Genomic DNA, 144,179 nt, shown 5'->3' on the forward strand with positions numbered 1-144,179 from the left:
CACCTCTCGGCCCAACTTTGCAACCTGTCTAAGTCTTCCTGCAAACTACGACACCCTTCCTCACTGTCTACCACACCACCGACTTTGGTGTCATCAGCAAATTTGCTAATCCACCCAACTATACCCTCATCCAGATCATTAATAAATATTACAAACAGCAGTGGCCCCAAAACAGATCCCTGAGGTACACCACTTGTAAGTCTCCATAAGATCCCCCCTCATCCTTCTAAACTCCAACGAGTACAAACCCAATCTCCTCAGCCTCTCCTCATAATCCAAACCCCTCATCTCCGGTATCAACCTGGTGATATGTTCTTATGTTCTTATGAGAACCTGAAACAATATCGCGAGGGGGATAGAATATAAAAGCAGGGATGTCTTGATGCACCTGTACAGGGCATTGGTGAGGCCGCAGCTGGAATACTGTGCAGTATTGGTCCCCTTATATGAGGAGGGATATATTGGCATTGGAGGGAGTGCAGAGAAGGTTCACCAGGTTGATACCGGAGATGAGGGGTTTGGATTATGAGGAGAGGCTGAGGAGATTGGGTTTGTACTCGTTGGAGTTTAGAAGGATGAGGGGGGATCTTATGGAGACTTATAAGATAATGCGGGGGCTGGATAGGGTGGAGGCGGAGAGATTCTTTCCACTTAGTAAGGAAGTTAAAACTAGAGGACACAGCCTCAAAATAAAGGGGGGTCGGTTTAAGACAGAGTTGAGGAGGAACTTCTTCTCCCAGAGGGTGGTGAATCTCTGGAATTCTCTGCCCACTGAGGTGGTGGAGGCTACCTCGCTGAATATGTTTAAAGCGCGGATGAATGGATTCCTGATCGGTAAGGGAATTAAGGGTTATGGGGATCAGGCAGGTAAGTGGTACTGATCCACGTCAGATCAGCCATGATCTTATTGAATGGCGGGGCAGGCTCGAGGGGCTAGATGGCCTACTCCTGCTCCTATTTCTTATGTTCTTATGTTCTTATGAGTTTTTTGAAGAGGTGACAAAGATAATTGATGGGGGAAGGGCTGTGGATGTAGTTTATATGGACTTTAGTAAGATATTTCACAAGGTCCCACATGGCAGACTGGTACCAAAGCTAAAATCACATGGGATTCGGGGTGGGCTGTCTAGATGGATACAGAACTGGCTCGGTTATAGAAGACAGAGAGTAGCGGTGGAAGGGTGTTTTTCAGAATGGAGATCTGTTGCTAGTGGTGTTCCGCAGGGATCAGTGCTGGGACCTCTGTTGTTTCTAGTATAAATAAATGATCTGGAGGAAAATGTGGATGGTCTGATTAGTAAGTTTGTGGATGACACGAAGATTGGTGGAGTTGCTGATAGTGCCGGGGATCTTCAGAGGATACAACAGGATATCGATAGATTGGAGACTTGGGCACAGAGATGGCAGATGGAGTTTAATCCGGACAAATGTGAGGTGATGCATTTTGGACGATCAAATTTAGGCGTGAATTATATTGTAAATGGCAGAACCCTGAGGAACATTAACATACAGAGGGATCTGGGCGTGCAGGTCCACAGTTCCCTAAAAATAGCAACACAGGTGGCCAAGGTGATTAAGAAGGCATATGGCATGCTTGCCTTCATCAGGCTAGTAGAAGTCAGGAACCCTGGATGACTCAGGATATTGAGGCCCTGGTCAAGAAGAAGAAGGAGGCACATGACATGCATAGGCAGCTGGGATCAAGTGAATCCCTTGAAGAGTATAGGGGGTGTAGGAGTAGAGTTAAGAGAGAAATCAGGAGGGCAAAAAGGGACATGAGATTGTTTTGGCAGATGAGGCAAAGGAGAATCCAAAGAGCTTCTCCAAATACATAAAGGCAAAAGAGTAACTCAGGAGAGAGAAGGGCCTCTTAAGGATCAACAAGGTCATCAATGTGCGGATCCACAAGAGATGGGTGAGATCCTAAATGAATACTTCTCATCAATATTTACTGTTGAGAAAAGCATGGGCGTTAGGGAACTTGGGGAAATAAATGGTGATGTCTTGAGGAGTGTACATATTACAGAGAAAAAGGTGCTGGAAGTTTTAAAGCGCATCAAGATAGAGATATCCCCGGGACCTGATGAAGTGTATCCCAGAACATTGTGGGAGGCTAGGGAGGAAATTGCGGGTCCCTCGCCGAGATATTTGAATCATCGATAGTCACAGGTGAGGTGCCTGAAGATTGAAGGGTGGCAAATGTTGTGCCTTTGTTTAAAAAGGGCTGCAGGGAAAAGCCTGGGAACGACAGGCCAGTGAGCCTCACATTGGTGGTGGGGAAGTTGTTGGAAGGTATTTTGAGAGACAGGATCTACAGGCATTTAGAGATGCAAGGACTGATTAGGGACAGTCAGCATGGCTTTGTGAGTGGAAAATCATGTCTCACAAATTTGATTGAGTTTTTGGAAGGGGTAACCAAGAAGGTAGATGAGGGCAGTGCAGTTGATGTTGTCTACATGGACTTTAGCAAGGCCCTTAACAAGGTACCACATGGTAGGTTGTTGCATAAGGTTAAATCTCACGGGATCCAGGGTGAGCTAGCTAAATGGATACAAAATTGGCTTGATGACAGAAGCCAGAGGGTGGTTGTGGAGGGGTTTTTTTCAAATTGGAGGCCTATGACCAGCGGTGTGCCTCAGGGATCAGTGCTGGGTCCAATGTTATTTGTCATTTATATTAATGATTTGGATGAGAATATAGGAGGCATGGTTAGTAAGTTTGCAGATGACACCAAGATCGGTGGCACAGTGGACAGTGAAGAAAGTTATCTCCGATTGGAACGGGATCTTGATCAATTGGGCCAATGGGCTGGCGAATGGCAGATGGAATTTAGTTTAGATAAATGCGATGTGATGCATTTTGGTAGATTGAACCAGGGCAGGACTTACTCAGTTAATGGTAGGGCATTGGGGAAAGTTACAGATCAAAGAGATCTGGGGGTACATGTTCATAGCTCCTTGAAAGTGGAGTCACAGGTGGACAGAGTGGTGAAGAAGGCATTCGGCATGCTTGGTTTCATTGGTCAGAACATTGAATACAGGAGTTGGGACGTCGTGTTGAAGTTGCACAAGACATTGGTAAGGCCACACCTGGAATACTGTGTGCAATTCTGGTCACCCTATTATAGAAAGGATATTATTAAACTAGAAAGAGTGCAGAAGAGATTTACTAGGATGCTACCGGGACTTGATGGATTGAGTTATAAGGAGAGGCTGGATAGACTGGGACTTTTTTCTCTGGAGCGTAGGAGGCTGAGGGGTGACCTTATAGAGGTCTATAAAATAATGAGGGGCACAGATCAGCTAGATAGTCAATATCTTTTCCCAAAGGTAGGGGAGTCTAAAACTAGAGGGCATAGGTTTAAGGTGAGAGGGGAGAGATACAAAAGTGTCCAGAGGGGCAACTTTTTCACACAGAGGGTGGTGAGTGTCTGGGACAAGCTGCCAGTGGTAGTAGTAGAGGCGGATACAATTTTATCTTTTAAAAAGTATTTAGATAGTTACATGGGTACGATGGGTATAGAGGGATATGGGCCAAATGCGGGCAACTGGGATTAGTTTTGGGGTTTTTAAAAAAAAGGGCGGCATGGGCAAGTTGGGCCTGTTTCCATGCTGTAAACCTCATTGACTCTATGATGTGGGGATGCCGGCGTTGGACTGGGGTGAACACAGTAAGAAGTCTCACAACACCAGGTTAAAGTCCAACAGGTTTATTTGGTAGCAAATACCATAAGCTTTCGGAGCGCTGCTCCTTCGTCAGATGGAGTGGAAATCTGCTCTCAAACAGTGCACAGAGACACAACATCAAGTTACAGAATACTGATTAGAATGCGAATCCCTAAAGCCAGCCAGGTCTTAAAGGTACAGACAATGTGGGTGGAGGGAGCATTAGACACAGGTTAAAGAGATGCGTATTGTCTCCAGAGGACACAGAGGAATTCATCAGGCGAATGAGGCTGCGGGAGTTCTTCCACAAACCCCAAGAGGCCAACAGCGAACACAATGAGACAGCCAATGAACCGGAACAGCCGACAGAGAGATCTGCAGTGCAACCGAAGAGGAAAGAGTCGAATTGGACTCCTCCGGAAGGCCGCTGCCCTCGACTTGACATGTATGCCCAAGCCGTCAGGAGGTGCGTCAACACCAAATTCATCAGCCGCACTCACAAGACAGCCCCAAACATCACCCAAGCACAACGCAACGCCATCCACGCTCTCAAGACCAACCGCAACATTGTCATCAAACCAGCAGACAAAGGAGGGGCCATCGTCATACTGAACAGAACGGATTACTGCAAAGAAGTGTACAGACAACCGAACAACGAGGAACACTACAGACACCCACAGATCCGACCAAAGAACACACCCGTCAACTCAACACTCTGATCAAAACCTTTGATCTGGACCTTCAGAGCACCCTCCGTGCTCTCATCCCATGTACTCCACGCGTTGGAGATCTCTACTGCCTCCCAAAGATACACAAGGCAAACACACCTGGCCGTCCCATCGTATTGGGCAATGGAACCCTGTGCGAGAACCTCTCCAGCTATGTCGAGGGCATCCTGAAACCCATTGTACAAAGAACCCCCAGCTTTTGTCGCGACACTACGGACTTCCTACAGAAACTCAGCGCACATGGAGCAGTTGAACCAGGAGCACTCCTCGTCACAATGGATGTCTCGGCACTCTACACCAGCATCCCCCACGATGATGGCATTGCTGCAACGGCCTCCGTACTCAATGCCGTCAACTGCCAGTTTCCAGATACAATTTTACAACTCATCCGCTTCATCCTGGACCACAATGACTTCACCTTCAACAACCAGTTCTTCATCCAGACACACGGAACAGCCATGGGGACCAAATTCGCACCTCAATATGCCAACATCTTCATGCACAGGTTCGAACAAGACTTCTTCACCGCACAGGACCTTCAACCGATGCTATACACTAGATACATTGATGACATTTTCTTCCTTTGGACTCATGGTGAGCAATCACTGAAACAACGATATGATGACATCAACAAGTTCCATCCCACCATCAGACTCACCATGGACTACTCTCCGGAATCAGTTGCATTCTTGGACACACGCATCTCCATTAAGGACGGTCACCTCAGCACCTCACTGTACTGCAAGCCCACGGATAACGTCACGATGCTCCACTACTCCAGCTTCCACCCTAAACACGTTAAAGAAGCCATCCCCTACGGACAAGCCCTCCGTATACACAGGATCTGCTCGGATGAGGAGGATCGCAACAGACACCTCCAGATGCTGAAAGATGCACTCATAAGAACAGGATATGGCGCTCGACTCATCGATCAACAGTTCCGACGCGCCACAGCAAAAAACCGCACCGACCTCCTCAGAAGACAAACACGGGACACAGTGGACAGAGTACCCTTCGTCGTCCAGTACTTCCCCGGAGCGGAGAAGCTACGGCATCTCCTCCGGAGCCTTCAACATGTCATTGATGAAGACGAACATCTCGCCAAGGCCATCCCCACACCCCCACTTCTTGCCTTCAAACAACCACGCAACCTCAAACAGACCATTGTCCGCAGGAAACTACCCAGCCTTCAGGAGAACAGTGACCACGACATCACACAACCCTGCCACAGCAACCTCTGCAAGACGTGCCGGATCATCGACACGGATGCCATCATCTCACGTGAGAACACCATCTGCCAGGTACACAGTACCTACTCTTGAAACTCGGCCAACGTTGTCTACCTGATACGCTGCAGGAAAGGATGTCCCGAGGCATGGTACATTGGGGAAACCATGCAGACGCTACGACAACGGATGAATGAACACTGCTCGACAATCACCAGGCAAGACTGTTCTCTTCCTGTGGGGGAGCACTTCAGCAGTCACGGGCATTCAGCCTTGGATCTTCAGGTAAGCGTTCTCCAAGGCGGCCTTCACGACACACGACAGCGCAGAGTTGCTGAGCAGAAACTGATAGCCAAGTTCCGCACACATGAGGACGGCCTAAACCGGGATGTTGGGTTTATGTCACATTATCAGTAACCCCCACAGCTTGCCTCCTGGGCTTGCAGAATCTCACTAGCTGTTCTGTCTGGAGACAATACACATCTCTTTAACCTGTGTCTAATGCTCCCTCCATCCACATTGTCTGTACCTTTAAGACCTGGCTGGCTTTAGGGATTCACATTCTAATTAGTATTCTGTAACTTGATTTTGTGTGTCTGTGCCCTGTTTGAGAGCAGATTTCCACTCCATCTGACGAAGGAGCAGCGCTCCGAAAGCTTATGGTATTTGCTACCAAATAAACCTGTTGGACTTTAACCTGGTGTTGTGAGACTTCTTACTCTATGACTCTATCGCATTACATTCTGGTGCCACAGCCAATGCACATGAAATTGCTGTTGTTTTTCTGAGGATTCAAATGAAGAATCTGCTGAAGATTTCATATATTTGCCCCACTGAACCCACCAATGAGGTGCTTTGTAAATAATTGGCTGGCCACAGTTTGCTATCCAGGGAGAACAGAACTACTGGAGTGTAATGAAACTGCAGGAGGAAATGTAGAGCCTCCCTATTTGTGTGAAGATTAATGTATTCTCCACTGGAATCTCATCAGCAAGTCAGACTTACACTGAAATCGTCGGCCGGTACAGAAACAGTGCAGCTTCTACAGTTGAAGAGTCTGAGACAGGAATTACATCCGATTCCAGGTCTGGATGTTTTTTCATTGATGCAGAGTGACACTAAAACGACGCTGGAAATGACACAACTGCCTCCAGGGAAAGCAACAAGTGCCCTCAGGAAGTCATCTATTTTTAATATCCTGCAATGTCTTCAGGATGTTCACAAAGAACAAAGAACAGTACAGCACAGGAACAGGCCCTTCACCCTCCAAGCCTGCACCGATCACATTGTCCCATCCAGACCAACCGCCTGTTTCCCTCTATTCCCCATCTGTTCATGTGTCTCTCCAGGTAAGTCTTAAATGTCACTAACGTAACTGCCTCAACCACCTCACTTGGTAGTGCATTCCAGGCCCCCACCTCCCTCTGTGTAAAAACCTCCCCCCGCACATCTCCACTGAACCTTTCCCCCCTTATCTTGACCTTGTGCCCCCTTGTAATTGCCATTTCTGCCCCTGGGAAAAAGCTTCCCACTGTTCACCCTATCGATACCCCTCATAATTTTATAAACTTCTATCAAGTCGCCCCTCAGCCTCCGTCTTTCCAGGGAGAACAATCCCAATTTATTCAATCTCTCCTCATAGCTAATACCCTCCATACCAGGCAACATCCTGGTAAACCTTTTCTGTACTCCCTTCAAAGCCTCAACGCCCTTCTGGTAGTGTGGTGACTAGAATTGGACACAGTATTCAAAATGTGGCCGAACCAACGTTTTATACAACTGTAACATAATTTGCCAACTTTTATACTCGATGTCCCGTCCGATGCCACCACCTTTTCGACCTGTGCTGCCACTTTTAAGGATCTGTGGACCTGTACTCCCAGATCTCTCTGTACTCCCAGATCTCTCTGTGTATCGATGCTCCTGATGGTTCTGCCATTTATTTTATAGCTCCCACCTGAATTGGATCGACCAAAATGCATCACCTTGCATTTGTCCAGATTAAATTCTATCTGCAATTTCTCCGCCTAATTTTCCAGCCTATCTATATCCTGCTGTATTCTCTGACAATCTTCATCACTATCCACAACTCCACCAATTTTAGCATCATCCACAAACTTGCTAATCAGACCAGCTACGTTTTCTTCCAAATCATTTATATATATATTACAAAGAGCAGAGGTCCCAGCACTGATCCCTGCGGAACACCACTAGTTACAGACCTCCATTCAGAAAAATACCCTTCCACTGCTACTCTCTGTCTTCTATGGCCAACATGTGGAGATGCCGGCGTTGGACTGGGGTAAACACAGTAAGAAGTCTCACAACACCAGGTTAAAGTCCAACAGGTTTATTTGGTAGCAAAAGCCACTAGCTTTCGGAGCGCTGCCCCTTCATCAGGTGAGTGGGAGTTCTGTTCACAAACATGGCATATAAAGACACAAAGTCAATTTACAAAATAATGGTTGGAATGCAAGTCTTTACAGGTAATCAAATCAAGTCTTGATTTTCCTCCCATTCATGTGAGGTGGGTTCAGTGATGGGTCATTTCCTTATTCAAAAAGGGAGGGAGGCAGAAAGGAGGGAACTATAGACCAGTTAGTTTAACATCCGTTGCGAGGAAATTGTTAGAATCCATTTTTTTTCATTCGTTCATGGGCGTCGCTGGATGGCCAGCATTTACTGTCCATTCCTAGTTGCCCGAGAGCAGTTGAGAGTCAACCACATTGCTGTGGCTCTGGATGTCACATGTAGGCCAGGCCAGGTAAGGATGGCAGATTTCCTTCCCTAAAGGACATGAGTGAACCAGATGGGTTTTTCTGACAATCAACAATGGTTTCATGGTCATCAGTGGATTCTTCATTCCAGATATTTTTATTGAATTCAAATTCCACCATCTGCCGTGGCGGGATTTGAACCCGGGTCCCCGGAACATTAGCTGAGTTTCTGGAATAAGCGATAAAACCACTAGGCGATCACTATGCCTTAAGGAATTAAGAAAGTAATAACAGGACATTTGGAAAATCAAAACGCTATCTATCAGAGTCAGCATGGTTTTATGAAAGGCAATTCAAAGAACAAAGAACAATACAGCACAGGAACACGCCCTTCGGCCCTCCAAGCCCGTGCCGCTCCCTGGTCCAAACTAGACCATTCTTTTGTATCCCTCCATTCCCACTCCGTTCATGTGGCTATCTAGATAAGTCTTAAACGTTCCCAGTGTGTCCGCCTCCACCACCTTGCCTGGCAGCACATTCCAGGCCCCCACTACCCTCTGTGTAAAATATGTCCTTCTGATAGCTGTGTTAAACCTCCCCCCCTTCACCTTGAACCTATGACCCCTCGTGAACGTCACCACCGACCTGGGGAATAGCTTCCCACCATTCACCCTATCTATGCCTTTCATAATTTTATACACCTCTATTAAGTCTCCCCTCATCCTCCGTCTTTCCAGGGAGAACAACACCAGTTTACCCAATCTCTCCTCATAACTAAGCCCCTCCATACCAAGCAAGATCCTGGTAAACCTCCTCTGTACTCTCTCCAAAGCCTCCAGGTCCTTCTGGTAGTGTGGCGACCAGAACTGGACGCAGTATTCCAAATGCGGCCGAACCAACGTTCTATACAACTGCAACATCAGACCCCAACTTTTATACTCTATGCCCCATCCTATAAAGACAAGCATGCCATATGCCTTCTTCACCACCTTCTCCACCTGTGACGTCACCTTCAAGGATCTGTGGACTTGCACACCCAGGTCCCTCTGTGTATCTACACCCTTTATGGTTCTGCCATTTATCGTATAGCTCCTCCCTACATTACTTCTACCAAAATGCATCACTTTGCATTTATCAGGATTGAACTCCATCTGCCATTTCTTTGCCCAAATTTCCAGCCTATCTATATCCTTCTGTAGCCTCTGACAATGCTCCTCACTATCTGCAAATCCTGCCAATTTTGTGTCGTCTGCAAACTTACTGATCATCCCAGTTACACCTCATTCATGTTTGACTAACTTGCTAAAGTTCTTTGAGGATGTAACAAGCAAAGTGGATAATGGGGATCCTGTAGATGTAGTATATCTGCACTTCCGGAAGGCGTTTGATAAGGTGCCACACAAAAGGTTAATTCACAAGGTTAGATCACATGGGATTTGGGGTAATTTATTAGCTTGGACAGGTGACTGGCTGATGGACAGAAGACAGAGAGTCGGGATAAATGGTTTTTTTTCCAGTTGACAAGAAGTAACTGGTGGGGGTGCCACAGGGTTCGATCCTTGGGCCCCGGCTATTTGCAATCTATATTAACGACTTGAATACAAGGATAGAAGACTCTATAGCTAAATTTGGCTATAGTCATGGCTATGGTGACACTAAAAGTGGCAGATGGAGTTTAACGCGGCTATATGAGGGGATTTCTGTGTCTGTGCACTGTTTGAGAGCAGATATCCACTCCATCTGACGAAGGGGCAGCGCTCCGAAAGCTTATGGTATTTGCTACCAAATAAACCTGTTGGACTTTAACCTGGTGTTGTGAGACTTCTTACGACACTAAAGTAGGCGGGACAGTAAGTTGCAATGAGGAAATAAGAACCTTACAAATGGATAGAGATCGGTTAGGAGAGTGGGCCAACATGTGGCAGATGGAGTTTAACGTGGATAAGTGTGAGGTCATGCATTTTGGTCAGAAAAGCGGGAAGGAGACTTATTATCTAAATGGGGAGAGACTTCAGGGTGCTCCGGTGCAGAGGGATCTGGGTGTCCTTGTTCATGAGTCACAGAAAACCAGCATGCTGGTACAGCAGATAATAAAGAAAGTGAATGGAATGTTGGCATTTCTAGCTAAAGGAATAGGAAGTGTTGTTGCAACTATACAAAAAAATATTCAACAAAGTCAAAATGCAACCATTTTTATGAAGAGACAACAATCTGGAGGGAAGAGTTCCCCAAGTGAAGGTGCAGAATATTGTTTAAAAACAGTGAGATTATGTTGCAGCTGTATAAGGTGCTGGTGAGGCCACACCTGGAGTACTGTGTACAGTTTTGGTCTCCTTACTTGAGAAAGGATATACTGGCTCTGGAGGGGATGCAGAGGAGATTCACCAGGTTGATTCCGGAGTTGAGAGTTGGCTTATGAGGAGAGACTGAGTAGACTGCGGCGATATAAGGGGAGATCTGATAGAAACATATAAGATTATGAAGGGAATAGATAAGATAGAAGCAGGGAAGTTGTTTGAACTGGCATGTGAAACTAGAACTAGGGGGCATGGCCTCAAAATAAGGGGAAGCAGATTTAGGACTGAGTTGAGGAGGAACTTCTTCACACAACGGGTTGTGAATCTGTGGAATTCTCTGCCCAGTGAAGCAGTTGAGGCTACCTCATTGAATGTTTTAAGGCAAGGATAGATAAATTTTTGAACAGGAAAGGAATTAAAAGTTATGGTGAGCGGGCGGGTAAGTGGAGCTGAGTCCACAAAAAGATCAGCCATGATCTTATTGAATGGCGGAGCAGGCTCGAGGGGCCAGATGGCAAACTCCTGCTCCTAATTCTTATGTTCTTATGCCAACCTCTTTCATTTTGTTGACATTGAGGGAGAGATTATTGTTGCCACATCAGTCCATCAGATTCTCTATCTCATTCTTGTACTCTGTCTTGTCATTGTTTGAGATCCGACCCACTAAGGTGGTGTTGTCAGCAAACTTGAAAAACGAATTGGAGGGGAATTTGGCCACACAGTCATAGGTGTACAAAGAACAAAGAATAAAGAACAATACAGCACAGGTACAGGCCCTTTGGCTCTCCAAGCTTGCACCGATCATGTGTTCCCAACTGGACCATGCGTTTGTATCCCTCTATTCCCAGTCTGTTCATGTGGCTATCTAGATGAGTCTTAAATGATCCTCGCATGTCTGCCTCAACCACCTTGCTTGGCAGTGCATTCCAGGCCCCCACCACCCTCTGTGTAAAATACGTCCCCCGCATATCTGTGTTGAACCTTGCCCCCCTGACCTTGAACTTGTGACCCCTTGTGTTTGTCATTTCTGACCTGGGAAAAAGCTTCCAACTGTTCGCCCTATCTGTGCCCTTCATAATTTTATAAACTTCTATTAGGTCGCCCCTCAACCTCCATCTTTCCAGGGAGAACAACCCCAGTTTACCCAATCTCTCCTCATAGCTAATACCCTCCATACCAGGCAACATCCTGGTAAACCTTTTCTGCACTCTCTCCCAAGCCTCCACGTCCTTCTGGTAGTGTGGCGACCAGAACTGGACGCAGTATTCCAAATGTGGCCTAACCAACGTTCTATACAGCTGCAACAGCATATGCCAACGTTGATACTCTATGCCCTGTCCAATAAAGGCAAGCATGCCATATGCCTTCTTCACCACCTTTTCCACCTGTGCTGCCACCTTTAAGGATCTGTGGACTTGCACACCCAGATCCCTCTGTGTGTCTATACTCCTGATGGTTCTGCCATTTATTGTATAGGTCCCCCCTGCATTAGATCTACCGAAATGCATCACTTCCCATTTATCTGGATTAAATTCCATCTGCCATTTCTCCACCCAATTTTCCAGCCTATCTATATCCTGCTGTATTCTCTGACAATGTTCATCACTATCCGCAACTCCAGCAATCTTTGTGTCGTCCGCAAACATACTACTCAGACCAGCTACATCTTCTTCCAAATCATTTATATATATCACAAACAGCAGAGGTCCCAGTACAGAGCCCTGCGGAACACCACTCGTCACAGACCTCCAATCAGAAAAAGACCCCTCCACTGCTCCCCTCTGTCTTCTATGGCCAAGCCAGTTCTACATAAGAACATAAGAAATAGGAGCAGGAGTAGGCCATCTAGCCTCTCGAGCCTGCCCCGCCATTCAATAAGATCATGGCTGATCTGAAGTGGATCAGTTCCACTTACCCGCCTGATCCCTATAACCCCTAATTCCCTGACTGATCAGGAATCCATCTTTCCGTGATTTAGAACATAGAACATAGAACAGTACAGCACAGAACAGGCCCTTCGGCCCACGATGTTGTGCCGACCTTCATCTGAAACCAAGATCAAGCTATCCCACTCCCTACCATCCTGGTGTGCTCCATGTGCCTATCCAATAACCGCTTAAATGTTCCTAAAGTGTCTGACTCCACTATCACTGCAGGCAGTCCATTCCACACCCCAACCACTCTCTGCGTGAAGAACCTACCTCTGATATCCTTCCTATATCTCCCACCATGAACCCTATAGTTATGCCCCCTCGTAATAGCTCCATCCACCCGAGGAAATAGTCTTTGAACGTTCACTCGATCTATCCCCTTCATCATTTTATAAACCTCTATTAAGTCTCCCCTCAATCTCCTCCGCTCCAGAGAGAACAGCCCCAGCTCCCTCAACCTTTCCTCATAAGACCGACACTCCAAACCAGGCAGCATCCTGGTAAATCTCCTCTGCACTCTTTCCAGCGCTTCCACATCCTTCTTATAGTGAGGTGACCAGAACTGCACGCAATATTCCAAATGCGGTCTCACCAAGGTCCTGTACAGTTGCAGCATAACCCCACGGCTCTTAAACTCCAACCCCCTGTTAATAAAAGCTAACACACTATATGCCTTCTTCACAGCTCTATCCACTTGAGTGGCAACCTTTAGAGATCTGTGGATATGGACCCCAAGATCTCTCTGTTCCTCCACAGTCTTCAGAACCCTACCTTTGACCCTGTAATCCACATTTAAATTAGTCCTACCAAAATGAATCACCTCACATTTATCAGGGTTAAACTCCATTTGCCATTTTTCAGCCCAGCTTTGCATCCTATCTATGTCTCTTTGCAGCCTACAACACCCCTCCACCTCATCCACTACTCCACCAATCTTGGTGTCATCAGCAAATTTACTGATCCACCCTTCAGCCCCCTCCTCTAAGTCATTAATAAAAATCACAAAGAGCAGAGGACCAAGCACCGATCCCTGCGGCACTCCGCTAGCAACCTGCCTCCAGTCCGAAAATTTTCCATCCACCACCACCCTCTGTCTTCGATCAGACAGCCAGTTACCTATCCAATCGGCCAACTTTCCCTCTATCCCACACCTCCTTACTTTCATCATAAGCCGACCATGGGGGACCTTATCAAACGCCTTACTAAAATCCATGTATATGACATCAACCGCCCTACCTTCATCAACACACCTAGTTACCTCCTCAAAAAATTCTATCAAATTTGTGAGGCACGATTTGCCCTTCACAAATCCGTGCTGACTATCCCGGATTAATCCGCATCTTTCTAAATGGTCGTAAATCCCATCCCTAAGGACCTTTTCCATCAATTTACCAACCACCGAAGTCAGACTAACCGGTCTATAATTACCAGGGTCATTTCTATTTAAACATATTCAACGAGGTAGCCTCCACCACTTCAGTGGGCAGAGAATTCCAGAGATTCACCACCCTCTGAGAGAAGAAGTTCCTCCTCAACTCTGTCCGAAACTGACCCCCCCTTTATTTTGAGGCTGTGCCCTCTAGTTCTAGCTTCCTTTCAAAGTGGAAAGAATCTCTCCACCTCTACCCTATCCAGCCCCTTCATTATCTTATAGGTCTCTATAAGATCCCCCCTCAGCCTTCTAAATTCCAACGAGTACAAACCCAATCTGCTCAGTCTCTCCTCATAATCAACACCCCTCATCTCTGGTATCAACCTGGTGAACCTTCTCTGCACTCCCTCCAAGGCCAATATATCCTTCCTCATATAAGGGGACCAATACTGCACACAGTATTCCAGCTGCGGCCTCACCAATGCCCTGTACAGGTGCAGCAAGACATCCCTGCTTTTATATTCTATCCCCCTTGCGATATAGGCCACATCCCATTTGCCTTCTTGATCACCTGTTGCACCTGCAGACTGGGTTTTTGCGTCTCATGCACAAGGATCCCCAGGTCCCTTTGCACAGTAGCATGTTGTAATTTTTTTCCATTTAGATAATAATCCAATTTGCTATTATTTCCTCCAAAGTGAATAACCTCGCATTTGTCAACGTTATACTCCATCTGCCAGATCCTCGCCCACTCACTCAGCCTGTCCAAATCTCTCTGCAGACCTTCTACTTGACCTGATACTGACCAATGAACCTGGACAGGTGTCAGATCTCTCAGTGGGAGAGCATCTTGGGGATAGCGATCATAACTCTATCTCCTTTATGCTTTCATTAGAAAAAGAGAGGATCAGGCAAGCAATGAAAGCGTTTATATGGAGTAAGGGGAAATATGAAGACATCAGACAGCAAATTAGAGGAGTAAATTGGAAGGAGGTATTCTCGGGGAAATGTACTGAAGAGAGGTGGCAGTTTTTCAAGGAATGTCTGTCTAGAGTTCTACAGGACAACGTTCCGAGCAGACAGGGAGGAGTTGGTTGGTTAAAGGAACCGTGGTGCACGAAAGCTGTGCGGGACCAGGTCGAGAAGAAAAGGAAAGCGTACAAAAGGTTCAGAGAGCTTGGCGAAGATAGGGATCTAGGTGAGTATACGGTTTGTAGGAAGAGACTAAAGAAGGAAATTAGGAGAGCCAGAAGGGGTCACGAGAAGGCCTTGGCAGGGAGGATTAAGGAAAACCCTAAGGTGTTCTATAAATAGGTGAAGAGTAAAAGGATATGACGTGAAGGAATAGGGCCTATAAAAGGTGAAGGCGGGAAAATCTGTATGGAACCAGTAGAAATGGTAGAGGTGCTTAATGAGTATTTTGCCTCGGTTTTCACAGAGGAGAAGGACCTGGGTGGATGTACTGCGGGCGTGCGGTGGACTGAAAAGATTGAGTATGTGGACTTTAACAAAGAGGTTGTGCTGGAATCTTTGAATGGCATCAAGATAGATAAGTCGCCGGGTCCGGATGGGATGTACCCCAGGTTACTGTGGGAGGCGAGGGAAGAGGTTGCAGAGCCTCTGGCGATGATCTTTGCGTCGTCGATGGAGACGGGAGAGGTGAAACATAGAAACATAGAAACATAGAACAGTACAGCACAGAACAGGCCCTTCGGCCCACGATGTTGTGCCGACCTTCATCTGAAACCAAGATCAAGCTATCCCACTCCCTACCATCCTGGTGTGCTCCATGTGCCTATCCAATAACCGCTTAAATGTTCCTAAAGGTGTCTGACTCCACTATCACTGCAGGCAGTCCATTCCACACCCCAACCACTCTCTGCGTGAAGAACCTACCTCTGATATCCTTCCTATATCTCCCACCATGAACCCTATAGTTATGCCCCCTTGTAATAGCTCCATCCACCCGAGGAAATAGTCTTTGAACGTTCACTCGATCTATCCCCTTCATCATTTTATAAACCTCTATTAAGTCTCCCCTCAATCTCCTCCGCTCCAGAGAGAACAGCCCCAGCTCCCTCAACCTTTCCTCATAAGACCGACACCCCAAACCAGGCAGCATCCTGGTAAATCTCCTCTGCACTCTTTCCAGCGCTTCCACATCCTTCTTATAGTGAGGTGACCAGAACTGCACGCAATATTCCAAATGCGATCTCACCAAGGTCCTGTACAGTTGCAGCATAACCCCACGGCTCTTAAACTCCAACCCCCTGTTAATAAAAGCTAACACACTATATGCCTTCTTCACAGCTCTATCCACTTGAGTGGCAACCTTTAGAGATCTGTGGATATGGACCCCAAGATCTCTCTGTTCCTCCACAGTCTTCAGAACCCTACCTTTGACCCTGTAATCCACATTTAAATTAGTCCTACCAAAATGAATCACCTCACATTTATCAGGGTTAAACTCCATTTGCCATTTTTCAGCCCAGCTTTGCATCCTATCTATGTCTCTTTGCAGCCTACAACACCCCTCCACCTCATCCACTACTCCACCAATCTTGGTGTCATCAGCAAATTTACTGATCCACCCTTCAGCCCCCTCCTCTAAGTCATTAATAAAAATCACAAAGAGCAGAGGACCAAGCACCGATCCATGCGGCACTCCGCTAGCAACCTGCCTCCAGTCCGAAAATTTTCCATCCACCACCACCCTCTGTCTTCGATCAGACAGCCAGTTACCTATCCAATCGGCCAACTTTCCCTCTATCCCACACCTCCTTACTTTCATCATAAGCCGACCATGGGGGACCTTATCAAACGCCTTACTAAAATCCATGTATATGACATCAACCGCCCTACCTTCATCAACACACCTAGTTACCTCCTCAAAAAATTCTATCAAATTTGTGAGGCACGATTTGCCCTTCACAAATCCGTGCTGACTATCCCGGATTAATCCGCATCTTTCTAAATGGTCGTAAATCCCATCCCTAAGGACCTTTTCCATCAATTTACCAACCACCGAAGTCAGACTAACCGGTCTATAATTACCCAGGGTCATTTCTATTCCCTTTCTTAAACAGAGGAACAACATTTGCCACTCTCCAGTCCTCTGGCACCATCCCCGTGGACAGCGAGGACCCAAAGATCAAAGCCAAAGGCTCTGCAATCTCATCCCTCGCCTCCCAAAGAATCCTAGGATACATTTCATCAGGCCCAGGGGACTTATCGACCTTCAGTTTATTCAAAACTGCCAATACATCCTCCCTCCGAACATCTATTTCCTCCAGCCTATTAGCCTGTAACACCTTCTCTTCCTGAAAAACATGGCCCCTCTCCTTGGTGAACACTGAAGAAAAGTATTCATTCATCACCTCGCCTATCTCTACTGACTCCATACACAAGTTCCCACTACTGTCCTTGACCGGCCCTAACCTCACCCTGGTCATTCTTTTATTCCTCACATAAGAGTAAAAAGCCTTGGGGTTTTCCTTGATCCGACCCACCAAGGACTTCTCATGTCATCTCCTAGCTCTCCTAAGCCCCTTTTTCAGCTCATTCCTTGCTAACTTGTAACCCTCAGTCGACCCATCTGAACCTTGTTTCCTCATCCCTACATAAGCTTCTCTCTTCCTTTTCACAAGACATTCCACCTCTTTTGTGAACCATGGTTCCCTCACTCGGCCATTTCCTCCCTGCCTGACAGGGACATACGTATCAAGGACACCCAGTATTTGTTCCTTGAAAAAGTTCCACTTTTCATCAGTGCCTTTCCCTGACAGTTTCTGTTCCCATCTTATGCCCCCTAATTCTTGCCTAATCGCATCATAATTACCTCTCCCCCAATTGTAAGCCTTGCCCTGCCGTCCGGCCCTATCCCTCTCCATTGCAATAACAAAAGACACCGAATTGTGGTCACTATCTCCAAAGTTCTCTCCCACAACCAAATCTAACACTTGGCCCGGTTCATTTCCCAGTACCAAATCCAATGTGGCCTCACCCCTTGTCGGCCTATCCACATATTGTGTCAGGAAACCCTCCTGCACACACTGCACAAAAAGTGCCCCATCCAAACTATTTGACCTACAAAGGTTCCAATCAATATTTGGAAAGTTAAAGTCCCTCATGACAACTACCCTGTGACCCCCACACGTATCCATAATCTGCTTAGCAATTTCTTCCTCCACATCTCTATTACTATTTGGGGGCCTATAGTAAACTCCTAGCAACGTGACCGCTCCTTTCCTGTTTCTAACTGCAGCCCATATTACCTCAGTGTGCATATCCCCCTCAAAGTGCTTTTCCGCAGCCGTTAAACTATCCTTGATTAACAATGCTACTTCTCCACCTCTTTTACCAGCTTCCCTACACTTACTGAAACATCTATACCCCGGAACGTCCAACAACCATTCCTGTCCTTGTTCTACCCACGTCTCCGTAATGGCCACAACATCGTAGTCCCAAGTAGCAATCCACGCCCCAAGTTCATCCACCTTGTTCCGGATGCTCCTTGCATTGAAGTAGACACACTTCAACCCATCTTCCTGTCTACCGGTACCCACCCTTGACCTTGATACCTTCCCCAATACCTCACCACCCTCAACACTGACTTCTGGACTACAACTCCTTTTCCCACTCCCCTGACAAATTAGTTTAAATCCCCCTGAAGAGCCGTAGCAAATTTCCCTCCCAGGATATTGGTGCCCCTCTGGTTCAGGTGCACCCCGTCCTGTTTGTAGAGGTCCCACCTTCCCCAGAACGTGTTCCAATTATCCACGTATCTGAAACCCTCCCTCCTGCACCATCCCTGCAACCACATGTTTAAGTGCACTCTCTCCCTGTTCCCCAACTCGCTATCACGTGGCACCGGTAGCGTACCAGAGATGACCACATGTTTTGTCTTTGCTCTCAGCTTCCAGCCGAGCTCCCGAAATTCCTGTTTTAAATCCCCGTCCCTTCTCTTACCTATGTCGTTGGTACCAATGTGTACCACGACTTGTGACTGTTTCCCCTCCCCCTTAAGAATCCGGAAAACTCGGTCCGAGACATCACGGACCCTGGCATCCGGTAGGCAACAAACCATCCTCGAGTCTCTTTTGCTGCCACAGAACCTCCTATCTATCCCTCTAACTAACGAGTCCCCAATAACTATTGCCCTCCCGCTCTCCTCCTTACCCTCCTGAGCCACAGGGACGGACTCAGTGCCGGAGATCCTCTCACTGCGGCTCACCACTGGTATGTCGTCCCCCTCAACCGTATCCAAAGCGGAATACTTATTGCTAAGGGGAACGACCACAGGGGATCCCTGCACCGACTGCTTCTTCCCAGCCCCTCTCACCGTCACCCATCTATTTTCATTCCTCGGAGTAACTGTATTCCTAAAGCTTGTGTCTATGGCCATCTCTGCATCCCTAATGATCCTAAGTTCCTCCAACTCCAGCTCCAGTTCCCTTACACGGTTTTGGAGGAGCTGCAGATGGGTGCACTTCTCACAGGTATAATCAGCAGGGACACTGACGTCGTCCCTCACCTCGAACATAGTGCAAGAGGAACATTGCACTGCCTTCACACCCATCCCCTCTCGATACCTTGCCAGTACCAGGTAGAAACAGCAAAAAATGAATTAACTCACCCAAGCCCTGTGAGCCAAAGCCCTACAGCTTTCACTCTGCCTCCTGCTCACTCTGCTGCCCGCTAACGACGCTGCCCGCTCAAAAGTGCGGCCTACTTTTAAACCCTCCAAAAACCTTCCCAGACTCCTGCTGGGCCCACTTCCTGTTTTAAAAAAAACCTCCGATTTTTTGGTGCCGCAGGATTGGAGGATTGCGGATGTGGTTCCTATTTTCAAGAAGGGGAATAGGGATAGCCCGGGAAATTACCGACCGGTGAGTCTAACCTCAGTGGTTGGTAAGCTGATGGAGAAGATCCTGAGGGACAAGATTTATGAGCATTTAGAGAGGTTTAGTATGCTCAAGAATACTCAGCATGGCTTTGTCAAAGGCAGATCGTGCCTTACGAGCCTGGTGGAGTTCTTCGAAAATGTGACTAAACACATTGATGAAGGGAAAGCGGTAGATGTGGTTTATATGGATTTTAGCAAGGCGTTCGATAAGGTCCCCCATGCAAGGCTTCTCGAAAAAGTGAGAGGGCATGGGATCCAAGGGACTGCTGCCCTGTGGATCCAAAACTGGCTTGCCCAAAGGAGGCAGAGAGTGGGTATAGATGGGTCTTTTTCTAAATGGAGGTCGGTCACCAGTGGTGTGCCCCAGGGATCTGTTCTGGGACCCTTGCTCAATCTAACTCCCACATGCCAAATGACCAGGATAAGGAAGTGGAGGGATAGGTAGGTAAGTTTGCCGATGACACGAAGGTTGGTGGGATTGTGGATAGTCTGGAGGGATGTCAGAAGTTAGAGAGGGACATTGATAGGATGCAAGACTGGGCAGAGATGTGGCAGATGGACTTCAACCCAGATAAATGGGTAGTGGTCCATTTTGGCAGGTCAAATGGGATGAAGGAGTACAATATAAAGGGAAAGACTCTTAGTACTGTAGAGGATCAGAAGGACCTTGGGGTCCAGGTCCATAGAACCATAGCAAATTACAGCTCAGAAACAGGCCTTTTGGCCCTTCTTGTCTGTGCCGAACCATTTTATGCCTAGTCCCACTGACCTGCACTTGGACCATATCCCTCCACACCCCTCTCATCCATGAACCCGTCCAAGTTTTTCTTAAATGTTAAAAGTGACCCCGCATTTACCACTTTATCCGGCAGCTCATTCCACACTCCCACCACTCTCTGCGTGAAGAAGCCCCCCCTAATATTCCCTTTAAACTTTTCTCCTTTCACCCTTAACCCATGCCCTCTGGTTTTTTTCTCCCCGAGCCTCAGCGGAAAAAGCCTGCTCGCATTCACTCTATCTATACCCATCAAAATCTTATACACCACTATCAAATCTCCCCTCAATCTTCTACGCTCCAGGGAATAAAGTCCCAACCTATTCAATCTCTCTCTGTAACTCAGCTTCTCAAGTCCCGGCAACATCCTTGTGAACCTTCTCTGCACTCTTTCAATCTTATTAACATCCTTCCTGTAACTAGGTGACCAAAACTGTACACAATACTCCAAAGTCGGCCTCACCAATGCCTTATATAACCTTACCATAACACTCCAACTTTTATACTCGATACTCCGATTTATAAAGGCCAATGTACCAAAGGCACTCTTTACGACCCTATCCACCTGTGACGTCACTTTTAGGGAATTCTGTACCTGTATTCCCAGATCCCTCTGTTCAACTGCACTCTTCAGAGTCCTACCATTTACCCTGTACGTTCTTCTTTGGTTTGTCCTTCCAAAGTGCAATATCTCACACTTGTCTGCGTTAAATTCCATTTGCCATTTTTCAGCCCATTTTTCTAGTTGGTCCAAATCCCTCTGCAAGCTTTGAAAACCTTCCTCACTGTCCACTACACCTCCAATCTTTGTATCATCAGCAAACTTGCTGATCCAATTGACCACATTATCATCCAGATCATTGATATAGATGACAAACAACAATGGACCCAACACCGATCCCTGCGGCACACCATAGGACTTTAAAATCAGCCCCGCAGGTGGAGGAGGTGGTTAAGAAGGCATATGGTGTGCTGGCCTTTATCAATCGAGGGATTGAGTTTAGGAGTCCGGGGATAATGATGCAGCTATATAAGACCCTCGTCAGGCCCCACTTGGAGTACTGTGCTCAGTTCTGGCCACCTCATTACAGGAAGGATGTGGAAAAGATTGAAAGGGTGCAGAGGCGATTTACAAGGATGTTGCCTGGATTGAGTGGCATGCCTTATGAGGATAGACTGAGGGAGCTCTGTCTTTTCTCCTTGGAGAGACGTAGGATGAGAGGAGACCTGATAGAGGTGTATAAGATGTCGAGAGGCATAGATCAGGTGGACTCTCAGAGGCCTTTTCCCAGGGTGGAAATGTCTGCTACGAGAGGACACGGGTTTAAGGTGCTGGGGGGTAGATACAGGGGAAATGCTGGGGGGAGTTTTTCACACAGAGGGTGGTGGGCGAGTGGAATCGGCTGCCGTCAGTGGTGGTGGAGGCAAACTCAATAGGGTCTTTTAAGAGACTCCTGGATGAGTACATGGAGCTTAATAGGATGGAGGGTTATAGGTCGGCCTAAAAGGTAGGGATATGTTCGGCACAACTTGTGGGGCCGAAGGGCCTGTTTTGTGCTGCAGTTTTTCTATGTTTCTATTCTCCCACCTGATGGATGCTAATTTATTCCAATCAGATAATGGCTGGTCAGTCCCGCTGTCCGAAGCCGGGCCGCCATTTTTAAAGGGTGACCCGGTCTCTGCGCTCGGAGACAGACTCCCCCTCCACAAGACCATAAACGATGCCCCCACAGTGACAGGAGAGCACCACGAATCCCGAAGGGAGGTTTAAATAACTCCCCCAAAGCCAGTATTGCTTCACCAAACTTAGATTTATGACATCGTCAGCAACACTTAGACAGGAACTTCTTTGTGCAGAGAGCCAGTCACCTGACATTCCATATTCTGTACACTTGCAGGACTCCCTGATTGGAGAAGCCATTACTGCCTTAATCAGGGAGCTCATATTCATATCATGGGTCACATTAAAGTCAATAGATCCCCCACTCAATAATAATAGGTCGCTCTCTTCCCCCACACCACTCAGGCATGAGGGTGATCTGACCCCCACCCCTCCCCCCCTCCCCTCCCCACCCTGCCCCACTCAGACCCCCCTTCTTCCTCTGAGCCCCCATTCAGCCTCTACTCTCCCAAACTCCACACTCATCCCCCTCTCCCCCCCCCTCATATCCCCCTTTCCTTTTTCTGTGCTGTGGACCTGTATGGCTCTTTAACTGGCAAGTAACATTCACGCCACACAAATGCCAGGCAATAACCAGCTCCAACAAAAGGATCTAACCATTGCCACTTGATATCAACATCCTGAGGGTCACCGTTGACCAGAAACTGAACTAGACTCGTCATATAAATACTGTGGCTACCAGCGCATGTCAAAGGCTGCAGCAAGTAGCTCAGCTCCTGACCCCGCCAAAGACTGTCCACCATCTGCAAGGCACAAACAGCTCGTATTGTTGGGGAGGGTTTACATTAATGTGGCAGGGGGATGGGAACCAACGCAGGAAGTCAGACGGAAGTAAAGTGGGGACAGAAACAAAAGGCAGTAAGGGGAAAAGTGAAAGGCAGAGAAACCAAAGACAAAAATCAAAAAGGGCCACAGCACAGAGTCTGTGGAGAACTCAGTGAATGGGTCCAGTAAGGCTCAGAGAAATAAAACACAGGGAGAGTGTACAAAACATGACAGGACAGATGGTCTGAGGTGTGTTTGCTTTAACATAAGGAGTATGACAGGTAAGGCGGATGAACTTAAAGCTTGGATTACTACAGGGAACTATGATGTTGTGGCAGTGACGGAGACTTGGATGAAAGAATGGCAGGACTGGCAGCTTCGCATTGCAGGATTTAGATGCTTCAGGCGAGATAGAGATGGTGATAAAAGAGGTGGGGGTGTTGCTTTAATGATTAGGGAGAATGTCACAGCTATACAGAGGGAGGACACCTTGGTGGGATCATGCAATGAGGCCATATGGACAGAACTCAGGAACAGGAGCAGTGCAATCACACTGTTGGGGTTGTACTACAGACCTCCCAACAGCCAGCGTGAAGTGGAGGAACTGATTAGTCAGCAGATTATGGGAAGATGGAACAACAACAGGCCTGTTGTGATGGGCAATTTTAACTTCCCCGACAGAGACTGGGGTTCCTTTAGTGCCGGGGGCTTGGACGGGGCAGAATTTGTTCAGTGTGTCCAAGAGTGCTTCTTGAGGCAATATGTGTTAAGGATTTAGAGGAGTATACGGGATGTAGGAAGGAGCTTAAGAAGGAAATTAGGAGAGCGAGAAGGGGTCATGAGAAGGCCTTGGCGGGTAAGATTAAGGAGAATCCCAAGGCTTTCTACAAATATGTCAAGAGTAAAAGGATGAGATGTGAAGGCATAGGACCCTTAAAAGGTGAAGGGGGAAAAGTTTGTGCGGAACCGTTAGAAATGGCGGAGGTGCTTAATGAATACTTTACCTCGGTATTCACGGTGGAAAGGGATCTGGGTGGTTGTACTGCTGGTTTGCGGTGGACAGAAAGGATCGAGCATGTGGACATAAAGAAAGAGGATGTGTTGGAACTATTGAATGGCATCAAGGTTGGTAAGTCGCCGGGACCGGATGGGATGTACCCCAGGTTACTGTGGGAGGCGAGGGAGGAGATTGCGGAGCCTTTGGCGATGATCTTTGCATCGTCGATGGAGACGGGAGAGGTTCCGGAGGATTGGAGGATTGCAGATGTGGTCCCTATATTCAAGAAAGGGAACAGGGACAGCCCGGGAAATTACCGACCGGTGAGTCTAACCTCAGTGGTTGGTAAGTTGATGGAGAGGATCCTGAGAGACAGGATTTATGATCATCTAGAGAAGTTTAGTATGATCAAAAGTAGTCAGCACGGCTTTGTCAAGGGCAGGTCGTGCCTTACGAGCCTGGTTGAGTTCTTTGAAAATGTGACCAAACACATTGACGAAGGAAGAGCGGTGGATGTGGTCTATATGGACTTCAGCAAGGCGTTCGATAAGGTCCCCCATGCAAGACTTCTTGAGAAAGTGAGAGGGCATGGGATCCAAGGGGCTGTTGCCTTGTGGATCCAGAACTGGCTTGCCTGCAGAAGGCAGAGAGTGGCTGTGGAGGGGTCTTTCTCTGCATGGAGGTCAGTGACCAGTGGAGTGCCCCAGGGATCTGTTCTGGGACCCTTGCTGTTTGTCATTTTCATAAATGACCTGGATGAGGAAGTGGAGGGATGGGTTGGTAAGTTTGCTGACGACACCAAGGTAGGTGGTGTTGTGGATAGTTTGGAGGGATGTCAGAAGTTGCAGCGAGACATAGATAGAATGCAAGACTGGGCGGAGAAGTGGCAGATGGACTTCAACCCGGATAAGTGTGTGGTGATCCATTTTGGCAGATCCAATGGGATGAAGCAGCAGTATAATATGAAGGGTACCATTCTTAGCAGTGTAGAGGATCAGAAGGACCTTGGGGTCCGGGTCCATAGGACTCTTAAATCGGCCTCGCAAGTGGAGGATGCGGTCAAGAAGGCGTACGGCGTACTGGCCTTCATTAATCGAGGGATTGAGTTTAGGAGTCGGGAGATAATGCTGCAGCTTTATAGGACCCTGGTTAGACCCCACTTGGAGTACTGCGCGCAGTTCTGGTCACCTCATTACAGGAAAGATGTTGAAGCCATTGAAAGGGTGCAGAGGAGATTTACAAGGATGTTGCCTGGATTGGGGGGCATGCCTTATGAGGATAGGTTGAGGGAGCTTGGTCTCTTCTCCCTGGAGAGACGAAGGATGAGAGGTGACCTGATAGAGGTTTACAAGATGTTGAGAGGTCTGGATAGGGTAGACTCCCAGAGGCTATTTCCAAGGGCTGAAATGGTTGCTACGAGAGGACACAGGTTTAAGGTGCTGGGGGGTAGGTACAGAGGAGATGTCAGGGGTAAGTTTTTCACTCAGAGGGTGGTGGGTGAGTGGAATCGGCTGACGTCGGTGGTGGTGGAGGCAAACTCGTTGGGGTCTTTTAAGAGACTTCTGGATGAGTACATGGGATTTAATGGGATTGAGGGCTATAGATAGGCCTAGAGGTGGGGATGTGATCGGCGCAACTTGTGGGCCGAAGGGCCTGTTTGTGCTGTGGCTTTCTATGTTCTATGTTCTATGTAGGTAGTCCAACTCGGGAAGGGGCTATCTTAGACCTGGTTCTGGGAAACGAGCCCGGACAGGTGGTTGATGTCTCAGTGAGGGACGATTTTGGGAACAGTGATCACAAGGCAGGAGCTAGGGAATATAGACTGGGGGCAGCTGTTTGAAGGTAAATCCACATCCAATATGTGGGAGTCTTTTAAAAGTCAGTTGTTAACAATTCAGGACAAGTAAAAATGAAGGATAAAGATGGCAAGATTCGGGAACCCTGGATGATGAGAGATTGTGAGCTCAGTGAAAAAGAAGGAGGCATACATAAATTTCAGGAAATTGAAAACGGATAAGGCTCCCGAAGAATACAAAGATAGCAGGAAAGCTTAAACAGGGACCTGGGAGGGCAAAAAGGGCCATGAAATGTCCTTGGCAGGGAGGATTAAAGAGAATCCCAAGGCTTTTTATGCGTATATAAGGAGGAAGAGGGTAGCTAAGGAAAGGGTAGGTCCACTCAAGGACAGTGGAGGGAATTTGTGTGTGGAGCCAGATGAGGTGGGTGAGGTCCTTCATGAGTAATTTGCATCAGTGTTCACAAAGGAGAAGGATGTGGTGGATGGTGAGTGTAGAAAGGAGGATGTTGATATTCCAGGACATGTTGAGATAAAAAGGGAGGAGCTATTGGAGGTTTTGAAAAACATGAAGGTGGACAAGTCCCTGGGGGCAGATCGGGTCTATCCCAGAATACTGAGAGAGGTGAGGGAAGAAATTACTGAGGCCTTGGCCAAATTCTTTGTATTCACTTTAGCCACGGGCGAGGTACCAGAGGATTGGAGAGTTGCTCACATTGCTCCTGTTTAAGAAGAGCAGAAGAGACAATCCGGGAAATTACAGCCTGTGAGCCTTACATCAGTGGTGGGGAAATTATTGGAGGAGATTCTTAGGGACTGGATGTACTCACATCTGGAAGAGAATAGGCTTATTGGCGATAAGTAGCATGGTTTTGTGAAGAGGAGATTGTGTCTCACAAACTTGATTGAGTTCTTTGAGGAAGTGAGAAGAAAAATTGATCAGGGCAGTGGATGTTGTATACGTGGGCTTTAGTAAAGACTTTGATGAGATTCCTCACGGGCAGCCCAGCAAGCCACACCCATCTACCATAGAACCATAGCAAATTACAGCTCAGAAACAGGCCTTTTGGCCCTTCTTGTCTGTGCCGAACCATTTTATGCCTAGTCCCACTGACCTGCACTTGGACCATATCCCTCCACACCCCTCTCATCCATGAACCCGTCCAAGTTTTTCTTAAATGTTAAAAGTGACCCCGCATTTACCACTTTATCCGGCAGCTCATTCCACACTCCCACCACTCTCTGCGTGAAGAAGCCCCCCCTAATATTCCCTTTAAACTTTTCTCCTTTCACCCTTAACCCATGCCCTCTGGTTTTTTTCTCCCCTAGCCTCAGCGGAAAAAGCCTGCTCGCATTCACTCTATCTATACCCATCAAAATCTTATACACCTCTATCAAATCTCCCCTCAATCTTCTACGCTCCACGGAATAAAGTCCTCCCCACCATAAATAAATTTTGAAAAAGTACAGGCCTTTGTGGGGAAAATGCCAAAGATGCACAACATTCTGAGTGAAGGAATTTCTCCCTCACTCAGTTTCAAATCCTGGAACTTTGCCCCCTTATCTGAGATGTTCTAGCCAGGAGAAACAGCCTCTCAGCATTGCATTGTTTGGGAAATTTCTAGAACTTCCAGTGAGTCCATTACCTTCTGTTCCTGCAGCTGTGCCTTCATCATCTCCAACTCTGAGGAGAGAGGCCTCTGATTGGCTACGACATCTTCAATATCATTGATCCAGCTCTGCAGGTTAGTCAAACGATCACAGAAAGTTCCAGATGCTGGTGGAGTGGCAGCAGCCTGATAAATAAAGCAGAGATGTCAGAGAGAGAGAGAGTGAGAGAGAAAGAAAGAGAGAGAGAGAGACAGACAGACAGAGGATGAGAAATGGACAGAGAAAGAAAAAAGAGAGTAAGTGAGGAGGGAAAGAGCAGGAAGGTGGCACAGTGCTGAGCACCAGGGACCCGGGTTCAATTCCCGCCTTGGGTCACTGTCTGTCCTGGGGCGGGGGCGGGGGCGGGGGCGGGGGTGGGATTCTCCCAAAACGTTCTAAGTGCTGAGTTTGCGGGAAAACTGTTGTAAATCACGATTGTTTTTTCAGTGGGAGTTCAGACTCGAATCTTCCGCACTCTGGTCCCAGTCGGGAATCTCATTGAAAACCCGGGTGCGGGGGGACAGTTCTGGAACTCTGCGCATGCGCAGTAGCCCTGATCTGTCAGACTCCCCGTTTGCTGGCCAGCCCGGGACCCCCACAATGTTGCCCCTCCAGCCCCGCACCACCCCCCCCACAGCCCGATTGTGGCCCCCACGGACATTCCCGGGCCAGCCCTGACCCCCCCCACCGCCATTCTAGAGCGCCCTGATCTTCAGCCCTCCCTCCCCACCGTCCCCCCTCCAGCAGTGATGTTTCCCCAGGCAAGAAACCGCACACAACCCACCCTCCCGCCCCCCCCCGCCGCTCCCCCCCCCCCGCCGCTCCCCCCCCCCCCGCCGCTCCCCCCCCTGCTCCCCCCGCTCCCCCCCCTGCTCCCCCCGCTCCCCCCCCTCCCCCCCCCGCTCCCCCCGCTCCCCCCCCGCTACCCCCCCTCCCCCCCCCGCTCCCCCCCCCGCCCCCCGCTCCCCCCGCACCCCCCGCACCCCCCCCCCCGCCCCCCGCTCCCCCCCACCAGCCTGCCCTGATAAGACCATAAGACCATAAGACATAGGAGCGGAAGTAAGGCCATTCGGCCCATCGAGTCCACTCCACCATTCAATCATGGTTGATTTCAACTCCATTTACCCGCTCTCTCCCCATAGCCCTTAATTCCTCGAGAAATCAAGAATTTATCAATTTCTGTCTTGAAGACGCTCAACGTCTCGGCCTCCACAGCCCTCTGTGGCAATGAATTCCACAGACCCACCACTCTCTGGCTGAAGAAATTTCTCCTCATCTCTGTTCTAAAGTGACTCCCTTTTATTCTAAGGCTGTGCCCCCGCGTCCTAGTCTCCCCTGTTAATGGAAACAACTTCCCTACGTCCATCCTATCTAAGCCGTTCATTATCTTGTAAGTTTCTATCAGATCTCCCCTCAACCTCCTAAACTCCAATGAATATAATCCCACGATCCTCAGACGTTCATCGTATGTCAGGCCTACCATTCCTGGGATCATCCGTGTGAATCTCCGCTGGACCCGCTCCAGTGCCAGTATGTCCTTCCTGAGGTGTGGGGCCCAAAATTGCTCACAGTACTCCAAATGGGGCCTAACCAGTGCTTTATAAAGCCTCAGAAGTACATCCCTGCTTTTGTATTCCAAGCCTCTTGAGATAAATGACAACATTACATTTGCTTTCTTAATTACGGACTCAACCTGCAAGTTTACCTTTAGAGAATCCTGGACTAGGACTCCCAAGTCCCTTTGCACTTTAGCATTATGAATTTTGTCACCGTTTAGAAAATAGTCCATGCCTCTATTCTTTTTTCCAAAGTGTACGACCTCGCACTTGCCCACGTTGAATTTCATCAGCCACTTCTTGGACCACTCTCCTAAACTGTCTAAATCTTTCTGCAGCCTCCCCACCTCCTCAATACTACCTGCCCCTCCACCTATCTTTGTATCATCGGCAAACTTGGCCAGAATGCTCCCAGTCCCGTCATCTAGATCGTTAATATATAAAGAGAACAGCTGTGGCCCCAACACTGAACCCTGCGGGACACCACTTGTCACCGGTTGCCATTCTGAGAAAGAACCTTTTATCCCAACTCTCTGCCTTCTGTCTGACAGCCAATCGTCAGACAGAAGGCAGATCATTGGCCTCTCTCCAGCTCAGACCGATCCCCATGCAGAGAGGCAGTGGGACCCCCACCAATCCTCCCCTCGTCCCTGCCCACAATAGGCCCCACCCCCTTGGCACTGCCCGATGCCCAATGGGCAGTGCCAGGGTGCCCATCTCCAGGGGGCATCACCCCCTCGCTGTCCGACCCCCTGGGGGCGTCCCAAATGCCCCATCCCTTCACTCCAGCAGGGTCTCCCACAAGTTCCCCAAAAGTGTGGAGCGAGTCTGAATCCTGCCGGAGTGAAACATGCCTGGCGGGATGGGAGGTGCGAGAGGACCCGGAGACTTCAGTCCCGGGCCCGCTGATCACATTCAAATCACATAAAATCAGATTTAAATCATCTACCTGCTGTTCCTGTTGGTTTCCAGTGTGATCCCGACTGGATATCCGGCACTCGGAGCTGCGCACACCTCGGGAACGTATGCGTGAATCCCGCAAATCCGCGCACACGCGATTCTCCCGGCCTGATTAGCGCAGCGGGAATGGGAGAATTGCCCCCATTGAGAGAGGAAAAGGGAAACTCAGAGAGATTTTGAAAGAATGCTCGTGAATTTCAGCAACAATTCCCTCTTCCTCGAAAGGAGGAAATGTGGACAGTGATTCTGAATGAATAATTACTAATCCTCCGTCCCGAGACATCGGGGAATGATTTACGTAGAAAGCTGACCCTCCCAAAACCCATTCACTCCGTTAACATTGGACAGTTTCCCAGTGTGAGCGATCACAGTCTCCAAGGATTCCTTCAGCCAGAACACCAGGATATTCAACAAGAACTTACCTCTCGATCGGGTGAGTTCCATTTGCAATTATTGTTCAGCATTTCCAAAGCCGCCTGCTCAACCAGCGCGCTTCCACCGTCAGCAGGAATTCCCAAATCCTCCTAAATATCATCGACAAAAGATCAACGCACTCAGGGTATCAGAGACAATTACACCCTCCCTGCCCCCTCCCCACCCCATCCCCACTCCCTCCCCACCCCCTCCCCACACACACCCTCCCTGCCCCCTCCCCACCCCCCCTGCCCCTCCCCACCCCCCCTGCCCCCTCCCCACACACACCCACCCTGCCCCCTCCCCACACACACCCACCCTGCCCCCCCCACACACACACCCACCCTGCCCCCTCCCCACCCACACCCACCCTGCCCCCTCCCCACACACACCCACCCTGCCCCCTCCCCACCCACACCCACCCTGCCCCCTCCCCACCCACACCCACCCTGCCCCATCCCCACACACACCCACCCTGCCCCCTCCCCACCCACACCCACCCTGCCCCCTCCCCACACACACCCACCCTGCCCCCTCCCCACACACACCCACCCTGCCCCCTCCCCACACACACCCACCCTGCCCCCTCCCCACACACACCCACCCTGCCCCCTCCCCACACACACCCACCCTGCCCCCTCCCCACACACACCCACCCTGCCCCCTCCCCACCCTCCCTGCCCCATCCCCACACACACCCACCCTGCCCCCTCCCCACCCCCCCTGCCCCCTCCCCACCCCATCCCCACACACACCCTCCCTGCCCCCTCCCCACCCACCCTGCCCCTCCCCACCCACACCCACCCTGCCCCCTCCCCACCCCCCCTGCCCCCTCCCCACCCCATCCCCACAAACACCCACCCTGCCCCCTCCCCACACACACCCACCCTGCCCCCTCCCCACTCACCCTGCCCCCTCCCCACACACACCCACCCTGCCCCCTCCCCACCCTCCCTGCCCCATCCCCACCCCCCCTGCCCCCTCCCCACACACACCCACCCTGCCCCCTCCCCACACACACCCACCCTGCCCCCTCCCCACACACACCCACCCTGCCCCCTCCCCACACACACCCACCCTGCCCCCTCCCCACCCTCCCTGCCCCATCCCCACACACACCCACCCTGCCCCCTCCCCACCCCCCCTGCCCCCTCCCCACCCCATCCCCACACACACCCTCCCTGCCCCCTCCCCACCCACCCTGCCCCTCCCCACCCACACCCACCCTGCCCCCTCCCCACCCCCCCTGCCCCCTCCCCACCCCATCCCCACACACACCCACCCTGCCCCCTCCCCACACACACCCACCCTGCCCCCTCCCCACTCACCCTGCCCCCTCCCCACACACACCCACCCTGCCCCCTCCCCACCCTCCCTGCCCCATCCCCACCCCCCCTGCCCCCTCCCCACACACACCCACCCTGCCCCCTCCCCACACACACCCACCCTGCCCCATCCCCACACACACCCGCCCTGACCCCTCCCCACCCGCCCTGACCCCTCCCCACCCACCCTGCCCCCTCCCCACCCACCCTGCCCCCTCCCCACCCACCCTGCCCCCTCCCCACACACACCCACCCTGCCCCCTCCCCACCCACCCTGCCCCTCCCCACCCACCCTGCCCCCTCCCCACCCACCCTGCCCCTCCCCACCCACCCTGCCCCCCCCCTGCCCCCTCCCCACACACACCCACCCTGCCCCCTCCCCACACACACCCACCCTGCCCCCTCCCCACCCCATCCCCACCCCCTCCCCACCCCATCCCCACCCCCTCCCCACACACACCCACCCTGCCCCCTCCCCACACACACCCACCCTGCCCCCTCCCCACACACACCCACCCTGCCCCCTCCCCACCCTCCCTGCCCCATCCCCACACACACCCACCCTGCCCCCTCCCCACCCACCCTGCCCCCTCCCCACACACACCCACCCTGCCCCCTCCCCACACACACCCCCCCTGCCCCCTCCCCACCCACCCTGCCCCCTCCCCACACACACCCACCCTGCCCCCTCCCCACACACACCCCCCCTGCCCCCTCCCCACCCACCCTGCCCCCTCCCCACACACACCCCCCCTGCCCCCTCCCCACCCACCCTGCCCCCTCCCCACACACACCCACCCTGCCCCCTCCCCACCCACCCTGCCCCCTCCCCACCCTCCCTGCCCCATCCCCACACACACCCACCCTGCCCCCTCCCCACCCACACCCACCCTGCCCCCTCCCCACCCACCCTGCCCCCTCCCCACACACACCCACCCTGCCCCCTCCCCACACACACCCACCCTGCCCCCTCCCCACACACACCCACCCTGCCCCCTCCCCACCCACACCCACCCTGCCCCCTCCCCACCCACCCTGCCCCCTCCCCACACACACCCACCCTGCCCCCTCCCCACACACACCCACCCTGCCCCCTCCCCACACACACCCACCCTGCCCCCTCCCCACACACACCCACCCTGCCCCCTCCCCACTCTCCCTGCCCCATCCCCACACACACCCACCCTGCCCCCTCCCCACCCGCTCTGCCCCCTCCCCACCCACCCTGCCCCCTCCCCACCCACCCTGCCCCCTCCCCACACACACCCACCCTGCCCCCTCCCCACCCACCCTGCCCCCTCCCCACACACACCCACCCTGCCCCCTCCCCACCCACCCTGCCCCCTCCCCACACACACCCACCCTGCTCCCTCTCCACACACACCCACCCTGCCCCCTCCCCACCCTCCCTGCCCCATCCCCACACACACCCACCCTGCCCCCTCCCCACCCGCCCTGCCCCCTCCCCACCCACCCTGCCCCCTCCCCACACACACCCACCCTGCCCCCTCTCCACACACACCCACCCTGCCCACTCCCCACACACACCCACCCTGCCCCCTCTCCATACACACCCTCTCTGCCCCCTCCCCATACACACCCTCCCTGCCCCGTCCCGGTAAAGGAACTTAAGAGGGACATTAGAAGAGCAAGAAGGGGTCATGAGAAGGCCTTGGCAGACAGGATAAAGGAAAACAACAAGGCATTCTACACGTATGTTAAGAGCAAGAGGATAAGATGTGAAGGAGTAGGACCTATCAAATGTGACGGTGGGAAAGTCTGTATAGAACCAGTAGCAGAGGTACCCAATGAATACTTTGCTTCAGTATTCACAGTGGAAAAGGATCTTGGTAGTTGCAGTGCAGACTTGCAGTGGACTGAGAAGATTGAGCATGTGGACATTAGGAATGAGAATGTGTTGGAGCTTTTGAAAAGCATCAAGTTAGATAAATTGCCGGGACCGGATGGGATGTACCCCAGGTTACTGTGGGAGGCGAGGGAAGAGATTGCTGAGCCTCTGGCGATGATCTTTGCGTCATCAATGGAGACAGGAGAGGTTCCGGAGGATTAGAGGATTGCGGATGTGGTTCCATTATTCAAGAAAGGGAGAAGAGATAGCCCGGGAAATTATAGACCGGTGAGTCTAACCTCAATGGTTGGTAAGTTGATGGAGAAGATCCTGAGAGACAGGATTTATGAACATCTGGAGAGGAATAGTATGATCAGAAATAGCCAGCACGGCTTTGTCCAAGGCAGATCATGCCTTACGAGCCTAATTGAATTTTTTGAAGATGTAACTGGACACATAGATGAGGGAAGAGCGGTAGGTGTAGTTTATATGGATTTCAGCAAGGCGTTTGATAAGGTGCCCCATGCAAGGCTCATTGAGAAAGTGAAGGGGCATGGGATACAAGGGGACATTGCCTTGTGGATTCAGAACTGGCTTGCCCACAGAAGGCAAAGAGTGGTTGTAGATGGGTCTTTTTCAGCATGGAGGTCGGTCACCAGTGGAGTGCCCCATGGATCTGTTCTGGGACCCTTGCCCTTTGTGATTTTTATAAATGACCTGGATGGGGAAGTGGAACAAAGAACAATACAGCACAGGAACAGGCCCTTCGGCCCTCCAAGCCTGCGCTGCTCATGTGCCCACATGACCATTCTTTTGTATCCCTCTATTCCCAGTCTGTTCATGTGGCTATCTAGATAAGTCTTAAACGATCCCAGCATGTCCGCCTCAATCACCTTGCTTGGCAGTGCATTCCAGGCCCCCACCACCCTCTGTGTAAAATGCGTCCCCCTGACATCTGTGTTGAACCTTGCCCCCCTCACCTTGGACCCGTGACCCCTTGTGTTCGTCACCTCCGACCTGGGAAAAAGCTTCCCACTGTTCACCCTATCTATGCCCTTCATAATTTTATACACCTCTACTAGTTCGCCCCTCATCCTCCGTCTTTCCAGGGAGAACAGGCCCAGTTTACCCAATCTCTCCTCATAGCTTAAGACCCTCCATACCAGGCAACATCCTGGTAAACCTTCTCTGTACTCTCTCCAAAGCCTCCATGTCCTTCTGGTAGTGTGGCGACCAGAACTGGACGCAATATTCCAAATGTGGCCTAACCATCGTTCTATACAGCTGCAACATCATATGCCAACTTTTATATTCTATGCCCCGTCCAATAAAGGCAAGCATGCCATTTGCCTTCTTCACCACCCTCTCCACCTGTGCTGCCACCTTTAAGGATCTGTGGGTACACCCAGGTCCCTCTGTGTGTCTATACTCCTGATGGTTCTGCCATTTATTGTATAACTCCCCCTTACATTAGATCTACCGAAATGCATCACTTCGCATTTATCTGGATTAAATTCCATCTGCCATTTCTCCGCCCAATGTTCCAGCCTAACTGGAATTATGAGTGTGAGGCCAGTTTGTTGTTCTCAGTGTCTGATGTGGGAGGTCCTGGAGTCAACTAGCCTCCCGGACATCCATATCTGCGCCAGGTGCGTTGAGCTGCAGCTCTTTAGGGACCGTGTTGGGGAACTGGAACTGCAGCTCAATGACCTTCGTCTGGTCAGGGAAAATGAGCAGCTGATAGATAGGAGTTACAGGCAGGTGGTCACACCGGGGCCACGGGAGGAAGACATGTGGGTCACAGTTAGGAAGGGGAAAGGTCAGGTACGAGAGAGTACCCCGGTGGCTGTGCCCCTTAACAATAAGTACTCCTGTTTGGGTGCTGTTGGGGGGAGCAGCCTACCTGGGGGAAGCAACAGTGGCCGTGCCTCCGGGGCAGAGTCCGGCCCGGCAGCTCAGAAGGGGAGGGAAAGGGAGGATGAGCAAACTGACCACAGCACCAGGGTACAGGGAGCTGTCCAAGTGGGGGGAGAAAAAATAAATGTAGTAGAAATTGGGGATAGTACACTTTTGGATGCTGTTGGGGGGGGGGTACTTAGCAGGGGTAAGCCATGGTGGACAGGTCACTGGCTCAGAGTCTGTCCTTGTGGCTCAGAGGGAAGGGGGGAGATGAGTAGAGGATTAGTTATTGGGGACTCCATAGTTAAAGGGACGGATAGGAGATTCTGCGGGAACGAGAGAGACTCGCGGTCGGTGTGTTACCTCCCAGGACCCAGAGTCCACGATGTCTCGGATCGTGTTTTCAAAATCCTTAAGGGGGAGGGGGACCAGCCCCAAGTTGTGGTTCACATCGGCACTCAAGACATAGGTGGGAAAAGGGATGGGGATGTAAGGCAGAAATTCAGGGAGTTAGGGCGGAAGCTTAGGGCGAGAACAAACAAAGTTGTTATCTCTGGTTTGTTACCCGCGCCACGTGATAGTGAGGAGAGGAATAGAACATAGAACAGTACAGCACAGAACAGGCCCTTCGGCCCACGATGTTGTGCCGAGCTTTATCTGAAACCAAGATCAAGCTATCCCACTCCCTATCATCCTGGTGTGCTCCATGTGCCTATCCAATAACCGCTTAAACGTTCCTAAAGTGTCTGACTCCACGATCACTGCAGGCAGTCCATTCCACACCCCAACCACTCTCTGCGTAAAGAACCTACCTCTGATATCCTTCCTGTATCTCCCACCAAATGGTGCAGGAGGGAGGGACTCAGATACCTGGACAATTGGGGCTCTTTCTGGGGTAGGTGGGACCTCTACAAACAGGATGGTCTGCACTTGAACCAGAGGGGTACCAGTATCTTGGGGGGGAAATTTGCTAATGCTCTTCGGGAGGGTTTAAACTAATTCAGCAGGGGGGTGGGTACCTGAATTGTAGCTCCGGTGTACAGGAGGTTAGAAATCATAGAAACCCTACAGTGCAGAAGGAGGCCATTCGGCCCATCGAGTCTGCACCGACCACAATCCCACCCAGGCCCTACCCCCACATATTTTACCCGCTAATCCCTCTAACCTACGCATCCCAGGACTCTAAGGGGCAATTTATTTTAACCTGGCCAATCCACCTAACCCGCACATCTTTGGACTGTGGGAGGAAACCAGAGCACCCGGAGGAAACCCACGCAGACACGAGGAGAATGTGCAAACTCCACACAGACAGTGACCCGAGCTGGGAATCGAACCCAGAACCCTGGAGCTGTGAAGCAGCAGTGCTAACCACTGTGCTACCGTGCGAGTTGTGCGGTTGAGAGTAGTGAGGTCATGGATGAGGTTTCAGAGTCTCAGGAGTGTACTGGCAGGCAGGAAGGTGGTTTGAAGTGTGAATACTTCAACGCCAGGAGCATCCGGAATAAGGTGGGTGAGCTTGCAGCATGGGTTGGTACCTGGGATTTCGATGTTGTGGCCATCTCAGAGACATGGACAGAGCAGGGATGGTTGTTGCAGGTTCCAGGCTTTAGATGCTTCAGCAAGTGCAGGGAAGGTGGTAAAAGAGGGTGAGGAGTGGCATTGTTAGTCAAGGACAGTATTACGGTGGCAGAAAGGACATTTGATGAGGACTCGTCTACTGAGGTAGTTTGGGCTGAGGTTAGAAACAGGAAAGGAGAGGTCACCCTGTTGGGAGTTTTTTTATAGACCTCCAAAAAGATCCAGAGATGTAGAGGAAAGGATTGCAAAGATGATTCTGGATAGGAGCGAAAGTAGCAGGGTAGTTGTACTGGGGGACTTTAACTTTACAAATATTGACTGGAAAAGCTATAGTTCGAGTACTTTAGAGGGGTCAGTTTTTGTCCAATGTGTGCAGGAAGGCTTCCTGACGCAGTATGTAGATAGACCAACAAGAGGCGAGGCCACATTGGATTTGGTACTGGGTAATGAACCAGGCCAGGTGTTAGATTTGGAGGTAGGTGAGCACTTTGGTGATAGTGACCACAATTCGATTACGTTTACCTTAGCAATGGAAAGGGATAGATATATACCAAAGGGCAAGAGTTATAGCTGGGGGAAAGGAAATTATGATGCGATTAGGCGAGATTTAGCTGGCATAGGTTGGGGAAGGAAACTGCAGGGGATGGGCACAATTGTAATGTGGAACTTGTTCAAGGAACAGCTACTACGCGTCCTTGATAAATATGTACCTGTCAGGCAGGGAGGAAGCAGACGTGTGAGGGAACCGTGGTTTACTAAGGAGGTTGAATCTCTTGTGAAGAGGAAGAGGAAACTTATGTTAAGAAGAGACGTGAAGGCTCAGTTAGGGCACTTGAGAGTCACAAGTTAGCCAGGAAGGACCTAAAGAAAGAGTTAAGAAGAACCAGGAGGGGACATGAGAAGTCTTTGGCAGGTAGGATCAAGGAAAACCCTAAAGCTTTCTATCGATATGTCAGGAGTAAAAGAATGACTAGGGTAAGTTTAGGGCCAGTCAAGGACAGGAGTGGGAAGTTGTGCGTGGAGTCTGAAGAGATAGGAGAGGCGCTAAATGAATATTTTTCGTCGGTATTCACACTGGAGAGGGACAGTGTTGTTGAGGGGAGTACTGAGATGCAGGCTGTTGGACTGGATGGGATTGATGTTCATAAGGAGGAGGTGTTAGCAATTCTAGAAAGGGTAAAAATAGATAAGTCCCCTGGGCCGGATGGGATTTATCCTCGGATTCTCTGGGAGGCGAGAGAGGAGATTGCAGAGCCTTTGGCTTGGATCTTTGCGTCGTCATTGTCTACAGGAACAGTGCCAGAAGACTGGAGGATAGCAAATGTTGTCCCCTTGTTCAAGAAGGGGAGTAGGGACAACCCTGGTAATTATAGACCGGTGAGCCTTACTTCTGTTGTGGGCAAAGTATTGGAAAGGATTATAAGAGATAGGATTTATAATCACCTGGAAAGGAATAATTTAATGAGGGATAGTCAGCACGGTTTTGTGAAGGGTAAGTCGTGCCTCACAAACCTTATTGAGTTCTTTGAGAAGGTGACTAAAGAGGTGGATGAGGGTAAAGCGGTTGATGTGGTGTATATGGATTTCAGCAAAGTGTTTGATAAGGTTCCCCATGCTAAGCTTTTACAGAAAATACGGACACATGGGATTGAGGGTGATTTCGTGGTTTGGATCAGGAATTGGCTCGCTGTAAGAAAACAAAGGGTGGTGGTTGATGGGAAATATTCATCCTGGAGTTCAGTTACAAGTGGTGTACCGCAAGGATCTGTTTTGGGGCCACTGCTGTTTGTCATTTTTATTAATGACTTGGATGAGGGTGTGGAAGGATGGATTGGTAAATTTGCGGATGACACAAAAGTCGGTGGAGTTGTAGACAGTGCGGAGGGAAGTGGCAGGTTACAGAGGGACATAGATAAGCTGCAGAGCTGGGCTGAGAAGTGGCAAATGGAGTTTAATGCGGAAAAGTGTGAGGTGATTCACTTTGGAAGGAGTAACAGGAATACAGAGTACTGGGCTAATGGTAAGATACTTGGTAGTGTGGATGAACAGAGGGATCTGGGTGTCCATGTGCATAGATCCCTGAAAGTTGGCACCGAGGTTGATAGAGTTGTTAAGAAGGCGTACGGTGTGTTAGCTTTTATTGGTAGAGGGATTGAGTTTCGGAGCCAGGAGGTCATGCTGCAACTGTACAAAACTCTGGTGTGGCCGCATTTGGAGTATTCCGTACAGTTCTGGTCGCCGCATTATAGGAAAGATGTGGAAGTGTTGGAAAGGGTGCAGAGAAGATTTACCAGGATGTTGCCTGGTATGGTGGGAAAATCATATGAGGAAAGGCTGAGGGGCTTGAGGTTGTTTTCGTTAGAAAGAAGAAGGTTAAGAGGTGACTTAATAGAGGCATACAAGATCATCAGAGGATTAGATAGGGTGGATAGTGAGAGCCTTTTTCCTCGGATGGTGTTGGCTAGCACGAGGGGACATAGCTTTAAATTGAGGGGTGAGAGATATAGGACAGATGTTAGAGGTAGGTTCTTTACTCAGAGAGTAGTAAGGGTGTTGAATGCCCTGCCTGCAGCAGTGGTGGACTCGCCAACGTTGAGAGCGTTCAAGTGGTTATTGGATAAACATATGGATGATATTGGAATAGTGTAGATTAGAGGGGCTTTAGATTGGTTCCACTGGTCGGCGCAACCTCGAGGGCCGAAGGGCCTGTACTGCGCTGTAATGTTCTATGTTCTATGTTCTATCTATATCCTGCTGTATTCTCTGACAATGTTCATCACTATCCGCAACTCCAGCAATCTTCGTGTCGTCCGCAAACTTACTGATCACACCAGCTGCATCTTCCTCCAAATAATTTATATATATCACAAACAGCAGAGGTCCCAGAAGGATGGGTTGGCAAGTTTGCTGATGACACAAAGGTTGGTGGGGTTGTGGATAGTGTAGAGGAATGTCAACAGTTGCAACGAGACATAGATAAGATGCAAGACTGGGCGGAGAAGTGGCAGATGGACTTCAACCCAGATAAGTGGCGTGCCGCAGGGATCGGTGCTGGGGCCTCAATTGTTTACCATTTACATAGATGATCTGGAGGAGGGGACTGAATGTAGGGTATTCAAGTTTGCTGATGACACGAAGGTGAGTGGGAAAGCGAATTGCGTGGAGGACGTAGAAAGTCTGCAGAGAGATTTGGATAGGCCGAGCGAGTGGGCGAGGATCTGGCAGATGGAATATAACGTTAGCAAATGTGAGGTTATCCACTTTGGAAGAAATAATAGTAAATTGGAATATTATTTAAATGGAGAAAAATTACATCGTGCGACTGTGCAGAGGGACCTGGGGGTCCTTGTGCACGAATCGCAAAAACTCAGTCTGCAGGTGCAGCAGGTGATCAAGAAGGCGAATGGAATGTTGGCCTTTATCGCGAGGGGGATAGAATATAAAAGCAGGGAGGTCTTGCTGCAACTGTACAAGGCACTGGTGAGGCCGCAACTGGAGTACTGTGTGCAGTTTTGGTCCCCTTATTTGCGAAAGGATATATTGGCCTTGGAGGGAGTGCAGAGAAGGTTCACCAGGTTGATACCAGAGATGAGGGGTGTAGCTTATGAGGAGAGATTAAACAGATTGGGTCTGTACTCGTTGGAGTTTAGAAGGATGAGGGGTGATCTTATAGAGACATATAAGATAATGAAGGGGCTGGATAGGATAGTGGTGGAGAGATTCTTTCCACTTAGAAGGGAAACCAGAACTAGAGGGCACAGCCTCAAATTAAGGGGGGGCCGGTTCAGAACAGAGTTGAGGGGGAACTTCTTCTCTCAGAGGGTAGTGAATCTCTGGAATTCTCTGCCCATTGAAGTGGTGGAGGCTTCCTTGTTGAATATGTTTAAATCACGGGTAGATAGTTTTCTGATCGATAAGGGAATTAGGGGATATGGGGAGCAGGCGGGTAAGTGGAACTGATTCGCTTCAGATCAGCCATGATCTTGTTGAATGGCGGGGCAGGCTCGACGGGCCAGATGGCCTACTCCTGCTCCTATTTCTTATGTTCTTATGTTCTTAAGTGTGTGGTGGTTCATTTTGGCAGGTCGAATAGGATGAAAGAATATAATATTAAGGGTAAGACACTTGGCAGTGTGGAGGATCAGAAGGATCTTGGGGTCCGGGTTCATAGATCTCTCAAAGCAGCGTCGCAGGTAGAGGTTGTGGTTAAGAAGGCGTATGGAATACTGGCCTTCATCAATAGAGGAATTGAGTTGAGAAATCGGGAGATAATGCTGCAGCTGTATAGGACCCTGGTCAGACCCCACCTGGAGTACTGTGCCCTGTTCTGGTCGCCTCATTACAGAAAGGATGTGGGAGCCATAGAAAGGGTGCAGAGGAGATTTACAAGGATGTTGCCTGGATTAGGTGGCATGCCTTATGAGGATAGGCTGAGAGAGCTAGGTATTTTCTCCTTGGAGAGGCGAAGGATGAGAGGTGACCTGATAGAGGTGTATAAGATGTTGAGAGGTATTGATAGAGTGGATTCTCAGAGGCTTTTACCCAGGGCTGAAATGATTGCCACAAGAGGTCACAGGTTTCGGGTGCTGGGGAGTAGGTACAGAGGAGATGTTAGGGGTAGGTTTTTCACTCAGAGGGTGGTGGGTGCATGGAATCGGCTGCCGGTAGTGGTGGTGGAGGCGGATTCGATAGGGTCTTTTAAGAGACTTTTGGATAAGTTCATGGAAGTTAGTAAGATAGAGGGTTATAGGTAAGCCTAGTAGGTAGGGACATGTTCGGCGCAACTTGTGGGCCGAAGGGCCTGTTTGTGTTGTAGCTTTTCTATGTTCTATGTTCCCTGCCCCCTCCCCACACACACCCACCTACACACACACACACGCACACACATACACACCCACACACTCTCACACACACACTCATACACACACTCACACACACACACCCGCACACACACTCACACACACACACACTCACACTCACTCACACACACACACCCACCCGCACACCCACAAACACACACACTCACTCACTCACACACACACCCACACACACACACACACCCACACACACACCCACACCCACACACCCACACACACACGCACACAGCCACACACACTCACACACACCCACACACAAACCCACACACAAACCCACACGCAAACCCACACACACACACACCCACATAAACACACGCGCACACCCACACACACCCACACACTCACTCACACACGCACACAAACCCATACACAAACCCACACACACACACACAAACCCACATAAACACATGCGCACACCCACACACACTCACACACAAACACACACAAACACACGCACACACCCACCCACACTCACTCACTCACTCACTCACTCACTCACTCACTCACTCACTCACTCACTCACTCACTCACTCACTCACTCACTCACTCACTCACACACTCACTCACACACACACCGCCACACACAGCCACACACCCACCTGCGCACCCACACACCCACACACACTCACTCACACACAGCCACACACACCCACACACCCACCCGCACACCCACCCGCACACACCCACATGCACACCCCCACACGCACACACCCACACCCACACGCACACACACATTTGGAGAGTGGCAAATGTTGTGCCTTTGTTTAAAAAGGGCTGCAGGGGAAAGCCTGGGAACTACAGGCCAGTGAGCCTCACATCTGTGGTGGGTAAATTGTTGGAAGGTGTTTTGAGAGACAGGATCTACAGGCATTTAGAGACGCAAGGACTGATTAGGGACAGTCAGCATGGCTTTGTGAGTGGAAAATCATGTCTCACAAATTTGATTGAGTTTTTTGAAGGGGTAACCAAGAAGGTAGATGAGGGCAGTGCAGTTGATGTTGTCTACATGGACTTTAGCAAGGCCCTTAACAAGGTACCGCATGGTAGGTTGTTGCATAAGGTTAAATCTCACGGGATCCAGGGTGAGGTATCGAAACGGATACAAAATTGGCTTCATGACAGAAGCCAGAGGGTGGTTGTAGAGAATTGTTTTTCAAACTGGAGGCCTGTGACTAGCGGTGTGCCTCAGTGATCAGTGCTGGGTCCACTGTTATTTGTCATTTATATTAATGATTTGGATGAGAATATAGGAGGCATGGTTAGTAAGTTTGCAGATGATACCAAGATTGGTGGCATGGTGGACAGTGAAGAAATGTATCTCCGATTGCAATGGGATCTTGATCAATTGGGTCAGTGGGCTGACGAATGTCAGATGGAGTTTAATTTAGACAAATGCGAGGTGATGCATTTTGGTAGATTGAACCAGAGCAGGACTTACTCAGTTAATGGTAGGGCGTTGGGGAGAGTTACAGAACAAAGAGATCGGGGGGTACATGTTCATAGCTCCTTGAAAGTGGAGTCACAGGTGGACAGAGTGGTGAAGAAGGCATTCGGCATGCTTTGTTTCATCGGTCAGAACATTGAATACAGGAGTTGGGACGTCTTCTTGAAGTTGTACAAGACACTGGTAAGACCACACTTGGAATACTGCATGCAGTTCTGGTCACCCTATTATAGAAAGGATATTATTAAACTAGAAAGAGTGCAGAAAACATTTCCTAGGATGCTACCGGGTGTTGATGGTTTGAGTTATAAGGAGAGGCTGGATAGACTGGGACATTTTCTCTGGAGCGTAGGAGGCTGAGGGGTGACCTTATAGAGGTCTATAAAATAATGAGGGGCATAGATCAGCTAGATAGTCAATATCTTTTCCCAAAGGTAGGGGAGTCTAAAACTAGAGGGCATAGGTTTAAGGTGAGAGGGGAGAGATACAAAAGTGTCCGGAGGGGCAATTTTTTCACACAGAGGGTGATGAACATAAAACATAGAAAGCCACAGCACAAACAGGCCCTTCGGCCCACAAGTTGCGCCGATCACATCCCCACCTCTAGGCCTATCTATAGCCCTCAATCCCATTAAATCCCATGTACTCATCCAGAAGTCTCTTAAAAGACCCCAACGAGTTTGCCTCCACCACCACCGACGTCAGCCGATTCCACTCACCCACCACCTTCTGAGTGAAAAACTTACCCCTGACATCTCCTCTGTACCTACCCCCCAGCACCTTAAACCTGTGTCCTCTCGTAGCAACCATTTCAGCCCTTGGAAATAGCCTCTGAGAGTCTACCCTATCCAGACCTCTCAACATCTTGTAAACCTCTATCAGGTCACCTCTCATCCTTCGTCTCTCCAGGGAGAAGAGACCAAGCTCCCTCAACCTATCCTCATAAGGCATGCCCCCCAATCCAGGCAACATCCTTGTAAATCTCCTCTGCACCCTTTCAATGGCTTCAACATCTTTCCTGTAATGAGGTGACCAGAACTGCGCGCAGTACTCCAAGTGGGGTCTAACCAGGGTCCTATAAAGCTGCAGCATTATCTCCCGACTCCTAAACTCAATCCTTCTGTTCCTCTACACTGCTAAGAATGGTACCCTTCATATTATACTGCTGCTTCATCCCATTGGATCTGCCAAAATGGATCACTACACACTTATCCGGGTTGAAGTCCATCTGCCACTTCTCCGCCCAGTCTTGCATTCTATCTATGTCTCGCTGCAACTTCTGACATCCCTCCAAACTATCCACAACACCACCTACCTTGGTGTCGTCAGCAAACTTACCAACCCATCCCTCCACTTCCTCATCCAGGTCATTTATGAAAATGACAAACAGCAAGGGTCCCAGAACAGATCCCTGGGGCACTCCACTGGTCACTGACCTCCATGCAGAGAAAGACCCCTCCACAGCCACTCTCTGCCTTCTGCAGGCAAGCCAGTTCTGGATCCACAAGGCAACAGCCCCTTGGATCCCATGCCCTCTCACTTTCTCAAGAAGTCTTGCATGGGGGACCTTATCGAACGCCTTGCTGAAGTCCATATAGACCACATCCACCGCTCTTCCTTCGTCAATGTGTTTGGTCACATTTTCAAAGAACTCAACCAGGCTCGTAAGGCACGACCTGCCCTTGACAAAGCCGTGCTGACTACTTTTGATCATACTAAACTTCTCTAGATGATCATAAATCCTGTCTCTCAGGATCCTCTCCATCAACTTACCAACCACTGAGGTTAGACTCACCGGTCGGTAATTTCCCGGGCTGTCCCTGTTCCCTTTCTTGAATATAGGGACCACATCTGCAATCCTCCAATCCTCCGGAACCTCTCCCGTCTCCATCGACGATGCAAAGATCATCGCCAAAGGCTCCGCAATCTCCTCCCTCGCCTCCCACAGTAACCTGGGGTACATCCCATCCGGTCCCGGCGACTTACCAACCTTGATGCCATTCAATAGTTCCAACACATCCTCTTTCTTTATGTCCACATGCTCGATCCTTTCTGTCCACCGCAAACCAGCAGTACAACCACCCAGATCCCTTTCCACCATGAATACCGAGGTAAAGTATTCATTAAGCAGCTCCGCCATTTCTAACGGTTCCGCACAAACTTTTCCCCCTTCACCTTTTAAGGGTCCTATGCCTTCACATCTCATCCTGTGTCTGGAACAAGCTGCCAGAGGTAGTAGTAGAGGCGGGTACAATTTTATCTTTTAAAAAGAGTTTATACAGTTACATGGGTACAATGGGTATTGAGGGATATGGGCCAAATGCGGGCAATTGGGAGTAGCTTAGGGATTTAAAAAAATAAGGGCGGCATGGACAAGTTGGGCCGAAGGGTCTGTTTCCATGCTGTAAACCTCTGACTCTATGACGATGACACCCACACACCCACACACACTCACATACATACCCGCACACACTCACATACACACCCGCACACACACTCCCGCGTACACACACACGCACACACACGCACATGAGAACAGATAGCTGTTCATGTGGCAGTGAAGGAAGAGGCAATGAAAATTTTACAAAACTAGCTGGAGAAAAGATTTAGAAATGTGTTTGTTTTCCAGTGAATCTGGAGAGAGATACAAACGGGTCCAGAGGGTGGTGAGTGTCTGGAACAAGCTGCCAGAGGTAGTAGTAGAGGCGGGTACAATTTTGTCTTTTAAAATGCATTTGGATAGTTACATGGGTACGATGGGTCGAGAGGGATATGGGCCAAATGCGGGCAATTGGGATTAGTTTAGGGGTTTAAAAAAAAGGGCAGCATGGACAAGTTGGGCCGAAGGGCCTGTTTCCATGCTGTAAACCTCTATGACTCTATGTGAAATACTCTCTTCTACAATATACTGATGCACACATCCATTGTCTGAAAATCCTCACAGTTACTGTAAATCTGTTCTTCCCAATCCAAATTCCCCCAGAATTATTAATAATTTTGATTGATTTATTTATTAATTTATTCCATGCTCCTCAAATTACTGTCTGCCTTTCACCATAACTCTTCACTACAACTGGTGGGTTTTCACAGAAACTTCATTGCAGCATTAAGGTTAGCCTCCTTTGAGACGATAATAAATAAGTGTTTTCTATTTGCTGAGTCGAGGAAGAGGGCCGTCAGTATTTGCTGCCACTGCTCTTTCTCACCTCCACCCAAACTGATTGTATTTCCTGATGTTCTGAGTTAGTATCATTTCTCTCTCCATTTTTTTCTCATTCTTTATCATCGCATCTCCTTCCCTTTTCAATTCTCTCTATTTTCTAATCGATATAAGTCGACCTATAACTATTTCCTAATATCTTAAATATATCTGTAACTATTTTCTAAGTATGAAGTATCCTGGAAAATTTAGTTCTCTGCTAGATTCAGAATCGTTTTTAAATATTGTTAATATTTCCATCGCGAGACACTTGGCGAGGATTTCCAAAAGGCGTTTGATAAGGTGCCCCATAAAAGGCTGCTGAAGAAGGTTAGGGCACACGGAGTTGGGGGTAGTGTGTTAAAGTGGATTGGGGACTGGCTATCCGACAGGAAGCAAAGAGTCGGAATAAATGGGTGTTTTTCCGGTTGGAGGAAGGTAACTAGTGGCGTGCCGCAGGGATCGGTACTCGGGCTGCAACTATTTACCATTTATATAGATGATCTGGAGGAGGGGACGGAGTGTAGGGTAACAAAGTTTGCAGACGACACAAAGATAAGTGGAAAAGTGAATCGTGTGGAGGACGGAGAAGATCTGCAGAGAGATTTGGACAGGCTGAGTGAGTGGGCGAGGATATGGCAAATGGAGTATAACGTTGAGAAATGCGAGGTTATACACTTTGGAGGAAATAATAACAAATGGGATTACTATCTCAATGGAAACAAATTAAAACATGCTACCGTGCAAAGGAACCTGGGGGTCCTTGTGCATGAGACGCAAAAGCCCAGTCAGCAGGTACAACAGGTGATCAAGAAGGCAAATGGGATGTTGGCCTATATTGCGAGGGGGATAGAATATAAAAGCAGGGATGTCTTGATGCACCTGTACAGCGCATTGGTGAGGCCGCAGCTGGAATACTGTGTGCAGTATTGGTCCCCTTATATGAGGAAGGATATATTGGCATTGGAGGGAGTGCAGAGAAGGTTCACCAGGTTGATACCGGAGATGAGGGGTTTGGATTATGAGGAGAGGCTGAGGAGATTGGGTTTGTACTCGTTGGAGTTTAGAAGGATGAGGGGGGATCTTATGGAGACTTATAAAATAATGCGGGGGCTGGATAGGGTGGAGGCGGAGAGATTCTTTCCACTTAGTAAGGAAGTTAAAACTAGAGGACACAGCCTCAAAATAAAGGGGGGTCGATTTAAGACAGAGTTGAGGAGGAACTTCTTCTCCCAGAGGGTGGTGAATCTCTGGAATTCTCTGCCCACTGAGGTGGTGGAGGCTACCTCGCTGAATATGTTTAAAGCGCGGATGGATGGATTCCTGATCGGTAAGGGAATTAAGGGTTATGGGGATCAGGCGGGTAAGTGGTACTGATCCACGTCAGATCAGCCATGATCTTATTGAATGGCGGGGCAGGCTCGAGGGGCTAGATGGCCTACTCCTGCTCCTATTTCTTATGTTCTTATGTTCTTATGACACAACCTATAGAAATTACTAAAGTATTCATATACACATAGAAACGTAGAAAATAGGGGTAGGAGTAGGCCATTCGGCCCTTCCAGCCATTCAATATGATCATGGCTGATCATACACTTTCAGTCTCCCACTCGCGCTTCCTCTCCATAACCCCTTGATCCCTTTAGCCACAAGGGCCACGTCCAGCTCCCTCTTGAATATATCTAACAAACTGGCCCCAACAGCTTTCTGTGGAAGGGAATTCCACAGCTTCACAACTCTCTTGTGTGAAGAAGTTCTTCCTGAATGGCTTACTCCTTATTCTTAGACTGTGACCCCTAGTTCTGCACTTCCCCAACATCAGGAACATTCTTCCCACGTCTAGCCTGTCCAGTCCCATCAGGATTTTATATGTTTCTATGAGATCCCCTCTCATTCTTCTAAATTCCAGTGAGTACAAGCCCAGTCGATCCAGTCTCTCTTCATATGTCAGTCCTGCCATTCTAGGAATCAGTCTGGTGAACCTTGGCTGGACTCCCTCAATAGCAATAATGTCCTTAGTTAGGCTGCACTTGGAATATAGTGTTCAATTCTGGTCGCCACACTACTTGAAAGTTACGTGGAGAGGGTACAGAAAATATTTACCAGAATGTTGCCTGGTATGGAGGGCATTAGCTCTGAGAAGAGGTTGGAGAAACTTGGTTTGTTCTCACTGGAATGACAGAGGTTGAAGGGCGACCTGATAGGCCCAGGTCACTGAGTGTCTTTAAGACAGAGATAGATAGATTATTGATTAATAAGGGGATCAGGGGTTATGGGGAAAAGGCAGAAGAATGGGGATGAGAAAAATATCAGCCACGATTGAATGGTGGAGCAGACTCGATGGGCCGAGTGGCCTAATTTTGCTCCTATGTCTTATGGTCTTATGATAGAAATCTACAAGGTTATGAGGGGCATCAATTTTCCCAAAACCATTTCTCTACTAATGCTGATTTCCATAGAACCATAGAAAATTACAGCTCAGAAACAGGCCTTTTGGCCCTTCTTGTCTGTGCCGAACCATTTTTTGCCTCGTCCCACTGACCTGCACTTGGACCATATCCCTCCACACCCCTCTCATCCATGAACCCGTCCAAGTTTTTCTTAAATGTTAAAAGTGACCCCGCATTTACCACTTTATCCGGCAGCTCATTCCACACTCCCACCACTCTCTGCGTGAAGAAGCCCCCCCTAATATTCCCTTTAAACTTTTCTCCTTTCACCCTTAACCCATGCCCTCTGGTTTTTTTCTCCCCTAGCCTCAGCGGAAAAAGCCTGCTTGCATTCACTCTATCTATACCCATCAAAATCTTATACACCTCTATCAAATCTCCCCTCAATCTTCTACGCTCCAGGGAATAAAGTCCCAACCTATTCAATCCCTCTCTGTAACTCAGCTTCTCAAGTCCCGGCAACATCCTTGTGAACCTTCTCTGCACTCTTTCAACCTTATTTACATCCTTCCCGTAACTAGGTGACCAAGACTGTACACAATACTCTAAATTCGGCCTCAGCAATGCCTTATATAACCTTACCATAACACTCCAACTTTTATACTCGATACTCCGATTTATAAAGGCACTCTTTATCCACCTGTGACGTCACTTTTAGGGAATTCTGTACCTGGATTCCCAGATCCCTCTGTTCAACTGCACTCTTCAGAGTCCTACGATTTACCCTGTACGTCCTACTTTGGTTCTGCAGCCTCCCCACCTCCTCAATACTACCTGCCCCTCCACCTATCTTTGTATCATCGGCAAACTTGGCCAGAATGCCCCCAGTCCCGTCATCTAGATCGTTAATATATAAAGAGAACAGCTGTGGCCCCAACACTGAACCCTGCGGGACACCACTTGTCACCGGTTGCCATTCTGAGAAAGAACCTTTTATCCCAACTCTCTGCCTTCTGTCTGACAGCCAATCGTCAAATAGTGTTTGTAACTCCCACAGTTGCGTGGACCTGCAGAGTTTCACTGGCTGTCTTGTCTGGAGACAATACACATCTTTTTAGCCTGTCTTGATGCTCTCTCCACTCACATTGTTTCGTTTCTTAAAGACTTGATTAGTTGTAAGTATTCGCATTCCAACCATTATTCATGTAAATTGAGTCTGTGTCTTTATAAGCTCTGTTTGTGAACAGAATTCCCACTCACCTGAAGAAGGGGCTAAGAGCTCCGAAAGCTTGTGTGGCTTTTGCTACCAAATAAACCTGTTGGACTTTAACCTGGTGTTGTTAAACTTCTTACTGTGTTCTTCCATTGAGCCAGTGTCTAATCCAATTTACTACCTCCCCATGTATACCCAGTGACTGAACCTTCCTAACTAACTTCCCATGAGGGACCTTGTCAAAGGCCTTGCTGAAATCCAGGTAGACACCATCCACCGCCTTCCCATCATCCACTTTCCTGGTAACCTCCTCGAAATACTCTAATAGATTGGTCAAACATGACCTACCACGCACAAAGCCATGTTGACTCTCCCTAATAAGTCCCTGTCTATCCAAATATTTGTAGATCCTATCCCTTATCACACCTTCCAATAACTTGCCCACCACCGACGTCAAACTTACTGGCCTATAATTTCCCGGATTTCTTTTGGAACCTTTTTTAAACAACGGAACAACATGAGCCACCCTCCAATCATCTGGCACCTCCCCAGTGAATACTGACATTTTAAATATGTCTGCCAGGGCCCCTGCAAGTTCAACACTCGCTTCCCTCAAGTTCCGTGGGAATACCCTGTCTGGTCCTGGGGATTTATCCACTCTGATTTGCCTCAAGACAGCAAGCACCTCCTCCCCTTTAATCTGTAAAGGTTCCATGACCTCCCTACCTGTTTGCCCTATTTCCGTAGACTCCATGCCCGTTTCCTCAGTAAATACGGATGCAAAAAACCCATTTAGTATCTCCCCCATCTCTTTTGGTTCCATACACAGTCTACCACTCTGGTCTTCAAGAGGACCAATTTTATCCCTCACTATCCTTTTGCTCCTAACATACCTATAGAAGCTCTTTGGATTTTCCTTCACTCTGTCTGCCAAAGCAACCTCATGTCTTCTTTTAGCCCTCCTGATTTCCCTCTTAAGTAGCTTCTTGCACTTTTTATACTCCTCGAGCATCTGATCTGTTCCTTGCTGCCTGTACATTTCATACAACTCTCTCTTCCTCTTAATCAGTGTTACAATCTCCCTCGAGAACCAAGGTTCCTTATTCCGATTTACTTTGCCTTTAATCCTGACAGGAACATACAAACTCTGCACTCTCAAAATTTCTCCTTTGAAGGCCTCCCACTTTCCATTTACATCCTTACCAGAGAACAGCCTGTGCCAATCCACACTTCCCATCAAATTTGGCCTTTTTCCAGTTCAGAACTTCAACCCGAGGACCAGATCTATCCTTATCCACGATCAGGTTGAAACTAATGGCATTATGATCACTGGATCCAAAGTGTTCCCTCACACTCACATCCATCACCTGCCCTAACTGATTTCCCAATAGGAGACCCAATATCGCATCCTGTCTAGTTGGCACCTCTATATACTGATGTAGAAAATTCTCCTGAACACATTTTACAAACTCTACCCCATCTAAACCTTTAACAGCATGCAAGTCCCAATCTATATGTGGAAAATTAAAATCCCCTACTATCACAACTTTGTGTTCCTTGCAGTTGTCAGCTCTCTCTCTGCTGATTTGCTCCTCCAATTCTCGCTGACTATTGGGTGGTCTATAATACAAGCCCATTAATGTGGTCATACCTTTCCTGTTTCTCAGCTCCACCCATAGGGCCTCTGTAGACAAGCTCCCTAATCTATCCTGCCTGAGTACCGCTGTAACATTTTCCCTGACCAACAATGCCACCGCCCCCCCCCCCCCCCCCCCCCCCCCCACCTTTTATCCCTCTGCCTCTATCCCATAGAACATAGAACAGTACAGCACAGAACAGGCCTGTCGGCCCACGATGTTGTGCCGAGCTTTATCTGAAACCAAGATCAAGCTATCCCACTCCCTATCATCCTGGTGTGCTCCATGTGCCTATCCAATAACCGCTTAAATGTTCCTAAAGTGTCTGACTCCACTATCACTGCAGGCAGTCCATTCCACACCCCAACCACTCTCTGCGTAAAGAACCTACCTCTGATATCCTTCCTATATCTCCCACCATGAACCCTATAGTAATGCCCCCTTGTAACAGCTCCATCCACCTGAGGAAATAGTCTTTGAACGTTCACTCGATCTATCCCCTTCATCATTTTATAAACCTCTATTAAGTCTCCCCTCAGCCTCCTCCGCTCCAGAGAGAACAGCCCTAGCTCCCTCAATCTTTCCTCAGAAGACCTACCCTCCAAACCAGGCAGCATCCTGGTAAATCCCCTCTGCACTCTTTCCAGAGCTTCCACATCCTTCTTATAGTGAGGTAATCAGAACTGCACACAATATTCCAAATGCGGTCTCACCAAGGTCCTGTACAGTTGCAGCATAACCCCACGGCTCTTAAACTCCAACCCCCTGTTAATAAAAGCTAACACACTATATGCCTTCTTCACAGCTCTATCCACTTGAGTGGCAACCTTTAGAGATCTGTGGATATGGACCCCAAGATCTCTCTGTTCCTCCACAGTCTTCAGAACCCTACCTTTGACCCTGTAATCCACATTTAAATTAGTCCTACCAAAATGAATCACCTCACATTTATCAGGGTTAAACTCCATTTGCCATTTTTCAGCCCAGTTTTGCATCCTATCTATGTCCCGCCTGAAACATTGGAACCCTGGAACATTGAGCTGCCAGTCCTGCCCCTCCTGTAGCCAAGTTTCACTAATGGCTATAATGTCATATTTCCATGTGTCTATCCACGCCTTCAGCTCATCTGCCTTCCCCACAATACTCCTGGCATTTCCTTTCGTTCGTCACTAAAACCTGTTTCTCTCAGCACTTCTGGTACATTCTTCATGTCTTCCTTTGTGAAGACTGAAGCAAAGTACAAATTTAATTCCCAGCCATTTCTTTATTCCCCGTTATAATGGCAGAGTCTAGAATAGTCCAGACTGACAGAAATTATCAGTGTTCAGTGAAATGAATTATTAACCTGCATAGTCTCCTTATGGCACAGCAAGATCCCAGCCACTGCCGTTGTCATTGATTGGCTCTTTCTCGTTGTGTCCGGGAACTCAGTGACTTCAATAATCTCAGTGATGACTGTTTCCGTTACCTCGGTGATTTCTGTCACCTCCTGGCCAGACCGCCCACTCCCAGATTCACACTGACAACTCCTTCCCACTGACAGCCAGAACTGCTGGAGGGAATCGGGTTTAATATTGGAAATATTGTCGGTGTCAATGCCCACATTCCTGATCTCTTTAGATTCTCCATTAGTTTGTTTGGTCATAGATTCATTCAGTGTGTCCCTACAGGCCCATGCACTGTGAAGTGAGGTCCCTTCAAAGCCTGGGATCTTTTCCAGGCCTTTGGTGGTTAATTCCAATCCAGTCCCTTCATTCCCAGATACTGCTGAGCAGCCCAGTTCTCCGATTCCAGAATGTTCCTTCAGTAGCCTGGGTTGGCAGTGTTTGCTGCGATGGCCAAGGCAGCCTGAGTGACTGGAACAGTTTCCCATCTCAGCACCACACAGCCGAAACTGTCCTCCATTCACAACCCCCGTGCTCCAGAACCTTCTCCCTGTAATTAAACAGATCAACATTCCAGATAGAATCAGAGAATGGTTACAGCACTGAAGGAGGCTATTCAGTTCATCATACCTGTGCTAGCTCCCAGAAAGAACATCTCAGCTAGTCCAATTCCCTTGGCTTTTCCCCGTACTCCAGTTTAGCTCATTTGGCTGGACGGCTGGTTTATGATACAGAGCAACACCATAGCATGGGTTCATTTCCTGTAATGGCTCAGGTTATTCATGAAGGCCCTGCCTTCACAATCTTGCCCCTTGCCCGAGGTGTGGTGACCCTCAGATTAAATCCCCAGCAGTCACTTCTCTCTCCCAAAGGGAACAGCAACCTATGGGTTATTGGGACTGTGCTGAACAAAGAAAATTACAGCACAGGAACAGGCCCTTCAGCCCTCCAAGCCTGCACCGACCATGCTGCCTGACTGAACTAAAAGCCCCTACCCTTCCAGGGACCATATCCCTCTATTCCCATCCTATTCATGTATGTGTCACGACACCCCTAAAGTCACTACCGTATCTGCTTCCACTCCCTCCCCCGGCAGCGAGTTCCAGGCACCCACTACTCTCTGTGCAAAAAATCTGCCTCGTACATCTCCTTTAAACCTTGTCCCTCGCACCTTAAACCTGTGCCCCCTAGTAATTGACTCTTCCATCCTGGGAAAAAGCTTCTGACTATCCACTCTGTCCATGCCTCTCATAATCTTGTAGACTTCTATCAGGTCTCCCCTCAACCTCCGTCATTCCAGTGAGATCAAACCAAGTTTCTCCAACCTCTCCTCATAGCTAATACCCTCCATACCAGGCAACATCCTGGTAAATCTTTTCTGTACCCTCTCCAAAGCCTCCACATCCTTCTGGTAGTGTGGCGACCAGAATTGAACACTATATTCCAAGTGCGGCGTAACTAAGGTTCTATAAAGCTGCAACATGACTTGCCAATTTTTAAACTCAATGTCCCGGCCGATGAAGGCAAGCATGCCATATGCCTTCTTGACTACCTTCTCCACCTGCATTGCCACTTTCAGTGACCTGTGTACCTGTACACCCAGATCCTTTTGCCTATCCATACTCTTAAGGGTTCTGCCATTTACGGTATATTTCCCATCTGGATTAGACCTTCCAGAATGCATTACCTCACATTTGTCCGGATTAAACTCCATCTGCCATCTCTCCGCCCAAGGCTCCAACTGATCTATATCCTGCTGTATCCTCTGATGGTCCTCATCACTTTCCACAAATCCACCAACCTTTGTGTCGTCCACAAACTTACTAATCAAACCAGTTACATTTTCCTCCAAATCATTTATATCTATATTACAAACCTCAAAGGTCCCAGCACTGATCCCTGAGGAACACCACTTGACCTTTACACTTTTGATTTGACCTTTACACTTGACCTTTACTTGACCTTTACACTTTTTCTTTTTCGATAATTGTTCAATTCCTTTTTGAATGCCTCGATTGGACTGACTTCCACCAGAGCCCCAGGCAGTGCATTCACAACTCAAATCATTCTGTGTGTTTAAAAAGTTTTCCTCATGTTGCCATTGCTTCTTCCACCAATTACCTTGGTTACGATCCTTGGCCGGACTCTGGGATGCAGGAGGAGATCCAGTTAGGGGGGCCAGTTACATTTTGTTTCATGCAGATTCAAGACACCTGCTTTTGGAATAAAACCACAAGAACAAACAAAAACAAAATACTAAACAAGTTCAGAAAGATAAAACCATTTACAAGATATATCTTGTACTCTAACATTCAGCGATAACATGAGGCACTCGTAAAGTATCAAATAAATTGTGGTCAAATACACTGCAGAGTAAATGACAAATAGAAACTTAGAAACTAGAAGCAGGAGGAGGCCATTCGGCCCTTCCAGCCTGCTCCGCCATTCATTTTGATCATGGCTGATCATCGAAATCAATATCCTGATCCCCCCCTTCCCCCCATATCCCTCGATCCCTTTAGCCCCAAGAGCGAAATCTAATTTCTTCCTGAAATCAGACAACGTTTTGGCCTCAACTACATTCTGTGGGAGTGAATTCCACACATTCACCACCCTCTGGGTGAAGAAATTTCTCCTCACCTCAGTTCTAAAAGGTTTACCCCTTATCCTCAAACTACGACCCCTAATTCTGGACTCCCCCACCATTGGGAACATTCATCTGAATCCACCCTGTCTAACCCTGTTAGAATTTTATAAGTTTCTATGAGATCCCCTCTCACTCTTCTAAACTCCAGTGAATATAATCCTAACCAATATCGACTCTCCTCATATGACAGACCTGCCATCCCAGGAATCAGCCTGGTAAACCTTCGCTGTTCTCCCTCTATAGCAAAGACATCCTTCCTCAGATAAAGACACCAAAACTGCACACAATACTCCAGGTGTGGCCTCACCAATGCTCTATACAATTGCAGCAAAATTGCAGACCTGCTGAGATTTTCCAGCATTTTCTGCTTTTGCCTGCTCCCTGTCTCACCTGAAGATTCTGTATCCTGGAATGTTGAGCTGAGAATCCTGCCCCTCCCTCAAACAATGTCCCTATATTCAAATTCTCTCGCAATGAAGGCCAACATACCATTTGCCTTCTCTATTGCCTGCTGTACCTGCGCGCTTACTTTCAGCGACTGATGCACGAGGACTCCAAGGTCTCGCTGAGTATCCGCCTCTCTCAATTTATGTCCATTTATCCACATTACGCTGCATCTGCCATGCAGATGCTCACACACTCAGCCTGTCCAAATCATGCTGAAACAGAGATAGGGAGGGTAAAAGACATGGAGGGTTTGAACACAAGGATGAGAACTTTCAAATTGAGGTATTGCTTAACCAAGAGTCCTCCTATTCATGTCTTAATAGAACATAGAACAGTACAGCACAGAACAGGCCCTTCGGCCCACGATGTCGTGCCGAGCTTTGTCTGAAACCCAGATCAAGCTATTTCCTCCCTATCATCCCGAAGTACTCCATGTGACTATCCAATAGCTTCTTAAATGTTCCTAAAGTTTCTGACTCCACTATCCCTGCAGGCAGTCCATTCCACACCCCAACCACTCTCTGCATAAAGAACCTACCTCTGATGTCCTTCCTATATCTCCCATCATGAACCCTATAGTTACGCCCCCTAGTTACCGCTCCATTCACCCGAGGAAATAGTCTTTGAACGTTCACTCTATCCCCCTCATCATCTTATAAACCTCTATCAAGTCTCCTCTCAACCTCCTCTTCTTTTGTGAAAGGGCTGCCATTGCCTATCCACCAGTGCCTGTTGCACCAAGACAGAGTCCATGATTTTTCAAGGACCCAAGCAGGGATTAGCATTCACTGTGAGTTACACAATCTCTTCAAACTCTTCTTCACCAGGGATTCCAATTCTGTGCTGTCAAGGATCTATCCTTGGAACTCCCTCAAAGTTGCTCCAACTCAGACTGCCCCGATCTAGGACATTAGTCCCGGTCCTGCCCAGTTGGAAGGAGTTTAAATAATTTGACAGGGGGAAGGATCACAGACTATTAACAGTGTAAGGACACGGAATCATACAACAAAGCTAACAAGTCAGAGGGAGTGCAGCTGTATTAAGTTTCCAGGGAGTAAGGCCAGGCTGGATACAGTAGAGATAGGCGAGGTGATGAATGAATACTTTTCTTCAGTGTTCACCAAGGAGAGGGGCCATGTTTTTGAGGAAGAGAAGGTGTTACAGGCTAATAGGCTGGAGGAAATAGATGTTCGGAGGGAGGATGTACTGGCAGTTTTGAATAAACTGAAGGTCGATAAGTCCCCTGGGCCTGATGAAATGTATCCTAGGATTCTTTGGGAGGCAAGGGATGAGATTGCAGAGCCTTTGGCTTTGATCTTTGGGTCCTCACTATCCACGGGGATGGTGCCAGAGGACTGGAGAGTGGTGAATGTTGTTCCTCTGTTTAAGAACATAGAACATAGAAAGCCACAGCACAAACAGGCCCTTCGGCCCACAAGTTGCGCCGATCACATCCCCACCTCTAGGCCTATCTATAGCCCTCAATCCCATTAAATCCCATGTACTCATCCAGAAGTCTCTTAAAAGACCCCAACGAGTTTGCCTCCACCACCACCGACGTCAGCCGATTCCACTCACCCACCACCCTCTGAGTGAAAAACTTACCCCTGACATCCCCCCTGTACCTACCCCCCAGCACCTTAAACCTGTGTCCTCTCGTAGCAACCATTTCAGCCCTTGGAAATAGCCTCTGAGAGTCCACCCTATCCAGACCCCTCAACATCTTGTAAACCTCTATCAGGTCACCTCTCATCCTTCGTCTCTCCAGGGAGAAGAGACCAAGCTCCCTCAACCTATCCTCATAAGGCATGCCCCCCAATCCAGGCAACATCCTTGTAAATCTCCTCTGCACCCTTTCAATGGCTTCAACATCTTTCCTGTAATGAGGTGACCAGAACTGCGCGCAGTACTCCAAGTGGGGTCTAACCAGGGTCCTATAAAGCTGCAGCATTATCTCCCGACTCCTAAACTCAATCCCTCGATTAATGAAGGCTAGTACGCCATACGCCTTCTTGACCGCATCCTCCACCTGCGAGGCCGATTTAAGAGTCCTATGGACCCGGACCCCAAGGTCCCTCTGATCCTCTACACTGCTAAGAATGGTACCCTTCATTTTATACTGCTGCTCCATCCCATTGGATCTGCCAAAATGGATCACCACACACTTATCCGGGTTGAAGTCCATCTGCCACTTCTCCGCCCAGTCCTGCATTCTATCTATGTCTCGCTGCAACTTCTGACATCCCTCCAAACTATCCACAACACCACCTACCTTGGTGTCGTCAGCAAACTTACCAACCCATCCCTCCACTTCCTCATCCAGGTCATTTATGAAAATGACAAACAGCAAGGGTCCCAGAACAGATCCCTGGGGCACTCCACTGGTCACTGACCTCCATGCAGAGAAAGACCCCTCCACAGCCACTCTCTGCCTTCTGCAGGCAAGCCAGTTCTGGATCCACAAGGCAACAGCCCCTTGGATCCCATGCCCTCTCACTTTCAGAATTCCCACTCACCTGAAGAAGGGGCTTGGAGCTCCGAAAGCTTGTGTGGCTTTTGCTACCAAATAAACCTGTTGGACTTTAACCTGGTGTTGTTAAACTTCTATCTGATCGAAAACAGAAGGTGGTGGTGGATGGAAAATTTTCGGACTGGAGGCAGGTTGCTAGCGGAGTGCCACAGGGATCAGTGCTTGGTCCTCTGCTCTTTGTGATTTTTATTAATGACTTAGAGGAGGGGGCTGAAGGGTGGATCAGTAAATTTGCTAATGACACCAAGATTGGTGGAGTAGTGGATGAGGTGGAGGGCTGTTGTAGGCTGCAAAGAGACATAGATGGGATGCAAAGCTGGGCTGAAAAATGGCAAATGGAGTTTAACCCTGATAAATGTGAGCTGATTCATTTTGGTAGGACTAATTTAAATGTGGATTACAGGGTCAAAGGTAGGGTTCTGAAGACTGTGGAGGAACAGAGAGATCTTGGGGTCCATATCCACAGATCTCTAAAGGTTGCCACTCAAGTGGATAGAGCTGTGAAGAAGGCCTATAGTGTGTTAGCTTTTGTTCACAGGGGGTTGGAGTTTAAGAGCCGTGGGGTTATGCTGCAACTGTACAGGACCTTGATGAGACTACATTTGGAATATTGTGTGCAGTTCTGGTCACCTCACTATAAGGAGGATGTGGAAGCGCTGGAAAGAGTGCAGAGGAGATTTACCAGGATGCTGCCTGGTTTGGAGGGTAGGTCTTCTGAGGAAAGGTTGAGGGAGCTAGGGCTGTTCTCTCTGGAGCGGAGGAGGCTGAGGGGAGACTTAATAGAGGTTTATAAAATGATGAAGGGGATCGATAGAGTGAACGTTCAAAGACGATTTCCTCGGGTGGATGGAGCTATTACAAGGGGGCATAACTATAGGGTTCATGGTGGGAGATATAGGAAGGACATCAGAGGTAGGTTCTTTACGCAGAGAGTGGGTGGGGTGTGGAATGGACTGCCTGCAGTGATAGTGGAGTCAGACACTTTAGGAACATTGAAGCGGTTATTGGATAGGCACATGGAGCACACCAGGATGATAGGGAGTGGGATAGCTTGATCTTGGTTTCAGATAAAGCTCGGCACAACATCGTGGGCCGAAGGGCCTGTTCTGAGCTGTACTGTTCTATGTTCTATGGATGGCCTCTACTTTAATGCTGAGTATTGCAGGCAAAATGGATGAGTTGAGGGCAATGATTGACATGTGGAAGTGTGATATAGTCGCCATCACAGAGACATTGTTGATGGAGGGGCAGGATTGTCAGCTCAATATTCCGGGATGTAGAATCTTCAGGTGAGACAGGGGAGGAGGGGGGGAGAGAAGCCCTGGTTGAGGAAAAAGGCAGATGTTTTTGAAGTGTTGTTTTCAAAGATGGTATCATGGGAACAGATGTGATAAAGGCGGAGAAACTGGGAGAATGGGATGGAATCCTTACTGGAAATGGGGTGTGAGGAGCTGGGGTCGAGGTAGCTGTACAATAAATGGGCAACAAACGCTGGCCTTGCCAACAACACCCATATCCCATGAACGAACTTAAAAAGACCCTTGCGGAGTTACAGGGAAAGGGAGTGGGATTAGCTGGACTGTTGCAGTGAGGCAGCACAGATAAAACTGGCCAGATTAGCTCGATGTGGTGGTAACAGCGCTGAGATTTTGTAACTCCTTGAATTTCACTGGAAGTGTGCAGGAAGCCGAAAGGAAAGCAGACATCTCAGCGAGAGCAGTGTGGGATCACCCTCCACAAGCTGCGGTGAAACTCAAAGTGCTCCAGTCTGTGTGTGGGTTCCCAGGAGCAGGGCAAATACTGTGTGAGCAGCAAATAGTGAATGGAAAAAAGCAGAAAATCCATGACCACTTGGATGGAATGTTCGGAGCGCGGGAGAGTGAGAAAGGAACATGACAATGGTGCTTTACACATTGAAGGTGGCAGGCTGAAGTGGACCAAGAAATGGCCAAGGAACCAATGCCATCTTAACCCTGAGAGGAGAGGGGAAGGTGTGTTTGGAGATGGCTCCTTGCTCGAAAGGCAGAAATGGCGCAGAATGATCTGTTAAATAAAGAGACATGTGGAAGGTGAAGACAACAGGAACTCGATCAACACTCTGGGAAGCTCCCTCTACACTGTCCCCATTAACACTCCCAGGACAGGTACAGCACGGGGTTAGATACAGAGTAAAGCTCCCTCCACACTGTCCCCATCACATACTCCCAGGACAGTACATCATGGGGTTAGAGACAGAGTAAACTCCCTCTCCACTGTCCGCATCAAACACTCCCAGGACAGGTACAGCACGGGGTTAGATACAAAGAACAAAGAACAATACAGCACAGGAACAGGCCCTTCGGCCCTCCAAGCCTGCACCGATCATGTGTTCCTATCTAGACCACCCATTTGTATCCCTCTCGTCCCAGTCTGTTCATGTGGCAATCTAGATAAGTCTTAAATGATCCCAGCGTGTCTGCCTCAATCACCTTGCTTGGCAGTGCATTCCAGGCCCCCACCACCCTCTGTGTAAAAAAACAACCCCCGCATATCTGTCTTGAACCTTGCCCCCTATACATTGAACTTGTGACCCCTTGTGTTTGTCATTTCTGACCTGGGAAAAAGCTTCCACCTGTTCACCCTATCTATGCCCTTCATAATTTTATAAACTTTGATGAGGTCGCCCCTCAACCTCCATCTTTCCAGGGGGAAAGCTCCCTCTACACTGTCCCCATCAAACACTGTAAGAAGTCGAACAACACCAGGTTAAAGTCCAACAGGTTGGACTTTAACCTGGTGTTGTTAGACTTCTCACTGTGTTTATCCCAGTCCAACGCCGGCATAGAACATTACAGCGCAGTACAGGCCCTTCGGCCCTCAATGTTGCGCCAACCAGTGGAACCAATCTCAAGCCCCTCTAATCTACACTATTCCAATAACATCCATATGTTTATCCAATAACCACTTGAACGCTTTTAAGAACATAAGAAAATAAGAACATAAGAAATAGGAGCAGGAGTAGGCCATCTAGCCCCTCGAGCCTGCCCCGCCATTCAATAAGATCATGGCTGATCTGAAGTGGATCAGTTCCACTTACCCGCCTAATCCCTATAACCCCTAATTCCCTTACCGATCAGGAATCCATCTATCCATGATTTAAACATATTCAACGAGGTAGCCTCCACCACTTCAGTGGGCAGAGAATTCCAGAGATTCACCACCCTCTGAGAGAAGAAGTTCCTCCTCAACTCTGTCCTAAACTGACCCCCCCTTTATTTTGAGGCTGTGCCCTCTCGTTCTAGTTTCCTTTCTAAGTGGAAAGAATCTCTCCACTTCTACCCTATCCAGCCCCTTCATTATCTTATAGGTCTCGATAAGATTCCCCCCTCAGCTTTCTAAATTCCAACGAGTACAAACCCAATCTGCTCAGTCTCTCCTCATAATCAAGACCCCTCATCTCTGGTATCAACCTGGTGAACCTTCTCTGCACTCCCTCCAAGGCCAATATATCCTTCCGCAAATAAGGGGACCAATACTGTACACAGTATTCCAGCTGCGGCCTCACCAATGCCTTGTACAGATGCAGCAAGACATCTCTTAATGTTGACGAGTCCACTACTGCTGCAGGCAGGGCATTCCACGCCCTTACTTCTCTCTGAGTAAAGAACCTACCTCTAACACCTGTCCTATATCTATCACCCCTCAATTTAAAGCTATGTCCCCTTGTTTTCTTTTTTTCTTGCTGGTAATGGCTTCAGGGATGGCAGTTCAGGCAGTATGCTGCATCTCCTGTGGGATGTATGTGGTGAGGAAATCCAGTAGTGTTTCAGGAGATTTTAGTTGTAAGAAGTGCATTAGATTGCAGCTTCTGGAGGAGCGTGTAAAGGAGCTGGAGGGGGAGGTAGAGGAACTCCGCATAATTCGGGAGGCGGAGGTGGAAGTTGATAGGAGTTATAGAGAAATAGTAACTCCTAGAAATGAGGCTTGGGTCAATGCCAGGAGGAGGGGTAAGAAGCAATCGGGAAGACAATCCCCTGGGGCGGTTCCCCTCCATAATAGGTTTTCGGTGCTGGAGGCTACAGTTGAGGAGGAATCAACTGAGCATAGAGAGCAGATCTCTGGGGGTGAGCCGAGTGAGAAAGCTCAGGTGGTTAGGGGCTGTAAAAGACTGGGCCTTGTGATTGGGGACTCCACAATTAAGGGGACAGATAGGAGGGTCGGAACTAAAGGTAGGGACTCAGGGTTGGTGTGTTGCCTACCAGGGGCTGGGGTCCGGGATGTGTCTGACAGGGTATTCAGGACTCTTAGGGGGGAGGGAGATAAACCACAAGTTATTGTACATGTGGGGACACACGACATAGGGAGGATAGGGGAAGGGGATATTAGGCAGGGATTTATGGAGTTGGGGTGGAAACTAAAGGCCAAGACTGACAGAGTGGTTATCTCTGGACTCTTGCCTGTACCACGGGATAGTTTAGAGAGGAATAGGGAGAGGGAGGGTTTGAATTCATGGCTGAGGGGATGGTGCAGGAGGGAGGGGTTCAGGTACTTAAGCAATTGGGGCTCGTACTGGGGAAGGTGTGACCTCTATGAGAAGGATGGTCTACACCTTAATCAGAAGGGGACCAATATCCTGGGGGGTAAATTTGCTAAGGCCATGCAGGGAGGTTTAAACTGATTCGGGGGGGGGGAGGGATCCTGAGTAGTGGGGCTGAAAGTGAGGGATGCATGGATGGGGACTGCAATGCACGGCATTGCAGAGGTGGGGTGGAGCAGGGTTTGAAATGTGTATACTTCAATGCCAGGAGTATTCGCAATAAAGTGGGTGAACTTGCAGCGTGGATCAGTACCTGGGACTTCGATGTTGTGGCTATTTCAGAGACATGGATAGAGCAGGGGCAGGAATGGATGCTGCAGGTCCCGGGGTTCAAATGTTTTAGTCGAAGTAGGGAAGGAGGTAGAAGAGGGGGAGGGGTAGCATTATTGGTCAGAGATTGTATCACAGTGTCAGAGAGGAGGTTTGATGAGGACTTATCTGTTGAGGTAGTATGGGCGGAGATTAGAAATAGGAGAGGAGAGGTCACCCTGTTGGGAGTCTTTTATAGACCTCCTAAAAGTTCTAGAGAGGTTGAGGAAAGGATTGCGGAGTCAATCCTGCTTAGGAGTGAAAGTAATAGGGCAATTGTTATGGGGGATTTTAACTTGACTAATATTGACTGGAATTGTTATAGCTCTAGCTCGTTAGAGGGGTCAGTTTTTGTTCAAAGCGTGCAGGAAGGTTTTTTGACTCAGTATGTAGACAGGCCAACTAGAGGTGAGGCTATATTGGATCTGGTGCTGGGAAATGAGCCAGACCAGGTGCTAGACTTGGAAGTTGGTGTGCATTTTGGTGATAGTGACCACAATTCGGTTACGTTCACCTTAGTGATGGAAAGGGATAGGCATGAACCTCGGGCCAGTGGTTTTAGCTGGGGGAAGGGTAATTATGAGGCTATTAGGAGAGAATTAGGAAACATAGGTTGGACTAGGAGATTACAGGGACTGGGAACGTCCGACATGTGGAGTTTTTTCAAGGAGCAGCTACTGCGAGTCTGTGATAGGTATGTCCCTGTCAGGCAAGGAGGAATTGGTAGGGCTAGGGAACCGTGGTGCACCAAAAAAGTTTCTTTGTTGGTTAAAAAGAAAATGGAGGCTTATGTTCGGATGAGACGTGAGCACTCGGGTAGTGCACTAGAAAGCTTTAGATTGGCTAAGAGGGAGTTGAAGAGCGAGCTTAGAAGGGCTAAAAGGGGACATGAGAAGACTTTGGCGGATAGGGTTAAAGAGAATCCTAAGGCGTTCTATAGGTATGTCAAGAACAGAAGGTTGGTTAGGGCAAGTTTAGGGCCAGTTATAGATGGCAGAGGGAAGTTATGTGTGGAACCGGAGGAGATTGGTGAAGCATTGAACCAATATTTCTCTTCGGTGTTCACGCAAGGGGACATGAATATAGCTGAGGAGGACACTGGGTTGCAGGGGAGTAGAATAGACAGTATTACAGTTGATAAGGAGGATGTGCAGGATATTCTGGAGGGTCTGAAAATAGATAAATCCCCTGGTCCGGATGGGATTTATCCAAGGATTCTCTGGGAGGCAAGAGAAGTGATTGCAGAGCCTCTGGCTCTGATCTTCAGGTCGTCGTTGGCCTCTGGTATAGTACCAGAAGATTGGAGGTTAGCGAATGTTGTCCCATTGTTTAAGAAGGGGAACAGAGACTTCCCCGGGAATTATAGACCGGTGAGTCTCACTTCTGTTGTCGGCAAGATGTTGGAAAAAATTATAAGGGATAGGATTTATAGTTATTTGGAGAGTAATGAATTGATAGGTGATAGTCAGCATGGTTTTGTGGCAGGTAGGTCGTGCCTTACTAACCTTATTGAGTTTTTTGAGAAAGTGACCAAGGAGGTGGATGGGGGCAAGGCAGTGGACGTGGTATATATGGATTTTAGTAAGGCGTTTGATAAGGTTCACCATGGTAGGCTTCTGCAGAAAATGCAGATGTATGGGATTGGGGGTGATCTAGGAAATTGGATCAGGAATTGGCTAGCGGATAGGAAACAGAGGGTGGTGGTTGATAGTAAATATTCATCATGGAGTGCGGTTACAAGTGGTGTACCTCAGGGATCTGTTTTGGGGCCACTGCTGTTTGTAATATTTATTAATGATCTGGATGAGGGTATAGTTGGGTGGATTAGCAAATTTGCTGATGACACCAAAGTCGGTGGTGTGGTAGACAGTGAGGAAGGGTGTCGTAGTTTGCAGGAAGACTTAGACAGGTTGCAAAGTTGGGCCGAGAGGTGGCGGATGGAGTTTAATGCGGAGAAGTGTGAGGTAATTCACTTTGGTAGGAATAGCAGATGTGTTGAGTATAGGGCTAACGGGAGGACTTTGAATAGTGTGGAGGAGCAGAGGGATCTAGGTGTATGTGTGCATAGATCCCTGAAAGTTGGGAATCAAGTAGATAAGGTTGTTAAGAAGGCATATGGTGTCTTGGCGTTTATTGGTAGGGGGATTGAATTTAGGAGTCGTAGCGTTATGTTGCAACTGTACACAACTCTGGTGCGGCCGCACTTGGAGTACTGTGTGCAGTTCTGGTCCCCACATTACAGGAAGGATGTGGAGGCTTTGGAGAGGGTGCAGAGGAGGTTTACCAGGATGTTGCCTGGTATGGAGGGGAGATCCTATGAGGAGAGGCTGAGGGATTTGGGATTGTTTTCGCTGGAAAGGCGGCGGCTAAGAGGGGATCTTATTGAAACATATAAGATGATTAGAGGTTTAGATAGGGTGGATAGTGATAGCCTTTTTCCTCTGATGGAGAAATCCAGCACGAGGGGGCATGGCTTTAAATTGAGGGGGGGTAGTTATAGAACCGATGTCAGGGGTAGGTTCTTTACCCAGAGGGTGGTGAGGGATTGGAATGCCCTGCCAGCATCAGTAGTAAATGCGCCTAGTTTGGGGGCGTTTAAGAGATCCGTAGATAGGTTCATGGACGAAAAGAAATTGGTTTAGGTTGGAGGGTCACAGTTTTTTTTTTAACTGGTCGGTGCAACATCGTGGGCCGAAGGGCCTGTTCTGCGCTGTAATGTTCTATGTTCTATGTTCTATTAACACCATCCGAGGAAAAAGGCTCTCACTATCCACCCTATCTAATCCTCTGATCATCTTGTATGCCTCTATTAAGTCACCTCTTAACCTTCTTCTCTCTAACGAAAACAACCTCAAGTCTCTCAGCCTTTCCTCATACGATTTTCCCACCATACCAGGCAACATCCTGGTAAATCTCCTCTGCACCCTTTCCAACACTTCCACATCTTTCCTATAATACGGCGACCAGAACTGTACGCAATACTCCAAATGCGGCCGCACCAGAGTTTTGTACAGTTGCAGCATGACCTCCTGGCTCCGAAACTCAATCCCTCTACCAATAAAAGCTCACACACCGTACGCCTCCTTAACAACCCTATCAACCTGGGTGCCAACTTTCAGGGATCTCTGCACATGGACACCCAGATCCCTCTGTTCATCCACACTACCAAGTATCTTACCATTAGCCCAGTACTCTGTATTCCTGTAACTCCTTCCAAAGTGAATCCCCTCATGTGATGGTGTAGAACTTCAAGGGACTGCCAGGCAGATTAAATTTAATACAGAGAGAAATGCTAATGCCAAAAGAGAAAGCGCTGGAAAATCTCAGCAGGTCTGGCAGCATCTGTAAGGAGAGAAAAGAGCTGACGTTTCGAGTCCGGATGATCCTTTGTCAAAGCTGAGATTTTCCAGCATCTTCTCCTTTGGTTTCAGATTCCAGCTTCCGCAGTAATTTGCTTTTATAGAAATGTTAATGATTCATTTTGGTAAAAAGAACAATGAGAGGTGCAGAATCCAGGGTGCAGTTGTAAATGTTGCCCCTTTTGTTCAGTGGGCTGTAGGTTTGGTGGAGTGTGTGGGATGGGGATCAGGTGCTGCCTATACTCAGTACCTGCAGTAGATTACAATGTGGTGGCGGTAGATCCAACACCGGCTCCGGCCCGGACACTGAGGGATTGGAGCTGCAGCCTGTGGATTGTGGCCATGGATTAGTGACAGAGGAGGCCCAGTTGTTGCTGTTGTTGTTGTCCTCGCCACAAAATGGCGATGGGGGCGGGGCTCCGTCCCACGTGACCGAGCGGCGGGAGGATCTCCACATCATGCCCATCAAACACTCCCAGGACAGGTACAACACGGGGTTAGATACAGAGTAAAGCTCCCTCTACACTGTCCCCATCAAACACTTCCAGGACAGGCACAGCACGGGGTTAGATACAGAGTAAAGCTCCCTCTACACTGTCCCCATCAAACACTCCCAGGACAGGTACAGCACAGGGTTAGATACAGAGTAAAGCTCCCTCGACACTGTCCCCCATCAAACACTCCCAGGACAGGTACAGCACGGGGTTAGATACAGAGTAAAGCTCCCTCGACACTGTCCCCCATCAAACACTCCCAGGACAGGTACAGCACGGGGTTAGATACAGAGTAAAGCTCCCTCTACACTGTCCCCCCATCAAACACTCCCAGGACAGGTACAGCACGGGGTTAGATACAGAGTAAAGCTCCCTCTACACTGTCCCCATCAAACACTCCCAGGACAGGTACAGCACGGGGTTAGATACAGAGTAAAGCTCCCTCTACACTGTCCCCCATCAAACACTCCCAGGACAGGTACAGCACGGGGTTAGATACAGAGTAAAGCTCCCTCTACACTGTCCCCATCAAACACTCCCAGGACAGGTACAGCACAGGGTTAGATACAGAGTAAAGCTCCCTCGACACTGTCCCCCATCAAACACTCCCAGGACAGGTACAGCACGGGGTTAGATACAGAGTAAAGCTCCCTCGACACTGTCCCCCATCAAACACTCCCAGGACAGGTACAGCACGGGGTTAGATACAGAGTAAAGCTCCCTCTACACTGTCCCCCCATCAAACACTCCCAGGACAGGTACAGCACGGGGTTAGATACAGAGTAAAGCTCCCTCTACACTGTCCCCATCAAACACTCCCAGGACAGGTACAGCACGGGGTGAGATACAGAGTAAAGCTCCCTCTACACTGTCCCCATCAAACACTCCCAGGACAGGTACAGCACGCGGTTAGATACAGAGTAAAGCTCCCACACTGACACTTACCCAGACTGTGTGTGTATTTGTGTTCCCGCTGCTCTCTCTCTCTCATTCCCACTCCTGGATGATGCTTCAATGATTTACAAAATACAAACAATGGACATCATCCCACACCCTGACAAAACCCATTCCAAAGCCTCGGAGCGAGGGACTGGCAGCAGAAGCTCTGCCACCTGGGTTCACCTCATCCTCCCTGACCCTGACCCTGACCCTGTCCCTGACCCTGTCCCTGTCCCTGTCCCTGTTCCTGTCCCTGACCCTGTCCCTGACCCTGTCCCTATCCCTGTCCCTGACCCTGACCCTGTCCCTGACCCTGTCCCTGTCCCTGTCCCTGTTCCTGTCCCTGACCCTGTCCCTGACCCTGTCCCTGTCCCTGTCCCTATCCCTGTCCCTATCCCTGTCCCTGACCCTGTCCCTGACCCTGACCCTGTCCCTGACCCTGACCCTGTCCCTGTCCCTGTCCCTGTCCCTGTCCCTGACCCTGTCCCTGTCCCTGACCCTGTCCCTGTCCCTGACCCTGTCCCTGACCCTGTCCCTGACCCTGTCCCTGTCCCTGACCCTGTCCCTGACCCTGTCCCTGACCCTGTCCCTGTCCCAGTCCCTGTCCCTGACCCTGACCCTGTCCCTGACCCTGACCCTGACCCTGTCCCTGACCCTGTCCCTGTCCCTGACCCTGTCCCTGACCCTGTCCCTGACCCTGTCCCTGTCCCTGTCCCTGTCCCTGTCCCTGACCCTGTCCCTGACCCTGTCCCTGTCCCTGTCCCTGTTCCTGTCCCTGACCCTGTCCCTGACCCTGTCCCTGTCCCTGTCCCTATCCCTGTCCCTATCCCTGTCCCTGACCCTGTCCCTGACCCTGACCCTGTCCCTGACCCTGACCCTGTCCCTGTCCCTGTCCCTGTCCCTGACCCTGTCCCTGTCCCTGACCCTGTCCCTGTCCCTGACCCTGTCCCTGACCCTGTCCCTGACCCTGTCCCTGTCCCTGACCCTGTCCCTGACCCTGTCCCTGACCCTGTCCCTGTCCCAGTCCCTGTCCCTGACCCTGACCCTGACCCTGTCCCTGTCCCTGTCCCTGTCCCTGTCCCTGACCCTGACCCTGACCCTGTCCCTGTCCCTGGCCCTGGCCCTGACCCTGACCCTGTCCCTGACCCTGTCCCTGACCCTGACCCTGACCCTGTCCCTGTCCCAGTCCCTGTCCCTGACCCTGACCCTGACCCTGTCCCTGTCCCTGACCCTGTCCCTGTCCCTGTCCCAGTCCCTGTCCCTGACCCTGACCCTGACCCTGACCCTGACCCTGTCCCTGTCCCTGTCCCTGTCCCTGTCCCTGTCCCAGTCCCTGTCCCTGACCCTGACCCTGACCCTGACCCTGTCCCTGTCCCTGTCCCTGACCCTGTCCCAGTCCCTGACCCTGACCCTGACCCTGACCCTGTCCCTGTCCCTGACCCTGTCCCAGTCCCTGACCCTGACCCTGACCCTGACCCTGTCCCTGACCCTGTCCCTGTCCCTGTCCCTGACCCTGTCCCTGACCCTGTCCCTGTCCCTGTCCCTGTCCCTGTCCCTGTCCCTGACCCTGTCCCAGTCCCCGTCCCTGTCCCCGACCCTGTCCCTGACCCTGTCCCTGACCCTGTCCCTGTCCCAGTCCCCGTCCCCGACCCTGTCCCTGACCCTGTCCCTGACCCTGTCCCTGTCCCTGACCCTGACCCTGTCCCTGTCCCTGTCCCTGACCCTGTCCCTGACCCTGTCCCTGACCCTGACCCTGTCCCTGACCCTGTCCCTGACCCTGTCCCTGACCCTGACCCTGACCCTGACCCTGACCCTGTCCCTGACCCTGTCCCTGTCCCTGTCCCTGACCCTGTCCCTGACCCTGTCCCTGTCCCTGACCCTGTCCCTGACCCTGTCCCTGTACCTGACCCTGTCCCTGTCCCTGTCCCTGACCCTGACCCTGAGCTTGTCCCTGACCCTGACCCCGACCCTGTTCCTGTCCCTGACCCTGTCCCTGGCCCCAACCCTGTTCCTGTTCCTGTACCTGATCCTGACCCTGTCCCTGTCCCTGACCCTGTCCCTGTCCCTGATCCTGTCCCTGACCCTGTCCCTGACCCTGACCCTGACCCTGTCCCTGACCCTGTCCCTGTCCCTGACCCTGTCCCTGACCCTGTCCCTGACCCTGTCCCTGTCCCTGTCCCTGTCCCTGTCCCTGACCCTGTCCCTGACCCTGTCCCTGTCCCTGTCCCTGTCCCCGTCCCTGTCCCTGTCCCTGTCCCTGCCCCTGACCCTGCCCCTGCCCCTGCCCCTGCCCCTGTCCCTGTCCCTGTCCCTGTCCCTGTCCCTGTCCCTGTCCCTGTCCCTGACCCTGACCCTGACCCTGACCCTGTATGCGCATTTAGAAAGGAATAAACTCATTAACGATAGTCAGCATGGTTTTGTGAGAGGGAGGTCATGCCTCACTAACCTGGTGGAGTTTTTTGAAGAAGTGACTAGAATGGTTGACGAGGGAAGAGCCGTGGATGTCGTCTATATGGACTTTAGTAAAGCGTTTGACAAAGTCCCTCATGGTAGGCTGGTGAAAAAGGTTGGATCTCATGGGATTTAGGGGGAGGTGGCTAGACGGGTGGAGAACTGGCTTGGTCACAGAAGACAGAGGGTGGTAGTGGAAGGGTCTTTTTCCGGCTGGAGGCTGTGACTAGTGGTGTTCTGCAGGGCTCTGTATTGGGACCTCTGCTGTTTGTGATTTATATAAACGATCTGGAAGAAGGTGTAACTGGGGTGATCAGCAAGGTTGCGGATGACACAAAAATGGCTGGACTTGCAGATAGTGAGGAACATTGTCAGAAGCTACAGAAGGATATAGATAGGCTGGAAATTTGGGCAAAGAAATGGCAGATGGAGTTCAATCCAGATAAATGCAAAGTGATGCATTTTGGTAGAACTAACGTAGGGGGGAGCTATACGATAAATGGCAGAACCATAAAGGGTGTAGATACGCAGAGGGACCTGGATGTGCAAGTCCACAGATCCTTGAAGGTGACGTCACAGGTGGAGAAGGTAGTGAAGAAGGCATATGGCATGCTTGCCTTTATAGGATGGGGCATAGAGTATAAAAGTTGGGGTCTGATGTCGTGGTTGTATAGAACATTGATTCGGCCGCATTTGGAATACTGCGCCCAGTTCTGGTCGCCACACTACCAGAAGGACGTGGAGGCTTTAGAGAGAGTGCAGAGGAGGTTTACCAGGATGTTGCCTGGTATGGAAGGGATTAGTTATGAGGAGAGATTGAGTAAGCTGAGATTGTTCTCACTGGAAAGACGGAGGATGAGGGTTGACCTAATAGAGGTGTATAAAATTCTGAAAGGCATAGATAGGGTGAACGGTGGGAAGCTTTTTCCCAGGTCGGTGGTGACGTTCACGAGGGGTCATAGGTTCAAGGTGAAGGGGGGGAGGTTTAACACGGATATCAGAAGGACGTATTTGACCTGGAATGCGCTGCCGGGCAAGGTGGTGGAGGCGGACACACTGGAAACGTTTAAGACTTATCGAGATAGCCATATGAACGGAGTGGGAATGGAGGGATACAAAAGAATGGTCTAGTTTGGACCAGGGAGCGACGCGGGCTTGGAGGGCCGAAGGGCCTGTTCCTGTGCTGTATTGTTCTTTGTTCTTTGTTTCCATTGTAAGTGGAAATAATCTCGCTGCTTCTACCCTGTCTAGCCCCTTCATTATCTTATATGTCTCTATAAGATCTCCCCTCAACCTTCTAAACTCCAATGAGTACAGGCCCAGTCTACTCAATCTCTCCTCATAAGCTAACCCCCTCATCTCCGGAATCAACCCGGTGAACCTTCTCTGTACCCCCTCCAAAGCTAATATATCCTTTCTTAAATAAGGGGACCAAAATTGTACACAGTACTCTAGGTGCGGCCTCACCAGTACCCTGTACAGTTGCAGCATGACCTCCTGCTTTTATACTCCATCCCTCTCGCAATAAAGGCCAACATTTCATTTGCCTTCTTGATCACCTGCTGCACCTGCAAACTGAGTTTTTGTGATTCATGCACAAGGACCCCCAGGTCCCTCTGCACAGTAGCATGTTGTAATTTTTCACCATTTAAATAAAAGTCCATTTTCCTATTATTCCTTCCAAAGTGGATAACCTCACACTTACCAACGTTATACTCCATCTGCCAGATCCTTGCCCACTCACTTAGCCTATCCAAATCTCTCTGCAGACTCTCTGTGCCCTCCACGCAATTTGCTTTCCCACTCATCTTTGTGTCATCCACAAACTTTGTTCCCTACACTCAGTCCCCTCCTCCAGATCGTCTATGTATATGGTAAATAGTTGAGGCCCCAGCACCGATCCCTGCGGCACGCCACTAGTCACTGATTGCCAAACGGAAAAGCACCCATTTATTTCGACTCTCTGCTTTCTGTTAGATAGCCAATCCTCAATCCACGCTAACACTTTACCCCCAACTCCGTGTACCTTTATCTTATCTAAGAGAGGAACCAGGAGGGCAAAAAGGGGACATGAGATTGTTTTGGCAGATAAGGCAAAGGAGAATCCAAAGAGCTTCTACAAATACATAAAGGGCAAAAGAGTAACAAGGGAGAGAGTAGGGTTTCTTAAGGATCAACAAGGTCATCTATGTGCGGATCCACAAGAGATGGGTGAGATTCTAAATGAATATTTCTCATGAGTATTTACTATTGAGAAAAGCATGGAAGTTCGGGAACTTGGGGAAATAAATAGCGATGTCTTGAGGAGTGTACATATTACAGAGAAGGAGGTGCTGGAAGTCTTAAAGCGCATCAAGGTAGATAAATCCCCGGGACCTGATGAAGTGTATCCCACGACATTGTGGGAGGCTAGGGAGGAAATTGCGGGTCCCCGTGAAGAGATATTTGAATCATCGATAGTCACGGGTGAGAGCCTGAAGATTGGAGAGTGGCAAATGTTGTGCCTTTGTTTAAAAAGGGCTGCAGGGAAAAGCCTGGGAACTACAAGGCATTTGACAAGTTACCGTATGGTAGGTTGTTGCATAGGGTTAAATCTCACGGGATCCAGGGTGAGGTATCTAAATGGACACAAAATTGGCTTCTTGACAGAAGCCAGAGGGTGTTTGTAGAGGATTGTTTTTCAAACTGGAGGCCTGTGACCAGCGGTGTGCCTCAGGGATCAGTGCTGGGTCCACTGTTATTTGTCATTTATATTAATGATTTGGATAAGAATGTAGGAGGCATAGTTCGTAAGTTTGCAGATGACACCAAGGTGACATAGTGGACAGTGAAGAAAATTATCTCCGATTGCAACGGGATCTTGATCAATTGGGCCAGTGGGCTGACGAACGGCAGATGGAGTTTAATTTAGACAAATGCGAGGTGATGCATTTTGGTAGATTGAACCAGGGCAGGACTTACTCAGTTAATGGTAGGGCATTGGGGAGAGTTACAGAACAAATAGATCTAGGGGTACATGTTCATAGCTCCTTGAAAGTGGAGTCACAGGTGGACAGAGTGGTGAAGAAGACATTCAGCATGCTTGGTTTCATCGGTCAGAACATTGAATATAGGAGTTGGGACGTCTTGTTGAAGTTGTACAAGACATTGGTAAGGCCACACTTGGAATACTGTGTGCAATTCTGGTCACCCTTTTACAGAAAGGATATTATTAAACTAGAAAGAGTGCAGAAAAGATTTACTAGGATGCTACCAGGACTTGATGGATTGAGTTATAAGGAGAGGCTTGATAGACTGGGAATTTTTTCTCTGGAGCGTAGGAGGCTGAGGGGTGATCTTATAGAGGTCTATAAAATAATGAGGGGCACAGATCAGCTAGATAGTCAATATCTTTTCCCAAAGGTAGGGAAGTCTAAAACTAGAGGGCATAGGTTTAAGGTGAGAGGGGAGAGATACAAAAGGGTCCAGAGGGGCAATTGTTTCACACAGAGGGTGGTGAGTGTCTGGAACAAGCTGCCAGAGGTAGTAGTAGAGGCGGGTACAATTTTGTCTTTTAAAAAGCATTTAGACAGTTACATGGGTACGATGGGTATAGAGGGATATGGGCCAAATCCGGGCAATTGGGATTAGCTTAGGGGTTTAAAAAAAAAGGGCGGCATGGACAAGTTGGGCCGAAGGGCCTGTTTCCATGCGGTAAATCTATATGACTCTATGACCAATGTCTTGTACAACTTCAGTAAACCGTCCCAACTCCTGTATTCAATGTTCTGACCAATCAAACCAAGCATGCCAGATGCCTTCTTCACCACTCTGTCCATCTATGTCTCCGCTTTCAAGGAGCTATGAACCTGTACCCCTAGATCTCTTGTTCTGTACTCTCCCCAATGCCCTATCATTAAGTTTTAAAGTTTATCCTTTCGTGTCACAAGTAGGCTTACATTAACACTGCAATGAAGTTACTGTGAAAATCACCTCGTTGCTACACTCAGGCGCCTGTTCGGGTACACTGAGGGAAAATTTAACATGCACATAGCCAGCATTTATTTCCGATTGTGAGAGGAAACCGGAGCAACCGGAGGAAACCCACGCAGACACTGGGAGAACATGCAGACTCTGCGCAGACAGTTACCCAAGCCGGGAATTGTAACCGGGTCCCTGGCGCTGTGAGGCAGTAGTGCTAACTACTGTGCCACTGTGCCACCCTGAGTAATTCCTGCTCCGATTCAATCTACCAAAATGAATCACCTCACAGTTATCTAAATTAAACTCTATCTGCCATTCGTCAGCCCCCTGGCCCAATTGATCAAGATCCCATTGCAATCGGAGATAACTTTCTTCACTGTCCACTCTGCCACCAATCTTGGTGTCATCTGCAACTTACTAACCATGCCTCCTATATTCTCATCCAAATCATTAATATAAATGACAAATAGTAGTGGACCCAGCACTGATCCCTGAGGCACACCCGCTGGTCACAGTTTGACAAACAACCCTCTCCAACCACCCTCTGTTTTCTGTCATCAAGTTGTGGAGATGCCGGCGTTGGACTGGGGTAAACACAGGAAGAAGTCTCACAACACCAGGTTAAAGTCCAACAGGTTTATTTGGTAACACAAGCCACAAGCTTTCGGAGCGCTGCTCCTTCGTCAGGTGAGTGGGAGTTCTGTTCACAAACAGGGCATATAAAGACACAAACTCAATTTACAAAATAATGGTTGGAATGCGAGTCTTTACAGGTGATCAAGTCTTAAAGATACAGACAATGTGAGTGGAGAGAGCGTTAAGCACAGGTTAAAGAGATGTGTATTGTCTCCAGACAGGACAGTTAGTGAGATTTTGTAAGCCCAGGCAAGTCGTGGGGGTTACAGATAGTGTGACATGAACCCAAGATCCCGGTTGAGGCTGTCCTCGTGTGTGCGGAACTTGGCTATCAGTCTCTGCTCAGCGACTCTGCGTTGTCATGTGTCGTGAAGGCCGCCTTGGAGAACACTTACCCGAAGATCAGAGGCCGAATGCCCATCTTTCACAACAGACACCTCCAGACGCTGAAAGGTGCCCTCATAAGAACAGGATATGGCGCTCGACTCATTGATCAACAGTTCCGACACGCCACAGCGAAAAACCGCACCGACCTCCTCAGAAGACAAACACGGGACACAGTGGACAGAGTACCCTTCGTTGTCCAGTACTTCCCCGGAGCGGAGAAGCTACGGCATCTTCTCCGGAGCCTTCAACATGTCATCGATGAAGACGAACATCTCGCCAAGGCCATCCCCACACCCCCACTTCTTGCCTTCAAACAACCGCACAACCTCAAACAGACCATTGTCCGCAGCAAACTACCCAGCCTTCAGGAGAACAGTGACCACGACACCACACAACCCTGCCACAGCAACCTCTGCAAGGCGTGCCGGATCATCGACACAGATGCCATCATCTCACGTGAGAACACCATCCACCAGGTACACGGTACATACTCTTGCGACTCAGTCAACATTGTCTACCTGATACGCTGCAGGAAAGGATGCCCCGAGGCATGGTACATTGGGGAAACCATGCAGACGCTACGACAACGGATGAATGAACACCGCTCGACAATCAACAGGCAAGACTGTTCTCTTCCTGTTGGGGAACACTTCAGCAGTCACGGGTATTCAGCCTCTGATCTTCGGGTAAGCGTTCCCCAAGGCGACCATCGCGACACACGACAGCGCAGAGTCGCTGAGCAGAGACTGATAGCCAAGTTCCGCACACACGAGGACGGCCTCAACTGGGATCTTGGGTTCATGTCACACTATCTGTAACCCCCACGACTTGCCTGGACTTACAAAATCTCACTAACTGTCCTGTCTGGAGACAATACACATCTCTTTAACCTGTGCTTAACCCTCTCTCCACCCACATTGTCTGTACCTTTAAGACTTGATTACCTGTAAAGACTCGCATTCCAACTATTATTTTATAAATTGAGTTTGTGTCTTTATATGCCCTGTTTGTGAACAGAACTCCACTTACCTGACGAAGAAGCAGCGCTCTGAAAGCTAGTGGCTTTTGCTACCAAATAAACCTGTTGGACTTTAACCTGGTGTTGTGAGACTTCTTATTCTGTCAGGAAGGCAATTTTGTATCCATTTAGATACCTCACCCTGGATCCCGTGAGATTTAACCTTATGCAACAACCTACCATGCGGTACCTTGTCAAAGGCCTTGCCAAAGTCCATGCAGGCAACATCAGCTGCACTGCCCTCATCTACCTTCTTGGTTACCACTTCAAAAAACTCAATCAAATTTGTGAGACATGATTTTCCACTCACAAAGCCATGCTGGCTGTCCCTAATCAGTCCTTGCATCTCTAAATGCCTGTAGATCCTGTCTCTCAAAATATCTTCTAACAATTTACCCACTACAGATGTGAGGCTCACTGGCCTGTAGTTCCCAGGCTTTTCCCTGCAGCCCTTTTTAAACAAAGGCACAACATTTGCTACCCTCCAATCTTCAGGCACCTCTCACGTGACTATCGATGATTCAAGTATCTCTGCGAGAGGACCCGCAATTTCCTCTCTAGCCTCCCACAATGTCGTGGGATACACTTCATCAGGTCCCAGAATCACAGAAACACAGAATCCTACAGTGCCAAAGAAGCCCCTCGGCCCATCGACTCTGCACCGACGCATGAAATACCCTGACCTGCCCACCTAATCCCATTTGCCAGCACTTGGTCCATAGCCTTGAATGTTGTGATGTGCCAAGTACTCATCCAGGTACGTTTTAAAGGATGTGAGGCATCCCACCTCCACCACCCTCCCAGGCAGCGCATTCCAGACCATCACCACCCTCTGGGTAAAAAGGTTTTTCTTAAATCCCCCCAAACCTCCCACCTCTCACTTTTGTCCTTTATTGCTGGAGGGATGGAGTTTAAAAACAGTGAGGTTATGTTGCAGCTGTATAAGGTGCTGGTGAGGCCACACCTGGAGTACTGTGTACAGTTTTGGTCTCCTTACTTGAGAAAGGATATACTGGCACTGGAGAGGGTGCAGAGGAGATTCACGAGATTGATTCCGGAGTTGAGAGGGTTGGTTTATAGAACAAAGAACAAAGAACAATACAGCACAGGAACAGGCCCTTCGGCCCTCTAAGCCTGCGCCACTCATGTGCCCACTAGACCATTCGTTTGTATCCCTCTATTCCCAGTCTGTTCATGTGGCTATCTAGATAAGTCTTAAACGATCCCAGCGTGTCCGCCTCAATCACCTTGCTTGGCAGTGCATTCCAGGCCCCCACCACCCTCTGTGTAAAATACGTCCCCCTGACATCTGTGTTGAACCTTGCCCCCCTCACCTTGAACCCGTGACCCCTTGTGTTCGTCACCTCCGACCTGGGAAAAAGCTTCCCACTGTTCACCCTATCTATGCCCTTCATAATTTTATACACCTCTATTAGGTCACCCCTCATTCTCCGTCTTTCTATGGAGAACAATCCCAGTTTGCCCAATCTCTTCTCATAGCTAAGACCCTCCATACCAGGCAACATCCTGGTAAACCTTCTCTGTACTGTCTCCAAAGCCTCCACATCCTTCTGGTAGTGTGGTGACCAGAACTGGACGCAGCATTCCAAATGCGGCCTCACCAACGTTCTATACAGCCACAACATCATATGCCAACTTTTATATTCTATCACCCGTCCAATAAAGGCAAGCATGCCATATGCCTTCTTCACCACCCTCTCCACCTGTGCTGCCACCTTTAAGGACCTGTGGACTTGTACACCCAGGTCCCTCTGTGTGTCTATACTCCTGATGGTTCTGCCATTTATTGTAAAGCTCCCCCTTACATTAGATCTACCGAAATGCATCACTTCGCATTTATCTGGATTAAATTCCATCTGCCATTTCTCCGCCCAATGTTCCAGCCTATCTATATCCTGCTGTATTCTCTGACAATGTTCATCACTATCCGCAACTCCAGCAATCTTCGTGTCGTCCGCAAACTTACTGATCACACCAGTTACATCTTCCTCCAAATCATTTATATATATCACAAACAGCAGAGGTCCCAGTACAGAGCCCTGTGGAACACCACTAGTCACAGACCTCCAACCGGAAAAAGGCCCCTCCACTGCTACCCTCTGTCTTCGATGGCTAAACCAGTTCTCCACCCATCTAGATAGCTCACCTTTTATCCCGTGAGACTCAACCTTTTGCACCAGCCTGCCATGAGGGACCTTGTCAAACGCTTTACTAAAATCCATATAGACGACATCCACGGCCCTTCCCTCATCAATCGTTTTTGTCACCTCCTCAAAAAACTCAACCAAATTTGTGAGGCATGACCTCCCTCGTACAAAACCATACTGTCTATCGCTAATGAGATTATTCAGTTCTGAATGCGCATATATCCTATCTCTAAGAATCTTCTCCAACAACTTCCCTACCACGGACGTCAAGCTCACCGGCCTATAATTACCAGGGTTATCCTTGCTACCCTTCTTAAATAACGGGACCACATTTGCTACCCTCCAATCCTCTGGGACCTCACCTGTGTCCAGTGAAGAGACAAAGATTTCTGTTAGAGGCCCAGCAATTGCATCTCTCGCCTCCCTGAGGAGTCTAGCCTCTGGCCCTGGGGATTTGTCTGTCTTAATGTTTCCTAAAAAACCTAACACTTCCTCCCTTGTAATTGAGATTTTTTCTACCGGGTCAACACATCTCTCTGAGACAATACCAGTCAACATGTCCCTCTCCTTTGAGAATACTGATGCAAAGTATTCATTTAGGATCTCTCCTACTTCCTTTGGTTCTCAGCATAATTCCCCTCCTTTGTCCCTGAGAGGTCCGATTCTTTCCCTAACAACCCTCTTGTTCCTAACGTATGTAAAAAATGCCTTAGGATTCTCCTTAATCCTGCCTGCCAAGGACATTTCGTGACCCTTTTTGCCCTTCTCAGTCCCTGTTTGAGTTCTTTCTCTGTATTCCTCCAGTGCTCCATCTGTTTTTAGCTGCCTGGACCTCATGTATGCCTCTTTTTTCTTTTTGATTAGACCCACAATTTCACTGGTTATCCACGGCTCTCGAATCCTACCTTTCCTATCCTTCCTCTTTACAGGTACATGCCTGTCCTACAGTCCTATCAACTGCTCCTTAAAAGACTCCCACATGCCAGATGTGGATTTACCCTCGAACAGCCTCTCCCAATCAACAGCCACCAAATCCTGCCTAATCCGGCTGTAGTTAGCCTTCCCCCAATTCAGTACCTTACCCATAGGACAACACTCATCTTTTTCCATTACTATCCTAAAGTTTACAGAATTGTGGTCACTATTTGCCACATGCTCCCCTACTGCAACTTTGATGACCTGACCGGGCTCATTCCCCAGTACTAGGTCCAGTATAGCCCTCTCTCTAGTTGGACTGTCAACATATTGTTCCAAAGAACCTTCCTGTGCGCATTTTATAAATTCGTCCCAGTCCAGGCCCCCAGCCCTAAGCGATTTCCAGTCTATGTGAGGGAAATTAAAGTCTCCCACTACAACAACCCTATTTTTTCTTCACCTGTCCAGAATCTCCTTACATATCCATTCCTCAACATCCCGTGGGCTGTTGGGAGGCCTGTAGTATACCCCCAGCATAGTGACTGCACCCTTCCTGTTTCTGAGCTCCACCCACAGTGACTCGTTACTTGACAGAGGGTGGTAGTGGAAGGGTCTTTATCCGGCTGGAGGCCTGTGACGAGTGGTGTTCCGCAGGGCTCTGTATTGGGACCTCTGCTGTTTGTGATTTATATAAATGATCAGGAAGAAGGTGTAACTGGGGTGATCAGTAAGTTTGCGGACGACACAAAATTGGCAGGACTTGCAGATAGTGAGGAGCATTGTCAGAAGCTACAGAAGGATATAGATAGGCTGGAAATTTGGGCAAACAAATGGCAGATGGAGTTCAATCCTAATGAATGCGAAGTGATGCATTTTGGTAGAAATAATGTAGGGAGGAGCTATATGATAAATGGCAGAACCATAAAGGGTGTAGATACGCAGAGGGACCTGGGTGTGCAAGTCCACAGATCCTTGAAAGTGACGTCACAGGTGGAGAAGGTGGTGAAGAAGGCATATGGCATGCTTGCGTTTATAGGACGGGGCATAGAGTATAAAAGTTGGGGTCTGATGTTGCAGATGTATAGAATGTTGGTTCGGCCGCATCTGGAATACTGCGTCCAGTTCTGGTCGCCGCACTACCAGAAGGACGTGGAGGCTTTGGAGAGAGTACAGAGGAGGTTTACCAGGATGTTGCCTGGTATGGAGGGGCTTAGTTATGAGGAGAGATTGGGTAAACTGGGGTTGTTCTCCCTGGAAAGACGGAGGAGGAGGGGAGACTTAATAGAGGTGTATAAAATTATGAAAGGCATAGATAGGGTGAACGGTGGGAAGCTTTTCCCCAGGTCGGTGGTGACGTTCACGAGGGGTCATAGGTTCAAGGTGAAGGGGGGGAGGTTTAACACGGATATCAGACGGACATATTTTACACAGAGGGTGGTGGGGGCCTGGAATGCGCTGCCAGGCAAGGTGGTGGAGGTGGACACACTGGGAACGTTTAAGACTTATCTAGACAGCCATATGAATGCAGTGGGAATGGAGGGATACAAAAGAATGGTCTAGTTTGGACCAGGGAGCGGCGCGGGCTTGGAGGGCCGAAGGGCCTGTTCCTGTGCTGTATTGTTCTTTGTTCTTTGACCCTTCCATATTGTCCACCCTCTGTGCTGCTGTAATATGCTCCCTCACCATCATTGCTATTCACCCGCCTCTCATTGCCCCTCCTCTGTCTCGCCTAAAACACTTATACACTTATGTGGAGAGACTGGGGCTATACTCATTGGAATTCAGAAGAATGAGGGGAGATCTTATAGAAACATATAAGATTATGAGGGGAATAGATAAGATAGAAGCAGGGCAGTTGTTTCCACTGGCGGGTGAAACTAGGGGGCATCGCCTCAAAATAAGGGGGAGCAGATTTAGGACTGAGTTGAGGAACTTCTTCACACAAAGGGTTGTGAATCTGTGGAATTCCCTGCCCAGTGAAGCAGTTGAGGCTCCCTCATTGAATGTTTTTAAGGCAAGGAGAGATAAATTTTTGAACAGTAAAGGAATTAAGGGTTATGGTGAGCGGGCGGGTAAGTGGAGCTGAGTTCAGGAAAAGATCAGCCATGACCTTATTGAATGGCGGAGCAGGCTCGAGGGGCCAGATGGCCCACTCCTGCTCCTAGTTCTTATGTTCTTATGTTATGTTCTTAACTTGTGTCCCCTCATAACTGATGCTTTTTATTTTATTTATTATTGGCTCATGTATTATCACACAGTGAAAAGTATTATTTCTTGCACGCTATACAGACAAAACATACTGTTCATAGAGAAGGAAAGGAGAGAGTGCAGAATGTAGTGTTACAGTCATAGCTAGGGTGTAGAGAAAGATCAACTTAATGCAAGGCAAGTCCATTCCAAAGTCTGACAGCAGCAGGGAAGAAGCTGTTCTTGAATCGGTTGGTACGTGACCTCAGATTTTTGTATCTTTTTCCCGAAGGAAGAAGTTGGAAGAGAGAATGTCCGGGGTGCGTGGGGTCCTTAATTATGCTGGCTGCTTTGCCGAGGCAGCGGGAAGTGTAGGCAGAGTCAATGGATGGGAGGCTGGTTTGTGTGATGGATTGGGCTACATTCACGACACTTCATCTAAGGGAACAGCTGCTCCCTATCCACCCTGTCCATGCCCCTCATAATCTTGAACACAAAGAACAAAGAACAATACAGCACAGGAACAGGCCCTTCGGCCCTCCAACCCCCCTCCGCTCCCTGGTCCAAACTAGACCATTCTTTTGTATCCCTCCATTCCCACTCCGTTCATATGGCTGTCTAGATAAGTCTTAAACGTTCCCAGTGTGTCCGCCTCCACCACCTTGCCTGGCAGCGCATTCCAGGCCCCCACCACCCTCTGTGTAAAATATGTCCTTCTGATATCTGTGTTAAACCTCCCCCCCTTCACCTTGAACCTATGACCCCTCGTGAACGTCACCACCGACCTGGGGAAAAGCTTCCCACCGTTCACCCTATCTATGCCTTTCATAATTTTATACACCTCTATTAGGTCACCCCTCAACCTCCGTCTTTCCAGGGAGAACAACCCCAGTTTACCCAATCTCTCCTCATAACTAAGACCCTCCATACCAGGCAACATCCTGGTAAACCTTCTCTGCACTCTCTCTAAAGCCTGCACGTCCTTCTGGTAGTGTGGCGACCAGAACTGGGCGCAGTATTCCAAATGCAGTGTGGGCAGCACGGTGTCACAGTGTGGGCACAGTGTCACAGTGTGGGCACGGTGTCACTGTGGGCAGCACGGTGTCACAGTGTGGGCACAGTGTCACAGTGTGGGCACGGTGTCACTGTGGGCAGCACGGTGTCACAGTGTGGGCAGCACAGTGTCACAGTGTGGGCAGCACGGTGTCACAGTGTGGGCACAGTGTCACAGTGTGGGCACGGTGTCACAGTGTGGGCAGCACGGTGTCACAGTGTGGGCAGCACGGTGTCACAGTGTGGGCAGCACGGTGTCACAGTGTGGGCAGCACGGTGTCACAGTGTGGGCAGCACGGTGTCACAGTGTGGGCAGCACGGTGTCACTGTGGGCAGCACGGTGTCACAGTGTGGGCAGCACGGTGTCACAGTGTGGGCACAGTGTCACAGTGTGGGCACGGTGTCACAGTGTGGGCAGCACGGTGTCACAGTGTGGGCAGCACAGTGTCACAGTGTGGGCAGCACGGTGTCACAGTGTGGGCACAGTGTCACAGTGTGGGCACGGTGTCACAGTGTGGGCACGGTGTCACAGTGTGGGCACAGTGTCACAGTGTGGGCAGCACGGTGTCACAGTGTGGGCAGCACGGTGTCACAGTGTGGGCAGCACGGTGTCACAGTGTGGGCACAGTGTCACAGTGTGGGCAGCACGGTGTCACAGTGTGGGCACGGTGTCACTGTGGGCAGCACGGTGTCACAGTGTGGGCAGCACAGTGTCACAGTGTGGGCAGCACGGTGTCACAGTGTGGGCACAGTGTCACAGTGTGGGCACGGTGTCACAGTGTGGGCAGCACGGTGTCACAGTGTGGGCAGCACGGTGTCACAGTGTGGGCAGCACGGTGTCACAGTGTGGGCAGCACGGTGTCACAGTGTGGGCAGCACGGTGTCACAGTGTGGGCAGCACGGTGTCACTGTGGGCAGCACGGTGTCACAGTGTGGGCAGCACGGTGTCACAGTGTGGGCAGCACGGTGTCACAGTGTGGGCACAGTGTCACAGTGTGGGCACGGTGTCACAGTGTGGGCAGCACGGTGTCACAGTGTGGGCACAGTGTCACAGTGTGGGCAGCACGGTGTCACAGTGTGGGCAGCACGGTGTCACAGTGTGGGCAGCACGGTGTCACAGTGTGGGCAGCACGGTGTCACAGTGAGGGCCGCACGGTGTCACAGTGTGGGCACGGTGTCACAGTGTGGGCAGCACGGTGTCACAGTGTGGGCACAGTGTCACAGTGTGGGCAGCACGGTGTCACAGTGTGGGCAGCACGGTGTCACAGTGTGGGCAGCACGGTGTCACAGTGTGGGCAGCACGGTGTCACAGTGTGGGCAGCACGGTGTCACAGTGTGGGCAGCACGGTGTCACAGTGTGGGCAGCACGGTGTCACAGTGTGGGCAGCACGGTGTCACAGTGTGGGCAGCACGGTGTCACAGTGTGGGCAGCACGGTGTCACAGTGTGGACAGCACGGTGTCACAGTGTGGGCACGGTGTCACAGTGTGGGCCGCACGGTGTCACAGTGTGGGCAGCACGGTGTCACAGTGTGGGCAGCACGGTGTCACAGTGTGGGCAGCACGATGTCACAGTGTGGGCACGGTGTCACAGTGTGGGCACAGTGTCACAGTGTGGGCACAGTGTCACAGTGTGGGCAGCACGGTGTCACAGTGTGGACAGCACAGTGTCACAGTGTGGGCAGCACAGTGTCACAGTGTGGGCACGGTGTCACAGTGTGGGCACAGTGTCACAGTGTGGGCAGCACAGTGTCACAGTGTGGGCACGGTGTCACAGTGTGGGCACAGTGTCACAGTGTGGGCAGCACGGTGTCACAGTGTGGGCAGCACGGTGTCACAGTGTGGGCACGGTGTCACAGTGTGGGCACGGTGTCACAGTGTGGGCACGGTGTCACAGTGTGGGCACAGTGTCACAGTGTGGGCCGCACGGTGTCACAGTGTGGGCACGGTGTCACAGTGTGGGCAGCACGGTGTCACAGTGTGGGCACGGTGTCACAGTGTGGGCACAGTGTCACAGTGTGGGCACAGTGTCACAGTGTGGGCCGCACGGTGTCACAGTGTGGGCACGGTGTCACAGTGTGGGCCGCACGGTGTCACAGTGTGGGCCGCACGGTGTCACAGTGTGGGCAGCACGGTGTCACAGTGTGAGCCGCACGGTGTCACAGTGTGGGCCGCACAGTGTCACAGTGTGGGCACAGTGTCACAGTGTGGGCAGCACGGTGTCACAGTGTGGGCAGCACGGTGTCACAGTGTGGGCAGCACGGTGTCACAGTGTGGGCAGCACGGTGTCACAGTGTGGGCAGCACGGTGTCACAGTGTGGGTCGCACGGTGTCACAGTGTGGGCAGCACGATGTCACAGTGTGGGCAGCACAGTGTCACAGTGTGGGCAGCACAGTGTCACAGTGTGGGCAGCACGGTGTCACAGTGTGGGCAGCACGGTGTCACAGTGTGGGCAGCACAGTGTCACAGTGTGGGCAGCACAGTGTCACAGTGTGGGCAGCACGGTGTCACAGTATGGGCAGCACGGTGTCACAGTGTGGGCACGGTGTCACAGTGTAGGCAGCACCGTGTCACAGTGTGGGCACGGTGTCACAGTGTGGGCACAGTGTCACAGTGTGGGCAGCACGGTGTCACAGTGTGGGCACACTGTCACAGTGTGGGCAGCACAGTGTCACAGTGTGGGCAGCACGGTGTCACAGTGTGGGCACAGTGTCACAGTGTGGGCAGCACAGTGTCACAGTGTGGGCTGCACGGTGTCACAGTGTGGGCACGGTGTCACAGTGTGGGCAGCACGGTGTCACAGTGTGGGCAGCACGGTGTCACAGTGTGGGCACGGTGTCACAGTGTGGGCACAGTGTCACAGTGTGGGCAGCACGGTGTCACAGTGTGGGCAGCACGGTGTCACAGTGTGGGCAGCACGGTGTCACAGTGTGGGCACGGTGTCACAGTGTGAGCACAGTGTCACAGTGTGGGCAGCACGGTGTCACACTGTGGGCAGCACGGTGTCACAGTGTGGGCAGCACGGTGTCACAGTGTGGGCAGCACGGTGTCACAGTGTGGGCACAGTGTCACAGTGTGGGCAGCACGGTGTCACAGTATGGGCAGCACGGTGTCACAGTGTGGGCAGCACGGTGTCACAGTGTGGGCCGCACGGTGTCACAGTGTGGGCAGCACGGTGGCACAGTGTGGGCAGCACAGTGTCACAGTGTGGGCAGCACAGTGTCACAGTGTGGGCAGCACGGTGTCACAGTGTGGGCAGCACGGTGTCACAGTGTGGGCAGCACGGTGTCACAGTGTGGGCAGCACGGTGTCACAGTGTGGGCAGCACAGTGTCACAGTGTGGGCAGCACGATGTCACAGTGTGGGCAGCACGATGTCACAGTGTGGGCAGCACGGTGTCACAGTGTGGGCAGCACGATGTCACAGTGTGGGCAGCACAGTGTCACAGTGTGGGCAGCACGATGTCACAGTGTGGGCAGCACGGTGTCACAGTGTGGGCCGCACGGTGTCACAGTGTGGGCCGCACAGTGTCACAGTGTGGGCCGCACGGTGTCACAGTGTGGGCAGCACGGTGTCACAGTGTGGGCAGCACGGTGTCACAGTGTGGGCAGCACGATGTCACAGTGTGGGCAGCACAGTGTCACAGTGTGGGCAGCACGATGTCACAGTGTGGGCAGCACGGTGTCACAGTGTGGGCCGCACGGTGTCACAGTGTGGGCCGCACAGTGTCACAGTGTGGGCCGCACGGTGTCACAGTGTGGGCAGCACGGTGTCACAGTGTGGGCACAGTGTCACAGTGTGGGCAGCACGGTGTCACAGTGAGGGCAGCACGGTGTCACAGTGTGGGCACGGTGTCACAGTGTGGGCACAGTGTCACAGTGTGGGCAGCACAGTGTCACAGTGTGGGCAGCACGGTGTCACAGTGTGGGCAGCACGGTGTCACAGTGTGGGCAGCACGGTGTCACAGTGTGGGCAGCACGGTGTCACAGTGTGGGCAGCACGGTGTCACAGTGTGGGCAGCACGGTGTCACAGTGTGGGCAGCACTTTGTCACAGTGTGGGCACAGTGTCACAGTGTGGGCCGCACGATGTCACAGTGTGGACACAGTGTCACAGTGTGGGCAGCACGGTGTCACAGTGTGGGCAGCACGGTGTCACAGTGTGGGCACAGTGTCACAGTGTGGGCAGCACGGTGTCACAGTGTGGGCAGCACGCTGTCACAGTGTGGGCAGCACGGTGTCACAGTGTGGGCAGCACGGTGTCACAGTGTGGGCAGCACTTTGTCACAGTGTGGGCACAGTGTCACAGTGTGGGCCGCACGATGTCACAGTGTGGACACAGTGTCACAGTGTGGGCACAGTGTCACAGTGTGGGCAGCACGATGTCACAGTGTGGGCACAGTGTCACAGTGTGGGCACAGTGTCACAGTGTGGGCAGCACGGTGTCACAGTGTGGGCACAGTGTCACAGTGTGGGCAGCACGGTGTCACAGTGTGGGCAGCACGCTGTCACAGTGTGGGCAGCACGGTGTCACAGTGTGGGCAGCACGGTGTCACAGTGTGGGCAGCACTTTGTCACAGTGTGGGCAGCACGGTGTCACAGTGTGGGCAGCACGGTGTCACAGTGTGGACACAGTGTCACAGTGTGGGCAGCACGGTGTCACAGTGAGGGCCGCACGGTGTCACAGTGTGGGCACGGTGTCACAGTGTGGGCAGCACGGTGTCACAGTGTGGGCAGCACGGTGTCACAGTGTGGGCAGCACGGTGTCACAGTGTGGGCAGCACGGTGTCACAGTGTGGGCAGCACGGTGTCACAGTGTGGGCAGCACGGTGTCACAGTGTGGGCAGCACGGTGTCACAGTGTGGGCAGCACGGTGTCACAGTGTGGGCAGCACGGCGTCACAGTGTGGGCAGCACGATGTCACAGTGTGGGCAGCACGGTGTCACAGTGTGGGCAGCACGGTGTCACAGTGTGGGCAGCACGGTGTCACAGTGTGGGCAGCACGGTGTCACAGTGTGGGCAGCACGGTGTCACAGTGTGGGCAGCACGGTGTCACAGTGTGGGCAGCACGGTGTCACAGTGTGGGCAGCACGGTGTCACAGTGTGGACACAGTGTCACAGTGTGGGCAGCACGGTGTCACAGTGAGGGCCGCACGGTGTCACAGTGTGGGCACGGTGTCACAGTGTGGGCACGGTGTCACAGTGTGGGCAGCACGGTGTCACAGTGTGGGCAGCACGGTGTCACAGTGTGGGCAGCACGGTGTCACAGTGTGGGCAGCACGGTGTCACAGTGTGGGCAGCACGGTGTCACAGTGTGGGCAGCACGGTGTCACAGTGTGGGCAGCACGGTGTCACAGTGTGGGCAGCACGGTGTCACAGTGTGGGCAGCACGGTGTCACAGTGTGGGCACGGTGTCACAGTGTGGGCAGCACGGTGTCACAGTGTGGGCAGCACGGCGTCACAGTGTGGGCAGCACGATGTCACAGTGTGGGCAGCACGGTGTCACAGTGTGGACACAGTGTCACAGTGTGGGCAGCACGGTGTCACAGTGAGGGCCGCACGGTGTCACAGTGTGGGCACGGTGTCACAGTGTGGGCACGGTGTCACAGTGTGGGCAGCACGGTGTCACAGTGTGGGCAGCACGGTGTCACAGTGTGGGCACGGTGTCACAGTGTGGGCAGCACGGTGTCACAGTGTGGGCAGCACGGTGTCACAGTGTGGGCAGCACGGTGGCACAGTGTGGGCAGCACGGTGTCACAGTGTGGGCAGCACGGTGTCACAGTGTGGGCAGCACGGTGTCACAGTGTGGGCAGCACGGTGTCACAGTGTGGGCACAGTGTCACAGTGTGGGCACAGTGTCACAGTGTGGGCAGCACGGTGTCGCAGTGTGGGCAGCACGGTGGCACAGTGTGGGCAGCACGGTGGCACAGTGTGGGCAGCACGGTGTCACAGTGTGGGCAGCACGGTGTCACAGTGTGGGCAGCACGGTGTCACAGTGTGGGCAGCACGGTGTCACAGTGTGGGCAGCACGGTGTCACAGTGTGGGCAGCACGGTGTCACAGTGTAGGCAGCACGGTGTCACAGTGTGGGCAGCACGGTGTCACAGTGAGGGCAGCACAGTGTCACAGTGTGGGCAGCACGGTGTCACAGTGTGGGCAGCACGGTGTCACAGTGTGGGCCGCACGGTGTCACTGTGTGGGCAGCACAGTATCACAGTGTGGGAAGCACGGTGTCACAGTGAGGGCAGCACAGTGTCACAGTGTGGGCAGCACGGTGTCACAGTGTGGGCAGCACGGTGTCACAGTGTGGGCAGCACGGTGTCACAGTGTGGGCAGCACGGTGTCACAGTGTGGGCAGCACGGTGTCACAGTGTGGGCAGCACGGTGTCACAGTGTGGGCAGCACGGTGTCACAGTGTCGGCACCACGGTGTCACAGTGTGGGCAGCACGGTGTCACAGTGTGGGCAGCACGGTGGCACAGTGTGGGCAGCACGGTGTCACAGTGTGGGCAGCACGGTGTCACAGTGTGGGCAGCACGGTGTCACAGTGTGGGCAGCACGGTGTCACAGTGTGGGCAGCACGGTGTCACAGTGTCGGCACCACGGTGTCACAGTGTGGGCAGCACGGTGTCACAGTGTGGGCAGCACGGTGGCACAGTGTGGGCAGCACGGTGTCACAGTGTGGGCAGCACAGTGTCACAGTGTGGGCAGCACGGTGTCACAGTGTGGGCAGCACGGTGTCACAGTGTGGGCAGCACGGTGTCACAGTGTGGGCACGGTGTCACAGTGTGGGCAGCACGGTGTCACAGTGTGGGCAGCACGGTGTCACAGTGTGGGCACAGTGTCACAGTGTGGGCCGCACAGTGTCACAGTGTGGGCAGCACGGTGTCACAGTGTGGGCAGCACGGTGTCACAGTGTGGGCAGCACGGTGTCACAGTGTGGGCACGGTGTCACAGTGTGGGAAGCACGGTGTCACAGTGTGGGCAGCACGGTGTCACAGTGTGGGCAGCACGGTGTCACAGTGTGGGCAGCACGGTGGCACAGTGTGGGCAGCACGGTGTCACAGTGTGGGCAGCACGGTGTCACAGTGTGGGCAGCACGGTGTCACAGTGTGGGCAGCACGGTGGCACAGTGTGGGCAGCACGGTGTCACAGTGTGGGCAGCACGGTGTCACAGTGTCGGCACCACGGTGTCACAGTGTGGGCAGCACGGTGTCACAGTGTGGGCAGCACGGTGGCACAGTGTGGGCAGCACGGTGTCACAGTGTGGGCAGCACGGTGTCACAGTGTGGGCAGCACGGTGTCACAGTGTGGGCAGCACAGTGGCACAGTGTGGGCAGCACGGTGTCACAGTGTGGGCACAGTGTCACAGTGTGGGCAGCACGGTGTCAGAGTGTGGGCCGCACGGTGTCACAGTGTGGGCAACACGGTGTCACAGTGTGGGCAGCACGGTGTCACAGTGTGGGCAGCACGGTGTCACAGTGTGGGCAGCACGGTGTCACAGTGTGGGCAGCACGGTGTCAGAGTGTGGGCCGCACGGTGTCAGAGTGTGGGCCGCACGGTGTCACAGTGTGGGCAGCACGGTGTCACAGTGTGGGCACGGTGTCACAGTGTGGGCAGCACGGTGTCACAGTGTGGGCAGCACGGTGTCACAGTGTGGGCAGCACGGTGTCACAGTGTGGGCAGCACGGTGTCACAGTGTGGGCAGCACGGTGTCACAGTGTGGGCAGCACGGTGTCACAGTGTGGGCAGCACGGTGTCACAGTGTGGGCAGCACAGTGTCACAGTGTGGGCAGCACGGTGTCACAGTGTGGGCAGCACAGTGTCACAGTGTGGGCAGCACGGTGTCACAGTGTGGGCAGCACGGTGGCACAGTGTGGGCCGCACAGTGTCACAGTGTGGGCAGCACGGTGTCACAGTGTGGGCAGCACGGTGTCACAGTGTGGGCACGGTGTCACAGTGTGGGCAGCACGGTGTCACAGTGTGGGCCGCACGGTGGCACAGTGTGGGCAGCACGGTGTCACAGTGTGGGCACGGTGTCACAGTGTGGGCAGCACGGTGTCACAGTGTGGGCAGCACGATGTCACAGTGTGGGCAGCACGGTGTCACAGTGTGGGCAGCACGATGTCACAGTGTGGGCAGCACGGTGTCACAGTGTGGGCAGCACAGTGTCACAGTGTGGGCACGATGTCACAGTGTGGGCAGCACGGTGTCACAGTGTGGGCAGCACGATGTCACAGTGTGGGCAGCACGGTGTCACAGTGTGGGCAGCACGATGTCACAGTGTGGGCAGCACGGTGTCACAGTGTGGGCAGCACGATGTCACAGTGTGGGCAGCACGGTGTCACAGTGTGGGCAGCACAGTGTCACAGTGTGGGCACGATGTCACAGTGTGGGCAGCACAGTGTCACAGTGTGGGCACGATGTCACAGTGTGGGCAGCACGGTGTCACAGTGTGGGCACAGTGTCACAGTGTGGGCACAGTGTCACAATGTGGGCAGCACGGTGTCACAGTGTGGGCACAGTGTCACAGTGTGGGCACAGTGTCACAGTGTGAGCAGCACGGTGTCACAGTGTGGGCACAGTGTCACAGTGTGGGCAGCACGGTGTCACAGTGTGGGCAGCACGCTGTCACAGTGTGGGCAGCACGGTGTCACAGTGTGGGCAGCACGGTGTCACAGTGTGGGCAGCACTTTGTCACAGTGTGGGCACAGTGTCACAGTGTGGGCCGCACGATGTCACAGTGTGGACACAGTGTCACAGTGTGGGCAGCACGGTGTCACAGTGTGGGCACGGTGTCACAGTGTGGGCAGCACGGTGTCACAGTGTGGGCAGCACGGTGTCACAGTGTGGACACAGTGTCACAGTGTAGGCAGCACGGTGTCACAGTGAGGGCCGCACGGTGTCACAGTGAGGGCCGCACGGTGTCACAGTGTGGGCACGGTGTCACAGTGTGGGCACGGTGTCACAGTGTGGGCAGCACGGTGTCACAGTGTGGGCAGCACGGTGTCACAGTGTGGGCAGCACGGTGTCACAGTGTGGGCAGCACGGTGTCACAGTGTGGGCAGCACGGTGTCACAGTGTGGGCAGCACGGCGTCACAGTGTGGGCAGCACGATGTCACAGTGTGGGCAGCACGGTGTCACAGTGTGGACACAGTGTCACAGTGTGGGCAGCACGGTGTCACAGTGAGGGCCGCACGGTGTCACAGTGTGGGCACGGTGTCACAGTGTGGGCAGCACGGTGTCACAGTGTGGGCACAGTGTCACAGTGTGGGCAGCACGGTGTCACAGTGTGGGCAGCACGGTGTCACAGTGTGGGCAGCACGGTGTCACAGTGTAGGCAGCACGGTGTCACAGTGTGGGCAGCACGGTGTCACAGTGTGGGCAGCACGGTGTCACAGTGTGGGCACGGTGTCACAGTGTGGGCAGCACGATGTCACAGTGTGGGCAGCACGGTGTCACAGTGTGGGCAGCACGGTGTCACACTGTGGGCAGCACGGTGTCACAGTGTGGGCAGCACGGTGTCACAGTGTGGGCAGCACGGTGTCACAGTGTGGGCACAGTGTCACAGTGTGGGCAGCACGGTGTCACAGTGTGGGCAGCACGGTGTCACAGTGTGGGCACGGTGTCACAGTGTGGGCAGCACGGTGTCACAGTGTGGGCAGCACGGTGTCACAGTGTGGGCAGCACGGTGTCACAGTGTAGGCAGCACGGTGTTACAGTGTGGGCAGCACGGTGTCACAGTGTGGGCAGCACGGTGTCACAGTGTGGGCAGCACGGTGTCACAGTGTGGGCACGGTGTCACAGTGTGGGCAGCACGGTGTCACAGTGTGGGCAGCACGGTGTCACAGTGTGGGCAGCACGGTGTCACAGTGTGGGCAGCACGGTGTCACAGTGTGGGCAGCACGGTGTCACAGTGTGGGCAGCACGGTGGCACAGTGTGGGCAGCACGGTGTCACAGTGTGGGCAGCACGGTGTCACAGTGTGGGCAGCACGGTGGCACAGTGTGGGCAGCACGGTGGCACAGTGTGGGCAGCACGGTGTCACAGTGTGGGCAGCACGGTGTCACTGTGTGGGCAGCACAGTATCACAGTGTGGGAAGCACGGTGTCACAGTGTGGGCAGCACGGTGTCACAGTGTGGGCAGCACGGTGGCACAGTGTGGGCAGCACGGTGTCACAGTGTGGGCAGCACGGTGTCACAGTGTGGGCAGCACGGTGGCACAGTGTGGGCAGCACGGTGTCACAGTGTGGGCAGCACGGTGTCACAGTGTGGGCAGCACGGTGTCACAGTGTCGGCACCACGGTGTCACAGTGTGGGCAGCACGGTGTCACAGTGTGGGCAGCACGGTGGCACAGTGTGGGCAGCACGGTGGCACAGTGTGGGCACACTGTCACAGTGTGGGCAGCACGGTGTCACAGTGTGGGCAGCACGGTGTCACAGTGTGGGCACACTGTCACAGTGTGGGCAGCACGGTGTCACAGTGTGGGCAGCACGGTGTCACAGTGTGGGCAGCACGGTGGCACAGTGTGGGCAGCACGGTGTCACAGTGTGGGCAGCACAGTGTCACAGTGTGGGCAGCACGGTGTCACAGTGTGGGCAGCACGGTGTCACAGTGTAGGCAGCACGGTGTCACAGTGTGGGCACAGTGTCACAGTGTGGGCCGCACAGTGTCACAGTGTGGGCAGCACGGTGTCACAGTGTGGGCAGCACGGTGTCACAGTGTGGGCAGCACGGTGTCACAGTGTGGGCAGCACAGTGGCACAGTGTGGGCAGCACGGTGTCACAGTGTGGGCAGCACGGTGTCACAGTGTGGGCACAGTGTCACAGTGTGGGCAGCACGGTGTCACAGTGTGGGCAGCACGGTGTCACAGTGTGGGCAGCACGGTGTCACAGTGTGGGCACAGTGTCACAGTGTGGGCAGCACGGTGTCACAGTGTGGGCAGCACGGTGTCACAGTGTGGGCAGCACGGTGTCACAGTGTGGGCACAGTGTCACAGTGTGGGCAGCACGGTGTCAGAGTGTGGGCCGCACGGTGTCACAGTGTGGGCAACACGGTGTCACAGTGTGGGCAGCACGGTGTCACAGTGTGGGCAGCACGGTGTCAGATTGTGGGCAGCACGGTGTCACAGTGTGGGCAGCACGGTGTCACAGTGTGGGCAGCACGGTGTCACAGTGTGGGCAGCACGGTGTCAGAGTGTGGGCAGCACGGTGTCACAGTGTGGGCAGCACGGTGTCAGAGTGTGGGCCGCACGGTGTCAGAGTGTGGGCCGCACGGTGTCAGAGTGTGGGCAGCACGGTGTCACAGTGTGGGCACGGTGTCACAGTGTGGGCAGCACGGTGTCACAGTGTGGGCAGCACGGTGGCACAGTGTGGGCAGCACGGTGTCACAGTGTGGGCAGCACGGTGTCACAGTGTGGGCAGCACGGTGTCACAGTGTGGGCAGCACGGTGTCACAGTGTGGGCAGCACGGTGTCACAGTGTGGGCAGCACGGTGTCACAGTGTGGGCACGGTGTCACAGTGTGGGCAGCACGGTGTCACAGTGTGGGCCGCACGGTGGCACAGTGTGGGCAGCACGGTGTCACAGTGTGGGCACGGTGTCACAGTGTGGGCAGCACGGTGTCACAGTGTGGGCAGCACGATGTCACAGTGTGGGCAGCACGGTGTCACAGTGTGGGCAGCACGATGTCACAGTGTGGGCAGCACGGTGTCACAGTGTGGGCACGATGTCACAGTGTGGGCAGCACGGTGTCACAGTGTGGGCACGATGTCACAGTGTGGGCAGCACGGTGTCACAGTGTGGGCACAGTGTCACAGTGTGGGCACAGTGTCACAATGTGGGCAGCACGGTGTCACAGTGTGGGCAGCACTTTGTCACAGTGTGGGCACAGTGTCACAGTGTGGGCCGCACGATGTCACAGTGTGGGCAGCACGGTGTCACAGTGTGGGCACAGTGTCACAGTGTGGGCAGCACGGTGTCACAGTGTGGGCAGCACGGTGTCACAGTGTGGGCAGCACGGTGGCACAGTGTGGGCAGCACGGTGGCACAGTGTGGGCAGCACAGTGTCACAGTGTGGGCAGCACGGTGTCACAGTGTGGGCAGCACGGTGTCACAGTGTGGGCAGCACGGTGTCACAGTGTGGGCAGCACGGTGTCACAGTGTGGGCAGCACGGTGTCACAGTGTGGGCAGCACGGTGTCACAGTGTGGGCAGCACGGTGTCACAGTGTGGGCAGCACGGTGTCACAGTGTGGGCCGCACGGCGGCACAGTGGTTAGCACTGCTGCCTCATAGCGCCAGGGACCTGGGTTCGATTCCCAGCTTGGGTCACTGTCTGTGTGGAGTTTGCACATTCTCCCCGTATCTGCGTGGGTTTCCTCTGGGTGCTCCGGTTTCTTCCCAGAGTCTGAAAGACGTGCTGGTTAGGGTGCATTGACCTGAGCAGACGCCAGAGTGTGGTTACTAGGGTAATTTCACAGTAACTTCATTGCAATGTTAATGTAAGATAAATACAATCGCAAGATGGGGAACTCCGCTGCATTTCTTCTTTTCTCTTTGAACTTGTTTGTCTCTTCTTTTGCCCAGCATTAACCCACCTTCCTCCCCTATCCCAATGCCCCCATCCCTGCCCTCAAAGGTTCAGTCAGAGAGCACAGAAAAGGCCCTTCGGGCCATGGAGCCTGCACTGACAATGGACATGAACACAGAAGATAGGAGCAGGAGGAGGCCATTTGGCCCTTCGAGCCTGCTCTGCCCTTCTTGAAAATCATGGCTGATCATCCAACTCAATAGCCTAATCCTGCTTTTTCCCCATAACCTTTGATCCCATTCACCCCAAGTGCTCTATCCAGCCGCCTCTTGAATACATTCAATGTTTTGGCATCAGCTACTTCCTGTGGTAATGAATTCCACAGACTCACCACTCTCTGGGTGAAGAAATGTCTCCTCATCTCTGTCCGAAATGGTCTACCCTGAATCCTCAGACTGTGACTCCTGGTTCTGGACTCCCCCACCATCGGGAATATCCTCCCTGCATCTACCCTGTCTAGTCCTGTTAGGATTTTATAAGTCTCTATGAGATCGCCCCTCATTCATCTGAACTCCAGCAAAAACAATCCTAACCTAGTCAATCTCTCCTCATACATCAGTCCCGCCATCCCCGGAATCAGCCTAGTAAACATTCACTGCACTCCCTCGAGAGCAAGAACATCCTTCCTCAGAAAAGGAGACCAAAACTGCACACAATGCAATACAATACAACACAATGGTGTGGCCTCACCAAGGCCCTGTATATTTAGAGTCATAGACTCATAGAGGTTTACAGCATGGAAACAGGCCCTTCGGCCCAACCTGTCCATGCCGCCCTTTTTTTTTAAAAGCCCTAAGCTAATCCCAATTGCCCGCATTTGGCCCATATCCCTCTATACCCATCGTACCCATGTAACTATTTAAATGCTTTTTAAAAGATAAAATTGTACCCGCCTCTACTACTACCTCTGGCAGCTTGTTCCAGACACTCACCACCCTTTGTGTGAAAAAATTGCCCCTCTGGACACTTTTGTATCTCTCCCCTCTCACCTTAAACCTATGCCCTCTAGTTTTAGACTCCCCTAACTTTGGGAAAAGATATTGACTATCTACCTTGTCTATGTCCCTCATTATTTTATAGACCTCCATAAGGTCACCCCTCAGCCTCCTACGCTCCAGAGAAACAAGTCCCAGTCTATTCAGCCTCTCCTTATAACTCAATCCATCAAGTCCCGATAGCATCCTAGTAAATCTGCACCCTTTCTATGGCTTCCACATCCTTCCTGTAATGAGGCGACCAGAACTGAGAACAGTACTCCAAGTGTGGTCTGACCAGGGTCTTATATAGCTGCAACATTATCTCACGACTTCTAAACTCAATTCCTCGATTGATGAAGGCCAGTACACCATACGCCTTCTTAACCACAGCCTCAACCTGCACAGCTGCTTTGAGCGTCCTATGAACTCGGACCCCAAGATCCTTCTGACCTTCCACTCTGCCAAGAGTCCTACCATTAATATTATATTCTGCCATCCTATTTGACCTGCCAAAATGAACCACCTCACACTTATCTGGGTTGAACTCCATCTGCCACTTCTCCGCCCAGTCTTGCATTCTATCAATGTCTCGCTGCAACTTCTGACATCCCTCCACACTATCCACAGCACCTCCAACCTTTGTGTCATCAGCAAACTTACCGACCCATCCCTCCACTTCCTCATCCAGGTCATTTATAAAAATCACAAAGAGTAAAGGTCCCAGAACAGATCCCTGGGGCACTCCACTGGTGACCGACCTCCATTCAGAATATGACCCATCTATAACTACTCTTTGCCTTCTGTGGGCAAGCCAGTTCTGGATCCACAAAGCAATGTCTCCTTGGATCCCATGCCCCCTCGCTTTTTCAATAAGCCTTGCATGGGGCACCTTATCAAATGCCTTGCTGAAGTCCATATATACTACATCTACTGCTCTTCCTTCATCAATGTGTTTAGTCACATCCTCAAAAAATTCAACCAGGCTCGTAAGGCATGATCTGCCTTTGACAAAGCCATGCTGACTATTCTTAATCATATTATACCTCTCCAAATGTTTATAAATCCTACCTCTCAGGATCTTCTCCATCAACTTACCAACCACTGAGGTTAGACTCACTGGTCTAGAATTTCCAGGGCTATCTCTACTCCCTTTCTTGAATAAAGGAACAATATCCGCAATCCTCCAATCCTCCGGAACCTCTCCGTCTCCATTGATGATGCAAAGATCATCGCCAGAGGCTCAGCAATCTCCTCCCTCGCCTCCCACAGTAGCCTGGGGTACATCTCATCCGGTCCCGGCGACTTATCTAACTTGATGCATTTCAAAAGCTCCAACACATCCTCTTTCTTAATATCAACATGCTCAAGCTTTTCAGTCCACTGCAAGTCTGCACTACAACCACCAATATCCTTTTCCATCGTGAATACTGAAGTAAAGTATTCATTAAGTACCTCTGCTATTTCTTCCGGTTCCATACAAACTTTCCCACCGTCACACTTGATAGGTCCTATTCTTTCACATCTTATCCTCTTGCTCTTCACATACTTGTAGAATGCCTTGGGGTTTTCCTTAATCCTGCCTGCCAAGGCCTTCTCATGACCCCCCTGGCTCTCCTAATTGCCTTCTTAAGATCCTTCCTATTAGCCGTACACTCTTCAAGATCTCTAACATTGCCTAGCTCCCGGAACCTTTTGTAAGCTTTTCTTTTCTTCTTGACTAGATTCATTACAACCTTTGTACACCACGGTTCCTGTAACCTACCATAACTTCCCTGTCTCATTGGAACGTTGCTATGCAGAACTCCAGACACATATTCCCTGAAAATCTGCCACATTTCTTCCGTACATTTCCCTGAGAAAACCTCTTTCCAATTTAAGCCTCCAATTTCCTGCCTGATAGCCTCATAATTCCCCTTACTCCAATTAAACACTTTTATAACTTGTCTGATCCTATCTCTCTCCAATGCTATTGTAAAGGAGATAGAATTATGATCACAATCTCCAAAATGCTCTCCCACTGAGAGATCTGACACCTGCTCAGGTTCATTTCCCAATACCAAATCAAGTACAGCCTCTCCTAGGTCCCACAGATTTATCAACCTTGATGCGCTTTAAGACTTCCAGCACCACCTCCTCTGTAATATGTACACTCCTCAAGACATCACTATTTATTTCCCCAAGTTCCCTCACATCCATGCTTTTCTCAAAACTAAATACTGATGAGAAACATTCATTTAGGATCTCACCCATCTCTTGTGGATCCGCACAGAGATTACCTTTTTGATCCTTAAGAGGCCCTACTCTCTCCCTTGTTACTCTTTTGCCCTTTATGTATTTGTAGAAGCTCTTTGTATTCTCCTTTGCCTTATTTGCCAAAACAATTTCATGTCCCCTTTTTGCCCTCCTGATTTCTCTCTTAACTCTACTCCTACACCCCCTATACTCTTGAAGAGAACCACTTGATCCCAGCTGCCTATGCACGTCATGTGCCTCTTTCTTCTTCTTGACCAGGGCCTCAGTATCCCGAGTCATCCAGGGTTCCTGACTTCTGCCAGCCCTGCCCTTCACTCTACGAGGAATGTGTTTACCCTGAACCCTGGTTAACACACTTTTGAAAGCATGCCACTTACCAGACGTCCCTTTGCCTTCCCTCAGACTCCACCTATTAACTTTTGAAAGTTCCTGTCTGATACGATCAAAATTGGCCTTGCCCCAATTTAGAATTTTAACTTTTGGGACAGACCTATCATGAGAACCATAGAGCCATAGAACATTACAGCACAGAAACAGGCCTTTTGGCCCTTCTTGTGCCAAACTATTTTTCTGCCTCGTCCCACTGACCTGCACCTGGACCATATCCCTCCACACCCCTCTCTTCCATGTACCTGTCCAAGTTTTTCTTAAATGTTAAAAGTGACCCCGCATTCGTCACTTCATCTGGCAGCTCATTCCACACTCCCACCACTCTCTGTGTGAAGAAGCCCCCCCTAATATTCCCTTTAAACTTTTCCCCCTTCACCCTTAACCCATGTCCTCTAGTTTTTTTCTCCCCTAGCCTCAGTGGGAAAAGCCTGCTTGCATTCACTCTATCTATACCCATCATAATTTTATACACCTCTATCAAATCTCCCCTCAATCTTCTACGCTCCAGGGAATAAAGTCCTAACCTATTCAACCTTTCTCTGTAACTCAGTTTCTCAAGTCCCGGCAACATCCTTGTAAACCTTCTCTGCACTCTTTCAACCTTATTCATATCCTTCCTGTAATTAGGTGACCAAAACTGTACACAATACTCTAAATTCGGCCTCACCAATGTCTTATACAACCTCACCATAACATTCCAACTCTTATACTCAATACTTTGGTTTATAAAGGCCAATTTACAAAAGCACTCTTTACGACCCTATCTACCTGTGACACCACTTTTAGGGAATTATGTATCTGTATTCCCAGATCCCTCTGTTTTACTGCACTTTTCAGTGTCCTACCATTTACCTTGTATGTTCTACCTTGGTTTGTCCTTCCAAAGTGCAATATCTCACACTTGTCTTCATTAAACTCCATCTGCCATTTTTCAGCCCATTTTTATAGCTGGTCCAAATCCCTCTGCAAGCTTTGAAAACCTTCCTCAATGTCCACTACACCTCCAATCTTTGTATCATCAGCAAACTTGCTGATCCAATTGACCACATTATCATCCAGATCATTGATATAGATGACAAACAACAATGGACCCAGCACTGATCCCTGTGGCACACCACTAGTCACAGGCCTCCATTCAGAGAAGCAATCCTCCACTACCATTCTCTGGCTTCTTCCATTGAGGTGACGTTCTTCCATTGAGCCAATGTCTAATCCAATTTACTACCTCTCCATGTATACCTTGCGACTGAACCTTCCTAACTAACCTCCCATGCGGGACCTTGTCAAAGGCCTTACTGAAGTCCATGTAGACAACATCCACCGCCTTCCCTTCATCCACTTTCCTGGTAACCTCCTCGAAAAACTAGATTGGTTAAACATGACCTACCACGCACAAAGCCATGTTGATTCTCCTTAATAAGTCCCTGTCTATCCAAATATTTGTAGATCCTATCTCTTAGTACTCCTTCCAATAATTTACCTACTGCTGACGTCAAACTTACCGGCCTATAATTTCCCGCATTATTTTTTGAGCCTTTTTTAAACAACGGAACAACTCGTCAGACCCCACTTGGAGTACTGTGCTCAGTTCTGGTCACCTCATTACAGGAAGGATGTGGAAAAGATTGAAAGGGTGCAGAGGAGATTCACAAGGATGTTGCCTGGATTGAGTGGCATGCCTTATGAGGATAGGCTGAGGGAGCTCGGTCTTTTCTCCTTGGAGAGACGTAGGATGAGAGGAGACCTAATAGGGGTATATAAGATGTTGAGAGGCATAGATCAGGTGGATTCTCAGAGGCTTTTTCCCAGGGTGGAAATGGCTGCTACGAGAGGACACAGGTTTAAGGTGCTGCGGGGTAGGTACAGGGGAAATGTTGGGGGGAAGTTTTTCACACAGAGGGTGGTGGGCGAGTGGAATCGGCTGCCGTCAGTGGTGGTGGAGGCAAACTCAATCGGGTCTTTTAAGAGACTCATGGGACTTAATAGGATAGAGGGTTATAGGTAGGCCTAAAAGGTAGGGATATGTTCGGCACAGCTTGTGGGGCCGAAGGGCCTGTTTTGTGCTGTAGTTTTCGATGTTTCTATGTTTCTATGAGCTATCCTCCAATCATCCGGCACCTCACCCGTGGATACCGACATTTTAAATATGTCTGCCAGGGCCCCTGCAATTTCAACACGAGTCTCCTTCAAGGTCCGAGGGAATACCCTGTCTGGTCCTGGGCATTTATCTACTCTGATTTGCCTCAAGACAGCAAGTACCTCCTCCCCTTTAATCTGTATAGGTTCCATGACCTCCCAACTTGTTTGCCTTATTTCCATAGACTCCATTGCCAGTTTCCTGAGTAAATACGGATGCAAAAAACACGTTTAATATCTCCCCCATTTCTTTTGGTTCCATACATAGCCAACCACTTTGATCTTCAAGAGGACCAATTTTATCCCTTACTATCCTTTCGCTCTTAATATACCTGGAGAAGCTCTGAGGATTATCCTTCACCTTGTCTGCCAAAGCAACCTCATGTCTTCTTTTAGCCCTCCTGATTTCTTTCTTAAGTAACTTCTTGCACTTTTTATACTCCTCAAGCATCTTATTTGCTCCCTGTTGCCTATACATGTCATACATCTCTCTCTTCTTCTTTATCAGAGTTCCAATATCCCTCGAGAACCAAGGTTCCTTATTCTTATTCACTTTGCCTTTAATCCTGATAGGAACATACAAACTCTGCACTCTCAAAATTTCTCCTTTGAAGGCCTCCCACTTACCATTCACATCCTTGCCAGAGAACAGCCTGTCCCAATTCACACTTTTTAGATCCTTTCTCATTCCTTCAAATTTGGCCTTTTTCCAGTTTGGAACCTCAACCCGAGGACCAGATCTATCTTTATCCATGATCAAGTTGAAACTAATGGCATTATGATCAGTGGAACCAAAGTGTTCCCCTACACACACTTCCTTCACTTGTCCTAACTCGTTTCCTAATGGGAGATCTAATATTGCACCCTGACTAGTTGGTACCTCTATATATTGATTTAGAAAATTTTCCTGAACACATTTTACAAACTCTAACCCGTCCAGACCTTTAACAGTATGGGAGTCCCAATCTATATGTGGAAAATTAAAATCCCCTACTATCACAACTTTATGTTTCCTGCAGTTGTCTGCTATCTCTCTGCAGATTTGCTCCTCCAATTCTTGCTGACTATTGGGTGGTCGATAATACACCCCTATTAATGTGGTCATACCTTTCCTGTTTCTCAGCTCCACCCATATGGCCTCGGTAGACAAGCCCTCTAATCTGTCCTGCCTGAGCACTGCTGTAACATTTTCCCTGACTAGCAATGCCACCCCCCCACCCTTCATCCCTCTGCCTCTATCACGTCTGAAACATCGGAACCCTGGAACATTGAGCTGCCAGTCCTGCCCCTCCTGTAGCCAAGTTTCACTAATGGCTATAATGTCATATTTCCATGTGTCAATCCACGCCCTCAGCTCGTCTGCCTTCCCCACAATACTCCTGGCATTGAAATAGACACACCTCAGAAGATTATTACCACAACACACAGCCCTTCTATTTGTGATTTTGCATGAACTTATTTTGCATGAACTTTGCATTCTCCATAGCTATCTTAAAACTAATAGAATTATGGTCACTGGTCCCAAAGTGATCCCTCACTAACACTTCTTTCACCTGCCCTTCCTTATTTCCCAAGAGGAGGTCAGGTTTTGCCCCCTCTCCAGTCGAGCCATCCACATACTGAATGAGAAATTCCTCCTGAATACACTCAACAAATTTCTCTCCATCCAACCCTCTAATACTATGGCTGTCCCAGTCAATGTTGGGAAAGTTAAAATCCCCTCCTATTACCACCCTATTTTTCTTGGAGCTATCTGTAATCTCCTTACATATTTGCTCCTCAATTTCCGGCTGACTATTTGGGGGCCTATAGTACAGCCCTATCAAAGTGATTTCCCCCTCCTTATTTCTCAGTTCTACCCATGTAGATTCAGTGGCCGAACCCTCGGATATATCCCCTCTCAGTACGGCTGTGATGCTTTCCCTAATGTGTGGGTTTCCTACGGGTGCTCCGGTTTCCTCCCGCAGTCCAAAGATGTGCGAGTTAGGTTGATTGGCCGTGCAAAAAATGCCCCTCAGTGTCCTGAGATGCGTAGGTTAGAGGGATTAGCGGGTAAATATGGAGGGATATGGGGGTAGGGCCTGGGTGGGAATGTGGTCGGTGCAGACCCGATGGGTCAAATGGCCTCTTTCTGTACTGTAGGGTTTCTATGATTAATCAAAAGTGCAACTCCCCCTCCTCTCTTACCTCCTGTTCTATCTTTCCAATATCATCTGTACCCTGGAACATTGAGCTGCCAGTCCTGTCCCTCCCTTAGCCATGTTTCAGTAATTGCTATAATATCCCAGTCCCACGAACCCATCAATGCCCTGAGTTCATCTGCCTTGCCCGTCAGGCCTCTTGCATTGAAATAAATGCAGTTTAATCTGGACTTCCCTGGCTCTCTGTCTTGCTTCTGTCTGATCTGTCTGATACTGGGATTACTGACATTGCCTTTATGCCTTAATATGCTCTCTTTAACTTCCGTGCTGTCCTCAAACTTCTCTGCTGTCTCCCTACTGCTTTGGATCCCATCCCCCTGCCAAACTAGTTTAAAGGCGTTCTATAAATATGTCAAAAGTAAAAGGATGAGACGTGAAGGGATAGGGTCTATAAAAGGTGAAGGCGGGAAAGTCTGTACGGAACCAGTAGAAATGACAGAGGTGCTTAATGAGTATTTTGCCTCGGTTTTCACAGAGGAGAAGGACCTGGGTGGATGGACTGCGGGCTTGTGGTGGACTGAAAAGATTGAGTATGTGGACTTTAAGAAAGAGGTTGTGCTGGAATCTTTGAATGGCATCAAGATAGATAAGTCACCGGGTCCGAATGGGATGTACCCCAGGTTACTGTGGGAGGCGAGGGAAGAGATTGCAGAGCCTCTGGCGATGATCTTTGCGTCGTTGATGGAGACGGGAGAGGTGCCGGAGGATTGGAGGATTGCGGATGTGGTTCCTATTTTCAAGAAGGGGAATAGGGATAACCCAGGAAATTACCGACCGGTGAGTCTAACCTCAGTGGTTGGTAAGCTGATGGAGAAGATCATGAGGGACAGGATTTATGAGCATTTAGAGAGGTTTAGTATGTTCAAGAATACTCAGCATGGCTTTGTCAAAGGCAGATCGTGCCTTACGAGCCTGGTGAAGTTCTTCGAAAATGTGACTAAACGCATTGAAGAAGTGAAAGCGGTAGATGTGGTTTATATGGATTTTAGCAAGGGGTTCATAAGGTCCCCCATGCAAGGCTTCTAGAAAAAGTGAGAGGGCATGGGATCCAAGATGCTGCTGCCCTGTGGATCCAGAACTGGCTTGCCCAAAGGAGGCAGAGAGTGTGTATGGATGGGTCTTTTTCTAAATGGAGGTCGGTCACCAGTGGTGTGCCCCAAGGATCTGTTCTGGGACCCTTGCTGTTTGTCATTTTCATAAATGACCTGGATGAGGAAGCGGAGGGATGGGTTGGTAAGTTTGCCGACGACATGAAGGTAGGTGGGGTTGTGGATAGTCTGGAGGGATGTCAGAAGTTACAGAGGGCCATAGATAGGATGCAAGACTGGGCAGAGAAGTGGCAGATGGACTTCAACCCAGATAAATGCGTAGTGGTCCATTTTGGCAGGTCAAATGGGATGAAGGAGTACAATATAATGGGAAAGACTCTTAGTACTGTAGAGGATCAGAAGGACCTTGGGGTCCGAGTCCATAGGACTCTTAAATCGGACCCGCAGGTGGAGGAGGTGGTTAAGAAGGCGTATGGTGTGCTGGCCTTTATCAATCGAGGGATTGAGTTTAGGAGTCTGGGGATAATGATGCAGCTATATAAGACCCTCGTCAGACCCCACTTGGAGTACTGTGCTCAGTTCTGGTCGTCTCATTACAGGAAGGATGTGGAAAAGATTGAAAGGGTGCAGAGGAGATTTACAAGAATGTTGCCTGGATTGAGTGGCATGCCTTATGAGGATAGGCTGAGGGAGCTCGGTCTTTTCTCCTTGGAGAGACGTAGGATGAGAGGAGACCTAATAGAGGTATATAAGATGTTGAGAGGCATAGATCAGGTGGACTCTCAGAGGCTTTTTCCCAGGGTGGAAATGGCTGCTACGAGAGGACACAGGTTTAAGGTGCTGGGGTGTAGGTACAGGGGAAATGTTGGGGGGAAGTCTTTCACACAGAGGGTGGTGGGCGAGTGGAATCGGCTGCCGTCAGTGGTGGTGGAGGCAAACTCAATAGGGTCTTTTAAGAGACTCCTGGATGAGTACATGGGACTTAATAGGATGGAGGGTTATAGGTAGGCCTGGAAGGTAGGGATATGTTCGGCACAACTTGTGGGGCCGAAGGGCCTGTTTGTGCTGTAGTTTGCTATGTTTCTATGTTCTAAACCCTCCCGAGTGGCTCTAGCAAATCTCCCCACCAGGATGTTAGTCCCCCTCCAGTTCAAATGTAACCCATCCCTCTTGAACAGACCGGCCCTTCCCCAGAAAAGATCCCAATGATCCAAAAATCTAAATCCCTGCCCCCTGCACCAGCTCTCAAGCCAGGCATTCATCTGCCTAATACTCCTATTCCTACTCTCACTAGCACAACAACACATCCCTGCTCCTGTAAGAACAAAGAACAAAGAACAGTACAGCACAGGAAACAGGCCCTTCGGCCCTCCAAGCCTGTGCCACTCCTTGGTCCAACTAGACCGATCGTTTGTATCCCTCCATTCCCAGGCTGCTCATGTGACTATCCAGGTAAGTCTTAAACGATGTCAGCGTGCCTGCCTCCACCACCCTACTTGGCAGCGCATTCCAGGCCCCCACCACCCTCTGTGTAAAAAACATCCCTCTAATATCTGAGTTATACTTCGCCCCTCTCACCTTGAGCCCGTGACCCCTCGTGAACGTCACTTCTGTTCTGGAAAAAAGCTTCCCACTGTTCACCCTATCTATACCCTTCATAATCTTGTACACGTCTATTAGATCTCCCCTCATTCTCCGTCTTTCCAAGGAGAACAACCCCAGTCTGCCCAATCTCTCCTCATAGCTAAGACCCTCCATACCAGGCAACATCCTGGTAAACCTTCTCTGCACTCTCTCCAATGCCTCCACGTCCTTCTGGTAGTGCGGCGACCAGAACTGGACGCAGTACTCCAAATGTGGCCTAACCAGCGTTCTATACAGCTGCATCATCAGACTCCAGCTTTTATACTCTATACCCCGTCCTATAAAGGCAAGCATACCATATGCCTTCTTCACCACCTTCTCCACCTGTGTTGCCACCTTCAAGGATTTGTGGACTTGCACACCTAGGTCCCTCTGTGTTTCTATACTCCTGATGACTCTGCCATTTATTGTATAACTCCTCCCTACATTATTTCTTCCAAAATGCATCACTTCGCATTTATCCGGATTAAACTCCATCTGCCACCTCTCCGCCCAATTTTCCAGCCTATCTCTATCCTGCTGTATTGCCCGACAATGCTCTTCGCTATCCGCAAGTCCAGCCATCTTCGTGTCATCCGCAAACTTGCTGATTACACCAGTTACACCTTCTTCCAAATCATTTATATATATCACAAATAGCAGAGGTCCCAGTACAGAGCCCTGCGGAACACCACTGGTCACAGACCTCCAGCCGGAAAAAGACCCTTCGACCACTACTCTCTGTCTCCTATGGCCAAGCCAGTTCTCCACCCATCTAGCCACTTCTCCTTGTATCCCATGAGCCTTAACCTTCTTAACCAACCTGCCATGTGGGACTTTGTCAAATGCCTTACTGAAATCCATATAGACGACATCCAAGGCCCTTCCTTCATCAACCGTTTTTGTCACTTCCTCAAAAAACTCCACCAAATTTGTAAGGCACGACCTCCCTCTTACAAAACCATGCTGTCTGTCATGAATGAGATTGTTCCATTCTAAATGCACATACATCCTGTCTCTAAGAATCCTCTCCAACAACTTCCCTTCCACGGACGTCAAGCTCACCGGCCTATAATTTCCTGGGTTATCCCTGCTACCCTTCTTAAACAACGGGACCACATTCGCTATCCTCCAATCCTCAGGGACCTCACTCGTGTCCAAAGTAGCGACAAAGATTTCCGTCAGAGGCCCAGCAATTTCATCTCTCGTCTCCCTGAGCAGTCGAGGATAGATGCCATCAGGCCCTGGGGCTTTGTCAGTTTTAATGTTCCCTAAAAAACCTAACACTTCCTCTCTTGTAATGGAGATTTTCTCTAACGGGTCAACACCTCCCTCCGAGACACTCCCGGTTAACACGCCCCTCTCCTTCATGAATACCAGCGTTCTATACAGCTGCATCATCAGACTCCAGCTTTTATACTCTATACCCCGTCCTATAAAGGCAAGCATACCATATGCCTTCTTCACCACCTTCTCCACCTGTGTTGCCACCTTCAAGGATTTGGGCATTTGATAAGTGGAGTCGGCTGCAATGCCAGGGTATAGGAATACATTATTATAGGAACGACAAAATATCTAATTGCTGGGTTAAGGCTGTATTTCAGCTTAAATCCAACAAAGTATTCATTTAGGATCTCCCCTATTCCCTTGGGTTCTAAGCATAATTCCCCTCCTTTGTCCCTGAGAGGTCCGATTTTCTCCCTGACAACTCTTTTGTTCCTAACGTATGAATAGAATGCCTTAGGATTCTCCTTAATCCTGCCTGCCAAGAACATCTCGTGCCCTCTTTTTGCCCTTCTAACTCCCCGTTTGAGATCTTTCCTACTCTCTCTGTATTCCTCCAGAGCTCCATCTGTTTTCTGTTGCCTGGACTTAACGTACACCTCCCATTTCATTTTAATCTTTTCATTTTAATTGTACTCGAAACCTCTCACAGTGAAGGCCAACATACCATTTGCCTTCTTTACCGCCTGCTGCACCTGCATGCTTACCTTCAGTGACTGGTGCACAAGGACACCCAGGTCCCGCTGCACACTCCCCTCTCCCAATTTACAGCCATTCAGGTAGTAACCTGCCTTCTTGGTTTTGCTTCCAAAGTGAATAACCTCACATTTATCCAAATTATACTGCATCTGCCATTGTTTAGCCCACTCACCCAACCTGTCCAGATCATTCTGAAGGATCTCTGCATCCTCGTCACAGTTCACCCTCCCACCCAACTTGGTATCATCTGCAAACTTTGAGATGTTACATTTTGTTCCCTCATCCAAATCATTAATATATATTGTGAGTAGCTGGGGTCCCAGCACCGATCCCTGTGGCACCCCATTAGTTACTGCCTGCCGATTTGAAAAGCACCCATTAATTCCTACTCTTTGTTTCCTCTCTGCCAGCCAGTTTTCTATCCATCTCAATACACTTCCTCCAATCCTATGCACTTTAATCTTGCACGATAATCTCTTGTGAGGGACTTTGTCAAAGGCTTTCTGAAAGTCCAAATATACCACACCTACTGGTTCCTCCTTATCAACTCTCCTTGTTACATCTTCAAAGAATTCCAACAGAATTGTCAAGCATGATTTCCACTTCATAAATCGATGCTGACTCTGTCTGATCCTGCCAAGGATAAGGTGTTGGATTGGGGGAAGGCTAACTTTAGTGGAATTGGGCAGAAATTGGCAGCTGTTGATTGGGAGAGGCTGTTTGAGGGTAAATCCACATCTGGCATGTGGGAGTCTTTTAAGGAACAGTTGTTAGGGCTGCAGGATAGGCATGTGCGAGGGTGAGGTTAGAACATAGAAAGCCACAGCACAAACAGGCCCTTCGGCCCACAAGTTGCGCCGATCACATCCCCACCTCTAGAACATAGAACATAGAACATTACAGCGCAGAACAGGCCCTTCGGCCCACGATGTTGCACCGACCAGTTAAAAAAAAAACTGTGACCCTCCAACCTAAACCAATTTCTTTTCGTCTATGAACCTATCTACGGATCTCTTAAACGCCCCCAAACTAGGCGCATTTACTACTGATGCTGGCAGGGCATTCCAATCCCTCACCACCCTCTGGGTAAAGAACCTACCCCTGACATCGGTTCTATAACTACCCCCCCTCAATTTAAAGCCATGCCCCCTCGTGCTGGATTTCTCCATCAGAGGAAAAAGGCTATCACTATCCACCCTATCTAAACCTCTAATCATCTTATATGTTTCAATAAGATCCCCTCTTAGCCGCCGCCTTTCCAGCGAAAACAATCCCAAATCCCTCAGCCTCTCCTCATAGGATCTCCCCTCCATACCAGGCAACATCCTGGTAAACCTCCTCTGCACCCTCTCCAAAGCCTCCACATCCTTCCTGTAATGTGGGGACCAGAACTGCACACAGTACTCCAAGTGCGGCCGCACCAGAGTTGTGTACAGTTGCAACATAACGCTACGACTCCTAAATTCAATCCCCCTACCAATAAACGCCAAGACACCATATGCCTTCTTAACAACCTTATCTACTTGATTCCCAACTTTCAGGGATCTATGCACACATACACCTAGATCCCTCTGCTCCTCCACACTATTCAAAGTCCTCCCGTTAGCCCTATACTCAACACATCTGTTATTCCTACCAAAGTGAATTACCTCACACTTCTCCGCATTAAACTCCATCCGCCACCTCTCGGCCCAACTTTGCAACCTGTCTAAGTCTTCCTGCAAACTACGACACCCTTCCTCACTGTCTACCACACCACCGACTTTGGTGTCATCAGCAAATTTGCTAATCCACCCAACTATACCCTCATCCAGATCATTAATAAATATTACAAACAGCAGTGGCCCCAAAACAGATCCCTGAGGTACACCACTTGTAACCGCACTCCATGATGAATATTTACTATCAACCACCACCCTCTGTTTCCTATCCGCTAGCCAATTCCTGATCCAATTTCCTAGATCACCCCCAATCCCATACATCTGCATTTTCTGCAGAAGCCTACCATGGTGAACCTTATCAAACGCCTTACTAAAATCCATATATACCACGTCCACTGCCTTGCCCCCATCCACCTCCTTGGTCACTTTCTCAAAAAACTCAATAAGGTTAGTAAGGCACGACCTACCTGCCACAAAACCATGCTGACTATCACCTATCAATTCATTACTCTCCAAATAACTATAAATCCTATCCCTTAGGGCGGCACGGTGGCACAGTGGTTAGCACTGCTGCTTCACAGCTCCAGGGACCTGGGTTCGATTCCCGGCTTGGGTCACTGTCTGTGTGGAGTTTGCACATTCTCCTCGTGTCTGCGTGGGTTTCCTCCGGGTGCTCCGGTTTCCTCCCACAGTCCAAAGATGTGCGGGTTAGGTTGATTGGCCATGCTAAAATTGCCCCTTAGTGTCCTGGGATGCGTAGATTAGAGGGATTAGTGGGTAGAATATGTAGGGATATGGGGGTAGGGCCTGGGTGGGATTGTGGTCGGTGCAGACTCGATGGGCCGAATGGCCTCTTTCTGTACTGTAGGGTTTCTATGATTTCTATGATTTCTATGATTTCTTATAATTTTTTCCAACATCTTGCCGACAACAGAAGTGAGACTCACCGGTCTATAATTCCCGGGGAAGTCTCTGTTCCCCTTCTTAAACAATGGGACAACATTCGCTAACCTCCAATCTTCTGGTACTATACCAGAGGCCAACGACGACCTGAAGATCAGAGCCAGAGGCTCTGCAATCACTTCTCTTGCCTCCCAGAGAATCCTTGGATAAATCCCATCCGGACCAGGGGATTTATCTATTTTCAGACCCTCCAGAATATCCTGCACATCCTCCTTATCAACTGTAATACTGTCTATTCTACTCCCTTGCAACCCAGTGTCCTCCTCAGCTATATTCATGTCCCCTTGCGTGAACACCGAAGAGAAATATTGGTTCAATGCTTCACCAATCTCCTCCGGTTCCACACATAACTTCCCTCTGCCATCTATAACTGGCCCTAAACTTGCCCTAACCAACCTTCTGTTCTTGACATACCTATAGAACGCCTTAGGATTCTCTTTAACCCTATCCGCCAAAGTCTTCTCATGTCCCCTTTTAGCCCTTCTAAGCTCGCTCTTCAACTCCCTCTTAGCCAATCTAAAGCTTTCTAGTGCACTACCCGAGTGCTCACGTCTCATCCGAACATAAGCCTCCTTTTTCTTTTTAACCAACAAAGAAACTTTTTTGGTGCACCACGGTTCCCTAGCCCTACCAATTCCTCCTTGCCTGACAGGGACATACCTATCACAGACTCGCAGTAGCTGCTCCTTGAAAAAACTCCACATGTCGGACGTTCCCAGTCCCTGTAATCTCCTAGTCCAACCTATGTTTCCTAATTCTCTCCTAATAGCCTCATAATTACCCTTCCCCCAGCTAAAACCACTGGCCCGAGGTTCATGCCTATCCCTTTCCATCACTAAGGTGAACGTAACCGAATTGTGGTCACTATCACCAAAATGCACACCAACTTCCAAGTCTAGCACCTGGTCTGGCTCATTTCCCAGCACCAGATCCAATATAGCCTCACCTCTAGTTGGCCTGTCTACATACTGAGTCAAAAAACCTTCCTGCACGCTTTGAACAAAAACTGACCCCTCTAACGAGCTAGAGCTATAACAATTCCAGTCAATATTAGTCAAGTTAAAATCCCCCATAACAATTGCCCTATTACTTTCACTCCTAAGCAGGATTGACTCCGCAATCCTTTCCTCAACCTCTCTAGAACTTTTAGGAGGTCTATAAAAGACTCCCAACAGGGTGACCTCTCCTCTCCTATTTCTAATCTCCGCCCATACTACCTCAACAGATAAGTCCTCATCAAACCTCCTCTCTGACACTGTGATACAATCTCTGACCAATAATGCTACCCCTCCCCCTCTTCTACCTCCTTCCCTACTTCGACTAAAACATTTGAACCCCGGGACCTGCAGCATCCATTCCTGCCCCTGCTCTATCCATGTCTCTGAAATAGCCACAACATCGAAGTCCCAGGTACTGATCCACGCTGTAAGTTCACCCACTTTATTGCGAATACTCCTGGCATTGAAGTATACACATTTCAAACCCTGCTCCACCCCACCTCTGCAATGCCGTGCATTGCAGTCCCCATCCATGCATCCCTCACTTTCAGCCCCACTACTCAGGATCCCTCCCCCCCCCCGAATCAGTTTAAACCTCCCTGCATGGCCTTAGCAAATTTACCCCCCAGGATATTGGTCCCCTTCTGATTAAGGTGTAGACCATCCTTCTCATAGAGGTCACACCTTCCCCAGTACGAGCCCCAATTGCTTAAGTACCTGAACCCCTCCCTCCTGCACCATCCCCTCAGCCATGAATTCAAACCTTCCCTCTCCCTATTCCTCTCTAAACTATCCCGTGGTACAGGCAAGAGTCCAGAGATAACCACTCTGTCAGTCTTGGCCTTTAGTTTCCACCCCAACTCCATAAATCCCTGCCTAATATCCCCTTCCCCTATCCTCCCTATGTCGTGTGTCCCCACATGTACAATAACTTGTGGTTTATCTCCCTCCCCCCTAAGAGTCCTGAATACCCTGTCAGACACATCCCGGACCCCAGCCCCTGGTAGGCAACACACCAACCCTGAGTCCCTACCTTTAGTTCCGACCCTCCTATCTGTCCCCTTAATTGTGGAGTCCCCAATCACAAGGCCCAGTCTTTTACAGCCCCTAACCACCTGAGCTTTCTCACTCGGCTCACCCCCAGAGATCTGCTCTCTATGCTCAGTTGATTCCTCCTCAACTGTAGCCTCCAGCACCGAAAACCTATTATGGAGGGGAACCGCCCCAGGGGATTGTCTTCCCGATTGCTTCTTACCCCTCCTCCTGGCATTGACCCAAGCCTCATTTCTAGGAGTTACTATTTCTCTATAACTCCTATCAACTTCCACCTCCGCCTCCCGAATTATGCGGAGTTCCTCTACCTCCCCCTCCAGCTCCTTTACACGCTCCTCCAGAAGCTGCAATCTAATGCACTTCTTACAACTAAAATCTCCTGAAACACTACTGGATTTCCTCACCACATACATCCCACAGGAGATGCAGCATACTGCCTGAACTGCCATCCCTGAAGCCATTACCAGCAAGAAAAAAAGAAAAGAAAAAACTCTAGGCCTATCTATAGCCCTCAATCCCATTAAATCCCATGTACTCATCCAGAAGTCTCTTAAAAGACCCCAACGAGTTTGCCTCCACCACCACCGACGTCAGCCGATTCCACTCACCCACCACCCTCTGAGTGAAAAACTTACCCCTGACATCCCCCCTGTACCTACCCCCCAGCACCTTAAACCTGTGTCCTCTCGTAGCAACCATTTCAGCCCTTGGAAATAGCCTCTGAGAGTCCACCCTATCCAGACCCCTCAACATCTTGTAAACCTCTATCAGGTCACCTCTCATCCTTCGTCTCTCCAGGGAGAAGAGACCAAGCTCCCTCAACCTATCCTCATAAGGCATGCCCCCCAATCCAGGCAACATCCTTGTAAATCTCCTCTGCACCCTTTCAATGGCTTCAACATCTTTCCTGTAATGAGGTGACCAGAACTGCGCGCAGTACTCCAAGTGGGGTCTAACCAGGGTCCTATAAAGCTGCAGCATTATCTCCCGACTCCTAAACTCAATCCCTCGATTAATGAAGGCTAGTACGCCATACGCCTTCTTGACCGCATCCTCCACCTGCGAGGCCGATTTAAGAGTCCTATGGACCCGGACCCCAAGGTCCTTCTGATCCTCTACACTGCTAAGAATGGTACCCTTCATTTTATACTGCTGCTCCATCCCATTGGATCTGCCAAAATGGATCACTACACACTTATCCGGGTTGAAGTCCATCTGCCACTTCTCCGCCCAGTCTTGCATTCTATCTATGTCTCGCTGCAACTTCTGACATCCCTCCAAACTATCCACAACACCACCTACCTTGGTGTCGTCAGCAAACTTACCAACCCATCCCTCCACTTCCTCATCCAGGTCATTTATGAAAATGACAAACAGCAAGGGTCCCAGAACAGATCCCTGGGGCACTCCACTGGTCACTGACCTCCATGCAGAGAAAGACCCCTCCACAGCCACTCTCTGCCTTCTGCAGGCAAGCCAGTTCTGGATCCACAAGGCAACAGCCCCTTGGATCCCGTGCCCTCTCAGTTTCTCAAGAAGTCTTGCATGGGGGACCTTATCGAACGCTTTGCTGAAGTCCATATAGACCACATCCACCGCTCTTCCTTCGTCAATGTGCTTGGTCACATTTTCAAAGAACTCAACCAGGCTCGTAAGGCACGACCTGCCCCTGACAAAGCCGTGCTGACTACTTTTGATCATACTAAACTTCTCTAGATGATCATAAATCCTGTCTCTCAGGATCCTCTCCATCAACTTACCAACCACTGAGGTTAGACTCACCAGTCGGTAATTTCCCGGGCTGTCCCTGTTCCCTTTCTTGAATATAGGGACCACATCCGTTAGGGCCGGTCAAGGACAGTAGTGGGAACTTGTGTATGGAGTCAGTAGAGATAGTCGAGGTGATGAATGAATACTTTTCTTCAGTGTTCACCAAGGAGAGGGGCCATGTTTTTGAGGAAGAGAAGGTGTTACAGGCTAATAGGCTGGAGGAAATAGATGTTCGGAGGGAGGATGTCCTGGCAGTTTTGAATAAACTGAAGGTCGATAAGTCCCCTGGGCCTGATGAAATGTATCCTAGGATTCTTTGGGAGGCAAGGGATGAGATTGCAGAGCCTTTGGCTTTGATCTTTGGGTCCTCGCTGTCCACGGGGATGGTGCCAGAGGACTGGAGAATGGCGAATGTTGTTCCTCTGTTTAAGAAAGGGAATAGAAATGACCCTGGTGATTATAGACCGGTTAGTCTTACTTCGGTGGTTGGTAGATTGATGGAAAAGGTCCTTAGAGATGGGATTTACGACCATTTAGAAAGATGCGGATTAATCCGGGATAGTCAGCACGGTTTCATAAGAACATAAGAAATAGGAGCAGGAGTAGGCCATCTGGCCCTTCGAGCCTGCCCCGCCATTCAACAAGATCATGGCTGATCTGAAGCGAATCAGTTCCACTTACACGCCTGCTCCCCATATCCCCTAATTCCCTTATCGATCAGAAAACTATCTACCCGTGATTGAAACATATTCAACGAGGAAGCCTCCACCACTTCAATGGGCAGAGAATTCCAGAGATTCACTACCCTCTGAGAGAAGAAGTTCCCCCTCAACTCTGTTCTGAACCGGCCCCCCCTTATTTTGAGGCTGTGCCCTCTAGTTCTGGTTTCCCTTCTAAGTGGAAAGAATCTCTCCACCTCTACCGTATCCAGCCCCTTCATTATCTTATATGTCTCTATAAGATCACCCCTCATTCTTCTAAACTCCAATGAGGGCAAGTCGTGCCTCACAAATTTGATAGAATTTATTGAGGAGGTAACTAAGTGTGTTGATGAAGGTAGGGCGGTTGATGTCATATACATGGATTTTAGTAAGGCGTTTGATAAGGTCCCCCATGGTCGGCTTATGATGAAAGTGAGGAGGTGTGGGATAGAGGGAAAGTTGGCCGATTGGATAGGTAACTGGCTGTCTGATCGAAGACAGAGGGTGGTGGTGGATGGAAAATTTTCGGATTGGAGGCAGGTTGCTAGCGGAGTGCCACAGGGATCAGTGCTTGGTCCTCTGCTCTTTGTGATTTTTATTAATGACTTAGAGGAAGGGGCTGAAGGGTGGATCAGTAAATTTGCTGATGACACCAGTATTGGTGGAGTAGTGGATGAGGTGGAGGGCTGTTGTAGGCTGCAAAGAGACATAGATAGGATGCAAAGCTGGGCTGAAAAATGGCAAATGGAGTTTAACCCTGATAAATGTGAGGTGATTCATTTTGGTAGGACTAATTTAAATGTGGATTACAGGGTCAAAGGTAGGGTTCTGAAGACTGTGGAGGAACAGAGAGATCTTGGGGTCCATATCCACAGATCTCGAAAGGTTGTCACTCAAGTGGATAGAGCTGTGAAGAAGGCCTATAGTGTGTGAGCTTTTATTAACAGGAGGTTTGAGTTTTAGAGCCGTGGGGTTATGCTGCAACTGTACAGGATCTTGGTGAGACCACATTTGGAATATTGTGTGCAGTTCTGGTCACCTCACTATAAGAAGGATGTGGAAGCGCTGGAAATAGTGCAGAGGAGATTTACCAGAATGCTGCCTGGTTTGGATGGTAGGTCTTATGAGGAAAGGTTGAGGGAGCTAGGGCTGTTCTCTCTGGAGCGGAGGAGGCTGAGGGGAGACTTAATAGAGGTTTATAAAATGATGAAGGGGATAGATAGAGTGAACATTCAAAGACTATTTCCTCGGGTGGATGGAGCTATTACAAGGGGGCATAACTATAGGGTTCATGGTGGGAGATATAGGAAGGATATCAGAGGTAGGTTCTTTACGCAGAGAGTGGTTGGGGTGTGGAATGGACTGCCTGCAGTGATAGTGGAGTCAGACACTTTAGGAACATTTAAATGGTTATTGGATAGGCACATGGAGCACACCAGGATGATAGGGAGTGGGATAGCTTGATCTTGGTTTCAGATAAAGCTTGGCACAACATCGTGGGCCGAAGGGCCTGTTCTGTGCTGTACTGTTCTATGTTCTATGTGCCTGTAAAAAAGGATATGAAGGGTTGGATTCGAGAACCGTGGATAACCAGGGAAATTGAGGGATTGATCAAAAAGAAAAGAGAGGCGTACATTAGGTCCAGGCAGCTAAAAACGGAGGGAGCTCTGGAGGAATACAAAGAAAGTAGGAAAGAACTCAAACGAGGAATTAGAAGGGCAAAAAGGGGTCATGAAATGTCCTTGGCAGACTGGGTTAAGGAGAATCCCAAGGCATTTTATTCATACGTTAGGAACAAAAGGGTTGCCAGGGAAAGAACCGGACCTCTCGGGGACAAAAGTGAATTATGCTTAGAGCCCAAAGAAGTAGGGGAGATCCTAAATGAATACTTTGCTTCGGTATTCACAAAGGAGAGGGATGTGTTGACTGGGAGTGTCTCGGAGGGGAGTGTTGACCCGTTAGAGAAAATCTCCATTACAAGGGAGGAAGTGTTAGGTTTTTTAGGGAATATAAAAACTGACAAATCCCCAGGGCCTGATGGAATCTATCCAAGGCTGCTCAGGGAGACGAGAGACAAAATCGCTGGGTCTCTGACGCAAATCTTTGTCTTGTCACTGGACACAGGTGAGGTCCCAGAGGATTGGAGGATAGCTAATGTGGTCCCGTTATTTAAGAAGGGTAGGAAGGATAACCCGGGAAATTATGGGCCGGTGAGCTTGACGTCCGTGGTCGGGAAGTTGTTGGAGAGGATTCTTAGAGATAGGATGTATGCGCATTTAGAAAGGAATAAACTCATTAACGATAGTCAGCATGGTTTTGTGAGAGGGAGGTCATGCCTCACTAACCTGGTGGAGTTTTTTGACGAGGAAAGGGCCGTGTATGTCGTCTATATGGACTTTGGTAAAGTGTTTGACAAAGTCCCTCATGGTAGGTTGGTGCAAAAGGTTGGATCTCATGGGATAAAGGGGGAGGTGGCTAGATGGGTGGAGAACTGGCTTGGTCACAGAAGGCAGAGGGTGGTAGTGGAAGGGTCTTTTTCCGGCTGGATGCCTGTGATTAGTGGTGTTCCGCAGGGCTCTGTATTGGGACCTCTGCTGTTTGTGATTTATATAAACGATCTGGAAGAAGGTGTAACTGGGGTGATCAGTAAGTTTGCGGACGACATGAAAATGGCTGGACTTGCAGATAGTGAGGAACATTGTCAGAGGCTGCAGAAGGATATAGATTGGCTGGAAATTTGGGCAAAGAAATGGCAGATGGAGTTCAATCCTGATAAATGCAAAGTGATGATTTTGGTAGAACTAACGTAGGGGGGAGCTATACGATAAATGGCAGAACCATAAAGGGTGTAGATACATAGAGGGACCTGGGTGTGCAAGTCCACAGATCCTTGAAGGTGACGGCACAGGTGGAGAAGGTAGTGAATAAGGCATATGGCATAGAACAAAGAACAAAGAACAATACAGCACAGGAACAGGCCCTTCGGCCCTCCAAGCCCGCGCCGCTCCCCGGTCCAGGATTGAATCCTGAATCCAGGATCCCCGCCCAATTTTCCAGCCTATCTCATACTAATATCCTATCCACCAAGCTGTCCCTCACAGCTACGATGCTTTGTTCATCACAACCTATTGACTAACCCCCACCCCCCCATTCCAGACCATGTGATTTCCAGGGAGAGGCGAAAACCGAGAGTGAAAACCCCAGGGCCAATATGGGGAAAAGAAATCTGGGAAATTCCTCTCCGACCCCCTGAGGCGATCGAAACGAGTCCAGGAGATCACAATGGCCCTGATCGGAAAATGCTTCCCAACCCTATTCATTTCCACTTCCACGAACACCTTATGAATTCCCTGCCCCCGAGACAGGTGCCCAACTATCCGCAGTCTCGCTCTGTACTGGCACCAGCAAGATGATCATAGAATGAAGCCTTGAAACGAGAAACAAAGAACAATTAGCCCGCGCCGCTCCCTGGTCCAAACTAGATCACTCTTTTGTATCCCTCCATTCCCACTCCGTTCATATAGCTGTCTAGATAAGTCTTAAACGTTCCCAGTGTGTCCGCCTCCACCACCTTGCCCGGCAACCCATTCCAGGCCCCCACGACCCTCTGTGTAAAATATGTCCTTCTGATATCTGTGTTAAACCTCCCCCCCTTCACCTTGAACCTATGACCCCTCATGAACGTCACCACCGACCCGGGGAAAAGCTTCCCACCGTTCACCCTATCTATGCCTTTCATAATTTTATACACCTCTATTAAGTCTCCCCTCATCCTCCGTCTTTCCAAGGAGAACAACCCCAGTTTCCCCAATCTCTCCTCATAACCAAGCCCCTCCATACCAGGCAACATCCTGGTAAACCTCCTCTGTACTCTCTCCAAAGCCTCCACGTCCTTCTGGTAGTGTGGCGACCAGAACTGGACGCAGTATTCCAAATGCGGCCGAACCAACGTTCTATACATCTGCAACATCAGACCCCAACTTTTATACTCTATGCCCCGTCCTATAAAGGCAAGCATGCCATATGCCTTCTTCACCACCTTCTCCACCTGTGACGTCACCTTCAAAGATCTGTGGACTTGCACACCCAGGTCCCTCTGCGTCTCTACACCCTTTATGGTTCTTCCATTTATCGTGTAGCTCCTCCCTACATTATTCCCACCAAAATGCATCACTTTGCATTTATCTGGATTGAACTCCATCTGCCATTTCCTTGCCCAAATTTCCAGCCTATCTATATCCTTCTGTAGCCTCTGACAATGCTCCTCACTATCTGCAAGTCCTGCCAGTTTTGTGTCGTCCGCAAACTTACTGATCACCCCAGTTACTCCTTCTTCCAGATAATTTATATAAATCACAAACAGCAGAGGTCCCAATACAGAGCCCTGCGGTACACCACTAGTCACAGGCCTCCAGCCGGAAAAAGACCCTTCCACTACCACCCTCTGTCTTCTATGACCAAGCCAGTTCTCCACCCATCTAGCCACCTCCCCCTTTATCCCATGAAATCCAACCTTTTTCACTAGCCTACCATGAGGGACTTTGTCAAACGCTTTACTAAAGTCCATATAGACAACATCCACGGCCCTTCCTTCGTCAACCATTTTGGTCACTTCTTCAAAAAACACCACCAGGTTAGTGAGGCATGACCTCCCTCTCACAAAACCATGCTGACTATCGTTAATGAGTTTATTCCTTTCTAAATGCGCATACATCCTATCTCTAAGAATCTTCTCCAACAACTTCCCCACCACGGACGTCAAGCTCACCGGCCTATAATTACCCGGGTTATCCTTCCTACCCTTCTTAAATAACGGGACCACATTGGCTATCCTCCAATCCTCTGGGACCTCACCTGCGTCCAGTGACGAGACAAAGATTTGCGTCAGAGGCCCAACGATTTCACCTCTCGTCTCCCTGAGCAGCCTTGGATAGATTCCATCAGGCCCTGGGGATTTGTCAGTCTTTATATTCTCTAACAAACCTAACACTTCCTCCTTTGTAATGGAGATTTTCTCCAACGGTTCAACACTCCCCTCAGAGACACTCCCAGTCAACACATCCCTCTCCTTTGTGAATACCGACGCAAAGTATTAGAACATAGAACATAGAACAGTACAGCACAGAACAGGCCCTTCGGCCCACGATGTTGTGCCGAGCTTTATCTGAAACCAAGATCAAGCTATCCCACTCCCTATCATCCTGGTGTGCTCCATGTGCCTGTCCAATAACCGCTTAAATGTTTCTAAAGTGTCTGACTCCACTATCACTGCAGGCAGTCCATTCCACACCCCAACCACTCTCTGCGTAAAGAACCTACCTCTGATATCCGTCCTGTATCTCCCACCACGAACCCTATAGTTATGCCCCCTTGTAATAGCTCCATCCACCCGAGGAAATAGTCTTTGAACGTTCACTCTAACTATCCCCTTCATCATTTTATACACCTCTATTAAGTCTCCCCTCAGCCTCCTCCGCTCCAGAGAGAATAGCCCCAGCTCCCTCAACCTTTCCTCATATGACCTACCCTCCAAACCAGGCAGCATCCTGGTAAATCTCCTCTGCACTCCTTCCAGCGCTTCCACATCCTTCCTATAGTGAGGTGACCAGAACTGCACACAATATTCCAAATGTGGTCTCACCAAGGTCCTGTACAGTTGCAGCATAACCCCACGGCTCTTAAACTCCAACCCCCTGTTAATAAAAGCTAACACACTACAGGCCTTCTTCACAGCTCTATCCACTTGAGTGGCAACCTTTAGAGATCTGTGGATATGGACCCCAAGATCTCTCTGTTCCTCCACAGTCTTCAGAACCCTACCTTTGACACTGTAATCCACATTTAAATTTGTCCTACCAAAATGAATCACCTCACATTTATCAGGGTTAAACTCCATTTGCCATTTTTCAGCCCAGCTTTGCATCCTATCTATGTCTCTTTGCAGCCTCCAACAGCCCTCCACCTCATCCACTACTCCACCAATCTTGGTGTCATCAGCAAATTTACTGATCCACCCTTCAGCCCCCTCCTCTAAGTCATTAATAAAAATCACAAAGAGCAGAGGACCAAGCACTGATCCCTGCGGCACACCGCTAGCAACCTGCCTCCAATCCGAAAATTTTCCATCGACCACCACCCTCTGTCTTCGGTCAGACAGCCAGTTGCCTATCCAATCGGCCAACTTTCCCTCTATCCCACACCTCCTCACTTTCATCATAAGCCGACCATGGGGGACCTTATCAAACGCCTTACTAAAATCCATGTATATGACATCAACTGCCCTACCTTCATCAACACACTTAGTTACCTCCTCAAAAAATTCTATCAAATTTGTGAGGCACGACTTGCCCTTCACGAATCCGTGCTGACTATCTCGGATTAATCCGCATCTTTCTAAATGGTCGTAAATCCCATCCCTAAGGACCCTTTCCATCAATTTACCAACCACCGAAGTAAGACTAACCGGTCTATAATTACCAGGGTCATTTCTATTCCCTTTCTTAAACAGAGGAACAACATTCGCCATTCTCCAGTCCTCTGGCACCATCCCCGTGGACAGCGAGGACCCAAAGATCAACGCCAAAGGCTCTGCAATCTCATCCCTTGCCTCCCAAAGAATCCTAGGATACATTTCATCAGGCCCAGGGGCCCAGGGGATCTCCCCTACTTCTTTGGGCTCCAAGCATAAGTCCCCACTTTTGTCCCTGAGAGGTCCGATTTTTTCCCTAACAACCCTTTTGTTCCTAACTACAACCCTTTTGTTCCTAACCAAGGCATGCTTGCCTTTATAGGATGGGGGATAGAGTATAAAAGTTGGGGTCTGATGTTGCAGGTGTATAGAACGTTGGTTCAGCCGCATTTGGAATACTGTGCTCAGTTCTGGTCGCCACACTACCAGAAGGACGTGGAGGCTTTAGAAAGAGTACAGAGGAGGTTTACCAGGATGTTGCCTGGTATGGAAGGGCTCAGTTATGAGGAGAGATTGGGTAAACTGGGGTTGTTCTCATTGGAAAGACGGAGGATGAGGGGTGACCTAATAGAGGTGTATAAAATTATGAAAGGCATAGATAGGGTGAACGGTGGGAAGCTTTTTCCCAGGTCGGTGGTGATGTTCATGAGGGGTCATAGGTTCAAGGTGAGTGGGGGGAGGTTTAACACGGATATCAGAAGGACGTATTTCACACAGAGGGTCGTGGGGGCCTGGAATGTGTTGCCGGGCAAGGTGGTGGAGGCGGACACACTGGGAACGTTTAAGACTTATCTAGACAGCTATATGAACGGAGTGGGAATGGAGGGATACAAAAGAGTGATCTAGTTTGGACCAGGGAGCGGCGCGGGCTAATTGTTCCTGGTTTCTCGTTTCAAGGCTTCATTCTACGATCATCTTGCTGGTGCCAGTACAGAGTGAGACTGCGGATAGTTGGGAACCTGTCTCGGGGGCAGGGGATTCATATGGTGTTCGTGGAAGTGGAAATGACTAGGGTTGGGAAGCATTTTCCGATCGGGGCCATTGTGATCTCCTGGACTCGTTTCGATCGCCTCAGGGGGTCGGAGAGGAATTTCCCAGATTTTTTTTTCCCCATATTGGCCCTGGGGTTTTTCACTCTGGGTTTTCGCCTCTCCCTGGAGATCACATGGTCTGGAATGGGGGGGTGGGGGTAAGTTAATAGGTTGTAATGAACAAAGCATCGTAGCTGTGAGGGACAGCTCGGTGGATAGGATATTGGTATGTAGATAGGCTGGAAAATTGGGTGGGGATCCTGGATTCAGGATTCAATCCTGGACCGGGGAGCGGCGCGGGCTTGGAGGGCCGAAGGGCCTGTTCCTGTGCTGTATTGTTCTTTGTTCTTTGTTCTTTGTTGTTGTTAAAAGCTAAAGTTTATTTATTAGTCACAAGTAAGGCTTACATTAACACCGCAATGAAGTTACTGTGAAATTCTACCTCCCTTTTTGAATATTGGAGTGACATTCGCTTCCCTCCAATCTGCAGGGACTGTTCCACAATCTATAGAATCCTGGAAGATGACCACCAATGCATCCACTATTTCTAGAGCCACTTCCTTAAGTACTCTGGGATGTAGGTTATCAGGCCCTGGGGATTTATCCGCCTTCAATCCCATCAGCTTTCCCAGCATCATTTCTCTACTAATATTGATCTCTCTCAGTTCTTCCCTCTCACTAAATCTTGCATTCTCCAACATTTCTGGTATCTGATTTGTTTCCTCTTTTGTGAAGACAGAACCAAAGTATGTATTCAGTTGCTCGGCCAGTTCTTTGTCCCTATTATACATTCCCCCGTTTCTGTCTGTAGGGGACCTACATTTGTCTTCACCAACCTCTTTCTCTTCACGTTTCTATAGAAACTCTGAGTGTCAGTCTTTATGTTCCCTGCAAGCTTACTTTCGTGCTGTATTTTCCCTTCTTAATCAATCCCTTGCTCCTTCTTTGCTAAATTCTAAACTGCTCCCAATCCTCTGACCTATTATTTTTCTTGGCCAATCTGTATGCTTCTTCCTTAGATCGGATTCTCTCTCTAATTTCCTTTGTAAGCCATGGATTGGCCCTCTTACCCATTTTGCTTCTGTGCCAGACAGGAATAAACAGTTGCTGCAGTTCCCCCATGCCACTAAAGGCGCTAATCCCATTTTCCTGCACTTCTCCCATTTCCTTGAATGTTGTGATGTTTCAAGTGCTCATCCAAATATTTTTTAAAGGTTGTAAGGTTTCCGGTCTCCATTACCTTCCCAGGCCCACCACCCTCTGATTTTTTTCTCAGATCTCCTCTGAATCTCCGGCCCCTCACCCTAAAACTATGCCCCTTAACCCAGGGGAACAGCTGCTCCCTGCACACCCTGTCCGTACCCCTGATAATCTTATAAACCTCAATCATATTCCTCTCCCCCACCCCTCAGCCTTCTCTGCTCCAGAGGAAACAATCCAAGCCTATCCAGTCTCTCCTTATAGCTGAAATGCTCCATCCCAGGTAACATCCTGGTGAATCTCCTCTGTACCCCCTCTAGTGATATCACATCCTTCCTATAGTGAGGTGACCAGAACTACACACAGTACTCCAGCTGTGGCCTCACCAACACTCTGTACAACTCTAACATTACCTCCTTGCTCTTATATTCTGTGTCACTGCTGATAAAAGCTAGTGTCCGATATGCCTTCTTAACTATCCTATTCACCTGCTCTGCCACCTTCAGAGATCTGTGAATAATTACCCCAAGATCCCTCTGTTCCTCTGAGCTTCCCACTGTCCTGCCATTCACTAAATACTCCCTCGTCTTCTCGTTTCTTCTTTCAAAGTGCATTACCTCGCAGTGATCAGGGTTACACCATGCTGTAAACCTCACTGACTCTATGAATACTATCTGTCACTGTCTGCTGCTTTATTACCTGTTACAACTCCAGCCTTCTCCTGTTTCTAATGAAATATTAACTCTGTTTCTCTGACCCTCTGAGTGTTTACAATATTTACTGCTCTTATTCCTAGCGTCTCATTAGATTGTCAATCACATTGTATTCAGTTTTGTTGCTGTAATTATTGCCCATTCTGTTTATCCCTGAGGAGATGGGACAGGGCTGGCGAGCTGCTCAGTGTCTCAGTCGGACATTTCAGAGGGCAATTGAAAGTCAACCACATTGCTGTGGCTCTGGAGTCACATGTAGGCCAGACCGGGTAAGGACGGCAGATTTCCTTCCCTAAAGGACATTAGTGAACCAGATGGGTTTTTCCGACAATTGATGATGGTTGCCATTACTGAATCTGGTTTTATAATGTAATCTGCTATTTGTGATTTTTATCAAGGACTCGGAGGAGGGGGCTGAAGGGTGGATCAGTAAATTTGCTGATGACACCAAGATTGGTGGAGTAGTGGATGAGGTGGAGGGCTGTTGTAGGCTGCAAAGAGACATAGATAGGATGCAGAGCTGGGCCGAAAAATGGCAGATGGAGTTTAACCCGATAAGTGCGATGTGATTCAATTTGGTAGAACAAAAAGAACAATACAGCACAGGAACAGGCCTTGGGATTCTCGACAAATTTGAATGCGGATTACAGGGTCAAAGGTAGGGTTCTGAGGAATGTGGAAGAAGAGAGAGATCTTGGGGTTCATATCCACAGATCTCTGAAGGTTGCCACTCAAGTGGATAGAGCCGTGAAGAAGGCCTATAGTGTGTTAGCGTTTATTAACAGGGGGTTTGAGTTTAAGAGCCGTGGGGTTATGCTGCAACTGTACAGGACCTTGGTGAGACCACATTTGGAATATTGTGTGCAGTTCTAGTCACCTTACTATAAAAAGGATGTGGAAGCATTGGAGAGAGTGCAGAGGAGATTTACCAGGATGCTGCCTGGTTTGGAGGGTAGGTCTTATGAGGAAAGGTTGAGGGAGCTAGGGCTTTTCTCTTTAGAGCGGAGGAGGATGAGGGGGATAATAGAGGTGATTTAATAGAGGTTTATAAGATGATGAGGGGGATTGATAGAGTGGACGTTCAGAGACTATTTCCTTGGGTGGATGTAGCTGTTATTAGGGGGCATAACTATAAGGTTCTTGGTGGGAGATATAGGAGGGATGTCCGAGGTAGGTTCTTTACGCAGAGAGTGGTTGGGGTGTGGAATGGACTGCCTGCAGTGATAGTGGAGTCAGACACTTTAGGAACATTTAAGCGGTTATTGGAGAGGCACATGGAGCACACCCGGACCAGGATACCGGCAAATCCCAGCTGCACCGAGACCAGGATACCGGCAAATTCCAGCTGCACCGAGACCAGGATACCGGCAAATCCCAGCTATACTGAGACCAGGATACCAGCAAATCCCAGCTGCACCGAGACCAGGATACCGGCAAATTCCAGCTGCACCGAGACCAGGATACCGGCAAATCCCAGCTGCACTGAGACCGGGATACCAGCAAATCCCAGCTGCACCGAGACCAGGATACCGGCAAATCCCAACCACACTGAGACCAGAACGCCAGCAAATCCCAACCACACTGAGACCAGAATGTCGGCAAATCCCATCTGCACCGAGACCAGAATGTCGGCAAATCCCAGCTGCACTGAGACCAGAACGCCGGCAAATCCCAACCACACTGAGACCAGAATGTCGGCAAATCCCATCTGCACCGAGACCAGAACGCCGGCAAATCCCAGCTGCACTGAGACCAGAACGCCGGCAAATCCCAACCACACTGAGACCAGAATGTCGGCAAATCCCAGCTGCACCGAGACCAGAATGCCAGCAAATCCCAACCACACCGAGACCAGAATGCCGGCAAATCCCAGCTGCACCGAGACCAGAATGCCGGCAAATCCCAGCTGCACCGAGACCAGAACGCCAGCAAATCCCAGCTGCACCGAGACCAGAACGCCAGCAAATCCCAGCTGCACCGAGACCAGAACGCCGGCAAATTCCAGCTGCACCGAGACCAGAATGCCGGCAAATCCCAGCTGCACCAAGACCAGGATACCGGCAAACCCCAGCTGCACTGAGACCAGGATACCAGCAAATCCCAGCTGCACCGAGACCAGAACGCCATGTTTAAAGGGAGCTGCTGTCAGAACAAATAATGACCTCCCTTTCCCCCCCACCTTGCCTGATCGGAACCGGCATTCCCCACTCCCCCCTCCCCAAACGGTCATCACCAGCTCCCACATCTACTCAGAGAACACCACCACAAATAAATTACTCGGCACTGCCAGGTTGGCAATGGGCACAGTGCCAGCCATGGCAGGGGGCACTGCCTGGCCAGCTCCCTCTCCCCCGGGAGGCTATACACACCTGTGCACCCTGGGGGGAGGAAATCCCACAACAGGTTCACGTCTAGGTGAGGCTGTTATAGAACATAGAACATAGAACATAGAACATTACAGCGCAGAACAGGCCCTTCGGCCCACGATGTTGCACCGACCAGTTAAAAAAAAAACTGTGACCCTCCAACCTAAACCAATTTCTTTTCGTCCATGAACCTATCTACGGATCTCTTAAACGCCCCCAAACTAGGCGCATTTACTACTGATGCTGGCAGGGCATTCCAATCCCTCACCACCCTCTGGGTAAAGAACCTACCCCTGACATCGGTTCTATAACTACCCCCCCTCAATTTAAAGCCATGCCCCCTCGTGCTGGATTTCTCCATCAGAGGAAAAAGGCTATCACTATCCACCCTATCTAAACCTCTAATCATCTTATATGTTTCAATAAGATCCCCTCTTAGCCGCCGCCTTTCCAGCGAAAACAATCCCAAATCCCTCAGCCTCTCCTCATAGGATCTCCCCTCCATACCAGGCAACATCCTGGTAAACCTCCTCTGCACCCTCTCCAAAGCCTCCACATCCTTCCTGTAATGTGGGGACCAGAACTGCACACAGTACTCCAAGTGCGGCCGCACCAGAGTTGTGTACAGTTGCAACATAACGCTACGACTCCTAAATTCAATCCCCCTACCAATAAACGCCAAGACACCATATGCCTTCTTAACAACCTTATCTACTTGATTCCCAACTTTCAGGGATCTATGCACACATACACCTAGATCCCTCTGCTCCTCCACACTATTCAAAGTCCTCCCGTTAGCCCTATACTCAACACATCTGTTATTCCTACCAAAGTGAATTACCTCACACTTCTCCGCATTAAACTCCATCCGCCACCTCTCGGCCCAACTTTGCAACCTGTCTAAGTCTTCCTGCAAACTACGACACCCTTCCTCACTGTCTACCACACCACCGACTTTGGTGTCATCAGCAAATTTGCTAATCCACCCAACTATACCCTCATCCAGATCATTAATAAATATTACAAACAGCAGTGGCCCCAAAACAGATCCCTGAGGTACACCACTTGTAACCGCACTCCATGATGAATATTTACTATCAACCACCACCCTCTGTTTCCTATCCGCTAGCCAATTCCTGATCCAATTTCCTAGATCACCCCCAATCCCATACATCTGCATTTTCTGCAGAAGCCTACCATGGTGAACCTTATCAAACGCCTTACTAAAATCCATATATACCACGTCCACTGCCTTGCCCCCATCCACCTCCTTGGTCACTTTCTCAAAAAACTCAATAAGGTTAGTAAGGCACGACCTACCTGCCACAAAACCATGCTGACTATCACCTATCAATTCATTACTCTCCAAATAACTATAAATCCTATCCCTTATAATTTTTTCCAACATCTTGCCGACAACAGAAGTGAGACTCACCGGTCTATAATTCCCGGGGAAGTCTCTGTTCCCCTTCTTAAACAATGGGACAACATTCGCTAACCTCCAATCTTCTGGTACTATACCAGAGGCCAACGACGACCTGAAGATCAGAGCCAGAGGCTCTGCAATCACTTCTCTTGCCTCCCAGAGAATCCTTGGATAAATCCCATCCGGACCAGGGGATTTATCTATTTTCAGACCCTCCAGAATATCCTGCACATCCTCCTTATCAACTGTAATACTGTCTATTCTACTCCCTTGCAACCCAGTGTCCTCCTCAGCTATATTCATGTCCCCTTGCGTGAACACCGAAGAGAAATATTGGTTCAATGCCTCACCAATCTCCTCCGGTTCCACACATAACTTCCCTCTGCCATCTATAACTGGCCCTAAACTTGCCCTAACCAACCTTCTGTTCTTGACATACCTATAGAACGCCTTAGGATTCTCTTTAACCCTATCCGCCAAAGTCTTCTCATGTCCCCTTTTAGCCCTTCTAAGCTCGCTCTTCAACTCCCTCTTAGCCAATCTAAAGCTTTCTAGTGCACTACCCGAGTGCTCACGTCTCATCCGAACATAAGCCTCCTTTTTCTTTTTAACCAACAAAGAAACTTTTTTGGTGCACCACGGTTCCCTAGCCCTACCAATTCCTCCTTGCCTGACAGGGACATACCTATCACAGACTCGCAGTAGCTGCTCCTTGAAAAAACTCCACATGTCGGACGTTCCCAGTCCCTGTAATCTCCTAGTCCAACCTATGTTTCCTAATTCTCTCCTAATAGCCTCATAATTACCCTTCCCCCAGCTAAAACCACTGGCCCGAGGTTCATGCCTATCCCTTTCCATCACTAAGGTGAACGTAACCGAATTGTGGTCACTATCACCAAAATGCACACCAACTTCCAAGTCTAGCACCTGGTCTGGCTCATTTCCCAGCACCAGATCCAATATAGCCTCACCTCTAGTTGGCCTGTCTACATACTGAGTCAAAAAACCTTCCTGCACGCTTTGAACAAAAACTGACCCCTCTAACGAGCTAGAGCTATAACAATTCCAGTCAATATTAGTCAAGTTAAAATCCCCCATAACAATTGCCCTATTACTTTCACTCCTAAGCAGGATTGACTCCGCAATCCTTTCCTCAACCTCTCTAGAACTTTTAGGAGGTCTATAAAAGACTCCCAACAGGGTGACCTCTCCTCTCCTATTTCTAATCTCCGCCCATACTACCTCAACAGATAAGTCCTCATCAAACCTCCTCTCTGACACTGTGATACAATCTCTGACCAATAATGCTACCCCTCCCCCTCTTCTACCTCCTTCCCTACTTCGACTAAAACATTTGAACCCCGGGACCTGCAGCATCCATTCCTGCCCCTGCTCTATCCATGTCTCTGAAATAGCCACAACATCGAAGTCCCAGGTACTGATCCACGCTGCAAGTTCACCCACTTTATTGCGAATACTCCTGGCATTGAAGTATACACATTTCAAACCCTGCTCCACCCCACCTCTGCAATGCCGTGCATTGCAGTCCCCATCCATGCATCCCTCACTTTCAGCCCCACTACTCAGGATCCCTCCCCCCCCCCCGAATCAGTTTAAACCTCCCTGCATGGCCTTAGCAAATTTACCCCCCAGGATATTGGTCCCCTTCTGATTAAGGTGTAGACCATCCTTCTCATAGAGGTCACACCTTCCCCAGTACGAGCCCCAATTGCTTAAGTACCTGAACCCCTCCCTCCTGCACCATCCCCTCAGCCATGAATTCAAACCTTCCCTCTCCCTATTCCTCTCTAAACTATCCCGTGGTACAGGCAAGAGTCCAGAGATAACCACTCTGTCAGTCTTGGCCTTTAGTTTCCACCCCAACTCCATAAATCCCTGCCTAATATCCCCTTCCCCTATCCTCCCTATGTCGTGTGTCCCCACATGTACAATAACTTGTGGTTTATCTCCCTCCCCCCTAAGAGTCCTGAATACCCTGTCAGACACATCCCGGGCCCCAGCCCCTGGTAGGCAACACACCAACCCTGAGTCCCTACCTTTAGTTCCGACCCTCCTATCTGTCCCCTTAATTGTGGAGTCCCCAATCACAAGGCCCAGTCTTTTACAGCCCCTAACCACCTGAGCTTTCTCACTCGGCTCACCCCCAGAGATCTGCTCTCTATGCTCAGTTGATTCCTCCTCAACTGTAGCCTCCAGCACCGAAAACCTATTATGGAGGGGAACCGCCCCAGGGGATTGTCTTCCCGATTGCTTCTTACCCCTCCTCCTGGCATTGACCCAAGCCTCATTTCTAGGAGTTACTATTTCTCTATAACTCCTATCAACTTCCACCTCCGCCTCCCGAATTATGCGGAGTTCCTCTACCTCCCCCTCCAGCTCCTTTACACGCTCCTCCAGAAGCTGCAATCTAATGCACTTCTTACAACTAAAATCTCCTGAAACACTACTGGATTTCCTCACCACATACATCCCACAGGAGATGCAGCATACTGCCTGAACTGCCATCCCTGAAGCCATTACCAGCAAGAAAAAAAGAAAACAAAAAACTTCCCCACACTTATAATTAGGTTAGAGGAGGATGGAAGGGTGGGATCCTCTACCAGTGTAGAGGATCGGGTATCTCCTCTGCACCAATTTATAGGGCTAGGGGCCCGAGAGAAAAAAAAAAACTACTACTGAGGGGGAACCACCCAGGTAACTGACTTTTAAAGTTAAAATAAAAACCCTTCCCAGACTCCTTTGCTGCCCACTTCTAGTTATGAACCTCACGTCAGTGCAGTTTGCAGACACGTTGCAGGGTCAGTATTTGGTAGCGGGGGGAGTTAATGAAATGTAAATGTGTGAAAATATTGTAAATCAGGTTTACACCCACTGTGGGCATGAACCTGATGATGTCACCGGCAAGGGACAGCGAAAATTGGAAGTCACGATCTTGTTGGCGACACCCGCGACTTCTGGGGTTTTGCCAAATCTTTAACCCCACTGCCATTCCCACAGAGAGAGTGGGCCCTATATTGCCCCCAGTGTTCCAGAGTATTCAACTGGATCTCTGAGTTACGGGTTCACTCGTATATATCACCATCCCCTACGGCCTCCCTGCATCTGTCCCCATGCCTGTCTTCCTTTATCTATCTTTGTCTTCCCCCCTCTCTCTAGTATCCCTCCCTCATGAGTGGTTAGCGCTGCTGCCTCACAGCGCCAGGGACCCGGGTTCGATTCCCAGCTTGGGTCACTGTCTGTGTGGAGTCTGCACGTTCTCCCCGTGTCTGCGTGGGTTTCCTCCGGATGCTCCGGTTTCCTCCCACATTCTGAAAGACATGCTGGTTAGGGTGCATTGACCCGAACAGGCGCCGGATTGTGGCGACTCGGGGAATTTCACAGTAACTTCATTGCAGTGTTAATGTAAGCCTTACTTGTGACTAATAAATAAACTTTTTAAAAAACTTTTCAGTCTCCCTCTCTCTCTGTCTCCCTCTCTCTCCTTCTCTCCCTGTATCTCTCTCCCTGTCTGTCTGTCTCTCTCTGTCTCCCTATCTCTCTCTCTCTCTCTCTCTGTCTCTCCATCTCTCTCTCTCTCCCTTGCTATCTCTTTGTCTCTCTGTCTCCCTCTCTCTCTGTCCCTCTCTTCATATCTCTCTCCCTGCCTCTCTCTGTCTCTCTGTCTTTCTCTCTCTCGCTGGCTCTTTCTCTCTCTGTTTCCCTCTCTCTCTAAACCTCTCTCCCTCTCCCTGTCTCTCACTCTCTTCTGTCTCTCTCTCTCGCTCTATCCCAGTCTCACTCTCTCTCTCTCTGTCTCTCCCTGTCTCTCTCTCTCTCTCTCTCTGCCCCTCTCTCTCACAGTCTCTCTCTCTGTCTCTTTCTGTCTCCCTCTCTGTCTCTCCCTCTCTCCCCCCTCCCTCTCTCTCTGTCTCTCTCTTCCTCTGTCTCTCTCTCTCCTCCTCTATCTCTCTCTCCCTGTCTCTCTCTCTATCTCTCTCTCTGTCTCTGTCTCGCTGTCTCTCTCTGTCTCTCCCTCCCCCCCTCTCTCTGACTCTCTCTGTCTCTCTCTCTGTCTCTCCCTCTCACTCCCCTCCCTCTCTCTCTGTCTCTCTCTCCCTGTCTCTCTCTCTCTCCTCTATCTCTCTCTCTGTCTCTCCCTGTCTCTGTCTCGCTGTCTCTCTCTGTCTCTCCCTCTCTCTCTCTCTCTCTCCCCCCCCCCCCCCCCCCCCCCCCGCCCCTCTCTCTCTCTGACTCTCTCTCTCTGTCTCTCTGGCTGTCTCTCTCCCCCTCTTTCTCTCTCTGACTCTCTGATGTCTCACAGTTCAGAAGCTGTCTCTGAGAATGTCATTGAACCAGTCTCACTCTGGGCTCAAAATCTGCAACTTCTTTTCCAATGTCTTTTTCCTGCTTATTTTGGAGGTGAATGAAGGAACTATTATCATTCACCGCTCCCTGTCCTGACAGTTTGTTCACATCAAAATTCATTCTGTTTTGGACACTTTGAATAAAAACAAACTCAACTTTCTTTACCTTTCCTTAGAACGAGAGTTCCTGATGCTCAAGGTCCCCTCTGACAGCGAGTCAGTGCCGCTCGGGAGCAGTGAGGGACAGACAGATTGAGTAACCTCCTCACAGACTGGGACAGACAGATGCTCTGTGTGTCTGCTCTCTGAATGTCTGATTAGGGGGGGGCTGGGACATTGTGCTTTGTTTCCACAGTTTCTCAGAGGTGAATGGACTCTTCTTTCAGACTGTGAATTCATCTGTAAATTCGCAGAGTTTGTCAACTGAAAACCAACCACTGAACCCAGCCTCAAACGAACAAGAGGAGCATACTCATTAAAACTGGTGTCACAGACAGAGTCTGCACTCTGACCCTGGCCAATCCAAATCTCCACACTGTCATGCTGTGAGGATTGATTTAGCGCTGAGAAGAGTTCCAAAAGCTGCTGTTTCACACAGACAGCTCCAGCAGGCAGGCAGCAACAGAGAGACAGACTGAGACAGTGACTCACTGTATCTCACCCTCAGTAACTGAGTGAGACAAAAACACCTAACTCACCAGCACATAGAAACATTGAAAATCAGGCATAAGGAGGCCATTCAGCCCTTCAATCCTCCCAACAATTCATTATAATTATGGCTGATCCTCTATCTCAACACCATATTCCCACACTCTCCCCATACCTTTCCAGGCTGGAAATCTATCCATTCCCTCCTTGAATACATTCAGTGTCTGACCTCCACAGCTTTCTGTGGTATAGAATTTCACTGCCCTCTGAGTGAATCTTTTTCTCATCTCAGTCCTAAATGGCCTCCCTCGTATCCTGAGACTGTGGCCCCGGTTCTAGACCCCCCAGCCAGAGGAAACAACATCCCTGCATGTAGTCTGTCCACCCTGTCAGAACCTTATACGTTCCAATGCAATCCTCTCTCATTCTTCTAAACTCCAGTGAAGTAGGATGTAAAGTAGTTCAGAGAAGGTTTACGAGACAGATACCTGGAATTATCTTATGAGGAAAGGATGGAGAGAATTCAGAATCAAGTCCCTTCAGAGTTTTGTAGGTTTTGATGTAATTGCCTCTCATTATTCTAAACGGCAGATAGAATCGACTCATTGACTCCACTTCATATCACAGGACAGTCTCCCTCACCCCAGAGTCTATGTATAGAACAGAGGCTGTACCGGCCGCCGATACAAGTCCATGCTTTCTTAAATGTGGAGACCAAAACTACACACTGTATTCCAAATGTGATCTCAATAAAACCCAGCATAATTGCACAAGACTTGCGCATTTTGATACTCCAATCCCCTCACAACCAAGATGCCATTTGCCTTCCAAATTGCTTTCTGCATCTGCACGCTAACTTTGTGTTCATGTACAAGTCCATCCAAATTGCTTTGAAAATCGACACTAACAAGTTTCACATCTGAAAAATAGAACATAGAACAGTACAGCACAGAACAGGCCCTTCGGCCCATGATGTTGTGCCGAGCTTTACCTGAAACCAAGATCAAGCTATCCCACTCCCTATCATCCTGGTGTGCTCCATGTGCCTATCCAATAACCGCTTAAATGTTCCTAAAGTGTCTGACTCCACTATCACTGCAGGCAGTCCATTCCACACCCCAACCACTCTCTGCGTAAAGAACCTACCTCTGATATCCTTCCTATATCTCCCACCACGAACCCTATAGTTATGCCCCCTTGTAATAGCTCCGTCCACCCGAGGAAATAGTCTTTGAACGTTCACTCTATCTATCCCCTTCATCATTTTATAAACCTCTATTAAGTCTCCCCTCAGCCTCCTCCGCTCCAGAGAGAACAGCCCTAGCTCCCTCAACCTTTCCTCATAAGACCTACCCTCCAAACCAGGCAGCATCCTGGTAAATCTCCTCTGCACTCTTTCCAGCGCTTCCACATCCTTCTTATAGTGAGGTGACCAGAACTGCACACAATATTCCAAATGTGGTCTCACCAAGGTCCTGTACAGTTGCAGCACAACCCCACGGCTCTTAAACTCCAACCCCCTGTTAATAAAAGCTAACACAAGATAGGCCTTCTTCACAGCTCTATCCACTTGAGTGGCAGCCTTTAGAGATCTGTGGATATGGACCCCAAGATCTCTCTGTTCGTCCACAGTCTTCAGAACCCTACCTTTGACCCTGTAATCCACATTTAAATTAGTCCTACCAAAATGAATCACCTCACATTTATCAGGGTTAAACTCCATTTGCCATTTTTCAGCCCAGCTTTGCATCCTATCTATGTCTCTTTGCAGCCTACAACAGCCCTCCACCTCATCCACTACTCCACCAATCTTGGTGTCATCAGCAAATTTACTGATCCACCCTTCAGCCCCTTCCTCTAAGTCATGAATAAAAATCACAAAGAGCAGAGGACCAAGCACTGATCCCTGTGGCACTCCGCTAGCAACCTGCCTCCAGTCCGAAAATTTTCCATCCACCACCACCCTCTGTCTTCGATCAGATAGAAGTTTAACAACACCAGGTTAAAATCCAACAGGTTTATTTGGTAGCAAAAGCCACACAAGCTTTCGGAGCTGCAAGCCCCTTCTTCAGGTGAGTGGGAATTCTGTTCACGAACAGAGCATATAAAGACACAAACTCAATTTACATTAATAATGGTTGGAATGCGAATACTTACAACTAATCAAGTCTTTAAGAAACAAAGCAACGTGAGTGGAGAGAGCATCAAGACAGGCTAAAAAGATGTGTATTGTCTCCAGACAAGACAGCCAGTGAAACTCTGTGGGGGTTACAAATAGTGTGACATGAACCCAATATCCCGGTTGAGGCCGTCCTTGTGTGTGCGGAACTTGGCTATCAGTTTCTGCTCAGCGACTCTGCGCTGTCGTGTGTCGCGAAGGCCGCCTTGGAGAACGCTTACCCGAATATCAGAGGCCGAATGCCCGTGACCGCTGAAGTGCAGCCCAACAGGAAGAGAACAGTCTTGCCTGGTGATTGTCGAGCGGTGTTCATTCATCCGTTGTCGTAGCGTCTGCATAGTTTCCCCAATGTACCATGCCTCGGGACATCCTTTCTTGCAGCGTATCAGGTAGACAACGTTGGCCGAGTTGCAAGAGTATGTACCGTGTACCTGGTGGATGGTGTTCTCACGTGAGATGATGGCATCTGTGTTGATGATCCGGCACGTCTTGCAGAGGTTGCTGTGGCAGGGTTGTGTGGTGTCATGGTCACTGTTCTCCTGAAGGCTGGGTAGTTTGCTGCGGACAATGGTCTGTTTGAGGTTGTGCGGTTGTTTGAAGGCAAGAAGTGGGGGTGTGGGGATGGCCTTGGCGAGATGTTCGTCTTCATCAATGACATGTTGAAGGCTCCAAAGAACAAACAAAGAACAGTACAGCACAGGAAACAGGCCCTTCGGCCCTCCAAGCCTGTGCCGCTCCTTGGTCCAACTAGACCAATCATTTGTATCCCTCCATTCCCAGGCTGCTCATGTGACTATCCAGGTAAGTCTTAAACGATGTCAGCGTGCCTGCCTGCACCACCCTACTTGGCAGCGCATTCCAGGCCCCCACCACCCTCTGTGTAAAAAACGTCCCTCTGATGTCTGAGTTATACTTCGCCCCTCTCAGCTTGAGCCCGTGACCCCTCGTGATCGTCACCTCCGACCTGGGAAAAAGCTTCCCACTGTTCACCCTATCTATACCCTTCATAATCTTGTATACCTCTATTAGATCTCCCCTCATTCTCCGTCTTTCCAAGGAGAACAACCCCAGTCTACCCAATCTCTCCTCATAGGTAAGACCCTCCATACCAGGCAACATCCTGGTAAACCTTCTCTGCACTCTCTCCAATGCCTCCACGTCCTTCTGGTAGTGCGGCGACCAGAACTGGACACAGTACTCCAAATGTGGCCTAACCAGCGTTCTATACAGCTGCATCATCAGACTCCAGCTTTTATACTCTATACCCCGTCCTATAAAGGCAAGCATACCATATGCCTTCTTCACCACCTTCTCCACCTGTGTTGCCACCTTCAAGGATTTGTGGACTTGCACACCGAGGTCCCTCTGTGTTTCTATACTCCTGATGACTCTGCCATTTATTGTATAACTCCTCCCTACATTATTTCTTCCAAAATGCATCACTTCGCATTTATCCGGATTAAACTCCATCTGCCACCTCTCCGTCCAATTTTCCAGCCTATCTATATCCTGCTGTATTGCCTGACAATGCTCTTCACTATCCGCAATTCCAGCCATCTTCGTGTCATCCGCAAACTTGCTGATTACACCAGTTACACCTTCTTCCAAATCATTTATATATATCACAAATAGCAGAGGTCCCAGTACAGAGCCCTGCGGAACACCACTGGTCACAGACCTCCAGCCGGAAAAAGACCCTTCGACCACTACCCTCTGTCTCCTATGGCCAAGCCAGTTCTCCACCCATCTAGCCACTTCTCCTTGTATCCCATGAGCTTTAACCTTCTTAACCAACCTGCCATGTGGGACTTTGTCAAATGCCTTACTGAAATCCATATAGACGACATCCACGGCCCTTCCTTCATCGACTGTTTTTGTCACTTCCTCAAAAAACTCCACCAAATTTGTAAGGCACGACCTCCCTCTTACAAAACCATGCTGTCTGTCACTAATGAGATTGTTTCGTTCTAAATGCACATACATCCTGTCTCTAAGAATCCTCTCCAACAACTTCCCTACCACGGACGTCAAGCTCACCGGCCTATAATTTCCTGGGTTATCCCTGGTACCCTTCTTAAACAACGGGACCACAGTCGCTATCCTCCAATCCTCAGGGACCTCACCCGTGTCCAAAGAAGCGACAAAGATTTCCGTCAGAGGCCCAGCAATTTCACCTCTCGTCTCCCTGAGCAGTCGAGGAAAGATGCTCCGGAGGAGATGCCGTAGCTTCTCCGCTCCGGGGAAGTACTGGACGACGAAGGGTACTCTGTCCACCGTGTCCCGTGTTTGTCTTCTGAGGTGGTCGGTGCGGTTTTTCGCTGTGGCGCGTCGGAACTGTTGATCGATGAGTCGAGCGCCATATCCTGTTCTTATGAGGGCATCTTTCAGCATCTGGAGGTGTCTGTTGTGAGCCTCCTCATCCGAGCAGATCCTGTGTATACGGAGGGCTTGTCCGTAGGGGATGGCTTCTTTAACGTGTTTAGGGTGGAAGCTGGAGAAGTGGAGCATCGTGAGGTTATCCGTGGGCTTGCGGTACAGTGAGGTGCTGAGGTGACCGTCCTTAATGGAGATGCGTGTGTCCAAGAATGCAACCGATTCCGGAGAGTAGTCCATGGTGAGCCTGATGGTGGGATGGAACTTGTTGATGTCATCATATAGTTGTTTCAGTGATTGTTCACCATGACTCCAAAGGAAGAAAATGTCATCGATGTATCTCGTGTATAGCATCGCTTGAAGGTCCCGTGCGGTGAAGAAGTCTTGTTCGAACCTGTGCATGAAGATGTTGGCATATTGAGGTGCAAATTTGGTCCCCATGGCTGTTCCGTGTGACTGGATGAAGAACTGGTTGTTGAAGGTGAAGATATTGTGGTCCAGGATGAAGCGGATGAGTTGTAAAATTGCATCTGGAAACTGGCAGTTGTTGGCGCTGAGCACTGAGGCCGTTGCAGCAATGCCATCGTCATGGGGGATGCTGGTGTAGAGTGCCGAGACATCCATTGTGACGAGGAGCGCTCCTGGTTCAACTGCTCCATGTGTGCCGAGTTTCTGTAGGAAGTCCGTCGTGTCGCGACAAAAGCTGGGGGTTCTTTGTACAATGGGTTTCAGGATGCCCTCGACATAGCCGGAGAGGTTCTCGCACAGGGTCCCATTGCCCGATACGATGGGACGGCCGGGTGTCTTTGCCTTGTGTATCTTCGGGAGGCAGTAGAGATCTCCAACGCGAGGAGTACGTGGGATGAGAGCACGGAGGGTGCTCTGAAGGTCCGGATCAAAGGTTTTGATCAGAGTGTTGAGTTGACGGGTGTGTTCTTTGGTCGGATCTGTGGGTAACTGTCTGTAGTGTTCCTCGTTGTTCAGTTGTCGGTACACTTCTTTGCAGTAATCCGTTCTGTTCAGAATGACGATGGCCCCTCCTTTGTCTGCTGGTTTGATGACAATGTTGCGGTTGGTCTTGAGAGCGTGGATGGCGTTGCGTTGTGCTTGGGTGATGTTCGGGGCTGTCTTGTGAGTGCGGCTGATGAATTTGGTGTTGACGCACCTCCTGACGGCTTGGGCATACATGTCAAGTCGAGGGCAGCGGCCTTCCGGCGGAGTCCAATTCAACTCTTTCCTCTTCGGTTGCTGCACTGCGGATCTCTCTGTCGGCTGTTCCGGTTCATTGGCTGTCTCATTGTGTTCGCTGTTGGCCTCTTGGGGTTTGTGGAAGAACTCGCTCAGCCTCATGAATCATGACTTCGATCAGATAGCCAGCTACCTGTCCAATCGGCCAACTTTCCCTCTATCCCTCTATTGTTCCACTGGAGCAAGCTGAGAAGGAGTGATTGGAGGCAGCAGTCCTGGTGAGAGATTAATTGTATTGTTTATTTATTTAATTAGTCAGCTAGTGTGTGGTTTCTTTTGGCCTTTACTTTTGCAGTAGTATTTTAAGTTTAAAGTGAAAACTGGAAGTGGGCTGCTAAGGAGTCTGGGAAGGGTTTTTTAAGCGCGTGAAGTATAAAAGGTAGGCTGCAGTACACAGCGGGCAGCGTCGGGAGCGGGCAGTGGAGTGTGTGGGAAGCAGAGTGTGAGCTATAAGGCTTTGGCTCACAGGGCTTAGGCAGAAAGGGCGAGCAGGGGTGAGTTTAATTCATTTTTGCTGTTTCTACCTGGTACTGGCAAGGTATCTAGAGGGGATGGGTGTGCAGGCAGTGCTATGTTCCTCTTGCACTATGTTTGAGGTGAGGGACGATGACAGTGTCCCTGCTGATTACACCTGTGGGAAGTGCACCCATCTGCAGCTCCTCCAAAACCCTGTTAGGGAACTGGAGCTGGAGTTGGATGAACTTAGGATCATTAGGGACGCAGAGGTGGCCATAGACACAAGCTTTAGGAATACAGTTACTCCGAGGAATGAAAACAGATGGGTGACGATGAGAGGGGCTGGGAGGAAGCATGTCCGTGCAGGGATCCCCGGTGGTCGTTCCCCTTAGCAACAAGTATTCCGCTTTGGATACGGTTGAGGGGGACGACATACCAGTGGTGAGCCGCAGTGAGAGGATCTCCAGCACTGTGTCCGTCTCTGTGGCTCGGGAGGGTAAGGGGCAGAGCGGGAGGGCAATAGTTATTGGGGACTCGTTAGTTAGAGGGATAGATAGGAGGTTCTGTGGCAGCAAAAGAGACTTACGGATGGTATGTTGCCTACCGGATGCCAAGGTCCGTGACGTCTCAGACCGTGTTTTCCGGATTCTGAAGGGGGAGGGGAAACAGTCACAAGTCGTGGTACACATTGGTACCAATGACATAGTTAAGAGAAGGGACGGGGATTTAAAGCAGGAATTTCTGGAGCTGGGCTGGAAGCTGAGAGCCAAGACGAAACATGTGGTCATCTCTGGTACGTTGCCGGTGCCACGTGATAGCGAGTTGAGGAACAAGGAGAGAGTGCAGTTAAACATGTGGTTGCAGGGATGGTGTAGGAGGGAGGGTTTCAGATACGTGGATAATTGGAACACATTCTGGGGAAGGTGGGACCTGTACAAACAGGACGGGGTGCACCTGAACCAGAGGGACACCAATATCCAAGGAGGGAAATTGTTACGGCTCTTCAGGGGGATTTAAACTAATTTGTCAGGGGAGTGGGAAAAGGAGTTGTAGTCCAGAAGTCAGTGAGGGTGGTGAGGTATTGGGGAAGGTATCAGGGTCAAGGGTGGGTACCGGTAGAGATGAAGGTGGGTTGAAGTGTGTCTACTTCAATGCAAGGAGCATCCGGAACAAGGTAGATGAACTTGGGGCGTGGATTGGTACTTGGGACTACGATGTTGTGGCCATTACGGAGACGTGGGTAGAACAAGGACAGGAATGGTTGTTGGACGTTCCGGGGTACCGATGTTTCACTCAGTGTAGGGAAGCTGGTAAAAGAGGTGGAGGAGTGGCATTGTTAATCAAGGATAGTTTAACGGCTGCGGAAATGCACTTAGAGGGGGATCTGCACACTGAGGTAATATGGGCTGAGGTTAGAAATAGGAAAGGAGCGGTCACGTTGTTAGGAGTTTACTATAGGCCCCCAAATAGTAATAGAGATGTGGAGGAAGAAATTGCTAAGCAGATTATGGATATGTGTGGGGGTCACAGGGTAGTTGTCATGGGGGACGTTAACTTTCCAAATATTGATTGGAACCTTTGTAGGTCAAATAGTTCGGATGGGGCAGTTTTTGTGCAGTGTGTGCAGGAGGGTTTCCTGACACAATATGTGGATCGGCCGACAAGAGGTGAGGCCACATTGGATTAGGTACTGGGAAATGAACCGGGCCAAGTGTTAGATTTGGTTGTGGGAGAGCACTTTGGAGATAGTGACCACAATTCGGTGTCTTTTGTTATTGCAATGGAGAGGGATAGGGCCGTAAGGCAGGGCAAAGTTTACAATTGGGGGAGAGGTAATTATGATGCGATTAGGCAAGAATTAGGGGGCATAAGTTGGGAACAGAAACTGTCAGGGAAAGGAACTAAGGAAAAGTGGAACTTTTTCAAGGAACAAATACTGGATGTCCTTGATAGGTATGTTCCTGTCAGGCAGGGAGGAAATGGCCGAGTGAGGGAACCATGGTTCACGAAAGAGGTGGAATGTCTTGTGAAAAGGAAGAGGGAAGCTTATGTAGGGATGAGGAAACAAGGTTCAGATGGGTCGATTGAGGGTTACAAGTTAGCAAGGAATGAGCTGAAAAAGGGGCTTAGGAGAGCGAGGAGGGGACACGAGAAGTCCTTGGCGGGTCGGATCAAGGAAAACCCCAAGGCTTTTTACTCTTATGTGAGGAATAAAAGAATGACCAGGGTGAGGTTAGGGCCGGTCAAGGACAGTCGTGGGAACTTGTGTATGGAGTCAGTAGAGATAGGCGAGGTGATGAATGAATACTTTTCTTCAGTGTTCACCAAGGAGAGGGGCCATGTTTTTGAGGAAGAGAAGGTGTTACAGGCTAATAGGCTGGAGGAAATAGATGTTCGGAGGGAGGATGTCCTGGCAGTTTTGAATAAACTGAAGGTCGATAAGTCCCCTGGGCCTGATGAAATGTATCCTAGGATTCTTTGGGAGGCAAGGGATGAGATTGCAGAGCCTTTGGCTTTGATCTTTGGGTCCTCGCTGTCCACGGGGATGGTGCCAGAGGACTGGAGAATGGCGAATGTTGTTCCTCTGTTTAAGAAAGGGAATAGAAATGACCCTGGTAATTATAGACCGGTTCGTCTTACTTCAGTGGTTGGTAAACTGATGGAAAAGGTCCTTAGAGATGGGATTTACGACCATTTAGAAAGATGCGGATTAATCCGGGATAGTCAGCACGTATTCGTGAAGGGCAAGTCGTGCTTCACAAATTTGATTGAATTTTTTGAGGAGGTAACTAAGTGTGTTGATGAAGGTAGGGCAGTTGATGTCATATACATGGATTTTAGTAAGGCGTTTGATAAGGTCCCCCATGGTTGAAAGAGGGACAGGACTGGCAGCTGAATATTCCGGGGTACAAGTGTTTTAGGCGAGACAGAGGAGGGGCCAAAAGAGGTGGGGGAGTAGCGGTATTAGTTGGAGAGCATATTACAGCGGTGCAGAGGGAGGACAATTCAGAGGGGTCGTGTAACGAGTCACTCTGGGTGGAGCGTAGAAACAGGAAGGGCGCAGTCACTATGTTGGGGGTGTACCACAGGCCCCCCAACAACCCAAGGGAAGTGGAAGAACGGATATGTCAGGAGATACTGGATAGGTGCAGGAAAAATAGGGTTGTTGTAGTGGGAGACTTCAATTTCCCTGGTATTGACTGGAAATCGCTGAGAGCAGGGACTCTGAATGGGGAGGAATTTGTAAAATGCGTACAGGAGGGTTCTTTGGAACAATATGTAGATAGCCCAACTAGAGAGGGGGCTATGCTGGACCTCGGACTGGGGAATGAGCCCGGTCAGGTCTTCAAAGTTTCGGTCGGGGAACATGTGGCAAATAGTGACCACAATTCTGTTAGCTTTAGGATAGTGATGGAAAAGGATGAGTGGTGTCCCAAGGGTAAGGTGTTGGATTGGGGGAAGGCTAACTTTAGTGGGATTAGGCAGAAATTGGCAGCTGTTGATTGGGAGAGGCTGTTTGAGGGTAAATCCACATCTGGCATGTGGGAGTCTTTTAAGGAACAGTTGTTAGGGCTACAGGACAGGCATGTGCCTGTAAAAAAGGATAGGAAGAGTAGGATTCGAGAACCGTGGATAACCAGGGAAATTGAGGGACTGGTCAAAAAGAAAAGAGAGGCGTATGTTAGTTCCAGGCAGCTAAAAACGGAGGGAGCTCTGGAGGAGTACAAAGAAAGTAGGAAAGAACTCAAACGGGGAATTAGAAGAGCAAAAAGGGGTCACGAAATGTTCTTGGCAGACAGGATTAAGGAGAATCCCAAGGCATTTTATTCATACGTTAGGAACAAAAGGGTTGTCAGGGAAAAAATCGGACCTCTCAGGGACAAAAGTGGGGAATTATGCTTGGAGCCCAAAGAAGTAGGCAAGATCCTAAATAAATACTTTGCGTCGGTATTCACAAAGGAGAGGGATGTGTTGACTGGGAGTGTCTCGGAGGGGAGTGTTGAACCGTTGGAGAAAATCTCCATTACAAAGGAGGAAGTGTTAGGTTTGTTAGA

The sequence above is a fragment of the Mustelus asterias genome, chromosome 2 (assembly GCF_964213995.1).
Source record: "Mustelus asterias chromosome 2, sMusAst1.hap1.1, whole genome shotgun sequence".
Taxonomy (NCBI): domain Eukaryota; kingdom Metazoa; phylum Chordata; class Chondrichthyes; order Carcharhiniformes; family Triakidae; genus Mustelus; species Mustelus asterias.